This window comes from Pogoniulus pusillus, chromosome 36 (genome assembly GCF_015220805.1).
Source record: "Pogoniulus pusillus isolate bPogPus1 chromosome 36, bPogPus1.pri, whole genome shotgun sequence".
NCBI classification, from domain to species: Eukaryota; Metazoa; Chordata; class Aves; order Piciformes; family Lybiidae; genus Pogoniulus; species Pogoniulus pusillus.
This window is the reverse complement of record NC_087299.1, coordinates 2765403-2906223: the sequence shown is the minus strand read 5'-3', so window position 1 is coordinate 2906223 and position 140821 is coordinate 2765403. Positions and strand designations below refer to the sequence as shown.

General features: G+C 53.8%; 2 protein-coding genes across 4 annotated transcripts; both read right to left on the bottom strand.

Annotated features, from left to right (window-relative positions):
* Nucleotides 1-21378: 21378 nt before the first annotated feature.
* On the bottom strand, nt 21379-24318 carry KLHDC7A (kelch domain containing 7A). The gene is made up of 2 exons (XM_064171751.1): nt 24169-24318; nt 21379-23181 (listed from the first exon to the last, which is right to left on the bottom strand). Exons 1-2 carry the CDS (start codon nt 24316-24318, stop codon nt 21379-21381), a joined length of 1953 nt encoding a protein of 650 aa, XP_064027821.1.
* Nucleotides 24319-42383: 18065 nt separating this feature from the next.
* On the bottom strand, nt 42384-134651 carry IGSF21 (immunoglobin superfamily member 21). Of its 3 annotated transcripts, none has more exons than XM_064171959.1 (10): nt 134359-134651; nt 80876-80988; nt 63927-64048; nt 53041-53159; nt 51546-51661; nt 50848-51295; nt 44133-44218; nt 43710-43902; nt 43555-43593; nt 42384-42656 (listed from the first exon to the last, which is right to left on the bottom strand). In XM_064171959.1, the coding sequence occupies exons 1-10, from the start codon at nt 134420-134422 to the stop codon at nt 42583-42585; spliced, it is 1374 nt and encodes a 457-aa protein (XP_064028029.1). In that variant the 5' UTR covers nt 134423-134651; the 3' UTR covers nt 42384-42582. The 3 variants fall into 3 exon arrangements, with proteins under 3 accessions (XP_064028029.1, XP_064028031.1, XP_064028032.1); XM_064171961.1 differs by lacking the exon at nt 134359-134651 and adding an exon at nt 86463-86493; XM_064171962.1 differs by lacking the exon at nt 80876-80988 and having other exon boundaries at nt 134359-134650.
* Between the last annotated feature and the right edge of the window lie 6170 nt (nt 134652-140821).

Below are 140821 nucleotides of genomic sequence, written 5' to 3'. Positions count from 1 at the left end.
CACAACCTAGCACCCAGCCCTGCCCAACCAACCAGACCATGGCACTCAGTGCCCCAGCCAGCCTTGGCTGCAACACCTCCAGCCACACAGACTCCACCACCTCCCTGGGCAGCCCATTCCAATGCCAATCACTCTCTCTGACAATAACTTCCTAACAACATCCAGCCTCAACCTGCCCTGCCACAGCTCCAGGCTGGGTCCCCTGGTTCTGTTGCTGGCTGCCTGGCAGCAGAGCCCAACCCCACCTGGCTACAGCCTCCCTGCAGGCAGCTGCAGGCAGCAATGAGCTCTGCCCTCAGCCTCCTCTGCTGCAGGCTGCACCCCCCCAGCTCCCTCAGCCTCTCCTCACAGGGCTGTGCTCCAGGCCCCTCCCCAGCCTTGCTGCCCTTCTCTCATCACCTTCCAGCACTTCAACAGCTCTTTCCAATTCAGGAGCCCAGAACTGGACACAGCACTCCAGGGGTGTCCTGAGCAGTGCTGAGCACAGGGGCAGAAGAACCTCCCAGAAGTGGTGCTGAGGGCTATGCTTTTGTGATGCCCTGGCAGTGCTGTATTAAGAGCTGGTCTGGATCCTCCTCCTACCAAAAGGATTCTGTGACAACCTCTTGGCTCCATTCTCCTGATCCCAGCATGGGTTTTGCTGCTGAACCATGGCAAGATGCTGCTACGTCATGAGGATGCTGGATGCAAACTGAGTCCAGCTTGCAGCCCAGAGAGCCAAGCAGAGCCTGGGCTGCAGCAAGAGCAGTGTGGGCAGCAGGGGAAGGGAAGTGATCCTGTCCCTCTGCTCCACACTGCTGAGACCCCACCTGGAGTACTGCAACCAATTCTGAGACAAGAGAGATTTGGAGGTGTTGGAAGGTGTCCAGAGAAGGGACTTGAGGATGAGCAGAGGACTGGAGCTGTTCTGCTGTGAGAAGAGACTGAGGGAGTGGGAGAAGAAGAATTCATCAGAGATTGGAATGGCAATCAGCTGTCAGTGACATCAGATAGGAGCCCTGAATCACCAACGGGTCCTGAAGCTGGGTTGAGATAGTCCCAAGCAGCAATATAGACTGGGCAGTGCCAGGCTGGAGAGCAGCCCTGAGGAGAGGGACTTGGGGGTGCTGCTGGAGGAGAAGCTCAGCAGGAGCCAGCAGTGTGCACTTGCAGCCCAGAAAGCCAAGCAGAGCCTGGGCTGCAGCAGCAGAAGTGTGGCCAGCAGGGCCAGGGAGGGGATTCTGCCCCTCTGCTCTGCTCTGCTCTGCTCTGCTCTGCTCTGCTCTGCTGAGACCCCACCTGGAGTCCTGCATCCAGTTCTGGAGCCCCTGGGCCAAGAGGGCTGTGGAGATGCTGGAGAGTGTCCAGAGCAGGGCCAGGAGGATGCTCAGAGGCTGCAGCAGCTCTGCTGTGAGCACAGCCTGAAAGAGTTGGGGCTGTGCAGGCTGGAGCAGAGGAGGCTCCCAGGGGACCTTCTTGTGGCCTGCCAGCATCTGAAGGGGGCTGCAAAAAAGCTGGGGAGGGACTTTTGAGGCTGTGAGGGAGTGGCAGGAGTGGGGGGAATGGAGCAAAGCTGGAGGTGGGGAGAGTGAGGCTGGAGGTGAGGAGGAAGTTGTTGAGCAGGAGAGTGGTGAGAGGCTGGAATGGGTTGCCCAGGGAGGGGGTTGAGGCCCCATGGCTGGAGGTGTTTGAGGCCAGGCTGGCTGAGGCTGTGTGCAGCCTGCTCTAGGGTAGGGTGTCCCTGGGCATGGCAGGGGGGTTGGGACTGGCTGCTCCTTGTGCTCCCTTCCAGCCCTGACTGAATCTGTGATTCTATATTTCTATGATTATTTGACTCTATGCTTCTTTATTACTATGATTCTTTGATTCTGTGACTCTATGATCCTTTATTTCTTCGACTCTTTATTTCTATGATTCTGTGCTTCTTTCTTTTGATGACTCTGTGAATCTTTGACTCTTTGATTCTATGATTCTATGATTCTTTGGTTCTTTATTTCTATGATTCTATGACTCTGATTCTTTGATTCTTTTTTTCTCTGATTCTTTGATTCCATTCTTTGATTCTATGATTCTTTGGTTCTTTATTTCTATGATTCTATGATTCAGTTATTTGGTTCTGTGATTCTTTATTTCTCTGATTCTTTGATTCTTTAGTTCTCTGATTCTATGATTCCATTCTTTGGTTCTATGATTCTTTTTTTCTCTGATTCTATGATTCCATTCTTTGGTTCTATGATTCTTTATTTCTATGATTCTTTGATTCTTTATTTCTATGATTCTGTGATTCCATTCTTTGGTTCTTTATTTCTATGATTCTATGATTCCATTTTTTGGTTCTATGATTCTTTGATTCTTTATTTCTCTGATTCTATGATTCCATTCTTTGGTTCTATGATTCTTTATTTCTATGATCCTTTGATTCTATGATTCTATATTTCTATGATTCTATGATTCCATTCTTTGGTTCTATGATTCTTTGGTTCTTTATTTCTATGATTCTATGATTCAGTTATTTGGTTCTGTGATTCTTTATTTCTATGATTCTATGATTCTTTGGTTCTTTATTTCTATGATTCTATGATTCTTTGGTTCTTTATTTCTATGATTCAGTTATTTGGTTCTGTGATTCTTTATTTCTATGATTCTATGATTCCATTCTTTGGTTCTATGATTCTTTGGTTCTTTATTTCTATGATTCAGTTATTTGGTTCTGTGATTCTTTATTTCTATGATTCTTTGATTCTTTGGTTCTTTATTTCTATGATTCTATGATTCTTTGGTTCTTTATTTCTATGATTCAGTTATTTGGTTCTGTGATTCTTTATTTCTATGATTCTATGATTCCATTCTTTGGTTCTATGATTCTTTGATTCTATGATTCCATGATTCTTTATTTCTATGATTCTTTGTTTCTATATTTCTATGATTCTTTGTTTCTATATTTCTATGATTCTTTGATTCTATGCCTGACCCCCATGATCTCAGAGGTCTTTTCCAACCCTCTGTTTCCAATGAGACAGCACAAAGAAGGAACAGGAGACCAGGACACCGCCAGAGCAGGCTTGGAGGTGGCTGCGTTGGCATCCCTCAGCCAAAGCATTGTTCAACCTTTCTGGTGGGGATGTCTGAGGCAAGATCCACGGCTAATAAATCCCCCAGGATATTCCAGGGCCAAACAGCAAAGGCAGGACCAGAGGCTCTGCAGCTGTGAATCGATGGCACATTCTGGGGCTGGCAGAAAGATTTCAGCCTCCAACCAAACGTGATTAATTCCCTGCAAATCCAAGTGCTGGAAAATCAGGAGGGCTTCCCTTTTAACCCTGCTGCCTTCCTGCTTCTCATCATCATTTGCTGGCCAGGAATTAGAGAAGGGGAGGGGGCAAAGACAGACCAAAAGGAGATTTTTTTGTCTGGGGGGGTGGGGTTGGGTTTGTTTTGGTTCGGTTTTAGTTTTCCACCTGATTTACTGCAAGATCTGACCCGTGGTGAGATGCATTTTGGATGGTTTAGGACTGTTTGCAGTTCCTAGCAGTGCCCTTTGGGAGGGGAAAATGCTGCTGCTTTGTGATGGAAATGATATTTTGGGAGAGTTTAGGGGTGGGGGTGGAGGGGAAAGACCAAAAAAAAGCTGATAATTAAGAAAAGAAAGAAACCAAGAGGAAGAAAAGAGGCTTTGTTGTCACCAAACCAAGAGCAAACCTGCTTCCAGCTCCAGGGTTTTTATTCTCCCTGTGAATATTTTCATTGTTTCTCTACCCTGGGCTGCAAAAATAAACCCCAAACCCCCAAACTCCCTTTTGCTGGCATCTCAGGGAGAGGGAAGTGTAAACCTGGATGCTTCCCACTGCCACCAAGGTAGGGTGGTGACCTGAAACCATTGTAAAGCATCTTATTGAAGGCTTAAGACAAAAAACTCCCAACAACCCAACCCAAAAAGCCAGCAGGGGAACTGGGAAGGCTCAGCTGAAGGAAAGAAGGGATCGAATTTGCCTGTGGCAGAGGCTCAGTGAGCTGCAATTGTGTTGGTTTCTCTCTAAAGACCTGAAGGCAGCAGAGAAATGCAACTTGATTACTGCTCTCTGGCTGCCCTCTTTATCCTCAGCCAGCCCCCAAAAGCCATCGCTGCTGCAAATTAACCCCTCCAGCCCCAAAAGGCAGCCAAACTGATGTGCTCCAGCCTCCACCTCTGATGGCTTTTGTCTCCTCAGCTGCACTGGGCTGACCATAGCATCAGTCATAGAATGCATTGGGTTGGAAGAGACTCTTGAGAGTCATCTTGTCCAACACCCCTGCACTCAGCAGGGACATCCAAGGGCAAGGTCCTGCAGCTGGGGCGAGGCAATGCTAAGCACCAATGCAGGCTGGGCAGTGCCAGGCTGGAGAGCAGCCCTGAGGAGAGGGACTTGGGGGTGCTGCTGGAGGAGAAGCTCAGCAGGAGCCAGCAGTGTGCACTTGCAGCCCAGAGAGCCAAGCAGAGCCTGGGCTGCAGCAGCAGAAGTGTGGGCAGCAGGGCCAGGGAGGGGATTCTGCCCCTCTGCTCTGCTCTGCTGAGACCCCACCTGGAGTCTTGCATGCATCTCTGGAGCCCCTGGGACAAGAGGGATGTGGAGATGCTGGAGAGTGTCCAGAGCAGGGCCAGGAGGATGCTGAGAGGCTGCAGCAGCTCTGCTGTGAGCACAGCCTGAAAGAGTTGGGGCTGTGCAGGCTGGAGCAGAGGAGGCTCCCAGGGGACCTTCTTGTGGCCTGCCAGCATCTGAAGGGGGCTACAAAGAAGCTGGGGAGGGACTTCTGTGGCTGTGAGGGAGTGCCAGGAGTGGGGGGGATGGAGCAAAGGTGGAGGTGGGGAGAGTGAGGCTGGAGGTGAGGAGGAAGTTGTTGAGCAGGAGAGTGGTGAGAGGCTGGAATGGGTTGCCCAGGGAGGGGGTTGAGGCCCCATGGCTGGAGGTGTTTGAGGCCAGGCTGGCTGAGGCTGTGTGCAGCCTGCTCTAGGGTAGGGTGTCCCTGGGCATGGCAGGGGTTGGCACTGGCTGCTCCTTATGGTCCATTCCAGCCCTGACTGAATCTGTGATTCTATGTGGTGGAGTCCATCTCTCTGCTCCTTTTTGTACCCTCTCCTGGACTCTCTCCAGCAGGTCCAGGTCCTTCTTGTGTGCAGGGCTCCAGAGCTGGACCCAGCCTTGCAGAGGAGGTCTCCCAGAGCAGAGCAGAGCAGAGAGGCAGGATCCCCTCTCTCCATCTCTGCCCACATTGCTTTGGATGCAGCCCAGGCTGCCCTTGGCTTTCTGGGCTGCCAGTGCCCATTGCTGGCTCCTGTCCAGCTTCTCACCCAGCAGCACCCCCAAGGCCTTTCCTGCAGGGTTGCTCCTTTCCCCTTCCCTGCAGCATCCTGTCACTCTTTCCTGATGTGGAAACCATCTCAATCCTGTCATAATTACACTCATTTCCTCTTCATGTTCCCCCCCCACTTCCAGCTGCTTCTTTAGCAGCTCTCAGGTGCTGCTATCACAGGCTCACAGGATGTTAGGGGTTGGAAGGGACCCAAGGAGATCATCCAGTCCAACCCCCCACTGCTATACATGCAATGCTCCCACCACATCCCCCTACACCATCTCCTTCCTCTCCCCAAGCAGAGGAAGAGGAGAAGAGCTCCCAAAATGTAAATGATGTTGGAGAGGGACACTCCAGACCTGGCTGAGCTGCTGCAGCCTTGGGTTCTCCATGGGGTGGTTGGGATGGAGCCAATGTCTCCCCCTCCCAGGACCTTTCCCAGAGCCTTGCTGGCTCTTGGCACCAGCCCTAAGCCCTTTATCAGCTGTGGCCAGTTTGAATGTCTTCGAGCTCAGCTGATGCCAAAGCTGATGTCTTACCCACAGATGAGACAGGGAGGTGGGATGGAGGGGGTGAAAAAATCCTCCTCTGCTTGCAGCAGAGGGCTTAAAGAGCAGGGATGGGGAAGTGGCATGAAAGAGGCCCTGCTGGGAGTGCAAACTGCCCAGGGGAGTTGGAGGAGCTGGAGGTGGTGGAGCTCAGGGATGTTTTCCCTGGGGTATGAGCTGGCTCTGAGCAGGGAATCCCAGACTGGTTTGGATGGAAAGAGGCATTTAAAGCTCCTCTATTCCCACCCCCTTGCAGGCAGCAGGGACATCTGCAACTAGAGCAGGCTGCTCAGAGCTCCAACCGACCTGACCTGGAATGGTTCCAGCCATGGGGCTGTTCTCCTGCCTCTCTGGGTAACCTGGGCCAGGCTCTCCCCACCCTCAGTGTGAAACATTTCTTCCTTCTGCCTCATCTAAACCTCTCCTCTTTCAGTTAGTAGCACAGGGCCAGGAGCTCTTCTTCTGCAAGCACCATTTGACTTTTGTAGCTTGCCAGCTAATTTCCTCAGACCAGATTTATGCTGCAAGCTGTACCCAGGGGCTGCTGGCAAGGCTCAGAGGGAGAGTTTCTTGCTGCTGGTGTCTCCTAAGCAGTAACAGCACCTTCCAAATGTGCTGCTGAAACCAAGCTGGACCAAACCCAGCACTTGTAGTGATGGCATCTGCTCAGGGTGGCTCCCATGGGCTATCTGGTGGGGCTGGTGACTTCAGATCAAGCATGAGGATGCAGGCTGCTGGAGCCATGTGAGCTCTTCAGACCTCTGTGGTCTTGTGTCCAAGCTGCTTTTCCTGGAGCTGGGGTTGGGTATGGCCCTGGGCAGCCCAAATGACCTTTGCAAGCAAAGGGAAGTGGGGAAGGAGCCACAACATTAACCAGGGACCTCAGCCCTGAATCATTAACCCTGGACTGCAGCATCCCTGAAACACTAACCCTGGACTGCAGCATCCCTGAAACATTAATCCTGGACTGCAGCACCCCTGAAACATTAACCAGGGACCAAAGTATTAACTGGAATCATAGAGCCATAGAACTGCTGAGGTTGGATGAGACCTTTGAGGTCATCACTTGCCCAGAGCTCACAGTGCCACCACTGCTGCTGAACCACTGCCACTAAACCATGTCCCTCAGCACCACAGCCATGTAGGTTGAAAACACCTCCAGGGATGGGGACTCCACCACCTCCCTGGGCAGCCCATTCCAATGCCAATCACTCTCTCTGACAACAACTTCCTCCTAACAGCCAGCCTAGACCTGCCCTGGCACAGCTTGAGGCTGTGTCCCCTTCTTCTGTTGCTGCTTAACTGGCAGCAGAGCCCAACCCTACAGCCTCCCTGCAGGCAGCTGCAGGCAGCAATGAGCTCTGCCCTGAGCCTCCTCTGCTGCAGGCTGCACCCCCCCAGCTCCCTCAGCCTCTCCTCACAGGGCTGTGTTCCAGGCCCTTCCCCAGCCTTGCTGCCCTTCTCTCAACACCTTCCAGCACCTCAACAGTCTCCTCTTCTCCAAGCAGCACAGCCTCAGCTCTCTCAGTCTCTCCAACATGTCTGGCTCTGTGCCTCTCTGCCTCTGACATCCTCCTCCTCCTGCTCCTAGGTGTGCAGTCAGAGAGCTGCCCCCATGCCGCAGGACCTCCTCTACAAGCTAATGAACAAAGGCTCAGCACCACCACCCCCTACCTGCCCCCTGCTTGCCAAGCCCAGACCTATTTGCTGGGTGCCAAAAGGCCATTCCTTGGCAGCATCCTCAAGCCCCCACTCTGGCAAGAGCAGGCAGCGTGGGGAGGTCAGAGCTAATGAAAGATGCTATCGCAGCGCCGGCGCCCAGCCAGACTTCATTAGCAGTGTTTGCAGAAGACAGACCTTGCAAGGCTGAGTGGGGGTGGTAGGGAGGGTGGTAAGGGTGGTAGTAGGGAGCACATCCCCCTTGTGATGTTAAAAACATGGCCATTTGGAAGCCTTCCAAGCTTCAACAGCAGCCTTGCCAATGATGGTTTAATTAAAACCCACCTGGTGTTGGGAGGGAGAAAGGCTGAGAGACAGTGAGGGGCTGGAGTGAGGCCAGAGTAGGGCAACCAAGCTGGGGAAAGGCTTTAGAGAGCAGAGTGAGGGACACTGAGGGGCTGGAGTGAGGCAATCAAGCTGGGGAAAGGCTTTAGAGAGCAGAGTGAGGGACACTGAGGGGCTGGAGTGAGGCCAGAGTAGGGCAACCAAGCTGGGGAAAGGCTTTAGAGAGCAGAGTGAGGGACACTGAGGGGCTGGAGTGAGGCAACCAAGCTGGGGAAAGGCTTTAGAGAGCAGGGGTGATGAGGAGGGGCTGAGGGAAGTGGGGTTGTTTAGTCTGGAGAAAAGAGGGGCTGAAGGGAGGCTTCTTTGCTCTCTGTGACTCCCTGAAAGGAGGTCAGAGGAGATTGGAAGAGGTTGGAGGAGGTGAGGGTTGGTCTCTTCTCCCCACTGTCAGATGATAGAATGAGAGGAAATGGCCTGGAATTGTGCCAGGGAAGGTTGAGGTTGGATACTAGGAACAATTGCTGTACTGCAGGAGTGGTCAGGGATTGGATCAGGCTGGCAAGGGAAGCCTTGACCAAGGGCAAGGTCCTGCAGTTGGGTCGAGGCAATGCCAAGCACAAATGCAGGCTGGGCAGTGCCAGGCTGGAGAGCAGCCCTGAGGAGAGGGACTTGGGGGTGCTGCTGGAGGAGAAGCTCAGCAGGAGCCAGCAGTGTGCACTTGCAGCCCAGAAAGCCAAGCAGAGCCTGGGCTGCAGCAGCAGCAGTGTGGCCAGCAGGGCCAGGGAGGGGATTCTCCTCCTCTGCTCTGCTCAGACTCCACCTGGAGTCCTGCATCCAGGTCTGGAGCCGCTGGGGCAAGAGGGCTGTGGAGATGCTGGAGAGTGTCCAGAGCAGGGCCAGGAGGATGCTCAGAGGCTGCAGCAGCTCTGCTGTGAGCACAGCCTGAAAGAGTTGGGGCTGTGCAGGCTGGAGCAGAGGAGGCTCCCAAGTGACCTTCTTGTGGCCTGCCAGGATCTGAAGGGGGCTCCAAAAAAGCTGGGGAGGGACTTCTGAGGCTTCAAGGGAGTGGCAGGAGTGGGGGGAGTGGAGCAAAGCTGGAGGTGGGGAGAGTGAGGCTGGAGGTGAGGAGGAAGTTGTTGAGCAGGAGAGTGGTGAGAGGCTGGAATGGGTTGCCCAGGGAGGGGGTTGAGGCCCCATGGCTGGAGGTGTTTGAGGCCAGGCTGGCTGAGGCTGTGTGCAGCCTGCTCTAGGGTAGGGTGTCCCTGGGCATGGCAGGGGGTTGGCACTGGCTGCTCCTTGTGCTCCCTTCCAGCCCTGACTGATTCTAGGATTCTATGTGTTGGAGTCCCCATCCTTGGAGGTGTTCCAGAAACCTGTGGCCATGGCACTCTGGGCCATGGTTTAACAGCCAGGGTGCTGTTGGGCTGATGCTTGGAGTCAATGATCTCAGAGGTCTTTTACAACCCAAACCATTCTGTGATCCTAGGAAGCGTGGGGGGATAAAACAAGCAGCGACTCCAGCAGAACTTCTCCCTCCCCTGGCAGAAGCCTTTGCTTAAACCTTTGATGGGTTTTGATTCACAAGCTCCAGAGAGGAAGGAAACATTTGCCAGGCTCTATTTCAATCCTGCTGGGAGCTCAGTTGTTATCAGGGGTTAGAACCAGGCTGTTGTTTCGGATGTGTCAGAGCTGGCATCATAAACACAGATCAGAAATGCTATAAAAAGAGAGGGAAGGGAGGAAAAAAGAAACCCCAACCAAGAAACCAAACAACACAAACCCTGGAGCTCATGCTGCTAGCTGGGCTTTAGTATCCTGTGAGCTCAGGCCAAAGGCAAAATGTTTCTCTGCTGCTGAAAGGAAATCAATAAAGCTCATTTTTATTTACAGGAGAGCCAAAGAGGGGGAGAGAGAGAGAAGGAAAACTCCTCGAGCTGCAGGAGCAGGACAAGGCTCTGTGTGGATTTCAGCTGCTTTCCCACCTGGCATGCCGAGGTGCTGGGTGGGGTGGGAACAGCTTCTCCCACCAGGGGAGAGGAATTGCTTGGGAGTGGGAAGCTTCTTGGAGGGCAGGGAGCAGCTGGGATGCTGCAGATGAGAATCAGAACTGTTAGGGTTGGAAGGGACCTCAAAGGATAATCCAGCTCCAAACCTCCTGCCATGAGCAGAGACACCTCACACCAGATCAGGTTGCTCAGAGCCATCCACCAGTGGAGAGGAATTGCTTGGAGTGGGAAGCTCCTTGGTGGTGCAGGGAGCAGCTGGGATGCTGCAGATGACAATCAGAGAACTGTTAGAGGTGGAAGGGACCTCAAAGGATCATCCAGCTCCAACCCCTCTGCCATGGGTAAGGACACCTCACACCAGAGCAGGTTGCTCAGAGCCATCCACCAGTGGAGAGGAATTGCTTGGAGTGGGAAGCTCCTTGGTGGTGCAGGGAGCAGCTGGGATGCTGCAGATGAGAATCAGAGAACTGTTAGGGTTGGAAGGGACCTCAAAGGATCATCCAGCTCCAACCCCTCTGCCATGGGTAGGGACACCTCACACCAGAGCAGGTTGCTCAGAACCACAGCCAGCCTGGGCTTAAAAACCTCCAGGGATGAGGCTTCCATCACCTCCCTGGGCAACTCCTTCCAGGCTCTCACTACCCTCATGGTGAAGAACTTCTTCCTAACATCCAATCTGAATCCCCTCACTTCTAGTTTTGCTCCATCCCCCCAAGTCCTATCACTGCCTGATAGCCTAAAAAGTCCCTCCCCAGCTTTTTTGTAGCCCCCTTCAGACACTGCAAGGCCACAATAAGGTCTCCTCAGAGCCTTCTCCTCTCCAGGCTGAGCAGCCCCAACTCTCTTAGCCTGTGCCCACAGCAGAGCAGCTCCAGCCTCCTGCTCATCCTCCTGGCTCTGCTCTGGGCACCTTCCAGCACCTCCAGAGCTTCCCTGCAGCAGGCTCCAGAGCTGGGCACAGAGCTCCAGCTGGGCTCTCACCAGGGGGGGCAGAGGGGCAGAATCCCCTCCCTGGCCCTGCTGCCCACACTGCTCCTGCTGCAGCCCAGGCCACACCACCAGGGGCTGAGAGGTGCCACACAACCAGAGAATGAGAGGTGCCACACCACCAGGGGCTGAGAGGTGCCACACAGCCAGGAGCTGAGAGGTGCCACACAACCAGGGGCTGAGAGGTGCCACACAACCAGGGGCTGAGAGGTGCCACACAACCAGGGGCTGAGAGGTGCCACACAACCAGAGGATGAGAGGTGCCACACAACCAGAGGATGAGAGGTGCCACACAACCAGGAGCTGAGAGGTGCCACACAACCAGGGGCTGAGAGGTGCCAAACAGCCAGGAGCTGAGAGGTGCCACACAACCAGAGAATGAGAGGTGCCACACAGCCAGGGGCTGAGAGGTGCCACACAGCCAGGGGCTGAGAGGTGCAACACAGCCAGAGGATGAGAGGTGCCACACAGCCAGAGAATGAGAGGTGCCACACAACCAGGGGCTAAGAGGTGCCACACAGCCAGAGAATGAGAGGTGCCACAGAGCCAGGGGCTGAGAGGTGCCACACAGCCAGAGGATGAGAGGTGCCACACAGCCAGAGGATGAGAGGTGCCACACAGCCAGAGAATGAGAGGTGCCACACAGCCAGGGGCTGAGAGGTGCCACACAGCCAGAGAATGAGAGGTGCCACACAGCCAGGGGCTGAGAGGTGCCACACAGCCAGAGAATGAGAGGTGCCACACAGCCAGGGGCTGAGAGGTGCCACACAACCAGGGGCTAAGAGGTGCCACACAGCCAGAGAATGAGAGGTGCCACACAGCCAGGGGCTGAGAGGTGCAACACAGCCAGAGGATGAGAGGTGCCACACAGCCAGAGAATGAGAGGTGCCACACAGCCAGAGAATGAGAGGTGCCACACAGCCAGGGGCTGAGAGGTGCCACACAGCCAGAGGATGAGAGGTGCCACACAACCAGGGGCTGAGAGGTGCCACACAGCCAGAGGATGAGAGGTGCTACACAGCCAGGGGCTGAGATGTGCCACACCACCAGGAGCTGAGAGGTGCCACACAACCAGGGGCTGAGAGGTGCCACACAGCCAGGGGCTGAGAGGTGCCACACAGCCAGGGGCTGAGAGGTGCCACACAACCAGAGGATGAGAGGTGCCACACAGCCAGAGGATGAGAGGTGCCACACAGCCAGGAGCTGAGAGGTGCCACACAACCAGGGGCTGAGAGGTGCCACACAGCCAGGAGCTGAGAGGTGCCACACCACCAGGGGCTGAGAGGTGCCACACCACCAGGGGCTGAGAGGTGCCACACAGCCAGGAGCTGAGAGGTGCCACACCACCAGGGGCTGAGAGGTGCCACACCACCAGGGGCTGAGAGGTGCCACACCACCAGGGGCTGAGAGGTGCCACACAGCCAGAGGATGAGAGGTGCCACACAGCCAGGAGCTGAGAGGTGCCACACAACCAGGGGCTGAGAGGTGCCACACAGCCAGGAGCTGAGAGGTGCCACACCACCAGGGGCTGAGAGGTGCCACACCACCAGGGGCTGAGAGGTGCCACACAGCCAGGAGCTGAGAGGTGCCACACCACCAGGGGCTGAGAGGTGCCACACCACCAGGGGCTGAGAGGTGCCACACAGACTCATAGAACTGTTTCAGCTGCAGAAGCCTTCCAAGATCATCCAGCCCAAACACCACCAGGGCTGCTAAACCACGTCCCACAGAGCCATGCCCACAGATCTCTTGACCATCTGAAGGAACAGTAACTCCACCACCTCTCTGGGCAACCAATTCCAACTGCCAGGAGCTGAGAGGGACCAGAGGCTCAGCTGTGCCACTCAGTCAGCAGCTGAGAGATGTCACTTCCCCTCCTACCCCCTGAAGATGCTGTGGTGCTTCTTTCACAGTCAGAGAACTCTCAGGGGCAGGAGGGGACCTCAAGGATCATTTAGTTCCAACCCCCCAGCCCTGCCAGGGGCAGAGACACTTTCCCCTGGTGTTAAATTCCCTCCCAGCTCCTCAACCACTTTGCTCCTGCTTGTCAGGAACGAGAGACTTTCATTTGCCACTTTGCTACATTGAGTATTTCTTTCATGTACCATGGCAATTTTAAATGCAAAACCTGTCTGGATTAAGCTCACTTTTAGCTTTTGGGGGGATTTTTTTTCCCCCCTCCCCTCTCCCCTCAGTCCCTCACCCTCCCCCCCTTCTCCCTCCTCCTCTCCACGTTGCAGGTAGCCTTGTTCCAGCACTAAAGGAGAGAAAGAAGCTTTCAAACACTGCTTTGACACTTCCATAACTGCCTGCCAGTTGCCATTTGCATGCAGCCAGGCACGTTGCAAAGGAAAAAAAAGAAAGAGGAGGGTTAGGAGGAGGTTGAGGGGGGGTTGGAGTTGGGGGGGCGGGGGGGGGGGAGGAAAAATAAATAAGAGCAAATATAGAAACACATCAGTGCCTGGGTTTGAGCATAATCAGAACTGGGAAAATGAAGAATCTTGGCTCAATGTGCATGAAATGATGTAATTGGCTAAATAAACGTGGTGGGGGCACATAATGGCCCTTCCTGATTAGAAGCAAATGCCAGATTTAGTGCAAAGGGTCTTGTTTGGGTGCCAAGCAGCACAGGTTTGGGGGTTGCAGATGGGTTTTTTTTGAGGGGGGAGGGAAGATAAACAGGCTGCCTGGGGAGGTGGTGCAGTCTCCATCCCTGCAGGGGTTCATAGAATCATAGAGTTGGGGTTGGAAGGGACCACAAGGAGCAGTCAGTTCCACCCTCCCTGGCATAGGCAAGGACAATTTATCCTAGAGCAGCCTGGCCAGAACCAGCTGCCCAGGGAGAATGAGATGCCCAGGGAGGTGGTGGAGTCACCCACCCTGGATGTCTTTAAGGGTCATAGAATCAGTCAGGGTTGGAAGGGAGCACAAGGAGCAGCCAGTGCCAACCCCCTGCCATGCCCAGGGACACCCTACCCTAGAGCAGGCTGCACACAGCCTCAGCCAGCCTGGCCTCAAACACCTCCAGCCATGGGGCCTCAACCCCCTCCCTGGGCAACCCATTCCAGCCTCTCACCACTCTCCTGCTCAACAACTTCCTCCTCACCTCCAGACTCACTCTCCCCACCTCCACCTTTGCTCCATTCCCCCCACTCCTGCCACTCCCTCACAGCCTCTAAAGTCCCTCCCCAGCTTTTTTGGAGCCCCCTTCAGATCCTGACAGGCCACAAGAAGGTCCTCTGGGAGCCTCCTCTGCTCCAGCCTGCACAGCCCCAACTCTTTCAGGCTATGCTCACAGCAGAGCTGCTGCAGCCTCTGAGCATCCTCCTGGCCCTGCTCTGGACACTCTCCAGCATCTCCAGTTTTGCTCCAATTTTCTGGTACCAGAAAAGTGTGGCCATGGCACTTTGGGGCATGGTTTAATGGCCATGGTGACATTGGATTGAAGGTTGGACTTAAAGGTCTCTTCCAACCCAAACAGTTCTAAGATGCTGTGAAACCAGGCTCAGAGGGTGGAGCTGCATCTAAGTGCTGGTGATAAAGGAGCTCTCTGCTGGAGAGCCTTGAGGAGTCTGCAAGGATGAGCACAGAATCACACAACCACAGAATGTCAGAGGCTGGAAGGGACCTCCAAAGCTCAGCCAGTCCAACCCTCCTGCCAGAGCAGCATTGCCCAGAGCAGGTCACACAGGAACACATCCAGGTGGGGTTTGAGTACCTCCAGAGAGGGAGACTCCACAACCCCCCTGGGCAGCCTGTGCCAGGGCTCTGGCACCCTCTCAGGGTAAAAATCCTCCTCATATTGAAATTAAACTTCCTATGGCTCAGTTTCCACCCAGTGCCCCTTGTCTTGGGCATCACCCAGCAGAGCCTGGCTGCAGCCTCCTGGCACTCACCTTTGCCTATTGATAACCATTGCTGAGGTCACCTCTCAGTCTCCTCTCCCAGCAGCACAGCTCAGCTCCCTCAGGCTCTCCTCCTAACAGAGCTGTTCCATTCCCTTCAGCATCTTTGTGGCTCTGTGCTGGACTCTCTCCAGCAGTTCTATGTCCCTCTTGATGAAGGTACTGGAACATCTGTCTGATGAGGTAAGGCTGAGAGCCCTGAGGCTGTTGAGCCTGGAGAAGAACAGCCCCAGAGGGAATCTGATCAATGTCTACAAATATCTGAAGGGTTGGGGGCAAGAGACTGGGGCCAGAGTCTTGTCAGTAGTGCCCAGTGTCAGAACAAGGAGCAATGGGCAGCACAAACTGGAACCCAGGAGATTCCACCTGAAGAAGATGAGAAACTTAATTGATGTGAAGGTGCTGGAGGCTGCCAGGAGGAGCAATGGGCACAAACTGGAACCCAGAAGGCTCCACCTGAAGAAGATGAGAAACTTAATTGATGTGAAGATGCTGGAGGCTGCCAGAAGGAGCAATGGGCACAAACTGGAACCCAGAAGGTTCCACTTGAAGAAGATGAGAAACTAAATTGATGTGAAGGTGCTGGAGGCTGCCAGAAGGAGCAATGGGCACAAACTGGAACCCAGGAGGTTCCACCTGAAGAAGATGAGAAACTAAATTGATGTGAAGGTGCTGGAGGCTGCCAGGAGGAGCAATGGGCACAAACTGGAACCCAGGAGGTTCCACCTGAAGAAGATGAGAAACTTAATTGATGTGAAGGTGCTGGAGGCTGCCAGGAGGAGCAATGGGCACAAACTGGAACCCAGAAGGCTCCACCTGAAGAAGATGAGAAACTTAATTGATGTGAAGATGCTGGAGGCTGCCAGAAGGAGCAATGGGCACAAACTGGAACCCAGGAGGTTCCACCTGAAGAAGATGAGAAACTAAATTGATGTGAAGGTGCTGGAGGCTGCCCAAAGAGGTTGTGGAGTCTCCTTCTCTGGAGACTTTCAAGGCCCATCTGGGTGTGATTTTGTGTGGTCATGCTTTAGCAGAGGGGTTGGACTGGATGCTCTCCAAAGTTCCCTTCCAATCCCTACCATTCTGTGATTCTGTGACCCTATGAAAGGATAAAAGGGCTGAAAGGGATGAAAGGATTGCTGGTGGAGGTGCAGATTGGTTTTCCCAGTTCCCAACCTGGTCATGATTGTGTCTTCATTCCTAGCACCCAGCCCTGGTGGTGCTCACCCAGTGAAGGTCCTGGGTGGAAGTCCTTGCAGCAAGGGATGAGGCTCCCAAGAGCAGGACCCTACAGATAACTACCCCCATCCAATCCTGGCAGGATTTATTGGGACCTCTGAGTATTTATCACTACCTGAACTTGCTTATGGTGCTTTGTGTCTCCACAGGGCTTTATTAGGATGCACCATGTGTCTCCAAACCCTTTCCTCTGTCGTTTTGGGCAGCTTTTCCCACCCAAATAAACAAGATCCTGATGTCACCAGCAGCATTGAAGCTGCTTCATGATCTTCTGGTTACCCTGAAAGCTTCAAGCCCACGCTTTAAAGCTGCTCCCATCAGCAAAAACGAACCACAGAGATGAACTTCCAGCCCAGCTGGAAATCAGTGACCAGAAACTAGCGGCAGGAGCTGACCTTGGTGAGGTTAAGGTTGCCACCGTGCTTGCCAGCCCTCCAGAGGCTCCTCCCCTGAGCTGCTATTGAGCAGCAGGGGGAAAAAAAAATCATCTGCATCTGAGTATCAGGTTGCATTTGTCCTTTCCCCTTTGCTTTCTCTTAAGCACAGCCAAAAGTCATTTCACCACCAGGCACAGCTTCCCTGCGCACCTCTTGCTCCCAACCTGCTTGTCCTTCCTTGCAGAACAAGCAGTGCTCCAGCACAGGATGTCCTCAGTGGTTTTAATCTCCAAAAAATGCCTCCCCAGGCAAATTGTGTTAATATTGGAGAGTGCAGGAGGAGGGGGAGAGCTGCTCCCTCCCTGCTCTCTGTGTTATTCATCTCTCGTCGCCTTCTCCATCACTCACTGCGCTCTTTGTCGCTCACCGGCGCACCGGGGAAGGAGGAAAAGCTGCTGGGGTGGGAGGCTGCAGCTTGGCAGTGAGGAGTTAAAGGGAAGATGGAATGTTAGGTGACAGCCAAGAGGCACCAGGAGAAGGGCAGGATCCCAGGAAAGCTTTTCTGAGGATGAAAATAAACCAAACCCAACCCCGAAGCTGTCATCTGGAAGGGTTCCAGCTGCCCATCTCCCACCCAGGTACCACGGCCTCAGCCTTCCAACCTGCTGTGGTAGGGATGCTGAAGGGCTTGGAGTTGGGATGCTGAGGAGGACAAGAGACTTGTAGGTTGCAAAGGGTTGGGCTGCTTTGGTGAAGTAGCCAGTGGCTGGCTTTTGCTCGGGGGGGAGGCAGAAATGGGTTGCAGCGTGGGGGTTGCTCATCTTCTAGCACCACAGAATTGTTTGGGTTGAAGAAGCCCTTTGAGATCACTCAGATCAACCATCTGAGATCAATCCAGTTGAGATTACCATGGCCACTAAACCATGCCCAAAGTGCCATGTCCACACATTGCTTGAACACCTCCAGGGGTGGTGACTACCAGCTCCCTGGGCACCTTATTAGGCAGAACCACAGAATCAATTGGAAAAGACCTCTGAGGTCATCGAGTCCAACCTACTCCAAGGCTCTTGTTGAACCTCCTGCTCTGAGCACCAGCTCCATAAGAAGGAGTTAAACAAAAAAGGAGGGGTTTGGGGGCCACAAGGTTCACCAGCCCAAGCATCTCAGCATAGATCACAGAATCACAGAGAACATCTGCTTGGAAGACACCTCCAAGATCATCCAGTCCAACCTTTGACCCAGCTTAAGGTCAATCCTAAACCATGTCCCTAAGCATCAGCTCCACAGGCTACTTAAACACCTCCAGGGTGGCAACACCACCACAGCCCTGGGCAGCCCATTCCAATGTTTGACAACCCTCTCTGTAAAGAAACATTTCCTAGCACTTGAGGAAGATGAGAAACTTACTTGATATGAAGGTGCTGGAGGCTGCCAGAAGGAGCAATGAGCACAAACTGGAGTGTTTGACAACCCTCTCTGTAAAGAACTATTTCCTAGCATCCAGCCTGAACCTCCCCTGGCCCAGCTTGAAAGATGCTGTTGCTTGACAACAAGGGTAAGAGGCTGCCCCCTCCTCACTCCCACTCCCCTTCAGGTAGTTGTAGAGAGCAATGAGGTCTCCCCTCAGCCTCCTGGAATGCAGGAGGCTGCAGCCCAGGCACATCAGCAGTGAGGTGGTCCTCCTGGGATAGGAAGAGAAGGCCTCAGGGTGGTTGAAAGACTCTGGAAAGTGGCAGCTTTTAGGACAGGGAGAGGATGCAGAAGCAACAAGCTATGGTTAATGAGCAGACTTTAGAGGCAGGGTGATCAATTCAGACTCCCAGGATCTAACATGAATGGCTTAGATTGGAAAGGATCTTAGACATCATCTACTCCAACCTCCCTGCCTGGACAGGGATGCCTCACAGCTGGACTTGGCTGCTCAAGACCTCATCCAATCTGGCCTTGAACCTCCCCACCCGAGGAGGAGGCATCCACAACCTCCCTGGGCAACCTATTGCAGTCTCACCACCCTTGTGTTGAAGGACTTCTTCCTAAGGCCCATTTTAAATCTCCTCTCCCTCAGCTTGAAACCATTCCCCCTTGGCCACATCTGCAGCCTTCCTGTGGGTTCCCTTCAGGCACTGGCAGGCAGCTATTAGGTGTCCCTGGAATGTTCTCTTCTCTGGGCTAGTTAAGCCCAGCTGTCTTAGCCTGTCCTCATAGCAGAGGTGCTCCAGCCCATGGGTGGGTGCCACTGACATGCATAGGCAGAAGCATGAGGCCTCCAGGCAGTGACTAAGAGAAGCAATAAATACTTTTGAGAGCACTTTGAGAGAACATTAACTCAACCTCTCCTAAAGCACCAGGAGCAGCAAGGTGGCTGGGGCCAGAGTGGCTGAGAGCAGCCAGGCAGAGAGGGAGCTGGGGGTGCTGGCAGAGAGGAGCTGAAGAGGAGGCAGCAGTGTGCCCAGGTGGGCAGCAGAGCCAATGGCATCCTGGGCTGGCTCAGGAGCAGTGTGGGCAGCAGGACAAGGGAGGTTCTTGTGCCCCTGTGCTCAGCACTGCTCAGGCCACACCTGGAGTGCTGTGTCCAGTTCTGGGCTTCTCAATTCAAGAGAGCTGTTGAGGTGCTGGAAGGTGTTGAGAGAAGGGCAACAAGGCTGGGGAGGGGCCTGGAGCACAGCCCTGTGAAGAGAGGCTGAGGGAGCTGGGGGGGTGCAGCCTGCAGCAGAGGAGGCTCAGGGCTGAGCTCATTGCTGCCTGCAGCTGCCTGCAGGGAGGCTGTAGCCAGGTGGGGTTGGGCTCTGCTGCCAGGCAGCCAGCACCAGAAGAAGGGGACCCAGGCTGAAGCTGTGGCAGGGCAGGCTGAGGCTGGATGTTGCTAGGAAGTTGTTGTCAGAGAGAGTGATTGGCATTGGAATGGGCTGCCCAGGGAGGTGGTGGAGTCTGTGTGGCTGGAGGTGTTGCAGCCAAGGCTGGCTGGGGCACTGAGTGCCATGGTCTGGTTGGTTGGGCAGGGCTGGGTGCTAGGTTGGGCTGGCTGAGCTTGGAGGTCTTTTCCAACCTGCTTCATTCTGTGATTCTGTGCTGTAAATGATGCCACCATGGGCTGGCTCCAGCACCATTTCTTGCCTTCAAGTGCAGTCCTTGCTTTTATGGTCATGACCTGCTGCCCCCTAGGAGGCAGGTATGGGAGGGTTTCACCCACCGAGGAGGTGGTGTGGTCCTTGTGGAGCTGAGAGCTGAGAGCTGACAGCTGACAAGCCATTTCTCTAACTGCCAGGGGGGAAGAAAATGCAATTACCCAAAGTAAGCTTTTGGCAGGAGACTGAGGTAGCGGAATGAAGGCAGTGAAACCTGGAGGAGAAGGGATGAAGGACTTGCTGCTCACATCCAGAGCCCTGCTTTCCTTCTGGTTGCCTCCTCAGAGACGTTGTCTGTGCAGTGATTAGGGATGTAAAACATGCAGTGGCCTCTTTGTCCCTCTTAGACTTGGCTGGGGCTGGAAATGACACGGCAGGAGCCCGCAGGTCGCTTTACCACATGTCCAACTTTAATTCCACTTTAGAGCAGCTCTTTGTACATCCAGAGTAACTTTTTACACCACCTACAGATAAATAAATGCCTACTTCTGTGCTGGGGTTAGGGTAAAGGCATAACAAGGCAGTGGGAGGTTGTTCTGCAACCTCTGGCCTCCAGCCTCCAACCCTGGGGTGGTGTTTGCGGTCCAGTCTGAAGGCTCAGTGCTCATAGAATGGGGGAATTGTGGGGTCATGGAATTAGGCAATCACAGACTGGTTTGGGTTGGAAGGGACTTTTAAAGGCAGTTTTGACCAACCCCCTGCACCTTCTGGCCTCCAGCTTCGTGCTGAGGTGAGCACAGAATCACAGAATGTCAGGGGTTGGAAGGGACCTCAAGAGATCATCAGGTCCAATTCCCCTGCCCAAGCACTATCACCTAGGGCAGGCCACACAGGAACACTTCCAGACTGGCTTTGAAAGTCTCCAGAGAAGGAGACTCCACAACCTCTCTGGGCAGCCTCTGGGATGTGTATGGTCAAGTCTCAATGCTCAGTGTTCAGAGAATAATGGAATCATGGAATCACAGACTGGTTTGGATGGGAAGAAGCCTTTAAATATACTCCAGCCCCCTGCACCATCTGGCTTCCAGCCTCCAACCCAGGGTCATGTGTGTAATCAAGACTGAAGGCTCAAGGTTCATAGAGTCATGGAATTATGGAACCAGAGAATCACAGACTGGTGTGTGTGGGAAGGAACCTTTAAAGCTCAGCTAGTCCAATCCCTCTGCAATGAGCAGGGACAGCTGTAATTAGAGCAGGCTGCTCAGAGTCCTGGGCAACCTGACTTGGAATGGTTCCAGGGATGAGGCAACCTGGGCAACCTGGGCTTGAGTCTCACCACCCTCAGCACAAATAATTGCCTCATATCTCCTTTACAGTTTGAAAGCATCACCCCTTGCCCTGCTCAAAAGTCTGTCCCCGTCTTTCTTATCGTCTCCTTTAAGTACTGGAGGCCTTGAGGTTGGCTCGATGCCAGTGGGGGGTGTGACCTCCTGAGGGATCAGACGTCTGGGCTGTGTTCCTCCACCCTAAAATCTGTCCTGTGGCATGCCCAGGTCAACACCAGGCAGCTGATATGTAGAGCAGTTTCTCATTGGGCAGTGGCCAGGTGGGAGCCTGCAGCCAGGGATGGTTTATTTGCATGCGAGCCAGCACGCCCCTGTTTAAATAGCTCTAAGCAAACAAGTCCGCCCAGCTCCTGCTCTGCTCTTCCTTGTGTCTTCAAGGCAGGGGTTGCTGGCAGTACCTAAGGGCAGTTTGTCGCCCTCCTTGCTTACAAGGACTGGGAGGATGCCCCCCCAGTGAGGGTAACAACACCCTGGTAGCATCAGTCTCACGCCACGTGCTCCAGTGTGGGCTGATGGTTTCTCCTCCCAAGCTTTCACCATCACACCGCATCTAAGCCACCACCACTGCCACATGAGGCCCCCAGCATGGATCCCTCAAACCTGTGTCTGTGCTGTCCCTCCCTCTGGCAGCACCAGGACGGCCGGCAGGAGGCTGCCATGGGGCGAGGGGAAGGGCTGCAGCTCCTTGGTCCCAAAGCGTGGCGAGATGTGATCAGCCAAGAAGCGGATGTGGAAGTGCCGACCAACACAGTGGACCAAGCTGCCCACCACAGCGCACTGGAAGCTGGACAGGTTGGGCACGGAGTAGGTGGCACACTCGTACCAGAGCTTGGCCTTGGCGCTGCAGCGGTAGACGCCGACGCCGGTGCTGTGGTGGAGGTCGAAGCGGTAGATGAAGCCGTTGGCGCTCACCATCTCGACGGTTCTCTCCTTGCCACCGCTGGCCAGGCTGACGCTCCAGCTGTCGGAGCGGGCGGCGTAGCGCAGCAGCACGTAGCGCAGGGTGCCCCCCGTCACGTAGATCTCCCCGTCGCACACCGTGGCCGCGTGGGCCACGGCGAAGGTGTCGTGAGGCAGGGGTGCGGCGAAGGTCCAGCGGTCCAGCCGGGGGTCGTAGCGCTCCACGGTGTAGAGGCACTCCCCACCGATGGCGTAGAGGTGGCCGTCCAGTGCCACCAGCTTGCAGTGCGGCCGAGCTTGGTTCAAGGGGCAGATCTCCCTCCAGACGTTGGCCAAGGGGTCATAGCAGAAGACGCGGTTGGAGGGTCTCTGCGTCCGGCCCGTGCCCTTGCAGCCAGCCACCACAAAGAGGTAGTTGAACATGCTGCACATGGCACACCCCCTGGAGACCACCTCCGGTGGCAGCTGGCAGAGGGGATGCCAGCAGTCCTTTGCGTCATTGTAGTAGCAGAGGCGGCTGGCGTGAGGGCCTGGCTCCTGTGGGTTGACGTCCGCCACGGCCACGTACGTCTTGCCCTTCATCCTGCGCCGCAGGATGAGCTCCCTCTCGCCAGCGTTGAGGCGCCCATAGATGGAAGGTGTCCTCAGCACCTGCAGGTAGTTGTCGCTCATCACCTTGTAGGCAGCCTCCTGGAGGTCGCTGAGCTTCTGTGCCTTGGCTGTGCAGAGGACCTCGTAGCAGTTGCCCAGGTTCAAGTGAGTGGATGGCGACAGCTGGATGAAGTCAGCATTGTGCACCAGCCCTGCCTGGGGGCTGGCAGGTGGTGTGGTGGCTGCTGTGGTGACCCCAAGAGCCTCCATGGGCAGCTGGAGGAGGGGGCTGTCGGCAGTCTGGAGGATGCTGACCTTGCGGCCAGGAGATTGTGGCTCAGAGGAGATCTCTAAGCTCCCTGCAGGTGGTGGAATGATGGAAGAGGTGGTGAAATCCTCTTTTACTGAAGCTGGGTCTGATTCCTGGGTTACAGGAGCTGGATCTGATTCCAGGATTGCAGGAGCTGGGTCTGATTCCAGGGTTGCAGATCTGCTCTTCACCTCTTTATTGTCCCTCTCTGAGCTGCGATGCTGGGGTGTTCCTGGAGGGATGTAGAGGGAAGACCTCTTCTTCGACACTGACTGGGAGATGGACTGGACATAGTAGTCATAGACTTTGCCTTTGAGGCCAGGGACTGGCTGCCCAGTTCCACCCTTCACCCTCCGCTCCGTGATGTAGTTCTCCTCCACCTGGATCTTTGCCACCGAGGAGAAGGAGTAGGAGGCATCTGACCCTGCATTGCTCGCCGTCATCGTTAGCCCCAGGCCTGAGGTGATGCTGAGGGTCTGGATCCTCTCCCTGCACCCCTCAGCTTCCTGCCTCGCACTGCCGATGGCCAAGTCCTGCTCCGTGCTTTGGGTGCCTCCATTGCTTCCCAGCTGGGCATCGCCAATCCCAGGGGGAGGCTTGGAATGTGGGGAAAGTGAGGCCTCCTGCCCCAAGATGCTTGGGCTTTTGGCTGTGCCCCTGGAGTCATAAGAGCTTGGATCCCTTCCTTGCTGGCTTCCTAGCTCCCTTCCTGGCTGGCATCCTAGCTTGCTTCCTGGCTTGCTTCCCAGCTCATTTCCTGACCTTTTTCCTAGCTTTGTTTGTGGTTCATTTCCTGGATCACTTCCTGGCTTGCTTCTTGGCTTGCTTGCCAGCTCACTTCCCAACTTGCCTCCTGACTCTTTTCCCAGCTCATTTCCTGGCTTGCTTCCCATCTCACTCCTCAGATCACTTTTATGGTTAATGCCTGGCTCCCTTCCCAATTCACTTCCCAGTTCACTTCCTCGTTCACTTGCTGGCTCACTTTCAAACTCAGTTCCTGACTCTCTTCCCAGCTCACTTCCTTCCTTGTTTTCCAGCTCCATTCCTGGCTTATTACCTGACTTCCTTCCTGGCTTCCTTGCCAGCTCACTTCCCAGCTCACTTCCCAGCTTGCTTCCTGGCTTACTTCTCAGTTTGCTATCCAGCTGACCTCCAGACTTGCTTCCTACCTCACTTCCCAGACTACTTTCCAAATCAATTCCTGGCTCACTTCCCATCTCCCTTCCCAGCTGACTTCCCAGGTTGCTCCCTTGCTCTCTTCTCAACCCACTTCCCCTCCCAACCACCTCTACTCTCCCATCACTCAATCCCAGTTCAAACACCACCTCCTCTCCTTCCTCCTCCACCACCTCCTCCTCCTCCCCCCTTGGCAGCCTTCTATCCCCACAGGGTCTCACACGCCACATCTCACGACCGCTCAGTCGCCCTCTCTCTTCTCCATCTCCACCACCCCTCCTCACCTTCTCACCAAGCCCCCTCCTCCGCCGCAGACCACCCACCCCATCCCCATCCCCACCCCCATCCCCACCCCCATCCCCACCCCCATCCCCACCCCGCAAAGCACTTCCCCTTTCCTTCCCCACCTCCACCGGTGGGGTTCTGTCCCCGCCGAGCGAGCGGGACCTATAGAACCTGTATGCCAGAGTCAGGAGCAGCAGAGCGGCGGCGGAGAGGACCAGCTTGCTGGCCAGCTGCATGTCGGAGTGCCAGGGCAGGGTGCCCTGCTGGGGCATTTTGCCATAGGCGGGCATGCGGAGAAGCCGATTAATAATTGCCGAGCGAAGCCGGAGCGTTGAGCTTGAAGGTTTGGGGCAAGGTGACTTTGAGAGGGTAAAGCTGGCAGGAGGTTTGCAGAGCCAAGTTTTGCATGTTCAAGGATGGGCTGGGCTGGGCTCCAGGGGAGAAAGGTGCAGCCTGGAGCTGGCAGCACAGAGCTGGCTTTATTAGTCTGGTAAACAGAGACGCTCGGAGCAACGCGGAAGGGACCACAAAGGGAGGAAAGGGATCCTTTATCTGCCAGTGCACGAAGGGTGGATGCCAAGGGGATGGAGGGAGACTCCCTTTTTAGGAGGAGTCACAGGGAATAGGTTGGATAGGATGATATAATATAATATAATATAATATAATATAATATAATATAATATAATATAATCACAGAATCAAGCAGGTTGGAAGAGACCTCCAAGCTCATCCAGTCCAACCTAGCACCCAGCCCTATCCAATCAACCAGACCATGGCACTAAGTGCCTTATCCAGGCTTTTCTTGAAGACCCCCAGGGATGGTGCCTCCACCACTTCCCTGGGCAGCCCATTCCAATGCCAATCACTCTCTCTGACAACAACTTCCTAACAACATCCAGCCTCGACCTACCCTGGCACAACTTGAGACTGTGTCCCCTTGTTCTATTGCTGCTTGCCTGGGAGAAGAGACCAACCCCACCTGGCTACAATGTCCCTTCAGGTAGTTGTAGACAGTAATAAGATCACCTCTGAGCCTCCTCTTCTCCAGGCTGCACACCCCCAACTCCCTCAGCCTCTCCTCATAGGGTTTGTGTTCCAGGCCCCTCCCCAGCTTTGTTGCCCTTCTCTGGACACCTTCCAGCACCTCAACATCTCTCTTGAATTGAGGGGCCCAGAACTGGACACAGCACTCAAGGTGTGTCCTGAGCAGTGCTGAGTACAGGGGAAGAAGAACCTCCCTTGTCCTGCTGCCCACACTGCTCCTGATGCAGGCCAGGATGCCATTGGCTCTCTTGGACACCTGGGCACACTGCTGGCTCATCTTCAGCTACTATCTATCAGTACCCCCAGGTCCCTCTCCTCCTGGCTATAACATAACATAACATAACATAACATAACATAACAGGTTGGACTGGATGATCTTGGAGGTCTCTTCCAACCAGGTTGATTCTATGATTCTATCTTCACAGAGAGAGTGATTTGCCATTGGAATGGGCTGCCCAGGGAGGTGGTGAAGTCACTGTCTCTGCAGATGTGCAAGAAAAGACTGGATGAGGCACTTGGTGCCATGGTCAATGGGTTGCCCAGGGAGGGGGTTGAGGCCCCATGGCTGGAGGTGTTTGAGGCCAGGCTGGCTGAGGCTGTGTGCAGCCTGCTCTAGGGTAGGGTGTCCCTGGGCATGGCAGGGGGGTTGGCACTGGCTGCTCTTTGTGGCCCCTTCCAGCCCTGACTGATTCTGGGATTCTAGGATGCCAGGTGATGTCACTTCCATCCTTCTCCTCCTGGAAAGGTGTCAGTGATGACACTGGACCATGTTGCTCAAAGGAGTTGTGGATGTCTCCTCTCTGGAAGTGTTCAAAGCCACATTAGGTGAGGCCTTGAGCAACCTGGGTTAGTGGGAGGTGTTGCTGCCCATGGCAGGGGGGTTGGAACTGGATGTTCTTTCAGGTCTCTTCCAACCCAACCCACGCTGTGACTCTGTGTCTGAACCTGATCTGCATTCCAAGGGTGTAGGGGAGCTACTGTCACCATTACCCCCACTGTCCTCATCGTCCCCACTGTCCCTGAGGAAGATGGATCCCCACACTTGAACCATGGCAGGGGTGGTGACAGGGGAGAAGGAGGGCCTGGGGATTGGCATCCCTGGGGGTGTTCAAGAAAAGCCTGGATGAGACACTTGGTGCCATGGTTTGGTTGGTTGGGCAGGGCTGGGTGCTACATTGGGCTGGATGAGCTTGGAACTCTCTTCCAACCTGCTTGATTCACTGATTCTATGATCCCTCTGCAGCCACTGCTGAGTGAGCTGAATTCAAAGGGAGCAAATTAATTCCCTTCTCCCCCGAGGGGAACATCTCACACACTGAGAGCTGCAGGAAGAAGAAAAGAGGCCCTAAGAGGCTGCACAGCAGCAGTTCAAACGTGTGTGGGGGGGGAGAGGGTGGGTGGGAGTGTGGCTGCTTGCTCCTCTTTGCATGCAGGGAAATGCTCTCTGCTAACTTGTTCCCTGTCCATTGGGATTTGCCAAATCAACCCAGGAGATGCTAAACCTTCTACTTTATTACATATGTGATGAGTCCCAGCTGCAGGGCTTGTGGGTGGTGGTGGTAGGAGGTGGTCTTGCTGGGGGTCTCTCGTGGGTGGTGGATGATAGCAAGCTCATACCTGGTGTCTGCAGCCTCCCAAACCATCTACTGCTGTGCACCAGCTCCCCTGTCAGTTCAGGCACTGCTTTTTGTTATGGGGAGCAGCATCTGAACCTCCTTGAGGGGTACATTTTGCACCATGGCCAGCAGCTCTGAGTGCTGAGCTGTCCTCCTGCCAATGCTGAGATCACAGAACCATAGAATCAGTCAGGGTTAGAAGGGACCATAAGGAGCAACCAGTGCCAACCCCCTGCCATGCCCAGGGACACCCTACCCTAGAGCAGGCTGCACACAGCCTCAGCCAGCCTGGCCTCAAACACCTCCAGCCATGGGGCCTCAACCCCCTCCCTGGGCAACCCATTCCAGCCTCTCACCACTCTCCTGCTCAACAACTTCCTCCTCACCTCCAGCCTCACTCTCCCCACCTCCATCTCTGCTCCATCCCCCCCACTCCTGCCACTCCCTCACAGCCTCAGAAGTCCCTCCCCAGCTGTTTTGGAGCCCACTTCAGATCCTGGCAGGCCACAAGAAGGTCCCCTGGGAGTCTCCTCTGCTCCAGCCTGCACAGCCCCAACTCTTTCAGGCTGTGCTCACAGCAGAGCTGCTGCAGCCTCTGAGCATCCTCCTGGCCCTGCTCTGGACACTCTCCAGCATCTCCACAGCCCTCTTGTCCCAGGGGCTCCAGAACTGGATGCAGGACTCCAGGTGGGGTCTCAGCAGAGCAGAGCAGAGCAGAGGGGCAGAATCCCCTCCCTGGCCCTGCTGCCCACACTTCTGCTGCTGCAGCCCAGGCTCCGGTTGGCATCTGGAGATGCTGCTCACCTCCCTGCAGGTGTTGCAGCCAAGGCTGGCTGGGGCACTTAGTGCCAAGGTCTGGTTGATTGGCCAGGGCTGGGTGCTAGGTTGGGCTGGATTAGCTTGGAGCTCTCTTCCAACCTGCTTGACTCTATGACTTTCACCTGGAGGCTTCACATGAGGCCCATGGAGGTGCTGAAGGGGGTGAGGGTGGTAGTAGCCTTGCTGGGACTGCTCCTTGAGTGGAGGACTTTTGTCTAAGTAGAGTAATATCCATATATATATAGAGAAAAAAGAGGCCAGAAAGGAAGCAGAAGGGTGAGCTCCCCATGTTGGCTTGGCAGCTGGGGACCCCTGTGAGTAGGCAGAAGCTTTCAGGGTGGTGTTTGGGAAGTTGTGACCATGTATGGGTGCAGCATGGGGAAAAGCAGCAATGGAGAAGCAGAACCACAGAATCATTGTGGTTTGAAAGAGATCATCCAGTCCAACCCTGAAGCCAGCACTGCCAGGGCACCACGAAACCATGGCCCTCAGCACCACATCTCCACTGCTTGGAAACACCTCAAGGGATGGGGACTCCACTCTACTGCCCTGGGTAGCATGGGATAGGCCTTGGCAAAACTCAAATGGAAGAAATTGTTCCTCATGTCCAACCTAAACCTTCCAGGGGCAGCTCTGAGGCTGTTTCCTCTTGTCTAATTGCTTGAGAGCAGCCCCAGCCTGGCTCCAACCTCCTTGCAGGGAGCTGCAGAGAGCCAGATCTTACCTCAGCCTGCTTTATTCCAGGCTTAACAACCTCAGTTCCCTCATCCCCTCCTTACAAGACCTGTTCTCCAGACCCTTCACCAGCCTCCTTGCCCTCCTTTGGACAGGCTCAGTGATAACAGAGCAGCATGTCAAGATCTTGACCTGGGGGTGCTGGTGGGTAACAAGTTACCCATGGGGCAGCAATGTGCCCTGGGGCCAAGAAGGCCAATGGAGTCTTGGGGGGCATTCAGCAGAGTGTGTGCAGCAGATCAAGGGAGGTTCTCCTGCCCCTCCACTCTGCCCTGCTGAGACCTCACCTTGAGTACTGCCTTCAGTTTGGAGCTCCCCAGTTGCAGAGGGACAGGGATCTGCTGGAGAGGGTCCAGTGCAGGGCTGTGAGGATGCTGAGGGGACTGGAGCAGTGCCTGGTGAGGAGAGGCTGAGGGCCCTGGGGCTGCTTAGTCTGGAGAAGAGAAGACTGAGAGGGGATTGAATCAATGTTTATAAGTATCTGAGGGCTGGGGGTCAGGAGGGGGGGACAGGCTCTGCTCACTGCTCCCTGGCACAGGACAAGCAGCAGTGGATGGAAGCTGCAGCACAGGAGGTTCCAGCTCAGCACAAGGGGGAACTTCTTTGCTGGAAGGCTCCCAGAGCCCTGGCACAGGCTGCCCAGAGAGGTTGTGGAGTCTCCTTGTGTGAAGCCTTTCTAGGCCTGTCTGGATGTGTTCCTGTGTGCCCTGAGCTAAATTGTGTGGTCCTGCTCTGGCAAGGGGGTTGTACTCAATGATCTCTATGAGTCCCTTCCAACCCCTGACATCCTCTGAGCTGTGATCTTGCAATGCTTCTAGTGGGTGTCCTGGAGTCCTGTACCCCTAAATTCCTCTCCTGCCCGGACTTCGGGGGGAAGGGGAAAAGCCGCCTGGTTTCCCCCCCCCTCGCCTGCCCTGCAGCCGAGAAGGGGGCGGCGACTGCCCCGTGAGTTCCCGCGCTGGAGCCAGGCTGGGATTGGCCGTGCGCTTTCGCGCCTAAAGTGTGGTAACTCTGCCCTTTGTCTAGCGAAGGGTATAAATATTGGGGGTCTTCCCGCCTTTGGGGTTCCCGCTTTGGATTTTACGTGTGCCTGGACGAGTTCGCTCACTCTCCTGTGCCTGGACGGCAGAGAGACTAAGGACTTGCTTTGGTGTTAGGCACACCTTTGTCTGCCTAACGACCCTTAACGACCCTTAACGACTCCTGTAGCCGCTGGAGGAGGAAGACAGACCGCACGAGCCAGCCTGAGTGAGTTATTTGGCTTAGCTTAATTTAGTAAGAAACCGCTATTAATTAATAGCTAAAGCCTTTTCCAAAAACTGACTTCCAAATATATATAGTCAGATTATTAATGGTATCCTCGTAGAATTCTCATGCAACTTAACCTGTTTATCAAACGAAATTAATCTTTATATATATAGTTGTGGGGGCGGGTTTTGTAAAAATAAAAAATATCTATTTTTGATAAATTTTCGACTCGGCCACGTATTTCTGCCCTCCGCAACAGTGGGATAGCCCAGAAGAAGACAGGAGCCCTGTCACTCCCCTTGGCTCCTCTACCCAAGCAGCCATCACCTTGGAGGAGTTCTTATTTTGCTGTGAGTGACTTAGATTGAAAGAGTCACTTGGAGAAGAGCAAGTGCTGTGTGATGCATCCCTCAGATGCATCCTGAGCTGCCAAAGCAGCATCACCCAAACCTCCACCCAGCTGCTTCATAGAAGCATAGAATCAGGCAGGTTGGCAGAGAGCTCCAAGCTCAAACAGCCCAACCTAGCACCCAGCCTTGCCCAGCCAACCAGACCATGGCACTCAGTGCCCCAGCCAGCCTTGGCTGCAACACCTCCAGCCACACAGACTCCACCACCTCCCTGGGCAGCCCATTCCAATGCCAATCACTCTGACAACAACTTCCTAACAACATCCAGCCTCAACCTGCCCTCCCACAGCTTCAGGCTCTGTCCCCTTCTTCTGGTGCTGGCTGCAAGATCACATTGGGTGCTTCTGTGCTCCACAACCTCCCTGGGAAACCTGTGCCAGTCTCTCACCACCCTCCCTGCAAACAACTTCTTCCTCACATCCACTTTCAATCTCTCCTCTGCCACTTCAAACCCATTCCTCCTCCTCCTGTCATTACCAGACCTTATCAATAGTCCCTCCCCAGCCCTCCTGTAGCCCACTTCAGATACTGGAAGGCCACTCCAAGGTCTCCTCAAAACCTTCTCTCTTCTCCAGGCTGAAGAATCACAGAATCAACCAGGCTGGAAAAGACCTTCCAGATCATTGAGTCCAACCTATCACCCAACAACTTCTAATCAACCAGACCATGGCACTAAGTGCCTCATCCAATCTCATTTTTAACACCTCCAGGCACAACAACTCCACCACCTCCCTGGGCAGCCCATTCCAATGCCAATCACTCTGTTTCCATCCACCCTTTTTGAGATAGAGACCCAAAAGCCATCACTGAGTGGCTTGATCTAGCTTTAAAACCTTGAGGAAAGGTGAATCCCTGCTGCCTGCAAACCCAGAGGCTCCTGATGTTGAGGTTGAAGCTGGAGCAAGAGGGAGATGCAGGGATGCTGGGCACGTGTTCTGGGGGCTCAGCTAATTGGCAAGGGGTCTGGTCACCCAGATGGCTGTGATCCAGATGGCTGTGACCTCCAGGGTTCTTCATCTCTCACTGCTGTGGGTTTTAATCTGCAGGTAGCTCTGAGAAGAGCCTTGCTCTGGTGAGCTGGGCAGCATGAATTATGCATGTGCTTGGTGGCCCTCTGAGCCCGGTCACAGCTCCTGCTGTGACAGGTAATGAGGTGGAAGAGGCAGGGGAAGCACTGAGCAAAGCTTCTCCTTCTTCCCACCAGCATTCCCAACCCCACTGAGCTGCAGCAGCAGGCAATCACAGAAGGGTAGGGGTTGAAAGGAGCCTCTGGGGATCCTCCAGCCCAACCTTCCTGCCAAAGCAGGGGCAGCCAGTTGTGCAGGATCATGTCCAGGTGCCTCTGGGGATCCTCCAGCCCAACCTTCCTGCCAAAGCAGGGGCAGCCAGTTGTGCAGGATCATGTCCAGGAGCCTCTGGGGATCCTCCAGCCCAACCTTCCTGCCAAAGCAGAGGCAGCCAGTTGTGCAGGATCATGTCCAGGAGCCTCTGGGGATCCTCCAGCCCAACCTTCCTGCCAAAGCAGGGGCAGCCAGTTGTGCAGGATCATGTCCAGGTGCCTCTGGGGATCCTCCAGCCCAACCTTCCTGCCAAAGCAGGGGCAGCCAGTTGTGCAGGATCATGTCCAGGAGCCTCTGGGGATCCTCCAGCCCAACCTTCCTGCCAAAGCAGAGGCAGCCAGTTGTGCAGGATCATGTCCAGGAGCCTCTGGGGATCCTCCAGCCCAACCTTCCTGCCAAAGCAGGGGCAGCCAGTTGTGCAGGATCATGTCCAGGAGCCTCTGGGGATCCTCCAGCCCAACCTTTCTGCCAAAGCAGGGGCAGCCAGTTGTGCAGGATCATGTCCAGGTGCCTCTGGAGATCCTCCAGCCCAACCTTCCTGCCAAAGCAGGGGCAGCCAGTTGTGCAGGATCATGTTCAGGTGGGTTCTGAAAGGCTCCAGAGAAGGAGACTCCACAACCTCTCTGAGCAGCCTACTCCAGGCTACACCAGAAAAGAAGTTTCTCCACTTATTCAGACTGGGTTCCTCTGCCCCTTGTTCTGCCCCTGGGCACCACTGACAAGAGGTTGGCCTCATCCTCTTGCTCCTCATCCTCTTGCTCCTCATCCTTTAGCTCTTGCTGAGCATTGCTCAGATCTCCTCTGGGGCTGCTCTTCTGCAGGCTCTCAGCCCCAGGGCTCTCAGCCTTTGCTCCTCACAGGGCTGCTCTAGCACCTCAGGCTCAGCAGCTCTGCAGCCTCCACTGGACTCTCTGCAGTATTCCCCTGTTTTTCCTCAACTGAGCTGGGTCCAGAATTGGACCCAGTCCTCCAGATGCAGCCTCAGCAGGGCAGCTCTGGGTTTGTGCCCCCAACCCTAATATCCTAAAGGGCTGAGGACTTGGATGTGCCACATCCCTGGGAGGTCACAGAATGGTTTTGGTTACAAGAGACCTTAAAGATTGCCTACTTCTGAACTCCTGCCATGGGCAAGGACATCTCCCAGTGGACCAGGCTGCACGTCCAACCTGGCCTTGAACACCTCCAGAGAGGGGACAACAAATCATGCAGGGCTGGGCTGCCAAAACCCCAAGTCAGTGTGGTTCCTGTAATCCCTGGTGTGTTTTCATGGACCTTGGGAAGGTGAAACATGGGAGTGCAGGTGGAGGGTGATGGTAATATCCAGCAGGCAGCATGATCTGGGTGCTGTTACCTTCACAGATGTCAGGATAAGGGGACTAGAGCCCTTGGAAATGGAACTGCTGCAGAGTCCACTCGAGGCTCTGAAGATGATGAGGGACCTGGAACATCTCTGTGAGGAGGAAAGCCTGGAGAAGATCAGCAGCCTCCCAGAGCTGTGGAGGGTGGTACTGGGGAGGAGGATTTTCATGCTGCAGATGCAGATCCAATGCAAGAAGAAGGGAAGACAGAGAGGGGACTGAATAAATGTTAGACTGGATGAGGCATTAAGTGCCATGGTCTGGTTGGTTGGGCAGGGCTGGGTGCTAGACTGGGCTGGCTGAGCTTGGAGCTCTCTTCCAGCCTGCTTGATTCTATGACCTGAGGGATGGGGGTCAGGAAGTGGGGGACAGGCTCTGCTCACTGCTCCTTGTGATAGGACTAGGAGGAATGGGTGTGAGTTGCAGCACAGCAGAGCAAGGGAGGTTCTCCTCCACCTCTACTCTGTCCTGGTGAGGCCTCATCTTGAGCACTGCCTTCAGTTTTGAGCTCCCCAGTTGCAGAGGGACAGGGATCTGCTGGAGAAGGTTCAGTGGAGGACTATGAGGATGCTGAGGGGACTGGAGAAGTGCCTGGTGAGGAGAGGCTGAGGGCCCTGGGGCTGCTTAGTCTGGAGAAGAGAAGACTGAGAGGGGATTGAATCAATGTTTATGAATATCTGAGGGCTGGGGGTCAGGAGGGGGGGACAGGCTCTGCTCACTGCTCCCTGGGACAGGACAAGTAGCAATGGATGGAAGCTGCAGCACAGGAGGTTCCAGCTCAGCACAAGGGGCAACTTCTTTGCTGGAAGGGTCCCAGAGCCCTGGCACAGGCTGCCCAGAGAGGTTGTGGAGTCTCCTTCTCTGGAGCCTTTCCAGCCCTGTCTGGATGGGTTCCTGTGTGCCCTGAGCTAGACTGTGTGGTCCTGCTGTGGCAGGGGGTTTGGATTAAATGATCTCTGGATCCCTTCTAAGCCCTGCCATCCTGTGAGCCTGTGAATGCAAGGATGTCTCTTCAGCCTGCCCCACTGTGAGCAAGCTGCAGCAGCCCCTCCGAGCCGCACTGACGTCTGTGGCTCTTGTGGCTCTTGTGGCTCTCATCTCCTGTGATTGCCTCTAGCTAATTTTGCTTAAAGAAAGGGAAAAAAACCCCAAACGAACCAAAAAGCCAACCAAAACCCCAAACTCCAAACCTTTTCCAAGTCTCCTGAAATTAGGGACCATGGATCCTGCCTCTCCTTGGGGCTTTGCAGCTGGCATCGTCCCCACGGAGCGCGATGAATTTTTTACAAGCTAATCGTCTCGCTCAGGCAGGTCCTCAGCCACTGATCTGTCATCTCTCATCAATAATGGAACAAGCTCAGCAGCTTCTTTCCCCCTCCAGCCTGCTGCATTATTCACTGCCAGGTCCTCAAACATCAGGGTGGGTGGTGGTGGGAGCTGGAGCTCGGGAGCTGGGGATTTCGGTGATGCAGGGGGTTGGGGTTGGAAGTGCTCTCAGTCTTTTCACCTCAGCATCTTCAGAGCCTCCACTGGAATCTCTCCAGTGTATCCCAAACTGGGGAATTACAGAATCACCTAATTACAGAATGTTAGGGACTGGAAGGGACCTCCAATGGCATCCTGGGCTGGCTCAGGAGCAGTGTGGGCAGCAGGACAAGGGAGGTTCTTCTGCCCCTGAGCTCAGCAATGCTCAGGACACCCCTGCAGTGCTGTGTCCAGTTTTGGGATCCTCAATTCAAGAGAGCTGTTGAGGTGCTGGAAGGTGTTGAGAGAAGGGCAGCAAGGCTGGGGAGGGGCCTGGAGCACAGCCCTGTGAGGAGAGGCTGAGGGAGCTGGGGGGGTGCAGCCTGCAGCAGGGGAGGCTCAGGGCAGAGCTCATTGCTGTCTGCAGCTGCCTGCAGGGAGGCTGTAGCCAGGTGGGGTTGGGCTCTGCTGCCAGGCAGCCAGCAAGAGAAGAAGGGTCCCCAGGCTGAAGCTGTGGCAGGGCAGGTTGAGGCTGGATGTTGTTAGGAAGTTGTTGTCAGGGAGAGTGATTGGCATTGGAATGGGCTGCCCAGGGAGGTGGTGGAGTCTGTGTGGCTGGAGGTGTTGCAGCCAAGGCTGGCTGGGGCACTGAGTGCCATGGTGTGGTTGGTTGGGCAGGGCTGGGTGCTAGGTTGGGCTGGCTGAGCTTGGAGCTCTCTGCCAACCTGCTTGATTCTATGATTCCAAAGCTCATCCAGTCCAACTCCCCTGCCCGAGCAGCATCACCCAGAGCAGATCACACAGAACACATCCAGGCAGCTCTTGAATATCTGCAGAGAAGGAGACTCCACAGCCCCTCACTGGGTAGCCTGTGCCAGGGCTCTGTCACCCTTACAGGGGAAAAAATCCTCTTCCTGTTTCCATGGAACTTCCTATGCCTCAGCTTCCACCATTGTCTCTGTCTCTGTCATTGGGCATCACCCAGCAGAGCCTGGCCCCAGCCTCCTGGCACTCACCTTTACCATTGCTGAGGTCACCTCTCAGTCTCCTCTCCCAGCAGCACAGCTCAGCTCCCTCAGGCTCTCCTCCTAACAGAGTTGTTCCATTCCCTTCAGCATCTTTGTGGCTCTGTGCTGGACTCTCTCCAGCAGTTCTATGTCCTTCTTGAACTGGGGGGCCCAGAACTGGACACAGTACTGCAGATGTGACCTGAACAGGACATCTTTGGTTTTTTGCCCCCACCCACCCTAATATCCCAAAGGTGCCACAGCCCTGGGAGATCATAGAATGGTTTGAGCTGAGCTGGAAAGGTACTTGAAGATCATCTAGTTCCAGCCCCTCTACCATGTGCAGGGACACCTTCCTCTAGATCAGGTTGCTCAAGGCTCCATCCAGCCTGTCCTTGAACATTTCCAAGGAGCTTCTGTCTCCCTCAGTCAATGCTGTGGTGCCAAGAGGATCCAAGAACCACAGAATCACAGAATCAAGCAGGTTGGCAGAGAGCTCCAAGCTCAGCCAGTCCAACCTAGCACCCAGCCCTGCCCAACCAACCAGACCATGGCACCCAGTGCCCCAGCCAGCCTTGGCTGCAACACCTCCAGCCACACAGACTCTACCACCTCCCTCAGCCTATGCTTATAGCTTAATCCACCACCATGCCACTATCCCTGGGGAAAGAGCCAAGCAGCCTAAATGCACTCAAAGGGATAGATTTAGGGCACAGGATCCCTGATCCCATCAGTCCTCTCTCAGCTGCTGGCTCAGGTCACGTTGTTCCTGAGAAGGCATCAGGCAAAGCTGGAGGTTGGTGGCACTGCCGCTGTACTGCTCCGGGTGAAAACCACCACATTTGCATTTAAATGGAGGTTTGGGCGTCTGTAAATCCTCATTTTCCCAAGCGAGAAGCTCTAATGGTTGTTTAACGGCGTTGGGATGAGGGCCCTGGAGCATCTCCAATCCCTGCGCAGGGGGAGAACCATCCCTGGGGTGGGGCTCTCCTAACTGATTGGTAGTGTGGGGATAAACCAAGTGATGCTGATTCCCCTGAAGAAGAAAAAGAAAGGGTCTGCTAAAATAACACCAAACTGCCTCCTAAAATATAGACATATATAAAGGTTCTCCTCTAAAGGTTCTCCTCAAAAAAAAATTGAAGGTTCTCTTAAAAAAAGAAAGGAGCTCATAAAAAAAGAAAGGAGCTCTTAAAAAAGAAAGGTCCTTTTAAAAGAAATAAAGGCTCTAAAAAGAAAGGTTCTGCTAAAATCCAAAAGCCCTCCTAAAAAAGAAAGGTTCTCCTAAACAAAAGAGAGGCTCTCTTAAAAAAAGAAAGGTTCTCTTAACAAAATAAAGGTTCTGATAACAAAGGTTGTGATGAAATCCAGAGGTCCTCCTGAAAAATAAAGGTTCTGATAACAAAGGTTGTGATGAAATCCAGAGGTCCTCCTGAAAAATAAAAGTTCTAATAACAAAGGTTGTGCTGAAGTCCAGAGGTCCTTCTAAAAAATAAAGGTTCTAAGGACAAAGGTTGTGCTGAAATCCAGAGGTCCTCCTAAAAAATAAAGGTTCTAATAACAAAGGTTGTGCTGAAATCCAGAGGTCCTCCTAAAAAATAAAGGTTCTAATAACAAAGGTTGTGCTGAAATCCAGAGGTCCTCCTAAAAAATAAAGGTTCTAAGGACAAAGGTTGTGCTGAAATCCAGAGGTCCTCCTAAAAAATAAAGGTTCTGAAGACAAAGGTTGTGCTGAAATCCAGAGTTCCTCCTAAAAAATAAAGGTTCTAATAACAAAGGTTCTGCTGAAATCCAGAGGTCCTCCTAAAAAATAAAGGTTCTAAGGACAAAGGTTGTGCTGAAATCCAGAGGTCCTCCTAAAAAATAAAGGTTCTAATAACAAAGGTTCTGCTGAAATCCAGAGGTCCTCCTAAAAAATAAAGGTTTTAATAACAAAGGTTGTGCTGAAATCCAGAGGTCCTCCAGAAAAATAAAGGTTCTAATAACAAAGGTTGTGCTGAAATCCAGAGGTCATCCTAAAAAATAAAGGTTTTAATAACAAAGGTTCTGCTAGAATCCAGAGGTCCTGCTAAAAAATAAAGGTTCTAATAACAAAGGTTGTGCTGAAATCCAGAGGTCCTGCTAAAAAATAAAGGTTCTAAGGACAAAGGTTCTGCTGAAATCCAGAGGTCCTCCTAAAAAATAAAGGTTCTGAAGACAAAGGTCCTGCTAAAAAGCAAAGGTCTTCCTAAATATAAAGGGTCTAAAGGCAAAGGTTCTGCTGAAAACCAAAGGTCCTCCTAAAGAAATAAAGGTTCTGATAACAAAGGTTGTGCTAAAAACCAAAGGTCCTCCTAAAAATAGAGGTTCTAGAGACAAAGGTCCTGCTAAAAACCAAAGGTCCTCCTAAAAACAAAGGTTCTAAAGACAAAGGTTCTGCTTATAACCAAAGGTCCTCCTAAAACATAAAGGTTCTGAAGACAAAGGTCCTGCTAAAAACCAAAGGTCCTCCTAAAAATAAAGGTTCAAAGACAAAGGTCCTGCTGAAATCCAAAGGTCCTTCTAAAAATAAAGGTTTTAATAACAAAGGTTCTGCTGAAAAACAAAGGTTCTCCTGAAAATAAAGGTTCTAAAGGCAAAGGTTCTGCTGAAAACCAAAGGTCCTTCTAAAAAATAAAGGTTCTAAGGACAAAGGTCCTGCTAAAAAGCAAAGGTCCTCCTAAAAATAAAGGTTCTAAAGACAAAGGTTCTGCTAAAAACCAAAGGTCCTCCTAAAAATAAAGGGTCTAAAGGCAAAGGTTCTGCTAAAAACCAAAGGTCCTCCTAAAAATAAAGGCTCTAAAGGCAAAGGTCCTACTAAAAACCAAAGGTCCTCCTAAAAATAAAGGGTCTAAAGGCAAAGGTTCTGCTAAAAACCAAAGGTCCTCCTAAAAATAAAGGCTCTAAAGGCAAAGGTCCTACTAAAAACCAAAGGTCCTCCTAAAAATAAAGGTTCTAAAGGCAAAGGTTCTGCTAAAAAACAAAGGTCCTCCTAAAAATAAAGGTTCTAAAGGCAAAGGTCCTACTAAAAACCAAAGGTCCTCCTAAAAATAAAGGCTCTAAAGGCAAAGGTTCTGCTGAAAAGCAAAGGTCCTCCTAAAAATGAAGGTTCTAAAGGCAAAGGTTCTGCTGATAACCAAAGGGTCTGCCAAAGAAGAGAGGGTTTCCTAAGCAGCAAATAGCCTCCTAGAAAGCAAAAGCTCTCCTAAAAACCAAAGAGCCTCCTGAAAAATAAGGGTTCTCCTAAAACAGTAAAGGATCCTGACATAAAATAAGGCTTCCTCCAAAAATACCCAAAGGTTCTCCTAAGAAATGAAGGTTCCTCAAGAAAATAAAGGCTCCCTAAAACCAAAAAGAAAGCAACCCCCAAAGAATGGAGGTTCCCTACTTGCCCAAGCAGGTACAGGGGGTTGGAGTGGTGAAAGATGTCAAGGAGGGAGCAGCTCCAAAGGGATCCAGGTTCTTCTCAAAAAAGAAAGGTTCCTCCAAACAAATAGAGGCTCCTCCTCCCAAAAACTGAAGGTTCTCCTAAAACCCTGAAGGTTCTCCTTCCAAAATGAAGCTTCCCTGAAACAATGAACATTCCCTTCTTGCCCTTGGAGGTGCAGTGGGCTGGAGTGAGGAGAGCAGTCAAGGAAGGAGCAGGAATTCAGGCAGCTGGTCCAAAGGGATCCAGGTTCTCCTGAAAGTAAAAGATGCTCAGGGAAAAAAAAAGGAAGAGGCAGAAGGTTCCTCAAAAAACAAAGGAACCTGCAACATGAAAAAGGTTCCCTTCTTGCCCAAGGAGGTGCAAAAAGGTTCCCTTCTTGCCCAAGGGAGTACAATGAGCTGGAGTGGTTGAAAGAGGTCAAGGACAGAGTAAGGCTCCAGGCAGCTACTCCAAAGGGATCCAGGTTCTTCTCAAAAAAGAAGGGTTCCTCCAAACAAATAGAGGCTCCTTCCCCCCAAAAACTGAAGGTTCTCCTAAAAAATGAAGGTTCTCCTTCCAAAATGAAGCTTCCCTGAAACAATGAACATTCCCTTCTTGCCCTTGGAGGTGCAGTGGGCTGGAGTGAGGAGAGCGGTCAAGGAAGGAGAAGGAATCCAGGCAGCTGGTCCAAAGGGATCCAGGCTCTCCTGAAAGTAAAAGATGCTCAGGGAAAAAAGAAGGAAGAGGCAGAAGGTTCCTCAAAAAACAAAGGAACCTGCAACATGAAAAAGGTTCCCTTCTTGCCCAAGGGAGTGCAATGAGCTGGAGTGGTTGAAAGAGGTCAAGGACAGAGTAAGGCTTCAGGCAGCTGCTCCAAAGGGATCCAGGTTCTTCTCAGAAAAGAAGGGTTCCTCCAAACAAATAGAGGCTCCTCCCCCCAAAAACTGAAGGTTCTCCTAAAAAAATGAAGGTTCTCCTTCCAAAATGAAGCTTCCCTGAAACAATAAACATTCCCTTCTTGCCCTTGGAGGTGCAGTGGGCTGGAGTGAGGAGAGCGGTCAAGGAAGGAGCAGGAATTCAGGCAGCTGGTCTGAAGGGATCCAGGCTCTCCTGAAAGCAAAAGATGCTCAGGGAAAAAAGAAGGAAGAGGCAGGAGATTCCTCAAAAAAAAAAAAAAAGGAACCTGCAACATAAAAAAGGTTCCCTTCTTGCCCAAGGAGATGCAAAAATGTTCCCTTCTTGCCCAAGGGAGTGCAATGAGCTGGAGTGGTTGAAAGAGGTCAAGGACAGAGTAAGGCTTCAGGCAGCTGGTCCCATGGGATGTAAATCCTTAGCTGCTGCTGCTGTTGTTTTTGGGATGAAAACAGAGCTGCTGATCCTCCTGCATCCCAGCCAGCCTGCATTATAAAGCAGGAGCTTTTGTCTACTGGAAAGAGCTCCTGAGGTTTAGCTCCTTGTGAGGCTGGGAAGGTGCCTGCGGCGAGGCTGGCAGTGGAGCGTGGCAGGGACTGAAGCTGCTTAATAATAATTAATCATAATAGTAATAATAATGCTTAGCACTCGTTTGGAGCTCTGGAAAGATGAAGCACCACAGGACTGCTGGCTAATCCTCCAGGATTAAGAGTTCCCAGAGGAAAAGGCAGAGGGAGCATCCCAACATCGTTCTCCCCTCCTTCTCCATCTGCTCCCCCAGGGATCCTAGTTCAGGGTTGGATGCTCTTGGGGGGGTAACACAGGGAGGTAAAGCAGGCAGGAAAACCACCAGCACTAGGCAGGACCAGGGTAAAAGCAGCTGGATTTTGCAGCAGGATTAATGCCACACTGCAGGGTGCCCAGTGGCACAGGGTACAGTAGGAATGACCAGGATGTGGTCAGGATGGGTCTCCATGGTGACAATTTGCCAAGAGGGGGATAGAAAGGGTGGCACAGACCAAAGGAGGATGTAGAGCTCTAGTCTGGGCTGGTGTCTCCTCGGTGGTACTGCCTGATGGGACCTGCGCTGCTCGCTCATGTGTGAGGGTTGACATTTTGGGTTGGGAGCTGCCTGTCACTAGAGATTGACTGTCCAGCCCCCGACAAGGCTTGTGTCTGCCAGCAAAGCCCCTCTGCCTCAGCTGAGGTCTGGGCAGGGCTGGTGATGTGCAGCTTTTGGGCTCCCAGCGTCGCTGCCTGCTTGCATGTGAGCTGAGCAGGGCTTGTCTCTGGTGTCCCTCATGTTGGGGACATGTCCTTACCCCAGGGAGCTGAAATCGTGGTGCAATGTGCATGGTGGAGATGGATTTTCATAGAGTTATGCCATGCATTGTACTCTCAGTGGTCCAACCCTCTGCAGTGAGCTGGGGCACCTAGATAAGGTTGCTCAGAGCCCCATCTAGTTTGACCTTGCATGTCTCCAGGGATGGGAGTTCTACTATGTCTTTGGGCAACCTACTCCAGTGTCTCATTATCCTCACTGTGAAGAGTTTCTTCCTAATGTTCTACCTAAATCTGCCCTGCTCCAGTTTCAAATCATTGACCCTTGACCTATCCCCACAGGCCCTTCTGAACAGTCCCTCTCCAGCTTGCCTGGAGGTCCCCATCAGATATTGAAATGCAGCTCTAAGGTCTCCCTGGAGCTTTCTCTTCTCCAGCCTGAACAACCCCAAATCTCTCAGCCCGTCCTTGGAGGAGAAGTGGTCCATGGGAAATGTGATCCTTGCATCACAGAATGATAGACTCTCTACTGCCTACAGATACCTGAAGGGTGGTTGTGGCCAGGAGGAGGTTGCTCTCTTCTCTCAGGTGGCCAGCACCAGAACGAGAGGACACAGCCTCAGGCTGTGCCAGGGGAGATTTAGGCTGGAGGTGAGGAGAAAGTTCTTCCCTGAGAGAGTCATTGGACACTGGAATGGGCTGCCCGGGGAGGTGGTGGAGTCGCCGTCCCTGGAGCTGTTCAAGGCAGGACTGGACGTGGCACTTGGTGCCATGGTCTGGCCTTGAGCTCTGTGCTAAAGGGTTGGACTTGATGATCTGTGAGGTCTCTTCCAGCCCTGATGATACTGTGATACTGTGAATGGTTTGAGGTGGAAGCGACCTTCAAGATCATAGAATCATAGAATTAGCCAGGTTGGAAGAGAGCTCCAAGATCATCCAGCCCAATCTAGCACCCAACACTGGCCAATCAACCAGACCATGGCACTAAGTGCCCCAGCCAGCATCTTCTTGAACACCTCCAGGGATGGTGACTCCATCACGTTCCTGGGCAGCCCATTCCAATGCCAATCTCTGTGTGAAGAACTTCCTCCTAATATCCAGCCTAGACCTCCCCCAACACAACTTGAGGCCCTGTCCCCTTGTTTTGTTCCTTGTTGCCTGGCAACAGAGCCCAACGCATCTGGTTACAACCTCCCTTCAGGTAGCTGCAGACAGTAATGAGCTCTGCCCTGAGCCTCCTCTGCTGCAGGCTGCACACCCCCAGCTCCCTCAGCCTCTCCTCACAGGGCTGTGCTCCAGACCTCTTACCAACTTCATTGCCCTTCTCTGGACACATCCCAGTATCTCAACAATCATCCAGTTCCAAGTCCCCCCACACTGGTCAGGGAGACCTCCCACTTTCTCAGGTTGCTCAAGGCATCATCCAAAAATGGCCTTCAACACCTCCAGGCAGGGAGCAGCCACAACCTCTCTGGGCAACCTATTCCAATGTCTCCCCACCCTCACTCTCAAGAATTTCTTCCTCATCTCCATTCTCAATCTCCCCTCTTCCAGCTCAAAGCCTTTGCCCCATCACTACAAGACACTCCAACACCCTCCAAGATTTTGCAAAGGCTCTTGGACACCCCAAAGCAGTGCTGGACACCCCCAGCAGAAGGCAAAGCATTAACCACAACTTTCTACTTTTCTTTCTCCTTTATTTAAATCGTCTGAGGAAGCCAAGACACAGACAGAAAGAGACCAAGACTGGAAATAGTATAGAAAAAAAAATAGAATAACAAAATAAAGAGAGCAAGAGAACAGACTGGGGGAGGTGTAGAGGCTGGGTGGAGCCATACAGAGGAAGAGGAGGAGGAGGAAGAGGCAGGTGAAGCTTCACGTGAGCTCCAGGATCACTGTTAGGGTAAGCGCCAAAACTAGTCTGAAGCCGCCGTGGTTGGTCAGTGAACCTAGGCAGGAGGAGAGAAGGGAGGAGGAGGTTAGAGATCTGTGTCTTGCTGCTTGGGATCCAAGAAGGATGAGGTCATCAACTTCTCCTAGGGGGGAATCCCCCTCCTGAGGTCGTGTGGGGTGGGCAGCAGGTCAGGGGTGTTGCGGGGAGCATCTGCCAGGCCTCTTTTGGGGAAAGGACATCTCTCTGCCAAGGGTTTGTGGTGAGGAAAGAAGGGATGGGCAAGGGTTTGGGGTGAGGCAAGGAGAGATGGTTAAAGGTTTGGGGTGAGGTAAGGAGAGATGGTTAAAGGTTTGGGGTGAGGCAAGGAGAGATGGTTAAAGGTTTGGGGTGAGGCAAGGAGAGATGGTTAAGGGTTTGGGGTGAGGCAAGGAGAGATGGTTAAGGAATTGGGGTGAGGCAAGGAGAGATGGTTAAAGGTTTGGGGTGAGGCAAGGGGAGATGGTTAAGGGTTTGGGGTGAGGCAAGGGGAGACGGTTAAGGGTTTGGAGTGAGGCAAAGAGAAACAGCCAAGGGTTTGGAGTGAGGCAAAGAGAGATGGTCAAGGGTTTAGGGTGAGGCAAAGAGAAACAGCCAAGAGTTTGGGGTGACGCAAAGAGAGATGGCCAAGGGTTTGGTGTGAGGTAAAGAGACATGTCCAAGGGTTTGGGGTAAGGCAAAAAGAGATGGCTAAGAGTTTGGGGTGGCACAAAGACAGATGGCCAAGGGTTTGGGGTGAGGCAAAGAGAGATGGGCCAATGGCCTGAGTTGATGCAAGGAGAGATGCTCAAGGACTTGGGGCAGCGCAAGCAGAGATGGCCAAGGATTTGGGACAGTGGAGGAAGAGATGCTTTCTGCATGGTCCTTCCCTCCCTAGGGGTGCTTCAGTTTGGAATCCCAGTGCCGCCACCACTCACCATTGGAGTCTTCTGTTCCTCTGGGAATATTTGGGTTTTCTAAAGGGAAAGAAACAGCAGAGAGACATTTTTACTGGGGGGGTAGGGGGAAAGAAAAGGAGATGAGTGAGGATTCATGGAGGGAGGGGTGACCCCCCCCCATGGTGCAGGCATACCAAAAACGATGAGGCGGGTGTGGGTGTCGGTGGAGCCCAGGGGGTTCTGGGCGGTGCAGCGGTACATGGAGCCGTTGAGCTCGGCTGGTACCCGCTCCAGCACCAGCTCCTTGCCATCGTGCTCGGTGCTGCCATCCAGGAGCCGACTTCCCACCCGTGTCCAGGTGAAGAGGGGCTCAGGGAAGACTTCATTCTGTGGGGAGAGGAGGAGGGGATGTGAGATGAGAGTAAAGGGAGAGCAAACCCTGTCTTGTGCCTGCAGCAAGGACCGGACCCAGCCGAACCATCCAAGACGCAGCGATGTAGGGACCATGATGCGACCCAAGGTCACCAAGCCAACCCCAGGGAGTGTTGGGGTGAGTGCAAAGCTGTTCGTTGCCACGGCATGGCCCCAGGGTGGTGGGGATGGATGGGGATGCTGACCTGGAAGCCCTGCACCAGGATCCTGACGGTGTCTCCGACGCGGGCTCTCGTTGGGGTCATTGTGATCTTCGGGCCCTTGGGAGCAACTGCAAGGGAAGGGCATGAGAAAGGCCATCAGCTGAGCAAGGGGGTCCTGGGGTTGGTGTGTGCCCTTGGCTGGGGTTGCTGATGGATGAACGATGGTGGTGAACGGGTGGCACAGCATGTGCCAGCCTGGGGTGGGGCTGATGGCTGGGTGGTTGATGGACAGGTTGGCAGACATCCAAGTGACTGATGGACAAGGTAGGCAAGGACCCTGCAGGCAGAAGAATGAGAAGGCTGTGAGAATGACAGATGACACTGATGGGATGGATGGTGGTGAAAGAAAGGCTTCTGAAGTGAGGTCTTCCCTGCTCAGAAACAGGGGTCAAGAGGGATCAGGTTGGTTTGAAGCTATGGAGATGGGCACCTCTGAAAAGCAGCCCTAGGGCATCACCCCTCAACCTTTGTAAAAGTCTCTCTCCATCTCTCCTGACCAGAGGATCACAGGATGTTAGGGGTTGGAAGGGACCTACATAGATCATTCAATCCAACCCTTCTGCCAGAGCAGGACCAGGCTGATGAGACAGGCTGAGCTGGACATCAACCATGGCCTTTGGAAAGGGCATCCAGGCCCCAGGATGCTCCACATGGACACATGCCAGAGACCACATTGGTCCCTCTGGCCTGCAATATCCATGCAGCATCCAGCCCTCTGGTTTTGAAGTAAGGCTGCAGATGGTTACACCATGCTAGAGGCTATGCCTGAGTACCTTTCAGTCCTCCTAAGCCACAGAAGGTGTGAAAACACAGGACTTAAGTTGTTTTATTTCTGCTTGTATGCTGAGAGAGAGCTTTAATGCTTGGTGGGGAGGCACAGATTATGGAGGGCCATGGTCTAATTGATTGGCTAGGGCTGGGTGCTAGGTTGGACTGGATGAGCTTGGAGGTCTCTTCCAACCTGGTTGATTCTATGATTCTATTAATGAGAGAGCTGCTGCCCTTCTTGTTGACTGCCAACCTCCTATTGACCTCTTCATCACTGCCAACCTCCCTCTAATTGAGGTGCCTGATGAGCTGACAAGATGGAGCAGCAGCACGGAGAGGCTCATGCACATTGAAAGCTGTGCCCAAAGCCAACAAGGAGAAGCTCTCTAGGACACAGTGCATCACTGTCCTGAGGTACCCCAAATTCCTGTCTTCTCCCTCTCACTCTGGGGGTTTGAATGGGAGAAGAAGACATGAAAAATGCTTCCCACTCCCCCCTGCCCTGCAGGCTTGAAGAGGGGCAGCAAAGGAGCCTTTCTGCACGTGGGCTGACCCGCGTGGGAGCCGGCGCTGGAATAGGGCTGGGGTTTTGTGCCCACTATACATGGTAAGTGGACACTTTGTCTAGAAAAAGGATAGAGCAAAGGTTCCTGCCTTGAGGTTCCTCCCCACCTTCAGAGTTTCCATCTTGAGAGGTTCCTGCTGTGACTGGACCCTCCCTGCTTTTGGATGGCTCCTACCTTTTGTACGGCTCTTGGTTTTATCCTGTCCCCACTTTTGGATGGTTCTCCCCACTTTTGCACCCTTTGTGCAGGCTTGGCAAGCCCTGGGGTCTTTTGAGAGAGAGAGCTGATGTTGTGGTAGGCCTGATAGGCCTAAAATATGCTTATATATGTCTTGCCTTGCCTAGGCATGTTTTTCTGCTCCACCAGAGAAGCAAGAGTGGGAAATGGGCACAAAAGAACCTGGAGCTACTGAATCTGGCCTGCCCAGGGCTCTGTGGTGCAAGGCACACACACTTAGCTTGGGTCTGCCTACTGCAAGGCCTGTGCTTTTCCCAAATTAGGGAAAAGTGAGCCTGTGGCTTTGCCTAATATGGTAAGGTTTGGCTAACTGCCATCCTGATTGGCTATTCTGTGTCCAAAGGGCAATTAACCTTGGCCCACATTGATAAAAGGAGATAGGCAGGTGAACAAACTGCTTTTGCTTCCCTGCTTTTGCTTCCCTGCACTTTGCCTGCTCTCTCTGCTGTGCCCAGCCCTGCTGCTCTTGCACACTGCCCTATTGCTTGCCTGGTAAATTCCACTGCTGTGAGTTACCAGGAGCAGACCCTGGATGCCTCACGTGATTGGTCTGTGTGGCCAGCATGACATCATGCTGAGACTGCACTACATCTGCCTTCTGCTCCTGAAGGTCCTGCCTAGAATCCCTGGACATATATACAGATCATCCAGGAGAAACCAGGAGAACAAGGTCAGAGATTGTCTGTGTCCTTTCCCGAGGAGCCAGAAAGATTCAAGCCTTGACATCCAACAAGACAGAGTCCTCTGATAGCATTTGGGCACTGTCTGGACTGTGGCCAGCCCCCACGAGGGTAATAATAATAATCTGTGAGCAAATGCTTCAATGCCTCTTTGTAATCCTCTGCTGCCTTCTGCCATAGAGCAGAAAGAGCTTGGGCCCAGCTACTGGGCAAGCAGCATACTGACCACAAGCAGCATTTGACTGTGGGAATAGTCTCTTCCAGTTCCATTAATGTTAATGTATTTTGCTGGCTATAGTAGATGCAGATATTATCCATAGAATGTTTCCATGACTGTGCAAGAACCCAAATATTGGGTGGGGAGAGTTCTGAATAGCAAAATTAACAAATAATATGGAGTTTGGAAAAAATATCATCTCACATCAATTAATTTCCCCTCCCCAACAGCTAGCAGCATCTGGACTGCCCTCTCCCAGACCATATCAGTAGCCAACTTCCTGGCTGCCCCACCCTGGACTGGGGGACCCAAGCAGTTTTGGCTCTCCTCTGCTGCTGTGAAGGCAGCATTGTTCCACAACCATCCCACTCAGGAAGAAGTGCTCAAGACATTGCTGAGTTTGGTGGCTCTGCCACTTGCCTAAGGGCTTCTGTGGCGTGGAGCTCTATTACTGGACATTGCCTGCAGCATCAGAAGGCTGCTCCTGAAGAGGAATCCAGTAAGGGATCATTGCTGAATGCCTATCTCACCTCTGTGAGTAAAACCTGCTGCTCACTTAATCCTCTGCTCAGCCTGATTGATAGTGGCATAAAGCTGTGTTTATAGCTTAGCCTTTTCCATTTCCTGATTTCCTAAATGTCTAAATTTATCTGTAATATCCTTTTGGAAGAAATTCCCAATTGAACTGAATCTGTCAATTAAACCAAACTGATTTCTGTATGTAGTTTGGGGAGAGGATTCCAAGGAAATGAAATCATTCTATTTTTATAACCCCTGACTCAGCCACGTTCATTCCCTGCCTCCACACCAGTGAGCCAAGTGTCCTACTTGGCCCGAAGCAAAGCCCAGGCTGCTCCACATGGTGCAAGGGGAGGAAACCATAACAGCTTGCTCAGGAGGGTGTTTTGAAGCAGTAAAGAGATCAGCCTCTTCTGATGGGGAAGCAGGAGAAGGTAGGAGAGCTCCAACCTTATCTGGGAGCAAACTGGGACAGAAGTCAGTGGGCCCAGTAACAACATTCTTCAGCAGCTCCCATGGTTGCTTGAGGAGCTTCTGCTCTTTTGGAATCCTGAGCATGCTGGGAGCCAGCAAGGTAGCCCTGGCCTCAAACTCATCATCCCATCACAGCTGGAACCTCTCAAGCCCAGGAGCCAGCATGGGCATTCACCAGCAGTTCTTACTGGAATGAGTTGGGTGGTGGTGGCCAACAAGGGTGATGATGGCCAACAAGGGTGATGATCAACAAAGGTGATTGGCATAGAATCATAGAATCGTAGAATCAACCAGGTTGGAAGAGACCTTCAAGCTCAACCTCTCACACAGCCCTATCCAATCAACCAGACCATGGCACTAAATGCTGTAAAAAAAAACTGAAAAAAACCCCAAAATTATCAAAAAACTGGGGAAAAAAAAAAAAAGTTAAAAAACTGATTAAAAAAAAATGGAAAGAGCTCCCAAAGTGAAAAAAAAGCAAATGAAAAAGGTAAAACAAAAATTAAAAGTGAAAAAAATTCCAAACCTCAAAAATAAAAGACTCAAAAAGCTCCAAAAGTGACAAAAAATTTTTGAAAACCTCCAAAACAGAGCAAAGAAAAAAGCAAAAAGCTTCAAAACTGACTAAAAGAAAGAAACCAATCCAAAACTGATCCTCCAAAAGGCAAAACCCTCCAAAACTGACCATAAATATGCAATAAAGCTCCAAAACTGACACAAAAAAGATGAAAAGCTGCAAAATTGACCAAAAAAACCCTGCAAAAAGCTCCAAAACTGGCACAAAAAAAGCAAAAAGCTCCAAAATTGACAAAAAAACTGCAAAAAGCTCCAAAACTGGCACAAAAAAGCAAAAAGCTCCAAAACTGATACAAAAAATATTAAAAGCTCCAAAACTGACCCAAAACCTCACAAAAAAGCTCCAAAACTGATACAAAAAAAGATGAAAAGCTCCAAAACTGACCCAAAAACTCATAAAAAAGCTTCAAAACTGACACAAAAAAAGATGAAAACCTCTAAAATGGACAAAAAAAAATCAACCAACAAAAAGCTCCAAAACTGACCATAAATATGCAGTGCAGCTCCAAACTGACACAAAAAGGACGCAAAGCTCCAAAATTGCCCAAAGAAAACCCCACAAAAGTTCCAAAACTAACAGAAAAAATAACCAGTCCAAACCTGATACTAAAAAAGATGAAAAGCTCCAAAATTGACCAAAAAACCCTCTAAGAATCTCCAAAACTGACACAAAAAGATGAAAAGCTCCAAAATTGACCAACCCCCCCCCAAATACTCCAAAACTGACACAAAAAAGTGAAAAGCTCCAAAAATGACCACAAAAATGCAAAAAAGTATCAAAACTAACACAAAAAAGATTAAAAGCTCCAAAATTGACCCAAAAAAACCCCAAACAAGCTCTAAAACTGACACAAAAAATGAAAAGCAACAAAAGTGACAAAAAAAGATCAGAAAGCTCCAAAACTGACCATAAAATGTGAAGAAGCTCCAAACCCGACACAAAAGAAGATGAAAACCTTTTAAACAGACCAAAAAATCCCTAAAAATCTCCAAGTTTTACCATAAAAATGCCAAAAACGCCAAAACTGACCCAAAAAAGAATAAAAATCTCCAAAATTGACCAAAGAAACACACAAAAAGCTCAAAAACTGACACAAAAATGATGAAAAGCTCCACAAGTGACATAAAAAACATTAAAAATCTCCAAAATGGACCAAAAAACCACACAAAAAGCCCCAAAACTCACCATAAAAATGCAAAAAAAGTCCAAAACTGACACCAAAAAGATTAAGAGCTCCAAAAGTGACACAAAAAAGATGAAAAGCTCCAAAAGTGGTACAAAAAACATGATAAGCTCCAAAAGTGACACAAAAAAGATGAAAAGCTCCAAAAGTGACCAAAAAAAACCCAAAAAGCTCCAAATCTGACCACGAAAATACAAAAAAAAGGTCTGAAAATGACCCAGAAAAGATGAAAAGCTCCAAAAGTGACACAAAAAAACCATGAAAAGCTCCAAAAGTGGCACAAAAGACATGAGAAGCTCCAAAATAGACCAAATAAACCCAAAAAGATCCAAATCTGATAATGAAAATACAAAAATTGATCTGAAATTGACCCAAAAAAGATGAAAAGCTTCAAAAGTGACCAAAAAACCCCAAAAAAGCTCCAAACCTGACCACAAAAATACAATAAAAGGTCTGAAATTGACTCAAAAAAGATGAAAAGCTTCAAAATTGGCACAAAAAAGATGAAAAGCTCCAAAAGTGACCAAAAAAAACCCCAAAAAGCTCCAAACCTGACCATGAAAATACAAAAAAAAGGTCTGAAATTGACCCAGAAAAGATGAAAAGCTCCAAAAGTGACACAAAAAACCCATTAAAAGCTCCAAACCTGACCACAAAAATACAAAAAAAGGTCTGAAAATGACCCAAAAAAGATGAAAAGCTTCAAAAGTGAACAAAAAAAACCCAAAAAGCTCCAAACCTGACCAGGAAAATACAAAAAAAGGTCTGAAAATGACCCAGAAAAGATGAAAAGCTCCAAAAGTGACACAAAAAACCCATGAAAAGCTCCAAAATAGACCAAAAAAACCCAAAAAGATCCAAATCTGATAATGAAAATACAAAAATTGATCTGAAATTGACCCAAAAAAGATGAAAAGCTTCAAAAGTGACCAAAAAAATCCAAAAAAGCTCCAAACCTGACCAGGAAAATACAAAAAAAGGTCTGAAAATGACCCAGAAAAGATGAAAAGCTCCAAAAGTGACACAAAAAACCCATGAAAAGCTCCAAAAGTGACACAAAAGACATGAAAAGCTCCAAAAGTGACCAAAAAACCCCAAAAAAGCTCCAAACCTGATAAAGAAAACACAAAAAAGGTCTGAAATTGACCCAGAAAAGATGAAAAGCTCCAAAATAGACAAAAAAAAACCCCAAAAAGCTCCAAACCTGATCATGAAAATACAAAAAAAGTCTGAAATTGACCAAAAAAAGATGAAAAGCTCCAAAAGTGACCAAAAAAACCCAAAGAAGCTCCAAACCTGACCATGAAAACACAAAAAAGGTCTGAAATTGACCCAAAAAAGATGAAAACCTCCAAAACCGACCTAAAACCCAAGCACAAAGCAGCCCTCAAATGAGCAAAGTCTCCCAGCCTGTGGGCAAGCTTCGCCCCCGCGCCCAAACCCCCGTGCCCGGCGACGCCCGCGGTGAGCGCTTACCCAGCGTGACCTCGGCCTGCATGGGCATGGAGAGGGCTGGGTGCTTGACCTCGCAGCTGAAGAGCGCCTCGTTGTCGATCTGGGGGTTGAGGGTCCAGGTGAGGGTGGCTCGAGCCTCCACCGTGCCGTCGCTCACCGGCGCCTGCGTGTGCCGGAAGTAGTAGATGGGCTCCGCCACGTGCACCCAGCGCGGGAACTCGCGGCTCACCACCGTCTCGGGGATGACCTCGGTGACTGCTCCTCTCTCTGCTGCCAACCCCCTCGGTGGCTCTAAAGTGGCTGAGGGTCGCCAGCCGCCTGCCTGACCTTCGGCTGCCAAGGATTTTGGCACCTTGGTGTCATCCAGGTCGCGGTGGAGGAGGTTGCGCGGTTCCCAGCTCCCGGCGCCGGCCGGCGGCTCCGGCAGCGGAGTGGCCTCGATGGGTTCCCCGTCCCGCTTGAAGTACACCTGCGTGTGGGGGGATGATAGGGAGGGTGAGCCTGGTGGGGACAGCCACCAGCCTGGAGAAACCCCAGCGTGAGTGATTCAAACTCATGGAAAGATGGTGCAGGGCAAGATCTGAGGAGCAGGTCCCTGTTTGCCTTGGTTTGTCTTCAGAAGCAGCAGATCTCTGTTATCTGTTTTGTCTGTTAGTATTTTTGTGTTTGCTTCTCATCTAGATTTGAGAGGTCACCCCCCCCATGCCCCAGGGACTCACCAATGGGGCGGGCTTGCCACCAGAGACCACACACACCAGGGTGAAGTTCTGTGCCTGGTAGCGGCTGAAGGGTGCTGGGGTGTCAGCAGCAAGCACTGAGATGGACGTTGGAGGAGCTGCCAGGGAGGAGAGATGGGCTGTTAGCATGGTGGACTTGATACTCACCCATCCATCCACCCATTCATCCATCCATTCACTCACCCATCCATCCACCCACCCATCCATCCATCCACCCATCCATCCATCCACCCACCCACCCATCCATCCATCCATCCACCCATTCATCCATCCATCCACCCACCCATCCATCCACCCACCCCCCCATCCATTCATCCAGCCATCCACCCACCCAGCCATCCATCCATCCATCCACTCACCCATCCATCCACCCACCCATCCATCCATCCATCCACCCATCCATCCATCCACCCACCCACCCATCCATCCATCCACCCATTCATCCATCCATCCACCCACCCAGCCATCCACCCACCCACCCATTCATTCATCCAGCCATCCACCCACCCAGCCATCCATCCACCCACCCATTCATCCATCCATCCATCCATCCATCCATCCATCCATCCATCCACCCACCCATCCATTCATCCAGCCATCCACCCACCCAGCCATCCATCCACCCACCCAGCCATCCATCCACCCACCCAGCCATCCATCCACCCATTCATTCATCCATCCATCCATCCATCCATCCATCCATCCATCCATCCACCCACCCACCCATCCATCCATCCACCCACCCACCCATCCACACATTCATCCATCCATCCATCCACCTGCCCATCCATCCATCCACCCGCCCATCCATCCATCCACCCACACACCTATCCACCCATCCACTCACCCATCCATTTATCTGTCTATCCACCCACCCATTCACCCACTCATCCACCCACTCATCCACCCATTCATCCACCCATTTATCCATCCATCTACCCACCCATTTATCCCTCCACCCACCCATCCACCCACCCATTTATCCATCCATCCATCCATCCATCCATCCATCCATCCATTCTCTTCCCCATGCCTATCCTCGTCTGCATCCTTTTCCCATTCTCATCCACACCCTCACTCCCATCCCTGTCCCCATCCCTATTCTCATGTCATCCTCATGCCCATCCTCATCCCTGTCCCTATTCATGTCCCCATGCCCATCCTTGTCTCTGTTTTCATACCCACCTCCACCTCTGTCTTCATCTCTATCCCTGCCATCATTTCCATCTTCCTTCCTGTCCCCACCCTCATTCCTGTCTCCATTTTCATTCACCTCTCCATCCCCACCCTCACCTCCATCCCTGTCCCCATCCTCAACCCCACTGTTCTCCCCATCCCTGTCTTCATCTCCATCCCCTTTTCCTTTCCCATCTCCATCCCTGAGGGCAGGCAAATGCCCCAAATCCCTGCTGCCCCCCCACCCTGAGACCTCTCAGCATCGTCCCCTTGCATTCCCCCCAGGCAGGGCTGTGCTCACCCATCACGTTGAGGAAAACATTCCCGGAGGCCAGCACCACTTTCTCCCTGGTGGCTCGGTCGTAGATCCCCACGTGGCACTCGTAGGGGCCGTTGTCTGAAATGCGGACCTCGGGCAGGCTGGGGAGGAGACACAGGACTCACCACTCGCTCTCAGCTCCATCCCAGCCTCCTTTTCCCCCTGGATGCAGCAGTCAGAACCCGAATCTCAAGGCACCTGTTGGGGCTGATCATTGCCAGCGACAGGGATCAATAAACTATTAGTAGCTTAGAAGGCTGAGAGGAGCTGGGAGCTTTAGCAGCTGGAGCTCAGCGGTGTTGGCAGCTCCTGGGGAGGGGAAGTAATTCCATTATCCCAAGGAGCAGCCTACTGGAGGGAAAGGCTCCAGCAGGAGCAAAATCCCACTGAGTGTGAAACACTCAAGGAACACTGATGGTAGAGGCTCAGCACTGGTTGTTATGGAGCACTTGGAATGGCTCTAGTGAAGTGTGTTGGATAAAAAGCATCCAAAGCCCTGAATAAAGCTGGAGCACATCAATCCATGCATTATCCGGGTTCTTTGCAGGAGAGGAAGGGAAGTGTGGAAGGGTTGGTGCTGCTGGAGGTGGAAATGCTTGTGCCAGCTGAAAAGGAGCCACTGTGCTGACCAGCAGCTTCCTGCTTCACCGTCCAGCCGCAGGATCCCACATCCCACCTCAGTGTCCAGCAGCATCCCACCCCACCAGCCAGCAGCACCCCGCCATGCTGGCTAGCAACAGCCCACCCCACCAGCCAGCAGCACCCTGCCATGCTGGCCAGCAGCATCCCACCCCACCAGCCAGCAGCACCCTGCCATGCTGGCTAGCAACAGCCCACCCCACCAGCCAGCAGCACCCTGCCATGCTGGCCAGCAGCATCCCACCCCACCAGTCAGCAGCACCCTGCCATGCTGGCCAGCAGCATCCCACCCCACCAGCCAGCAGCACCCCGCCATGCTGGCTAGCAACAGCCCACCCCACCAGCCAGCAGCACCCTGCCATGCTGGCCAGCAGCATCCCACCCCACCAGCCAGCAGCACCCTGCCATGCTGGCTAGCAACAGACCACCCCACCAGCCAGCAGCACCCTGCCATGCTGGCCAGCAGCATCCCACCCCACCAGTCAGCAGCACCCTGCCATGCTGGCCAGCAGCATCCCACCCCACTGGCCATCAGCATCCCACCCCACTGGCCATCAGCACCGCGCCATGCTGGCCAGCAGCATCCCACCCCACCAGTCAGCAGCACCTTGCCATGCTGGCCAGCAGCATCCCACCCCACCGGCCAGCAGCACCCCACCATGCTGTCCAGAAGGATGCTGCCTTGCCAGCCCACTTTACCAAGCAGCATTATCCCACCTCACCAGCCAGCATCACCCTGCCTCACCACACAGCATCATCCCACCTTGCTGGCTGGCTGCAGCCTATCTCACTGCCCAGCACCATCCAATCTCACTGCCCAGCATCATTGCTCCTCACAGCCCAGCACCATCCCATCTCACTGCCTAGCACCATGTCTCCTCACTGCTCAGCACCATCCCATCTCACTGCCTAGCACCATGTCTCCTCACTGCTCAGCACCATCCCATCTCACTGCCTAGCACCATGTCTCCTCACTGCCCAGCACCATCCCATCTCACTGCCTAGCACCATGTCTCCTCACTGCCCAGCACCATCCCATCTCACTGCCCAGCACCATGTCTCCTCACTGCCCAGCACCATCCCATCTCACTGCCCAGCACAATCCCATCTTGCCAGCCACATCACGTCTTGCTGTCCGGCTTCATCCCACTCACCCACTGGCACCAGCCCACTTTGCCAGTCAGTAGCACCATCCCACCTCACTCTCTGGCACCATCCTACCTCACCATCATCATCACCCCATCAGGATGGGGGCAATTCCCACATGGAGCACTCAGCAAGACACCACCATCCTCTATTAGCATGCAGAGCTTCCCCAGACAGGGAGGAAATCTGGCGCTGGTTATCTGGATCCTTTCTGGATACCCCTGGCTGGCTTCCCACCACTCCTCCTCCTTCTTCTCCTCCTCTTCTTCCTCCTCCTCCTCCTCCTCCTCCCCCCCACGTCAGACCCTGCCAGCACAAACAAGGCCCGTGGAAGCCAACAGTCTCTTGGCAGCTCCTTTGAACGGCCGCAGAGCTTTCAGCTGAGCGTCTGCCATCTGCTCCAGCCGCCGACTGCCCACGCACAGCTCAGGATCCACTCCCTTTGTTAGCAGCAAGCAAGAAAGGCTTTGGTCATCGAACCACAGAGTTGTTTTGGTTGGAAGAGACCTCTCAGCTCATCCAGCCTGACTCTCACACGTCTGCTGCTAAACCGTGTTCCTCAGCACCACATCTCTGCAGCTCTGACACACCTCCTGGGAGGAGGATTCCACAGTCTCCCTGCACAGCCTGCTTGTGGCTTTGAGAACCCTCTCAGTGAAGAATTTTCTTCTCATGTCCCACCTAAGCCTCCCCTGATGCAATTTGAGGTCGTTTCCTCTTGTCCTATCACTTGTTGATTGGGAGAAGAGATCAACACCCACATGGCTCCATCCTCCTTTCAGGCAGCTGTAGAGAGCCAGAGGGTCTCTCCTCAGCTTCCATTTCTCCAGGCTGAACAGCCCCAGTGCCTTCAGCTGCTGCTCACCATCCCTGTTCTCCAGACCCTTCACCAGCTTCTCTGCTCATCTCTGAGCCTGCTCCAGCCCTTCAATGTCCTTCTTGGAGTAAGAGGCCCAAAACTGAACCCAGTACTGAAGATGCTGACTCCCTAGTGCTGACTCCAAAGGGACAATGACATCCCCGTCAAACTGAGGAACCTCTCCATCCCCTCGCTGCAAAGAGGCTATGCACAGATTTGGGTATGAAATGGTCCTAATTGGGTCAGTTTTGTGTTTCTGTGATCAATATGAAGCAGAGAGAGGGAATCTCCAGCCCTGCAAAGGCAAACTGCTGCTTGTGGTGTCCTCTGCGTCCTCTAATCACGCTGGGAACGAGGAGGGGGTGAGGGGAAATAAATCCTAGAGAGATTCATAAAGCAGAGCCCTGCTCAACGAGGGTGGGTTTTTAATTAGAGGAGGGGAGAAAAGAAACCAAACCACCCTAACCCAAGCACATCTAGGGGTGGATATCTCCTGGCTTTGCTCTTCACATCTGAGCAGGCAGCGTTCAAAGCTGCCCTGAAAAGAGGCAGCCCCAGCAGCCCTCTGCGCCATGCAGATAAGAGCTGCGCTCGCTGGGGATAACGCTCAGTGGGATGGCACCAACGTGACTGTGCCAGCACAAAGCCTCCACAGTAATATAGATATATGTGTGTGTCTGTGTTAAAAATGATGAAAACTGTGTCCAGTTCTGGGCTCCTCCATTGCAGAGAGATGTTGAGGTGCTGGAAGGTGTTGAGAGAAGGGCAGCAAGGCTGGGGAGGGGGCTGGAACACAAACCCTATAAGGACAGGGTGAGGGAACTGGGGGTGTGCAGCCTGCAGAAGAGGAGGCTCAGGGTGACCTCATTGCTGTTTACAACTACCTGAAGGGAGGTTGTAGCCAGGTGGGGGTTGGCTTCTTCTCGCAGGCAATCACCAATAGAACAAGGGGACACAGTCTTAAGTTGTGCTGGAGAAGTCTAGGCTGGATGTTAGGAGGAGCTCTTCACAGAGAGAGTGATTGGCATTGGAATGGGCTGCCCAGGGAGGTGGTGGAGTCTGTGTGGCTGGAGGTGTTGCAGCCAAGGCTGGCTGGGGCACTGAGTGCCATGGTCTGGTTGGTTGGACAGGGCTGGGTGCTAGGTTGTGCTGGCTGAGCTTGGAGCTTTCTGCCAACCTGCTTGATTCTGTGATTCTATGATTCTAAAGGTGAAATGAAAAGAAAGAAAAAAAAAAACCTACAAAATAGAGTTGGAAACAGCCAGGAAGTGACTTACCCATCACAGAATGGCAGCCTGGTGGGAGATGGAAAGGAGCCCTGCAGATCACCCAGTCCAACCCCCTCTTGCTAAAGCAGGGCACCTGCAGCAGCATGCCCAGGGGCACAATGGCCAGGGTTAGGTTGGAATCTCTCCAGAGAAGGAGACTCCACAACCTCTCTGGGCAGCCTGCTCCAAGCCTCCAGCAGCCTCACACCAGACAAGTTTTCAAATGGACCCTCCTGGGTTCCAGTTTGTGCTCTCTGCCCCTTGTCCTGTCCCTGGGCACCACTGACAAGAGTCTGGCCCCAGCCTCTTGCCCCTCACAACTCCTTCAGCTCTTGCTGAGCATTGCTCAGCTCCCCTCTGGGGCTGCTCTTCTGCAGGCTCTCAGCCCCAGGGCTCTCAGCCTTTGCTGCTCAGAGACCTGCTCCAGGCCCCTCAGCAGCTTCAGAGCCTCCCCTGGGCTCTCTCCAGCAGTCCCCTGTCTCTCTGGGGAGCCCAGAATCAGACCCAGGACTCCAGAAGTGGCCTCCTTAGAGCAGAGTAGAGGGGGAGGAGAACCTCCCTCATCCTGCTGCCCACACTCTACTTCATCCACCTCAGGAGACCATTTGCTTTCTTGGTCATGAGGGCACCTTGCTGGCTCAGAGAAAACTTAATTGTCTACCTGGACTTCAGGTCTTTCCCTGTCTAGCTGCTTCCCAGCAGGTTCCCCTTCACCTGTGCTGCTGCAGAGGTTTGTTCCTCTCCAGGTGCAAAACCCTGCACTTGGTCTTATCAAACTTCATGAAGTTCCTCTGCCCACTTCTCTCAGTTTCATATTACTGCATCCAGTTCTGGAGCCCCTGGGACAAGAGGGCTGTGGAGATGCTGGAGAGTGTCCAGAGCAGGGCCAGGAGGATGCTCAGAGGGCTGCAGCAGCTCTGCTGTGAGCACAGAGTGAAAGAGTTGGGGCTGTGCAGGCTGGAGCAGAGGAGGCTCCCAGGTGACCTTCTTGTGGCCTGCCAGGATCTGAAGGAGTCTACAAAAAAGCTGGGGAGGGACTTTTGAGGCTGTGAGGGAGTGGCAGGAGTGGGGGGGAATGGAGCAAAGGTGGAGGTGGGGAGAGTGAGGCTGGAGGTGAGGAGGAAGTTGTTGAGCAGGAGAGTGGTGAGAGGCTGGAATGGGTTGCCCAGGGAGGGGGTTGAGGCCCCATGGCTGGAGGTGTTTGAGGCCAGGCTGGCTGAGGCTGTGTGCAGCCTGCTCTAGGGTAGGGTGTCCCTGGGCATGGCAGGGGGGTTGGGACTGGCTGCTCCTTGTGATCCCTTCCAACCCTGACTGAATCTGTGATTTCTATTACAGTCTCACAGTATTATCAGGATTGGAAGAGACCTCACAGATCATCAAGTCCAACCCTTTAGCACAGAGCTCAAGGCCAGACCATGGCACCAAGTGCCACGTCCAGTCCTGCCTTGAACAGCTCCAGGGACGGCGACTCCACCACCTCCCCGGGCAGCCCATTCCAGTGTCCAATGACTCTCTCAGTGAGGAACTTTCTCCTCACCTCCAGCCTAAATCTCCCCTGGCACAGCCTGAGGCTGTGTCCTCTCCTTCTGGTGCTGGCCACCTGAGAGAAGAGAGCAACCTCCTCCTGGCCACAACCACCCCTCAGGTAGTTGTAGACAGCAATGAGGTCTGCCCTGAGCCTCCTCTTCTCCAGGCTAACCAATCCCAGCTCCCTCAGCCTCTCCTCGTAGGGCTGTGCTCAAGGCCTCTCCCCAGCCTCGTCACCCTTCTCTGGACACATCTCATCCCCAAACCCTTCTCAGTATCTCTCATTCTCCTCAGCAGAACCCAAACCAAGGCAATACCCCCCCCAAAAAAAAACAACCAACCAAAAGCACAACAATTCCAAGAAGGAGCCCTTTGCATGCCCTCTGAGAACCATCTCCCTTCTCCCCAGGCAAGTTGCTCTTTGCCTTGAAGAACAGAGCAGCCTGCCCTGGTGACAGGACTGTCACCACCAGCACCCTGCAGCTCCACACCCGATTTGCCAGCGCCGCGACGACGATTCCAGACCCTTTCAAGTGCCTTCTCCTAGGGCAGGCAAATTTTCTGCTCACAAATCCAATTAGTTCTACAACCCATGGTGAAAAGGGAGGGGAAAAAAAGGAGAGTTTGAAGCCCAAAATCAAATCAAATCAAGCAGTTGCTTTGCCTTGCTAGGACAGTGTAGTCGTGCCCATACCTGGAAGTGATCAAGGGCAGTTTGGAGGAGGTGTTGAGCAACCTGGGCTAGGGGCAGATATCCCTGCCTGTGGTAAGGGGTTGGAATTAGATCACCTTGGAGGTCCCTTCCAACCTAAATTGTTCTATGAATCCACCTGGAGGTGTTCAAGATCAGGCTGGATGAGGTCTTGAGCATCCTGGACTAGGGGCAGATATCCCTGCCCATGATAAGGAGCATCAGATCATCTTGGAGGTCCCTTCCAACCTAAACCATTCTATGAATCTACCTGGAGGTGTTCAAGGTCAGGCTGGATGAGGTCTTGAGCAACCTGGGCTAAGGGAAGATATCCCTGCCCATGGCAGAGGTTTTGGAACTAGATGATCTTTGAGATCTCTTCCAACATAAACCAATCTATGAATATACCTGGAGGTGTTCAAGGCCAGGTTGGAGGAGGTCTTGAGCAACCTGGGGTAAGGGAAGATATCCCTGCCCATGGCAGGGGATTTGGAACTAGATGATCTTTGAGGTCCCTTCCAACCTAAACCACTCTATGAATCTACTTGGAGGTGTTCAAGGTCAGGTTGGAGGAGGTCTTGAGCAACCTGGGGTAAGGGAAGATATCCCTGCCCATGGCAGGGGATTTGGAACTAGATGATCTTTGAGGTCCCTTCCAACCTAAACCACTCTATGAATCCACCTGGAGGTGCTTCAGTTCCCTGACTTTCCCACTGCTCCCTGCTGGAGAGCAGCAGCCAAAGGCAGTGGTGAGTGGATTTGGCTGGGTCTGCGGCAGGGAAGCGAGGCTGAGGAGTTAGGGAATGTGTAATCCGTTTGGGAAGCAGCCAGAACATCTTCCCAAGCCTAATTAGTGCTGTCAGAGAGCTGTACAACAACCCAGCGAGCAGCTGCACCCAGCCCACGCCACGCTGGGAAGCACAGCTTGAGGAGCAGAGCAGCCTCTGGGCATCTCCTCAGCATCCCCTGACTCTCCTGAGCATCCCCCTGTGTATCCCCTGAGTATCTCCTGAGCAGGCCCTGACCCTCCTGAGTATCAGAGAATCAAGCAGGTTGGAAGAGAGCTCTGAGCTAATCCAGCCCGACCTAGCACCCAGCCCTGCCCAACCAACCACACCATGGCACTCAGTGCCCCAGCCAGCCTTGGCTGCAACACCTCCAGCCACACAGACTCCACCACCTCCCTGGGCAGCCCATTCCAGTGCCAAGCACTCTCTCTGACAACAACTTCCTAACAACATCCAGCCTCAACCTGCCCTGCCACAGCTTCAGCCTGGGTCCCCTTCTTCTGTCCCTGGCTGCCTGGCAGCAGAGCCCAACCCCACCTGGCTACAGCCTCCCTGCAGGCAGCTGCAGGCAACAATGAGCTCTGCCCTCAGCCTCCTCTTCTGCAGGCTGCACCCCCCCAGCTCCCTCAGCCTCTCCTCATAGGGCTTATCCTCCTGCACATCCCCCTTCCTTATAACCAAAAGTAACTATGAGTGTAGTAGAAATAAAACCCAAACCACCCAAAAATCTCCCCCAACACTGACATTCCAAAGACTTGTAGATGGCACCAAGCTGTGTGGCACAGTCGAGTTGCTAGAGGGCAGGGATCCCTCCAGAGGGACCTGGACAGGCTGCAGAGCTGTGCCCAGGCCAACCTCAGGGCATCCAACAAGGCCAAGTGTAAGGTCCTGCACCTGGGTGGGTGCAATCCCAAGCACAGCTCCAGGCTGGGTGGGGAATGGCTGAGAGCAGCCCTGAGGAACAGGCCCTGGGGGTCTGGGGTGAGGAAAAGCTCAACCTGAGCCTGCAGTGTGAGTGCAGCCCAGACACAACCCTGTGCTGGGCTGCAGCCAGAGCAGTGTGGGCACAGGGCAAGGGAGGGGATTCTGCCCCTTGGCTCTGCTCTCCTCACACCCCACCTGCAGTCCTGGGGGCAGTTCTGGAGCTCCCAGCACAAGCAGGACATGGAAGTGTTGGAGCCAGTGCAGAGGAGGCCACCAAGATGCTGAGAGGGCTGCAGCAGCTCTGCTCTGAGCACAGGCTGAGAGAGTTGGGGCTGTGCAGGCTGGAGAAGAGAAGGCTTGGAGGAGAGCTTGGAGTGGCCTTGCAGGATGTGCAGGGGGCTGCAGGAGGGCTGGGGAGGGACTACTGAGAAGGTCTGGGAATGGTAGGAGGAGGAGGAGGAGGAATGGGTTTGAAGTGGCAGAGGGGAGATGGAAAGTGGATGTGAGGAAGAAGTTGTTTGCAGGGAGGGTGGTGAGAGACTGGCACAGGTTGAGGGTGGTGAGACACTGGCACAGGTTGAGGGTGGTGAGACACTGGCAGAGGTTTCCCAGGGAGGTGCTCAGGACCAGGCTGGATGAGTCCTTGAGCAACCTGTTCTAGTGGGAGGTGTCTCTGCCTATGGCAGGGGATTGGAATTGGCTGAGCTCTGAGTTCACTTCCAGCCTAAACCCTTCCATGATTCTAAGACTCAGGAGGATTTTCCCACTCTTTTCCAAGCTCATCCAACGGGACAAGCCCTGCTCAGCCCTTCCCAACCCACCCAGAGACGTTTGCAGGTAGAAATGTTGAGGAAATGATGGAATTTTCCCACCCACTCACAGGATTTGCATTCCTCAGGCTGAAAAAAAACCAAAGAACCAAACCCAGGAGCTTGGTGAAGTGCTCAGCAACTTCTCATTTTAAAAAAAAAGGAAACAAAGACCCAAAAGGATTAAAAAAAAATGGTGATGAATAAATCCTTCACCCTCATCCTCTTTGCTGTGAATTTAAAGCTCCTCTGATCTCTTTTTTAGGCGCTGGGTTTGTTTTTACAACACCAGCAGTAAAGCAAGTGTGTAATTAGTAATAAAACTGACACCCCAGCAAGTGATTTCACACTTGGGAGGGAAGGAGAAGCAAAAACAGGCTTGCACCGTGCTCAGAGGATGCTCAGGAGGGTGAAGGGATGCTTAGGAGTTGTTTGGGATGCTCAGGAGGGTCTGGAGATGCTCAGGCGTTGCTCGGAAGCATCAGGAGATGCTCAGACATTGCTCAGAGGATGTTCAGGAGGGTAAGGGGATGCTCAGGAGGGTCTGGAGATGCTCAGGCGTTGCTCAGAAGCATCAGGAGATGCTCAGACATTGCTCAGAGGATGTTCAGGAGGGTTAGGGGATGCTCAAGCATTGCTCAGAAGCATCAAGAGATGCTCAGGGTTTGCTCAGAGGATGATTAGGAGGATAAGAGAATGCTCAGGAGGGTCAGGAGATGCTCAGGCAATGCTCAGAGGATGTTGAGGAGGGTAAGGGGATGCTCAGGAGTTGTTTAGGATGTTCAGGAGGGTAAGGGGATGCTCAGGAGGGTCTGGAGATTCTCAGGCGTTGCTCAGAAGCATGAGGAGATGCTCAGGCATTGTTCAGAGGATGTTCAGGAGGGTAAGGGGATGCTCAGGAGGGTCTGGAGATGCTCAGGAGTTGTTTGGGATGCTCAGGAGGGTCTGGAGATGCTCAGATGTTGCTTAGAAGCATCAGGAGATGCTCAGACATTGTTCAGAGGATGCTCAGGAGGGTCTGGAGATGCTCAGGAGGGTTAGGGGATGCTCAGGCATTGCTCAGAAGCATCAAGAGATGCTCAGGGTTTGCTCAGAGGATGATTAGGAGGGTAAGAGAATGCTCAGGAGGGTCAGGAGATGCTCAGGCAATGCTCAGAGGATGTTCAGGAGGGTAAGGGGATGCTCAGGAGGGTCTGGAGATTCCCAGGAGTTGTTTGGGATGCTCAGGAGGGTCAGGAGATGCTCAAGCATTGCTCAGAAACATCAGGAGATGCTCAGGCATTGTTCAGAGGATGTTCAGGAGGGTTAGGGGATGCTCAGGAGAGTAAGGGGATGCTCAGGAGGGTGAGGGGATGCTCAGAAGCATCAAGAGATGCTCAGGGTTTGCTCAGAGGATGATTAGGAGGGTAAGAGAATGCTCAGGAGGGTCAGGAGATGCTCAGGCAATGCTCAGAGGATGTTGAGGAGGGTAAGGGGATGCTCAGGAGATGTTTGGGATGCTCAGGAGGGTCAGGGGATGCTCAGGCATTGCTCAGAAGCATCAGATAATGCTCAGGCATTGCTCAGAGGATGCTTAACAGGGTAAGGTGATTGTCCCCTTGGACTCTGCTCTGGTGAGGCCACACCTGGAGTGTTGTGTTCAGTTTTGGGCACCACAATACAAGAGAGCTGTGGAGGTGCTGGAGCAGGTCCAGAGGAGGGCAGGGCTCTGGAGGGAAGAGTCTGGAGAGTAAATCTGATGAGGAGTGACTGAGGGAGCTGGGGATGGGTGGTGTGAAACAGAGGAGGCTGAGGGCAGAGCTCACTGCTGTCTACAGCTACCTGAAGGGACACTGTGCAGAGGCTGCTGCTGGGCTCTGCTCACAGGTCACTGGAGGCAGAACAAGGGGGAATGGCCTCAAGCTGAGGCTGGGGAGGTTTAGATTGGACATTAGGAAAACGTTTTTCATGGAGAGAGTGGTCAGGGACTGGAATGAGCTGTCCAGGGAGAATGAGCTGCCCAGGGAGGTGGTGGAGTCCCCCAGCCTGGCTGTGTTTCAGGGTGGTTTGGATGCGGTGCTTGGGGCTGTGGTTTAAGGTGACTCTTGTAGAGCAGGGCTCTGGGTTGGACCCAGTGCTCCTGAGGGGCATTGCCAACCTGGGTGCTGTTGAGTCTGTGAAGCAATTGCCCATCCCAGGCATCTAAAGCTGCCAAAGGAGAGCTGTGGGAGGACTCACCGCACGGTGGACTGGTAGACCAGGTCCTCCCTCTTCCGATAGTTCTCCATGTGGGAGAAGTTGGTGGAGAACATAGCATCAAAGGTGAAGATCTTCTGCTTGATGGTGCCACCATCAGTCACCTGCATAACAAACCAAACCCCCCACTCATGAGATGCTCCTGCTCAGCTCTGCAGGAGAAGGTTTCCCACCTGCTGTGTGGTGAGGGAAGGATTTGCCTTGGCTTTCATTTAGTGCTCATGGAGTTGTTAAGGTAGGGAAAGACTTCAGCAGGTCCAACCTTCTACCTGGCCCCCCCGTGGCCCAAAGTGCCTCATCTAGTTGGGTTTTAAACACCTCCAGGGATGGTGACTCCACCACCTACCTCCCCACACTGGGCAGCCTCTTCCAGTGCCCCAGCATTTTGTTATCGATATGAAGGCTGCAAAGCCAGAGGCATATTGGAACAGAACAGAGAGGAGAGGAGAGGAGAGGAGAGGAGAGGAGAGGAGAGGAGAGGAGAGGAGAGGAGAGGAGAGGAGAGGAGAGGAGAGGAGAGGAGAGGAGAGGAGAGGAGAGGAGAGGAGAGGAGAGGAGAGGAGAGGAGAGGAGAGGAGAAGGGAGAAGAGGGAAGGTGAAGGATAAGGAGGGGAGGGGAGAAGAGGGAAGGTGAAAGATAAAGAGGGGAGGGGAGAAGAGAGGAATAGGAAAGAACAGAACCAAGCAGGTTGGCAGAGAGCTCCAAGCTCCCCCAGCCCAACCTAGCACCCAGCCCTGCCCAACCAACCAGACCATGGCACTCAGTGCCCCAGCCAGCCTTGGCTGCAACACCTCCAGCCACACAGACTCCACCACCTCCCTGGGCAGCCCATTCCAATGCCAATCACTCTCTCTGACAACAACTTCCTAACAATATCCAGCCTCACCCTGCCCTGACACAGTTGAGGCTGTGTCCCCTTCTTCTGTTGCTGGGACACACTCTTGTCAGTGGTGTCCAGGGAGAGGACAAGCATCAGTGGGCACAAAGTGGAACCCAGGAGGTTCCACCCAAACAGGAGGAGAAACTTCCTTGGTGTGAGGGTGCTGGAACCTGGAGCAGGCTGCCCAGAGAGATTGTGGAGTCTCCTTGTGTGGAGAGCTTCCAAATCCCCCCTGGCCATGGTGCTCCTGGGCAGGCTGTTGTGGTTGACCCTGCTTTAGCAGGAGGGTTGGACTGGATGACCTCCAGAGGTCCCTTCCAACCCCACCCACCCTGTGGGCTGCTGAGATTCTCTGTGGGTCTAAATTTTGTCTCTTTTTTTTCTTTTGTGATTTTTTTTTGTTCTTGTTTTTAAAGCCAAAAGGGACATAAAGAAGAAAAGCTGTCACTGAAACCACCTCTTCAAATTTTATCCAGCCAGGCTGAAGCTTTTATTGCGACAGAAAATACACAGGGCACGGCCCTGGGATAAAGAACTGCTGGAAGAATTATCAGAGCTGTAAATCTGTGGCCTTGGGAACAAGGGGAAGTTCTCAAGGACACATTGGATTTCATTCCTGACTTTTCTTTATGCCCCAGGCTGGTTTTAGGGAGAAATTTTGGAGCTACTCTCACATCAGAGAGTCATAGGAGCATAGAATCAGAGAATGGAGCAGGTTGGAAGAGAGCTCCAAGCTCATCCCTCCCAACCTAGCACCCAGACCTGCCCAATCATAGAACCAAGCAGGTTGGCAGAGAGCTCCAAGCTCAGCCAGCACAACCTAGCACCCAGCCCTGCCCAACCAACCAGACCATGGCACTCAGTGCCCCAGCCAGCCTTGGCTGCAACACCTCCAGCCACACAGACTCCACCACCTCCCTGGGCAGCCCATTCCAATGCCAATCACTCTCTCTGACAACAACTTCCTAACAACATCCAGCCTCAACCTGCCCTGACACAGCTTCAGGCTCTGTCCCCTTCTTCTGTCCCTGGCTGCCTGGCAGCAGAGCCCAACCCCACCTGGCTACAGCCTCCCTGCAGGCAGCTGCAGACAGCAATGAGCTCTGCCCTCAGCCTCCTCTGCTGCAGGCTGCACCCCCCCAGCTCCCTCAGCCTCTCCTCACAGGGCTCTGCTCCAGGCCCCCCTCCAGCCTTGCTGCCCTTCTCTCAACACCTTCCAGCACCTCAGCATCTCTCTGCAATTCAGGAGCCCAGAACTGGACACAGAGAGGTAGGGTTGGAAGGGACCTCCAGAGATCATCCATTCCAACCTTGCTAAAGCAGGGCACCCACAGCAGCCTGCCAAGGAGCACAACGTCCAGGTGGGGTTGGAAGCTCTCCAGAGGAGACTCCACAACCTCTCTGGGCAGCCTGCTCCAGGCCTCCAGCACACTCACACCAAAGTTTCTCCTCCTGTTCAAGTGGAACCTCCTGGCTTCCACTTTGTGCCCCTTTGCCCCTTGTCCTGTTCCTGGGCACCACTGACAAGAGCCTGGAACCTTCTTGCCCCTCACCCTTCAGACATTTATAAACATTGATCAGGTCCCCTCTCAGTCTTCTCCAGACAAAACAGCCCCAGGTGTCTCCTCATCAGACAGATATTCCAGTCCCTTCATCACCCCTGTCCCTTCATCACCACAGTCCCTTCATCACCCCTATCCCTTCATCACCGTCAGAGCCTCTGCTGGACTCTCTCCAGTATATCCCTTTCCCTCTTGAGCTGGGAAGCACATAACTGGACCCTTCAGATGTGGGCTCACCACACTCTCAGGTGGAGAAGCTCTTCATGTATCATAGAGTCATAGAATTAGTCAGGGTTGGAAGGGAGCACAAGGAGCAGGCAGTGCCAAGCCTCCTGCCATGCCCAGGGACACCCTACCCTAGAGCAGGCTGCACACAGCCTCAGCCAGCCTGGCCTCAAACACCTCCAGCCATGGGGCCTCAACCCCCTCCCTGGGCAACCCATTCCAGCCTCTCACCACTCTCCTGCTCAACAACTTCCTCCTCACCTCCAGCCTCACTCTCCCCACCTCCAGCTTCGATCCATCCCCCCCACTCCTGCCACTCCCTCACAGCCTCTAAAGTCCCTCCCCAGCTTTTTTGGAGCCCCCTTCAGATGCTGTCAGGCCACAAGAAGGTCCCCTGGGAGCCTCCTCTGCTCCAGCCTGCACAGCCCCAACTCTTTCACTCTGTGCTCACAGCTCAAAGGGTTTCCCAGGGATTCATTTCAGTGGCTGCAGGGAGGAGTGCTCAGAGGAAGGGGATGCTCCATGGACCAGGACACATACAGACCAAGCTGCAAAGCACCAACCTACAGCTGAGGATGGGAACAGGCAAAGTGCAGCTTGAAACATCCCTCCTGCAGCCACTCACCTGCTGGGATCCCTCCCCCCCCCCATCCCACTGAGGACACAGAGCAAGGGAAGATGTCACAGCCTGGTTGCCTCCCGAGGGGATTGGAGGCAGTTGAAAGACTGCTAAAAAAAAAGGCACCTAGAAAAGTCTCTCTCCAGGGAATGAAACCTCCTGGCAGCCTTTTGTCTGTGCTCTGTGGTCCATGTGGGGTTTTTTTGATGGAGAGGAGCTCCAGATAAAGCTGTTGATGACCCCAGGGGTGTGTGGAAGCATCCAGGTTTCTGGCTGGGTAGAAACAAGAGAGGGATGGGTTTGAAGGCAGCAGTTTGGTAGCATCCACTGCTGATGGCCACCAATTATGTGGCCTGAAGAGAATCTTCTTGAGGTTCACTAAGGCAAAGTACAAGGCCCTGCAGCTGGGTGGGGGAAGTCCTTGATATCATCACTGGCTGGGGGGTGGTGAGGTTGAGACCAGCCCTGAAGGGAAGGCTTTGGGGGTGCTGCTGGGTGAGAAGCTGGGCAGGAGCCAGCAATGGGCACTGGCAGCCCAGGAGGCCAAGGACAGCCTGGGCTGCATCCAAAGCAGTGTGGACAGAGATGGAGAGAGGGGATCCTGCCCCTCTGCTCTGGGGACACCTCACCTGCAGGGCTGGGTCTGGAGACCCGAGCACAAGGACATGGACCTGCTGGAGCACAAAGATGAGCAGAGGGCTGGAGAACCTCTCCTATGGGGACAGGCTGGAGAACCTCCCCTATGGGGACAGGCTGGAGAACCTCCCCTATGGGGACAGGCTGGCAGAGTTGAGGCTGTTCAGCCAGAAGAACAGAAGGCTCCAGGGAGACCTCAGAGCAGTATCCCAGTACCTGAAGGAAACCTCCAGGCAGGCTGGGGAGGGACTGTTCAGAAGGGCCTGTGGGGACCACACAGGAGGCAATGGTTTGGAACTGGAGCAGGGCAGATTTAGGTTGGCCATCAGGGGGAAGCTCTGCACAGTGAGGGTGGGGAGGCACTGGCACAGGTTGCCCAAGGCTGTGGTTAAGGTCCCATCCCTGCAGACATTCAAAGTCAGCCTTGCTGTGGCTCTGTGCAGCCTGATCTAGTTGGAGGTGTCCCTGCTGACTGCAGTGGTGGGGGGAGGTTGGACAAGATGACCTTTGAGAGTCCTTTCCAACCCAATGCATTCTGTGGTTCTATGATGCTATGTGCCCACATCGAGGGATGGCAGAGAAAGGGGCATGGGGAGAGGCAAAGGTACCAGAGCTGAGCTCAGGCAGCTCAGTGCCTGCTGCATTATTTATGTGCCCCAGGGAAAAATCTTATTCCTGACAAAAACTCAGCAATTGCCTCTGTGCAGGAAGACATTAACCTCCTGCTCCTTCCTGCTGTCACAGACACAGCTCCCTCCTACCTCCCCCCCTTCCATAGCTGTCACCTCACCAGTGACCTGGTGGTTTGCTGTCCCCAACATCCACTGGCACCATTAATATTACCTCAGCCTCTCAGCAGGGTGCTGGGTGAGTCAGGTAAGTGTTGGAGAGTGATGGATGGGGGAGCAAGAGAGTGATGGATGGGGGACCAAGGGAGTGGTGGGTGGGGGAGCAAGGGAGTGGTGGATGGGGGAGCAAGGGAGTGGTGGATGGGGGAGCAAGAGAGTGGTGGATGGGGGACCGAGAGACTGATGGATGGAGGACCAAGAGAGTGGTGGATGGGGGACCAAGGCAGTGGTGGATGGAGGACCAAGAGACTGGTGGATGGGGGACCAAGAGAGTGGTGGATGGAGGACCAAGAGAGTGGTGGATGGGGGACCAAGAGACTGATGGATGGAGTACCAAGAGAGTGGTGGATGGGGGACCAAGGCAGTGGTGGATGGAGGACCAAGAGAGTGGTGGATGGGAGACCAAGAGAGTGGTGGATGGGGGACCAAGAGACTGATGGGTGGAGGACCAAAGGAGTGGTGGGAAGGGATCTAAGAGGGCAATGTGAGTTGTAATCCATATAATTATAGAACCCCAGAATCATTTTGGTTGGAAGCGACCTTAAAGATCATCCAGTCCAACCCTTAGCTCAGGACTGCCAGGGCACCACCAAACCATGGCCCTCAGCACCACATCTCCATGGCTTTGAAACCCACCTGGACATGGGGACTGCATCACTGCCCTGGGCAGCCCGGGCCAGGCCTTGACAACCTTCAAGGGGAAGAAATTGTTCCTGAAGGCCAACTTAAGCCTCTCCTGGGGCAACTTTGAGGCTGTTTCCTCTTTGCTTATCATTTATTCCTTTGGAGAAATGACCAATCCCCAGCTGGCCCCAGCCTCCCTTCAGAGAGCTGTAGGGAGCCAGAAGGTCTCTCCTCAGCCTTCTTTTCTCCACACTCAACAAACCCATTTGCCTTAACATCTCCTCCCCAGCCCTGCTTTCCAGACCCTTCACCAGCTTCATTGCCTTTCTATGGACCTGTTCCTACCCCTCAATGTCCTTCTTGGAGTGAGATGTCAGCAGCCAGCATAGCCTGACCCACAGGATGCCTTCCCATCTGAACATGAGAAGCACTTTGCTTACTTGGAGGGTGGCAGAGCACTGGAAAAGGCTGCCCAGAGAAGTGGTAGAGTCTCCAGCTCTGGAGAATTCCAAGGCCCACCTGGATGTGTCCCTGTGTGCTCTGCTTTAGGTGATCCTGTTCTGACAGGAGAAGGGACTCAGTGATCTCCAGAGGTCCCTTCCAACTCAGTGATGCTGTGGTATCTCCTCTCCCTCCATATGCTGTGCCTGGGAGATGATCATGATTCTCTGTGTGCTTCCCCTCACTGTTGCACTAACCTCCAGGGGTCCCTGGGGCACAGCCCCACCATCAGTGCCTGCTGCATTATCACCCTCAAGGCCAGACTCAAAGGTTCTACAAGAGGGTTGTGCAATTTTGGGGGGTGCAGCCCTGGAGCTGGACTGCTGCCCTCACCCAGCAGCAAGCAGAGCAGCTCTCTAAACACTGCTGCTGCTCTGTGACCTTCTCTCACCTCCTGAGCGTGAGGGATTAGAAGAGTTCCCCATGCTGACATTTAAATGATCATCTCCCAGGCGCAGCAATGACCCAGCCAGGCTGGAGATGGATGGCCCAAGTCAGACCTCTCGTGGTTACTGGTCCAAGATCTCTCCATCAGCAGCTTTGCTCCCATTAGAAAGGATTTCTCCACAGCTGTTTAAACTCCAGATTTTGCCTCCAAGAGGAGACCAGGTGAAGCAATCAGAATCACAGGATCACAGAATTAACCAGGTTGGAAAAGACCTCCAGGATCATCCAGCCCAACCTTGCACCTAAGCCTTCTCATTAGCTAAGCCATGGCACTAAGTGCCTCACTCAGCCTCCTCTTAAACACCTACAGGGATGGGGACTCCACCACCTCCCTGGGCAGCCCATTCCAATGCCAATCACTCTCTCTGGGAACAACTTCCTAACAACATCCAGCCTCAGCCTGCCCTGACACAGCTTCAGCCTGGGGCCCCTTCTTCTGCCCCTGGCTGCCTGGCAGCAGAGCCCAACCCCACCTGGCTACAGCCTCCCTGCAGGCAGCTGCAGACAGCAATGAGCTCTGCCCTGAGCCTCCTCTGCTGCAGGCTGCACCCCCCCAGCTCCCTCAGCCTCTCCTCACAGGGCTGTGCTCCAGGCCCCTCCCCAGCCTTGCTGCCCTTCTCTCAACACCTTCCAGCACCTCAACATCTTCTTAAATTGAGTTACCCAGAACTGGACAGAGGCACCAGGAGGTTGCTTTGAAACTCTGAAGGTGGCTGTGGCTTTCTGAGTGATGCTTTCTAGGAGCAAGAGCTAAAAAAGCAGCATCCCAATGCCACCAGCTGGGCTCCTCCTGAGTATCCCCAAAGCAGCATCCCCTCAGTTTGCCAGGCTCTGGGATTTCCCAGGAGCATCATATGGCATAGGAAGGGCTTACAACAGGCTCGACACATTGAGTGTTCTTCACTTGCTTCTTCCAGCCCAGGGGGACCTGCAAGGAAGCTGCTGAGGGGCTCTTTACAGGGACTTGTAGTGAAAGGCTAAGGGGTGGTGACTTTAATCTCGAGGAGGGCAGATTTAGACTGGAGATAAGGAAGAAATTCTTTAGAGTGAGGGTGGGGAGACACTGGCACAGGTCACCCAGGGAGGCTGTGGATGTCCCTACTCTCTACTCTGGTGAGACCCCACCTGGAGCACTGTGTCCAGTTCTGGTGCCCCAAATACAAGACATGGAATTGTTGGAGCAGGTCCAGAGGAGGCCATGAAGATGGTCAGAGGGCTGGAGAGACTCCCCTCTAAGGACAGGCTGTAAGAGTTGGGGCTGCACAGCCTGGAGAAGAGAAGGCTCCAAGGAGACAGTGGAGCAGCCTTCAAGCACCTGAAGGGGCTACAGGAGAGCTGGGGAGGGACTTTCTGCAAGACCATGTAGTGAGAGGATGAGAGGGGATAGCTTTGAGCTGGGAGAGGGGAGACTGAGACTGGAGATGAGGCAGAAACTCTTTAGAGTGAGAGCAGAGAGACACTGGCACAGGTCACCCAGGGAGGCTGTGGATGTCCCCTCCCTGGAGCTGTTCAAGGCCAGGCTGGATGAGCAACCTGGGCTAGTGGGAAGAGTCCCTGCCCACGGCAGGGTGTCAGAACAAGATGATCTTCAAGATCCCTTCCAACCCAACCCGTTCTGTGATGCCATGATCCTACCCTGGAGCTGCTGCAGCTGCTCTGAGCAGTGACTTTGTCACTGTCACCAGCAACATTTCCCGCTCAGAGCTGCCAGCCGTGGCTGGAACATCTCATTGCTCCTAATGGGCAGTGGCAGAGGAAGCCCCCGAGGGGGCCACACTTTGTCACCATCCATCAGGCAGCACCGAGTGGCACTGCCAACATCTGTAATACATCAGCCCCTGCTTGATCTGACCAAGGGGATTGGCACCTTGGAGTGTTCACCCTGAGGCAGGGAGCAGCCAGAGAGCCTCTGGAGAGAGAAAAATGCTTTGTAGTCATCACCTCACAGCAGGCCTGGGTTGGCAAAGACCTTTCAGCTCATCCAGTCCAGCCATTCTCTAAGTCTGCCAAGGCTGGGGCTAAGCCATGGCCCTCAGCACCACATCTCTGCAGCTTTAGTCCCCATGCTTCAGGCTGTGGAGTATAAAACTTGGAGCTGTCAGGTGAAGAACTGGGGCAGTGGTGTGGAGATGGATGAGAGTGTCCCACAGAGCCATGGTGCACATCCCCTGAGCTGCAAAGGTCATGGTGATGGGTGCTATGGAGAGAAACACTCATGTGTGGGTGCCATGGATAGCAATGCCTTTGCAGCATGGGTGCCATGGAGAGCAATGCCCATGCACCATGTGTACCATGGAAAGCAATGCTCATGTACTGTGGGTGCTATGGAGAGCACTGCCCAAGTACTATGGGTGCTAGGAAGAGTAATGCCCATGCACCATGGGTGCCATGGAGAGCAATGCACATGCACTATGGGTGCTTTGGAAAGCAATGATCATGTTCTATGGGTGCCAAAGAGACCACTGCCCATGCAGTGTTGCAGAGAGCTATGCCAATGTACCATGAATGCTATGCAGAGCAATGTCCATGAACCACAGGTGCCATGAAGAGCAATGCTCATGCTCCACAGGTGCTAGAGAGAGCTATGCCAATTCACCATGGATGCTATGCAGAGCAATGCCCATGGACCACAGATGCCATGGAGAGCAATGCTCATGTACTGTGGGTGCTATGGAGAGCACTGCCCAAGTACTATGGGTGCTAGGAAGAGTAATGTCCATGCACCATGGGTGCCATGGAGAGCAATGCACATGCACTATGGGTGCTTTGGAAAGCAATGATCATGTTCTATAGGTGCCAAGGAGACCACTGCCCATGCTCTATGGGTGCTAGGAAGAGTAATGCCCATGCACCATGGGTGCCAAGGAGAGCACTGCCCATGCTCTATGGGTGCTTTGGAAAGCAATGATCATGTTCCATGGGTGCCATGGAAACAATGCCCATGCACCATGGGGGCTATAAAGACCAATGTCCATGGACAACAGGGGCCATGGAGAGCAATGCTCATTGTCCACAGGTGCTAGAGAGAGCTATGCCAATGCACCATGGATGCTATGCAGAGCAATGCCCATGGACCACAGGTGCTACAGAGAGCTATGCCAATGTACCATGGATGCTATGCAGAGCAATGTCCATGGACCACAGATGCCATGAAGAGCAATGCCCATGGACCACAGATGCCATGGAAAGCAATGCCCATGGACCACACACAGGTGCCATGGAGAGCAATGCCCATGGACCACAGGTGCTACAGAGACCTATGCCAATGTACCATGGATGCTATGCAGAGCAATGTCCATGGACCACAGATGCCATGAAGAGCAATGCCCATGGACCACAGGTGCCATGGAGAGCAATGCCCATGGACCACAGATGCTACAGAGACCTATGCCAATGTACCATGGATGCTATGGAGAACAATGCCCACAGACCACAGATGCCATGAAGAGCACTGCCCATGGACCACAGGTGCCATGGAGAGCAATGCCCACGGTCCACAGGTGCTACAGAGAACAATGCCTATGGTCACAGGTGTTACAGAGAGCTATGCCAATGCACCATGGATGCTATGGAGAACAATGCCCATGGACCAGAGATGCCATGGAGAGCAATGCCCACGGTCCACAGGTGCTGCAGAGAACAATGCCCACAGACCACAGGTGCTGCAGAGAGAGATACCTGCGCCAGAGCACCGCAGACAGCAACGCCAGCTCCCAGCTCTTTTCCATCTTGCTAATTAGACTAAACGCCAAACACTAATTAACGGAGGCAGAACAACTCTCCCTGGACCCTCAGGCTCCCTTCCATCCCCAGCCCTCCCTCTTCACACCCCCCCCAGGCCAAGCCGCGGGTCCCCCAGCAGGCAGCGGGTTGGCAAGCGTGGGAGCTCTGCTGTGCCCTGAGGAATCTCCCAACCCTTCCCTGCCACCAAAACGAAATCTGCCAACCCTTATTTTCGGCTGTTTTTCCTTTCCCCTCCAACCCCCTCTCCTTTGCAATCACCACAAGTCTCATCCCAAGCCCCTGGCTGTATGCACAGGCTGCCTGCTGCCGGCTGCCTGCTGCCTGCGTCCTCCGCCGCTGCCAGATGTCTGCGCAGAGCCAGCGCAGCGCTCCCGGGGCTTTTCCCCCCCTCCCTTCTCGTTTGCTCTATTATCATTGCTTAAAAAAATATGTATTTTTTAAGAGCTCTGCCACTGCTGCAGACAATCAGTTCCATCCCCCCTACCACCACCACCTCCTTGCCTCCCTCTCCCTCCCCAGCCTTTGCTGCAGCGTGGCAGTGACCATACAAATCAGGGCTCGAGTGTGACCCCCGAGACGCCTGTGACGGGAGGCTGTGAGCAGCTTGACAGCTCCGTGTCTTCCCCAGCTCGTTACGAGCTCGTTGGCAAAGATGCCACCACCCTCATCTCCGACAAGAGGTTTGGAGCCCTTGCCCAAGGTGCAAGGGGGAGGGTTTTGACCTGTGCCTGAAGGTGTCCTCGAGCAAATCGCACCTCCTGGAGGTGAATTCGCCCCGACGAAGGGGAGGTTGGATAGGGAGAGCAATTAACACCTCCGCAGATGGTGCACGTCGCTGTTTCTCCTGGGGGAAAAGCTCCTCTGCTCGTCTCAGGTCTCCTCAAGTCTGCAGCGTTTCAAGGAGCTGAGGGAAGTGGCTTTTGGGGAGGGGTTTTCTGCCTTCCCCCCTCCCCTCCCAAATGATGATGCCCCTTCTGCTCACATCCCTCGGCCGCGGGGGAGCTGCTGAAGAAGGATCTGGGGGGTACTGGTTTGCAGCATGATGCTGCTCTTGGGGTGGGGGGGGGGTTACTTGTCTTACCCATAGGAAGAAGCCCTCTCTTGCCTCACAGTCTTCAGTCACTGTGGGCATGGCCCTCGGTGGGTTATGCACCCACCCTGATGGGTTCTGCACCCAGCACCCACCCTGATGAGTTCTGCACTCACCTCATGGGTTATGTACCCACCCTGATGGGTTCTGCCCCCAGCACCCACCCTGATGAGTTCTGCACCCATCTCATGAGTTATGTACCCACCTGATGGGTTCTGCACCCAGCACCCACCCTGATGAGTTCTGCACTCACCTCATGGGTTATGTACCCACCTGATGGGTTCTGCACCCAGCACCCACCCTGATGAGTTCTGCACCCATCTCATGAGTTATGTACCCACCCTGATGAGTTCTGCACTCACCTCATGGGTTATGTACCCACCTGATGGGTTCTGCACCCAGCACCCACCCTGATGAGTTCTGCACTCACCTCATGGGTTATGCACCCACCCTGATGGGTTCTGCCCTCAGCACCCACCCTGATGAGTTCTGCACCCATCTCATGAGTTATGTACCCACCCTGATGGGTTCTGCACTCACCTCATAGGTTATGCACCCACCCTGATGGGTTCTGCACCCAGCACCCACCCTGATGAGTTCTGCACTCATCTCAGGAGTTATGTACCCACCTGATGGGTTCTGCACTCACCTCATGGGTTATGCACCCACCCTGGTGAGTTCTGCACTCACCTCATGGGTTATGCACCCACCCTGGTGAGTTCTGCACTCACCTCATAGGTTATGCACCCACCCTGATGAGTTCTGCACCCAGCACTCACCCTGGTGAGTTCTGCACTCACCTCATAGGTTATGCACCCACCCTGATGAGTTCTGCACCCATCTCATGAGTTATGTACCCACCTTGGGTTCTGCACTCACCTCATGGGTTATGTACCCACTTTATACATTATGCATCCACCTCTTGGGTTCTGCACTCTCCTCATGGGTTCTGCACCCACCCTGATGGGTTCTGGACTCACTTCATGGGTTATGTACCCACTCTGATGAGTTCTGTACTCACCTCATAGGTTATGCACCCACTCTGATGGGTTCTGCACTCACTTCATGGGTTATGTACCCACTCTGATGGGTTATGTACCCACTCTGATGAGTTCTGCACCCATCTCATGAGTTATGTACTCACCTGATGGGTTCTGCACTCAGCTCTTGGGTTATGCACCCACCCTGATGGGTTCTGCACTCACCTCATGGGTTATACACCCACTCTGTTGGGTTATGCATCCAGCACCCACCCTGATGAGTTCTGCACTCACCTCATGGGTTATGCACCCACCCTGATGAGTTCTGCACTCACCTCATAGGTTATGCACCCACTCTGATGGGTTCTGCACTCATCTCATGAGTTATGTACCCACCTGATGGGTTCTGCACCCACCCTGATGGGTTCTGCACTCACTTCATGGGTTATGTACCCACTCTGATGGGTTATGTACCCACTCTGATGAGTTCTGTACTCACCTCATAGGTTATGCACCCACTCTGATGGGTTCTGCACCCATCTCATGAGTTATGTACCCACCTGATGCGTTCTGCACTCACCTCATGAGTTATGCACCCACTCTGATGGGTTCTGTACTCACCTCATGGGTTATGAACCCACTTTGTAGATTATGCATCCATCTCTTGGGTTCTGCACCCACCCTAATGGGTTCTGCACTCACTTCATGGGTTATGTACCCACTCTGATGGGTTATGTACCCACTCTGATGAGTTCTGCACCCATCTCATGAGTTATGTACTCACCTGATGGGTTCTGCATTCAGCTCTTGGGTTATGCACCCACCCTGATGAGTTCTGCACTCACCTCTTGGGTTATGTACTCACCCTAATGGGTTCTGCACTCACCTCATGGGTTATGAACCCACCCTGATGAGTTCTGCATTCACCTCATAGGTTATGCACCCACCCTGATGTGTTCTGCACTCACCTCATGGGTTATGAACCCACTTTATAGATTATGCATCCATCTCTTGGGTTCTGCACCCACCCTGATGGGTTCTGCACTCACTTCATGGGTTATGTACCCACTCTGATGAGTTCTGCACCCATCTCATGAGTTATGTACTCACCCTAATGGGTTCTGCACTCACTTCATGGGTTATGAGCCCACCCTGATGGGTTATCAACTCACCCTGATGGGTTATGCACCCACCATGATTGGTTCTGCACTCACCTCTTGGGTTCTGCACCCACCTCATGGGTTATGTACTCACCCTGAGAGGTTATGCACACACCTTGGTGAGTTCTGCACTCACTTCATGGGTTATGAACCCACCTCATGAGTTATGTACCCACCCTAATGGGTTATGCTCCCACTTCATGAGTTAGGTGCCCACCTGATGGATTTTGCACTCACCCTGATGGATTGTGTGCCCACTTTGATGAGTTATGAACCCACCTTGATGTGTTTTGTACCCTCCTCATGGGTTACATACCCACCCTGATGGGTTTTTACCCACTCTAATGGGTTTTGTACCCACCCTGATGGGTCAAACACATACCCACTGAGTGCAACAAGTTGTGCATGCACCACTGGAGCCATCCAAGCATCCCATAGCCCCAGTGGTTTATGCCAACCCTTGATGTGTTATGCATGGGAATCCTTAGTGCTGCATGCACCCCATGGCTTCTGGATGCATCCCAACGGATTGTGGTCACACCCAAGGAGTTATCCATGCACCCCAACAAGTTCTGCACCCACTTCATGGGTTAGAGAATCAGTGGCAGGGGTTTGGGAAACCTTAAGATGCTGTATGAAAAAAACAAACACCACCACAAACAACACCAAACTAACAACTCCCTGAGTGCAGGAAGCCCCCTGGGAAAGGAAAATGAGTGGGAAAATGGAAGAAAGGAGGATTTGTGGTGATAAAAATAAAAACTGGGGTATTTCCACCCCCCTTCTACTTTCCCTGTGGTTCCTCAGAGCAGAATTTGCTCAGCTGCCCCAGCGTGGCACCCTTTTGCTGAGGGCTCCAGCATCCCTCTGTGCAGGGGGGGATTAAGCAAATCCAGCCCCAGCTAGCAAGAAAGTGGGTTAATCCAATATTACTGACTGGGAAAGGGAAGGAAAAACCTGGCTGAGGTGGCAGCAGCAGCAGCAAAAGCTTCCTCCCTCAAGAGAAAGGGAAGACAAAGCCGATTGGAGCTGTGATTTAGGGTTTGGAACAGTCACCCAGTCGTGGCTTGGGCCACAACAACCCCAAGCAGCACTGCAGGCTGGGGCCAGAGTGGCTGAGAGCAGCCAGGCAGAGTGGGAGCTGGGGGTGCTGGCAGAGATGAGCTGAAGAGGAGGCAGCAGTGCCCAGGTGGGCAGCAGAGCCAATGGCATCCTGGGCTGGCTGAGGAGCAGTGTGGGCAGCAGGACAAGGGAGGTTCTTGTGCCCCTGTGCTCAGCACTGCTCAGGCCACCCCTGGAGTGCTGTGTCCAGTTGTGGGCTCCTGAATTGCAGAGAGCTGTTGAGGTGCTGGAAGGTGTTGAGAGAAGGGCAGCAAGGCTGGGGAGGGGCCTGGAGCACAGCCCTGTGAGGAGAGGCTGAGGGAGCTGGGGGGGTGCAGCCTGCAGCAGAGGAGGCTGAGGGCAGAGCTCATTGCTGTCTGCAGCTGCCTGCAGGGAGGCTGTAGCCAGGTGGGGTTGGGCTCTGCTGCCAGGCAGCCAGCACCAGAACAAGGGCACACAGCCTGAAGCTGTGTCAGGGCAGGTTGAGGCTGGATGCTGTTAGGAAGTTGTTGCCAGAGAGAGTGATTGGCATTGGAATGGGCTGCCCAGGGAGGTGGTGGAGTCTGTGTGGCTGGAGGTGTTGCAGCCAAGGCTGGCTGGGGCACTGAGTGCCATGGTCTGGTTGGTTGGGCAGGGCTGGGTGCTAGGTTGGGCTGGCTGAGCTTGGAGCTCTCTGCCAACCTGCCTGATTCTCTGATTCTGTGCTTCTATAGAGTCATAGAATTGGGTTGGGAAAGACCTCTAAGAGTCCAACCATCCACCCAGCACCACCATGGCCACAGAGTTTTTGAACACCTCCAGGGATGGGAACTCTACCACCTCCCTGGGCAGCCTGTTCCAAAGCCTGATCACTCTGTCAGGGCACAAAACCAATGTTCCTGGTGTCCAACCTAACCCTCTCCTGGCACTATTTCCTGCTATTTCTCCTCCTATCACCTGATTCTAGGCAGAAGAGACCAAACCCTCACCTCTTTATGGCTTACATTCGGTGTTTCTCTGCTTGCATCCTCTGCTTGCATCCCCTCCACACCTAAACACACATATTTATAGCCAGAACTCCGTGGAATTACTCCTCTGCTCCAGCAACTGAGTATCCATCAACCCAGAGAGCAGCTTCTCCTATTTATAACTCCCTTGGTTAGAAGGAAGAGCTTCCAGGCAGAGATGCTCCTCATATTTGGGGGAGGAGAAACAAGATGGTAAAAAACCAAGAGGAAAAAAGATGAGATCTCCTCTGGCAAAGGGCAGCTGCTTCATTCCAAAGCCACCAGCCCAATTAGTTCTTTCTCTGACTCCTCCACCAGCAAAAACTGCAAGGAAAGGGCTGAGGTTTGGGGTTTTGTTTTCCTCAAGCCTGGGGAAAAAGCTTTGACTTTTCACTCTGGCCTGGGAGTTTTATTTGTTGTTGGCAGCTTCCCCTGAAGTTTGCCCAGGGAAATCCTCTCCCTTCTTCTCCCCTCACCCCCCAAGAAAGAAGTTACTGCTCTGGGTGGTTACAGGTGAGGTTTGATCCAGCTGGGAATGGTGCTGGGAACAAAGATAGCTACAGCCTCCAAATCTCCTCATCCTCAAATCAAACCAGCCTCATTTTCTCCAGGTCAACATCAGTTGGAACTGGATGATCCTTGAGGTCTCTTCCAACCTAAACCATTCCATGACTCTATGACTGAGTTGGGTTGGAAGAGACTTTAAAGATCATCCAGTTCCAACTGCCCTGATGTGGGCAGGGACACTTCCAACTAGAACAGTTGGCTCAAGGTCTCATCCAACCTGGCCTTGAACACCTCCAGGGAGGTTGTGGAGTACAGAAGCACCCAATGGGATCAAAGATCAAAGATCAGATTGAGTGCTTCTGTGCTCCACAACCTCCCTGGAGGTGTTCAGGACCAGGCTGGATGAGAGCCTTGAACAATCTGTTCCAGTGAGAGGAGGGTGGTGAGACACTGGCACAGGTTGAGGGTGGTGGGACACTGGAACAGGTTGAGGGTGGTGAGAAACTGGCACAGGTTGCCCAGGGAGGTTGTGGAGCACAGAGTGAGGGTGGTGAGACACTGGCAAAGGTTGCTCAGGGAGGTTGTGGAGCACAGAGTGAGGGTGGTGAGACACTGGCAAAGGTTGTCCAGGGAGGTTGTGGAGCACAGAGTGAGGGTGGTGGGACACTGGCACAGGTTGAGGGTGGTGGGACACTGGCACAGGTTGCCCAGGGAGGTTGTGGAGCACAGAGTGAGGGTGGTGAGACACTGGCAAAGGTTGTCCAGGGAGGTTGTGGAGCACAGAGTGAGGGTGGTGAGACACTGGCACAGGTTGCCCAGGGAGGTTGTGGAGCACAGAGTGAGGGTGGTGAGACACTGGCAAAGGTTGCTCAGGGAGGTGTTCAAGGCCAGGTTGGATGAGATCCTTGAGCGACCTGATCTAGTGGGAGCTGTCCCTACCTATAGCGATGTGATTGGAACTGGCTGAGCTTTGAGATCCCTTCCAACCTCAACCATTCCAAGGTTCCAAGAGTGGCTTACCCTGTACCAGACGATCTCCCTCATCTTCCCATCTGTCTTGAAGTTGCATTTGAGGGTGACAGCATCTCCCACCACCACGGGCGGCAGCGGCTCGATGCTGACTGTCAGATAGGCTGGAAGAGAGCCAAAAGGAAAGGAAGGGGAGGGAAGAGGGAAAAAAAAGAGATGTGAGCTGCCAGGGAAAGGTGGGTTACAAAGACACATGGAGTTGTTGCAGGTGGAAAATGGCTTTAAGGTCATCCAGTCTAAGGGTTCTCTAACCTTAACCCAGGCTGGAGCTAAAGTGTGGCCCTCAGCGCCACATCTGCACATGGCCTTTGAGGCTCTTCCAGGGATGGGGACTCCACTACTGCTCTAAGTAGCCTGGGCCAGGTCTTGATAGCCTTCAAGGGGAAGAAATTGTTCCTCATGGCCAACCTAAACCTTCCCTGGGATAACTCCAGTCCATTTCCAGGGGTAGGAGACTAACCTCTGCCCGGCTCCAGCCTCCTTTCATGAGCCAGAAGGGCTCCTCTCAGCCTCCTTTTCTCCAGGCTGCACACCCCCAGCTCCCTCAGCTGCTTCTCCTCACCCCTGTTCTCCAGACCCTTCACCAGCTTCATTGCCTTTCTGTGGACCTGCTCCAGCCCCTCAATATCCTCTCTGGAGTGAGGGACCCAAAACTGAGTCCAATGCCCAAGGTGCAGCCTCACCAGTGCCTGGTGCAGGGGGGCAATTCCTGCTCTGGTCCTGCTGGACACACTGTTGTTGATCCAAGCCTTTTTGGCCAACTGGGCACACACTGACTCATCTGCTGCCTCTGTGGACCTGCATCTCCAGGTCTGTGTCTACTGAGCAGTTTCCAGCCACTCTGCCCCAAACCTGGATCATTCATGAGGTTGTTCTGACCCAAGTACAGAACTCAGCACTTGGCCATGTTGAACCTCATCCCATTTGCCCATCAGGTCAGGGCTCTCTCTCAGGGCAGAGCTCATTGCTGTCTACAGCTACCTGGAGGGAGGTTGTAGCCAGGTGGGGTTGGGCTCTGCTGCCAGGCAGCCAGAGACAGAACAAGGGGACACAGCCTCAAGCTGTGCCAGGGCAGGTTGAAGCTATATGTTAGGAAGAAGTTCTTCACAGAAGGAGAGATTGGCATTGGAATGGGCTGCCCAGGGAGGTGGTGGAGTCATCATCCCTGGATGTGTTTAAAAAGAGGCTGGATGAGGCACTTAGTGCCATGGTTCACAGGCTCACAGGATATTAGAGGTTGGAAGAGATCCAAAGGGATCATCCAGTCCAACCCCCCCTGCCACAGCAGGACCACACAGTCTAGCTCAGGGCACACAGGAACACATCCAGACAGGCCTGAAAAGGCTCCAGAGAAGGAGACTCCACAGCCTCTCTGGGCAGCCTGTGCCAGGGCTCTGGGACCCTACCAGGAGAGAAGTTCTCCCTTGTGCTGAGCTGGAACCTCCTGTGCTGCAGCTTCCATCCATTGCTGCTTGTCCTGTGCCAGGGAGCAGTGAGCAGAGCCTGTCCCCCCCTCCTGACCCCCAGCCCTCAGAGATTCATAAACATTGATTCAATCCCCTCTCAGTCTTCTCTTCTCCAGACTAAGCAGCCCCAGGGCCCTCAGCCTCTCCTCACCAGGCACTGCTCCAGTCCCCTCAGCATCCTCATAGTCCTCTGCTGGACCCTCTCCAGCAGATCCCTGTCCCTGTTGAACTGGGGAGCCCCAAACTGAAGGCAGTGCTCAAGATGAGGCCTCAGCAGAGCAAAGTAGGGGGGGCAGGAGAACCTCCCTTGATCTGCTGCACACATTCTGCTTAATGCACCCCAGGACCCCATTGCCCCTCTTGGCCCCAGGGCACATTGCTGCCCCATGGGTGCTCTCCCCCAGCACCCCCAGGTCCCTCTCCTTGGGGCTGCTCTCCAGCAGCAGATCACTCCCAACCTCTACTGGTTTGGTTGATTAGAAGGTGTTGGGTGATAGGTTGGACTTGATGACCTCAAAGGCCTTTTCCAACCTGATGAGTTCTGTGATTTATTCTGTGGTGCATCTCCAGCCTGGCCAGGTACCTCTGTAGGGCCTCCAACCCTCCAGCAGATCGAGTCCCTCCCAGCTTAGTGTCACCTGCAGAGTGCCTGAGGCTGCCTCAATCCCCTCATGCAGATCATTGATGAAGATATTGAACAGAAGTGGCCCTGGAGCTGAGCCCTGAGGACACCACTGGTGACCAGGTTAAAGTACTCTCTCAAATGAGTTGATGGAGCTGGCAACTCTGCCATGATGAGAGGACCCCAGCTGCATTCTAGGTGAGGATGGCACATGGGCAAGCTCATCAGCATGGCATCTTCTCTCCTTGCAGCAATCCATTCTGGCTGCTCCTGAAGTATCAACTGGCCATGGCACTTGGGGACAGGATTGAATGGCCATGGTGGTCTTAGACTTGGTGATCTTGGAGAGCTCTGACAATCAAAACAATGCTGTGAACTGGGTCAAGTTCTGCCTGACATATATCAGCTTATGGGCACCAAAAGGCAAGGAGCAACCACTCCACTGCTTCTCCCCCCCCCCCCCACCCAAGCTTTGCAGACCTCCCCACTTTCACCCAAAAAAAGCCTGGGCTGCAGGTTTTGAGGCTTATCTTGGTCCATGCCCAATGCCCTGATCCCACCTTTGCCACCTGCAGCCTCATGCCCATCTTTAATAGAATCAGAGAATCAGGCAGGTTGGCAGAGAGCTCCAAGCTCAGCCAGCACAACCTAGCACCCAGCCCTGCCCAACCAACCACACCATGGCACTCAGTGCCCCAGCCAGCCTTGGCTGCAACACCTCCAGCCACACAGACTCCACCACCTCCCTGGGCAGCCCATTCCAATGCCAAGCACTCTCTCTGACAACAACTTCCTAACAACAGCCAGCCTCAACCTGCCCTGCCACAGCTTCAGGCTGTGTCCCTTTCTTCTGTTGCTGGCTGCCTGGCAGCAGAGCCCAACCCCACCTGGCTACAGCCTCCCTGCAGGCAGCTGCAGACAGCAATGAGCTCTGCCCTGAGCCTCCTCTGCTGCAGGCTGCACCCCCCCAGCTCCCTCAGCCTCTCCTCACAGGGCTGTGCTCCAGGCCCCTCCCCAGCCTTGCTGCCCTTCTCTCAACACCTTCCAGCACCTCAACATCTCTCTGCAATTCAGGAGCCCCAAACTGGACAGAACACTGAAGGGTTTTTCTCCACCATCATCTGCCCCATGCTGGCTCTCTTCCCACTTCAGACCAAGTTCTTCCACCTTGTGCTTCCTTCCCAACTGGCTAAATCACTCATTTCTCCTGGGAATGGGTCCAACAAATTCATCAGAGGATGTGCAAAGCCCTGGCTGTGGTTTTATAGCCCAAGCCTTGGCTGACATCCTGCTGCTTCTTCATCTCCTCCAGGGCTGGCTGCAGGATCTGTGCTCACAGCAAAAGGAAATCAGAGCACGAGAGGCTCTGACTGGCTGCTTTGTCCCTGCTTCTCCTCAATTTGCAGCTCTGGTAGGAGCAGGCAGGGGCAGGAGGGCAGCCCAATTGCATCTCTATTTTATCCCCTTCTATTTCCTCCAGCTGCTGGAAGATGCCAGATTGACAACCCAGCAGATCCAGGTCTTTCTTCAGCACTCTATCTCTGACAGCACCCATTTGACACCATCTGTAACCAGGACACCCCAAAGCAGCCCTTCAGCCACCTCAAAAAGCCATTTCCCCCCAAACCTCTCCTTCAGATTACATCAGGTGGAAAAGCAACCCCTGGAGTGGCCTGGAAAATGGGAGCACACTTGGGAATGGGGCTGCAGAAACCAAGAGTCCTTTGCAGGAGGTGCCCTAAGAGGGCAAGGAGATCCCATATAGAATCCCAGCAGCCCAGCAGGGTGGGGTTGGAAAGGACCTCTGGAGGTCATCCAGTCCAACCCTCCTGCTAAAGCAGGGTCAACCACAGCAGCCTGCCCAGGAGCACCATGGCCAGGGGGGGTTGGAAGCTCTCCACACAAGGAGACTCCACAACCTCTCTGGGCAGCCTGCTCCAGGCTCCAGCACCCTCACACCAAAGAAGTTGCTTCTCCTGCTCAAGTGGAGCCTCCTGGGTTCCAGTTTGTGCCTCCTGCTCATTGTCCTGTCCCTGGGCACCACTGCCAAGAGTCTGGCCCAGCCTCTTGCCCCCCACAGCTCCTTCAGCTCTTGCTGAGCATTGCTCAGCTCCCCTCTGGGGCTGCTCTTCTGCAGGCTCTCAGCCCCAGGCCTCTCAGCCTTTGCTCCTCACAGAGCTACTCCAGGCCCCTCAGCATCCTTGCAGCCCCTGTTGGGCTCTCTCCAGCAGTTCCCTGTCTCTCTTGAAGGGGGGATCCCAGAACTGGACCCAGGACTCCAGATGTGGCCTCCCTAGAGCAGAGTAGAGGGGGAGGAGAACCTCCCTCAACCTGCTGCCCACACTCTTCTTCATCCACCCCAGGAGACCATTTGCTTTCTTGACCACAAGAGCACATTGCTGGCTCAGGGATAACTTCTTAGCTCATGGATAACTTCTTACCTACCCAGATTTCAGGTCCTTCTCCCTGGAGCTCCTTCCTACCAGGTCACTCCTCACCTAGGCAGGCACAGGAGGTTCCTCCTCTCAAGGGGCAGGACTCTACCCTTGTGCTTGCTGAATTTCCTGAGGCTCCTCTGCCCAAACTCTGCAGCCAGTCCCACAGGCAGTGCTTTCAGGCTCTCAGCTCTTGTAAAACAAGTTGTTGGTGTTTTCTGCAACAAACCTCAGCCACGACCTGTGGGAGATCACGCTGCACACACACGTGTCTGCTGCAGCAGCACAGCAGCCTGGCCTGGAATATTGAGCATGGAGCTCACAAACTCCAGACATTATCTTTCTGATGCTTTTTTGTTCCTGGGAGGAGAGGCTGTGCCTGCAAAAGCAGCTTTGCTGCTGCAATCAGCCACAAGCCCTATCAGGAGAGGCCACACCTGGAGTGCTGTGTCCAGTTCTGGGCTCCTGAATTGCAGAGAGCTGTTGAGGTGCTGGAAGGTGTTTGGAGAAGGGCAGCAAGGCTGGGGAGGGGCCTGGAGCACAGCCCTGTGAGGAGAGGCTGAGGGAGCTGGGGGGTGCAGCCTGCAGAAGAGCAGGCTCAGGGCAGAGCTGATTGCTGCCTGCAGCTGCCTGCAGGGAGGCTGTAGCCAGGTGGGGTTGGGCTTTGCTGCCAGGAAGACAGCAACAGAAGAAGGGGCCCCAGGCTGAAGCTGTGGCAGGGCAGGCTGAGGCTGGATGTTGTTAGGAAGTTGTTGTCAGAGAGAGTGATTGGCATTGGAATGGGCTGCCCAGGGAGGTGGTGGAGTCTGTGTGGCTGGAGGTGTTGCAGCCAAGGCTGGCTGGGGCACTGAGTGCCATGGTGTGGTTGGTTGGGCAGGGCTGGGTGCTAGGTTGGGCTGGCTGAGCTTGGAGCTCTCTGCCAACCTGGTTCATTCCATGATATTAAGAACATTTCTGTCCTGCAGGTCAGGCACTGGCACAGACTGCCCAGGGAGGTGCTGGAGTGCCCATCCCTGGAGGTGTTCAAAAACTGTGTGGCCATGGCACTGGGAGACCTGGTTTGATGCCCATGGTGGTGCTGGGCTGCTGGTTGGACTGGGTGATCTTGGAGAGCTTTTCCAACCCAAACAATTCTGTGCTTCTGTGATTGATTCCATGATTCCAGATGATTGATTCTTTGATTCCAGGTGATTGATTCCTTGACTCCAGATGATTGACTCTATGATTCCAGATGATTGATTCTATGGTTTCAGAGGAGGGCCACAAAGATGCTCAGAGGGGTGGAGCACCTCTTCTATGAGGACAGGCTACAAGACTTGGCACTCTTCAGCCTGGAGAAGAGAAAGCTTCAAGGAGACCTTGGAGTGGCCTTCCAGCATCTGAAGGGGGCCATGGTGGTGCTGGGTTGCTGGTTGGAGTGGATCATCTTCGAGGGCTTTTCCAACCCAAGCATTTCTATGATTCTCTGATTTCATCTCTGCAGTTGGTGACCCAAATCCTCCTCACCAGCCACATTCATTCAGCACCAGCTCCTTCCCAGCCTGCCTGCTGGGCTGCCAGGGGTTTATTTTCACAGGCTAAAGCAAGGATTAAGCCTTGCGGCTGCCAACGCTGCTTGCAGTCCCCTCCGACTGGGGGGTTTCACAGATGCAGAGAGGCCAGGGAGGAGGAGGAAGAGGAGGAGGGACAGGAGGAAGGTCAGACAAGGTCTCCCAGCAGCTGCCCCAATTCCCCTTGCTTTGCTTTTGACATTTCCAAAAGCAAGATGAGCAACAGGCACGGGAAGCAGAGGGGAGGGGGAAGGAGCAAACGCTCTGCAGCGCGGCGGCGGCTGCCAAAAACAGAGCAAGGGGAGAACAGAGCAGCTCCAGGGATGGAGGCTCCACACGTGCAGAAAAGCTCTGCCTGTTCATCAACCAGCCCTGAGAGCCTCCAGCAGAGATTACATCTCCCTCCTGCCCTCCTCTCCACCCCCTCCCCTCCAAGCTTGGATCAGCAGCCTGATTAAACAAAGCCGGCAGCAGGAGCGAGGGGTGATGGAGGCAGGGTTCAGAGAGCAGGATGGAGGTGCAGGAGGTCCTGGCTCCTACCCACAGCACCTCTGCTTGGGTTGCTAAGCCCTCTTCCCATGGCATTGCACTCCATAGAATCATGGAGTCAGGGAACACCTCCAAGATCATCGAGTCCAACCATCAATCAGCACCACCGTGGCCACCAAGCCATGTCTGTGTCCTCAAGTGCCGTGGCCAGAGGCTTCCTGAACACCTCCAGGGATGGAGGCTCCACCACCTCCCTGGGCAGCCTCTGCCAATGGGCACAGCCTTGTAGGAAGGAAATTGTTCCTTCTATCCAACTATGTCCCCATGTGCCACAGCCACAGGTTGCTTTTCCTCATGTCCAACCTAAACCTCCCCTGCCATAGTTTCAGGGCATTTCTCCTTGCCTTATCATTTGTTCCCCAGCACAAGAGCACAACCCCCACCTGGCTCCAACCTCCTCTCAGGCAGTTGTAGAGATCCAGAAGGTCTCCCTTTAGCCTCCTTTTCTCCAGGCTCAACACCCCCAGCTCCCTCAGCTGCTCCTCCCCAGACACTTTCTTGTCCTTCTCTCAACACACTCCAGGCTCTCAATGTCCTTCTTGGAGTGAGTGGCCCAAAACTGAACCCAGGACTCAAGTTGTGGCCTCACCAATGCCTAGTCCAGGGGGGACAATCCCAGTCCTGCTCCTGCTGGCCACACTATTTCTACTCTGGTCTTCTTGGCCACCTGGGTACACACTGATTCATTTCCAGCCACTGTGGACCTGCACCCTGAGGTCTGTGCCTACTGGGCAGTTTCCAGCCACTCTGCCCCAAGCCTGGAGCACTGCTAGGGGGTTGATGTGCCCAAGTGCAGCACCTGGCACTGTATTTCAGGCCCTCTGCACAGCAATGGGCAGCTGGAGCATCCCCATCCCTATTCAGCCAAGTGTTTTGGTGGTGTTTAGACCAACATGGCCAAGCTGGGGGCAGCCACAACCTCTGCTAACATGCAGCTAATGCCTTGCCCCAAGCAGGTACCTAAGCAAATCCTCCTGCAAGCATGTTCCAAACCTGCATCTCCTACCTGGCCCCAAAAAAACCCAAAGCCAAAATGAGCTTTCTTGTTTCTCTGTTCTCTCTCATAGAATCAAGCAGGTTGGAAGAGAGCTCCAAGCTCAGCCAGCCCAACCTAGCACCCAGCCCTGCCCAACCAACCACACCATGGCACTCAGTGCCCCAGCCAGCCTTGGCTGCAACACCTCCAGCCACACAGACTCCACCACCTCCCTGGGCAGCCCATTCCAATGCCAATCACTCTCTCTGACAACAACTTCCTAACAACATCCAGCCTCAACCTGCCCTGCCACAGCTTCAGCCTGAGGCCCCTTCTTCTGTTGCTGGCTGCCTGGCAGCAGAGCCCAACCCCACCTGGCTACAGCCTCCCTGCAGGCAGCTGCAGACAGCAATGAGCTCTGCCCTGAGCCTCCTCTGCTGCAGCCTGCACCCCCCCAGCTCCCTCAGCTTCTCCTCACAGGGCTGTGCTCCAGGCCCCTCCCCAGCCTTGCTGCCCTTCTCTCAACACCTTCCAGCACCTCAACAGCTCTCTGCAATTCAGGAGCCCACAACTGGACACAGCACTGAAGGTGTGGCCTGAGCAGTGCTGAGCACAGGGACAGAAGAACCTCCCTTGTCCTGCTGCCCACACTGCTCCTGAGCCAGCCCAGGATGCCATTGGCTCTGCTGCCCACCTGGGCACTGCTGCCTCCTCTGCAGCTCCTCTCTGCCAGCACCCCCAGCTGCCTCTCTGCCTGGCTGCTCTCAGCCACTCTGGCCCCAGCCTGTAGTGCTGCTTGGGGTTGTTGTGGCCCAAGTGCAGAACCCTGTGCTGCAAACAGACTCTGTTAGCATTGAGGCTGCAGCCCCACAGCTCCCCACAGTAATCCCAGCTCAGATGTGCTTGGAGGACATCTGCTCCTTAAAAATACCAGAGCATAACCATGGAATGCTGCATGGCAAAGCCATGGGGTCTGGAGCTCCATGATTATTGCACAGGTGCTGGGGAAGGGCTGAAGACTGATGCTGGAGCCCCAGCAATGACTAGGTGGGGAGGGAAGCTGGTGCTGGAACCTCATCAATGACTGGGTGGGGAGGGAGGATTATGCTGGAGCCTCAGCAGTGACTGAGAGGGGAGGGAGGCTGATGCTGGAGCCTCATCAACGACTGGGTGGGGAGAGAGGCTGATGCCAAAGCCCCAGCAATGACTGGGAGGGGAGGGAGGCTGATGCTGGAGCCTCATCAATGACTGGGTGGGGAGGGACGTTGATGTTGGAGCCTCAGCAATGACTGAGAGGGGAGGGAGGCTGATGCCAAAGCCCCAGCAATGACTGGGAGGGAAGGGAAGGTGAAATCCCAACTGCTCAAGAGCATCATCTATCCAAATTCCCAGCAAAATCACACCAGTAGACAGGGAAAAGAAGGATGGAAAGAGCAGCAGAGGAACAGATGCACAGTCCCTCAAGGAGCCAGCCCTCCTCCCTCCCCCATCCCCCCCAAATGCTAAGGTTGTGTGGAAAGGAGGGGGGAAAAGCAGGGAAAATAAAGCCAGGCACCAAAACCTAACCCAAGGATCCAGATGGAGCCGTCCAAAGCCTGCTGTTTCGCGGCGGCTGACGTGCGAATCCCATCCCTTGTCCCCCACCCCTCCTGCTCTGCTCCCTCTGCTTTCTGACAGCCAAGGATGGCAAAATGTCACCACTCTTCAAAGTCACCACTTTGGGCCTTTCTTTCACTTAGAGGTTTAAGATTTACTCGGGGGGGAGGAGGGAAAGCAACCAGCAGTGACAGATAGTGCTGAACGTGGAGGAGTGTTTAGATGAGGGCTGAGCATCGCATCTGTGCCTCCAGAAGGGGAGTCCAACCCCACTTCTCCATCCTCATAGGATCACAGGAGCACAGGATCACAAGGTCACAGGCTCACAGGATGTTAGGGGTGGGAAGGGACCCAAGGAGATCATCCAGTCCAACCCCCCTGCCACAGCAGGACAATCCTATCTAACACAGATCACCCAGGAACACATCCAGACAGGGCTGGAAAGGCTCCAGAGAAGGAGACTCCACAACCTCTCTGGGCAGCCTGTGCCAGGGCTCTGGGACCCCTCCAGGAGAGAAGTTCTCCCTTGTGCTGAGCTGGAACCTCCTGTGCTGCAGCTTCCATCCATTGCTCCTTGTCCTAAGTTCTCATCCAAGACAGCATTGAACACCTCCAGGGAGGGGACATCCACAGCCTCCTGGGCAACCTGCTCCAGTGTCCCTCCAAAGGATCAGAGATCACAGGATGTCAGGGGTTGGAAGGCACCCAAAGATCTCATCCAGTCCAACCCCCCCTGCCACAGCAGGACCACACAATCCAGCTCAGGGCACACAGGTACACATCCAGACAGGCCTGGAAAGGCTCCAGAGAAGGAGACTCCACAACCTCTCTGGGCAGCCTGTGCCAGGGCTCTGGGACCCTTCCAGAAGAGAAATTCCCCCTTGTGCTGAGCTGGAACCTCCTGTGCTGCAGCTTCCATCCACTGCTGCTTGTCCTATCCCAGGGAGCAGTGAGCAGAGCCTGTCCCCATCCTCCTCCACGCCAACAGTAGCCCAGAGGCAGCTCTGAAGCTTGAGGTTGTTCTGCTTCCCCTTTGCTCTTTTTAAGGACCATCTTTTGGAGTGAAAGCTGCACCAGGCCACCCTCTGATTCGATTCTCACCTCTGGAAATTCAGCCCTCTGATTAGCTGGCATCCCTGGGGAGAGAGGAATATTTGTGCTGGGGAGGGGGTGGGAATTCTTCCAGCAGCCAGTTAGAGGGGAAAAGGGGGAGGAAAAGGGGGAGGAAAAGAGCAGGAGGGGGAAGGGAGAGATAAACGAAATGTCCTTTGAAATGGGGAGTGACACATTAATGAAAGGAGCAGAGTGTAACATGCTCGCCGCTTTCAATTACAAAAGAGCAGCCGGGGAGGAGGTTGGGCTCAACCTGGCTGTGGAAGGAGGAGGATGTGGTTGGATGCTTCCACCGAGAGGCTGGTGGAAAGCCCCAGCCCTGTCCCAGCTGAACATCCTATAGGGATGTGTCTTTGGTGATGATCTTCAATGGGGAGGAGTGGATGAAATCAGGAGCAGTGTGGGCAGCAGGACAAGGGAGCTGCTTCTGCCCCTGTGCTCAGCACTGCTCAGGCCACACCTTGAGTGCTGTGTCCAGTTCTGGGCCCCTCAATTCAAGAGAGATGTTGAGGTGCTGGAACATGTCCAGAAAAGGACAACGAAGCTGGTGAGGGGCCTGGAGCACAAACCCTATGAGGAGAGGCTGAGGGAGCTGGGGGTGTGCAGCCTGGAGAAGAGGAGGCTCAGGGGTGATCTTATTACTGTCTACAACTACCTGAAGGGACATTGTAGCCAGGTGGGGGTTGGCCTCTTCTCCCAGGTAACCAGCAGTAGAACAAGGGGACACAGTCTCAAGTTGTGCCAGGGGAGGTCTAGGCTGGATGTTAGGAAGAAGTTCTTCACAGAGAGAGTGATTGGCATTGGAATGGGCTGCCCAGGGAGGTGGTGGAGGCACTGTCCCTGGGGGTCTTCAAGCAAAGCCTGGATGAGGCACTTAGTGCCATGGTCTGGTTGATTGGATAGGGCTGGGTGCTAGGTTGGACTGGATGAGCTTGGAGGTCTCTTCCAGCCTGCTTGATTCTATGATTCTATGAAATCCGCCTGCCCCACTGCCCCCTACCAGGGCCAGGTCCCTCTGCAGGGCTCTGCTACCCTCCAACAGCTCCACAGCTGCTCCTGCCTTGGTGCCATCTGCAAACTCACTGATGCTGGACTCAGTCCCCTGCTCCAGATCAGCAGTAAAGACACTGAACAGGACTGTGCCCAGCACTGATCCTTGGGGCACAGCACCAGTGACTGGCTGGATAAACCTGCCAAGCCCAACATGTCCCAGCAGAAGCTCCCAATGTCTCCACTCAGCACTTCCCTTTCTGTTTGGACCAAATTCAGCTTTCACTCCTTTGGTCAACATCTTCACTAACAACAGAGAGGACTCTCAGCCAGTCTTGTGATAGAGTGAAACTGGGAGGAGTGGTTGATGCCCTCCCCCAGGCTGGGCTGGCACTCAGCCAGACCTGGCCAGGCTGCAGAGCTGGGCAGAGGAACCTCCTGAAGTTCAACCAGGGCGAGGGTAGAGTCTTGCCCCTGGGGAGGAAGAACCTCCTGCAGCAGTACAGGTGAGGAGAGAAAGACCTGGGAGTGCTGGGGCACAAGTTCACCATCAGCCAGAAGTGTGCCCTCATGGCCAAGATGGCAAATGGGTGGCCTGGGGTGCATGAAGAGTGTGGTTAGCAGGTGGAGGAAGCTTCTCCTCCCCCACTACTCTGCCACAGTGAGGACACATCCAGGGAGGGAGCATCCACAACCTCCCTGGGCAACCTGTGCCAGTCTCTTCCCACCCCCACTCTCAAGAATTACTTCCTCATCTCCAGTCTCAATCTTCCCCCTCCCAGCTCACAGCCATTGCTCCTCATCCTATCTCTCCAAGCTCTTGCCCAAAGTCCCTCCCCAGCTCTCCTGCAGCCCCTTCAGGCACTGCAAGGCTGCTCTAAGGTCTCCCTGGAGCCTTCTCTTCACCAGGCTGAACAGCCCCAACCCTCCCAGCCTGTCCCCATAGGGAAGGTTCTTCAGCCCTCTGACCAACTTTGTGTCCTCCTCTGGCCCTCCTCCAGCACTTCCACATCCCTGCAGTGCTGAGGGCCCCCAAAATTGGATGCAGCACTCTGGTTGAGGTCTCACAAGAGCAGAGCAGAAGGGAAACCAATCCCTTCCCTTCACCCTGCTGGCCACAACTCCTTTAGCTGCAGCCCAGGATCGAGTTGGCCATCCCAAACTAAAGCAGGGCACGATCCCATGGCCCATTTTCACCCAGAGGAAGAGGATGGCTGACACCAGGAGAGGTAGAAAGGTTCATGGCCGTGGGGGGGGGGGGGGGGGGGCCCTGGGGACCCTGCTGCAGGAGGAGGCTGAGGAGCATTAAGCAAACTCACTCTGACTTGCAGCACTTTGCAACATCTTGTTCATTAAAGATTAAACTGCAGCAGTTGCTCCTGTTCCTGTGAGCACAGCAAACACTGTCTCACTCCTTCCCTCCTTCTCTCCCTCCTTCTTTTTCTCCCTCCCCAGCTCCACCTATGCTTTATTTATGACATTCCAGCCTGATTTACTATTCCAACAGCTTGCTCCTTCTCTTTCCTTAACCCAGGAGGGTCAAAAGGCAAGAAGCAGAGGAGGACTCACAGCTGTCCCAATTTCAGAGTGGCCAAATTCTTGCTGATTCTTCAGTTGTTCCTCCTGGAAAGGTTCCCCACTGATCTATTTCGTTGATTTTTATGTGGAGGAATAACAGCAAGAGGGATGGGATGTGAGAGATGGATACAGAGAGGGAGATGGACCTTTTGCACAGGGAAAGAGGAATCATGGAGTGAATGTCCAGTGGGAGTGCAGCCCAGAGAGCAACTCTGTGCTGGGCTGCAGCCAGAGCAGTGTGGGCACAGGGCAAGGGAGAGGATTCTGCCTCTTGGCTCTGCTCTCCTCAGACTTCACCTCCAGCTCTGGGTGCAGTTCTGGAGCCCCCAGCACAAGCAGGACATGGAAGGGTTGGAGCCAGCCCAGAGGAGGCCACAAAGATGCTGAGAGGGCTGCAGCAGCTCTGCTCTGAGCACAGGCTGAGAGAGTTGGGGCTGTGCAGGCTGGAGAAGAGAAGGCTTGGAGGAGAGCTTGGAGTGGCCTTGCAGGATGTGCAGGGGGCTGCAGGAGGGCTGGGGAGGGACTATTGAGAAGGTCTGGGAATGGCAGGAGGAGGAGGAATGGGAACAGGTTGCCCAGGGAGGTTGTGGCTGCTCCACCCAAGGAGATCATCCAGTCCAACCCTCCTGACAGAGCAGGACCACACAATCCAGCTCAGGGCACCTAGAAACACATCCAGACAGGCCTGGAAAGGCTCCAGGGAAGGGGACTCCACAACCTCTCTGGGCAGCCTGTGCCAGGGCTCTGGGACCCTTCCAGGAGAGAAATTCTCTCTTGTGCTGAGCTGGAACCTCCTGTGCTGCAGCTTCCATCCACTGCTGCTTGTCCTGTGCCAGGAAGCAGAGCCTGTCCCCCCCTCCTGACCCTCAGCCCTCAGATACTTATAAACATTCATTAAATCCCCTCTCAAGCTGCCCCTTGTGTGGAGCTGTTACCTCCTGTGCTGCAAAGAAGCCTTCCTCCAAGCCTTCTCCTCTCCAGGCTGCACAGCCCCAACTCTCTCAGCCTGTCCTTACAGCAGAGCTGCTGCAGCCCTCTCAGCATCCTCTTTACCCTCCTCTGGACTCACTAATCCCTATCCTTGTCCTTCTGCTGCTGCTCCAAGGCAGGGCTGCTGGTGGCCTCCTTGGCCAGCTGGGCAGACACTTCCTCGTGTTCCAAGGGAGAGGACCGAGTTAAGAATGCCTCCATCCCCTGCAGCGAGGAAGAGCCCTGCCGGCAGGGAGCAAATTGCATTAATGCTGTGTAAAGAGGATCTTAAGAGGGCCAAGCAAACAATTAAGGGCCGGTAATTAAAATTCATCTTCCTTCACACCGCGGTGTGTTAAAGTACAAACATTTAATTAGGTGCCTCTTACCTCGCCCATCTGCATAAGTGGGAGGAAGCTCTCTGCAGCTGGATCGCTAATCATCCTTTATGGGTGGAGGAGGAGGAGGGTGGAGGGATAGGAGAGGGGGTGGGTGGGGGAGGGGCTGTTGCTTGACCAAACCATAGAATCAATCAGAGAATCATAGAATCAGGCAGGTTGGCAGAGAGCTCCAAGCTCAGCCAGCCCAACCTAGCACCCAGCCCTGCCCAACCCACCAGACCGTGGCACTCAGTGCCAACCTAGCTCCCTGCCCTGGCTAATCAACCAGACCATAGAATCATAGAATCATAGAATCAGCCAGGTTGGAAGAGACCTCCAAGATTATCCAGTCCAACCTAGCACCCAGCCCTAACCAATCAACTAGACCATGGCACTAAGTGCCTCATCCAGTCTTTTCTTGAAGACCCCCAGGGACTAAGTGTCCAATCCAGCCTTGGCTTCAACATCTTCAGGGATGGGGACTCCACCACCTCCCTGGGCAGCCTGTTCCCATGTCTGACCTGCAGGACAGAAATGTTCCTTAATATCATAGAATCATAGAACTAACAGGTTGGCAGAGAGCTCCAAGCTCAGCCAGCACAACCTAGCACCCAGCCCTGGCCAACCAACCACACCATGGCACTCAGTGCCCCAGCCAGCCTTGGCTGCAACATCTCCAGCCACACAGACTCCACCACCTCCCTGGGCAGCCCATTCCAATGCCAAGCACTCTCTCTGACAACAACTTCCTAACAACATCCAGCCTCAACCTGCCCTGACACAGCTTCAGCCTGGGGCCCCTTCTTCTGCACCCGGCTGCCTGGCAGCAGAGCCCAACCCCACCTGGCTACAGCCTCCCTGCAGGCAGCTGCAGACAGCAATGAGCTCTGCCCTGAGCCTCCTCTGCTGCAGGCTGCACACCCCCAGCTCCCTCAGCCTCTCCTCACAGAGCTCTGCTCCAGGCACCCTCATTTTGTTGCTGCTTGCCTGGCACTCTGGGACATGGTTTGATGCCCATGGAGGTGTTGGGTTGATGGTTGGAGTGGATGATTGTGGAGTGCTTTTCCAACCCAAACAATTCTGTGATGCTATGATTGATTCTGTGGCTCCAAATGATTGATTCTATGATTTCAGAGGAGGCCACCAAGATGCTGAGAGGGCTGCAGCAGCTCTGCTCTGAGCACAGGCTGAGAGAGTTGGGGCTGTGCAGGCTGGAGAAGAGAAGGTTTGGAGGAGAGCTTGGAGTGGCCTTGCAGGATCTGCAGGGGGCTGTAAGAGGGCTGGGGAAGGACTATTGACAAGATCTGATGATGAGAGGAGGAGGAGAAATGGGTTTGAAGTGGCAGAGGGGAGATTGAAAGTGGATGTGAGGAAGAAGTTGTTTGCAGTGAGGGTGGTGAGACACTGGCAGAGGTTGAGGGTGGTGAGACACTGGCACAGGTTTCCCAGGGAGGTTGTGGAGCACAGAAGCACCCAATGTGATCTTTGATCTGTGCTTCTGTGCTCCACAGCCTCCCTGGAGGTGTTCAGGACCAGGCTGGATGAGACCTTGAGTGACCTGTTCTAGTGGGAGGTGTCCCTGCCTATGACAGAGGGATGGAACTGGCTGAGCTTTGAGGTCCCTTTCCAACCTAAACCATTCTATGATTCTATGATGCTATCTCTGCAGTTTATGATCTAAATCCTCCCCACCAGCCACACTCATTCAGGACCAGCTCCTTCCCAGCCTGAAGGGAGCTTAGAGTTCTGTAGAGGATTGGTTTCTTCTCACAGGCAACAAAGCCACAGGCCAAGAGGAAAGAGCTTTAGTTTGCCCCAGGGGAGGTTCAGGTGGAATATTAGGAACAATTTCTTCCCAGCAAGGATTCCCAAGGCCTGTAAGAGGCTGCCCAAGGTGGCAATGATGTCACCATCTCTGGAGGTATCTAAAAGAGGCATAGATGTGGTGCTGAGAGCTGTGGTTCAGTGCCAGTAGCTTAGCAGCAGTGGTGGCATTGTGAGCTCCAGGCGAGCGCTTGGGCTTGGCTCATCCCAAAGGTCTTTTCCAACCTCCTCAGCTCTATGCCTCTGTGGGTTTTTTTCCCCCCCCCCTCCTCCTAACTGAATTGGATGCAACAGGCAGGTTGGAGCTGACAGATCTCAGGGATGTGTCTTGTTAGGTCTTTGTGATGTGAATCAATAATTTCACTCAATGTATTGACTCAGCGCGGCCGCCTTGGCCTTTCGACCCCCTTTTAAATCAAGATTAACTGAGCAAAATCACTTCATCAGGGCTGCTGGGGACAGGCAGACCCCCAGGGCTTTGCTTCAGTCAGGGTTTCATCAGCAAAATGGGTTGAAATGGCAACGTTAGGAAGCTTCTCTGGTCACAGTTTAGCGCTGGGGCCCAACTCAGAGCTTTTGATAATGCTTTTCCCATGAAGGGTTGGACCTGATGATCCATGAGGTCCTTTTCAACCTTGCTGTTCTGTGGTGGTGCAAAACCCAAACCCAGCTCCCAATGCAAAGCTTTTGATAATGTTTTTCCCATGAAGGGTTGGATCTGATGATCCATGAGGTCCCTTCCAACCTGGTTATTCTATGATGGTGCAAAACCCCAATCCTGATTCCCAATCCTGAGCTTTTGATAATGCTGTTCCCATGAAAGATTGGACCTGGTGATCCATGAGGTCTCTTCCAGCCTGGTTATTCTATGATGATGCAAAACTCAAACCCAGCTCCCAATCCAAAGCTTTTGACAATGCTTTTCCCATGAAGGGTTGGACCTGATGATCCATGAGGTCTTTTTCAACCTTAGTATTCTATGATGGTCCAAAACCCAAACTTAATTCCCAATCCTGAGCTTGTGCTAATGCTTTTCCCAACAAAGACTGGACCTGGTGATCCATGAGGCATTTTCCAGCCTGGTTATTCTATGATGATGCAAAACTCAAACCCAGCTCCCAATCCTGAGCTTTTGATAGTGCTTTTCCCATGAAGGGTTGGACCTGATGATCCATGAGGTCCTTTTCAACCTTGCTGTTCTATGATGATGCAAAACTCAAACCCAGCTCCCAATCCTGAGCTTTTGATAATGCTTTTCCCATGAAGGGTTGGACCTGATGATCCATGAGGTCCCTTCCAACTTGATTATTCTATGGTTATGCAAAAACTAAACCAAACTCCCAATGATTTCAAGGTTCAAACCCCAGCAGGGATGAAGCTTTAGTTGCAGATTTCTTTGCTGACTTCATGGCGGGGGGGGGTTGGACTGGATGAGGTTTCCAGGGTTGGACTGGATGAGCTTTCCAGCTCCTTAGAATCAAACAGGTTGGAAGAGACCTCCAAGATCATCCAGTTCAACCTAGCACCCAGTCCTATCCAATCAACTAGACCATGGCACTAAGTGAGACCATGGCACTGAGTGAGACCATGGCACTGAGATGATGGTACTAAGTGAGACCATGGCACTAAGTGAACTAGACCATGGCATTAAGTGAGACCATGGCACTGAGTGAGATAATGGCACTAAGTGAAACCATGGCACTAAGTGAGACCATGGCACTGAGTGAACTAGACCATGGCACTAAGTGAGACCATGGCACTGAGACCTTGGCACTAAGTGAAACCATGGCACTAAGTGAGACCATGGCACTGAGTGAACTAGACCATGGCACTAAGTGAGACCATGGCACTGAGACCTTGGCACTAAGTGAAACCATGGCACTAAGTGAGACCATGGCACTGAGTGAACTAGACCATGGCACTAAGTGAGAGCATGGCACTGAGTGAACTAGACTATGGCACTAAGTGAACTAGACCATGGCACTAAGTGAGACCACGGCACTAAGTGAGACCATGGCATTGAGACCATGGCACTAAGTAAGACCATGGCACTAAGTGAAACCATGGCACTAAGTGAGACCATGGCATTGAGACCATGGCACTAAGTGAGACCATGGCATTGAAACCATGGCACTAAGTAAGACCATGGCACTAAGTGAGACCATGGCACTAAATGAGACCATGGCATTGAGACCATGGCACTAAGTAAGACCATGGCACTAAGTGAGACCATGGCACTAAGTGAGACCATGGCATTGAGACCATGGCACTAAGTGAGACCATGGCACTAAGTGAGACCATGGCATTGAAACCATGGCACTAAGTGAGCTAGACCATGGCACTGAGACCATGGCACTAAGTGAGACCATGGCACTAAGTGAGACCATGGCACTAGGTGAGACCATGGCATTGAAACCATGGCACTAAGTGAGCTAGACCATGGCACTGAGACCATGGCACTGAGACCATGGCACTAAGTGAGACCATGGCATTGAAACCATGGCACTAAGTGAGCTAGACCATGGCACTGAGACCATGGCACTGAAACCATGGCACTAAGTGAGCTAGACCATGGCACTGAGACCATGGCACTGAAACCATGGCACTAAGTGCCTTCACCACCTAAACCTGTCTGTGCTTCTGTGCCTTTAGAACACAATTCCAGCACGGTGAGGGAGGGGGGAGGAGGGGTTGGGAAGGACCCCTGGAGACCACCTAATGCAACCCTGCTGCTAGCACAGGTATGCTTAGATCAGGTTGCTACAGGAACGTGTCCAACACTGCCCACAGCTCTCCTTTATTCCTTACATGTTTGGCTTCTCTTGGAAGAAATAAACCCCAGAAACCAACAAACCATCAGCCTGGTCAAAGAGAAAAGAGGAGGAATAACGACTCATTTTATCTCATGCTGTGGTACCCAGCACCAATCTCAGCATCATGGAGAGTCCCTTCAGCACTGAACAATCGTGCAAGAGCTTCCCAAAGAGTTGGGTCAATAGAATCCTCTTAAAGAGTCAGGTTTTGTTTAGCCCAGTTTTGCTCCTCGGTGCAGACACTTCAGGTTGAGCCTTTTTTATCCACATCTTAAAGGGCAAAGAGTGGTTCTTACATCGCAGCTCCTAAAGCTGAGCCCTGGGGTGGGGCAAGCAGCGGCCGTGGGCTGCGAAGAAAGGAAGAGCGGAGCGCGGAGTGGATCCTGCTGGGCTACAAACGTGCTCCAGATGCTTGGGCTCAGTGGGGTTTGACTTCACATCAGCGGAAACTCTGCAGGGTGAATGGCCTCAGGAAAAGGAAGGGGGAGTTTGGGCCACTCTGAGCATGCAAATAGAGTGGGTAATTTGGATGTGAAAGACTCGGGCTGCTGCAGTGTCTCCTTAGCCTTCCCCAGCGCCCAGCTCAAGGCTCTCCTCTGTCTCCTCCCTTTCAATGAAGCTCAGCCCCAGCTGTGCTCTGGGCTGAGCTCCAGCAGGGTGGGCAGCAGGGGCAGGGCTGGGTGCTAGGTTGGCACTTAGTGCCATGGTCTGGTTGCCTGGCCAGGGCTGGGTGCTAGGTCGGACTGGACAAGCTTGGAGCTCTCTTCCAGCCTGGCTGATTCTATGATTCATGATTCATGATTGTATGAGCCCCAGCAGTGTGGGCAGCAGGGGCAGGGAAGGGATTCTGCCCCTCTGCTGTGCCTGCTGAGACCCCCCTGCAGTGCTGGGGTAGCTCTGGAGTGCCCAGCACAGACAGGGACCTGTTGGAGCAGGGCCAGAGGAGGCCACAGCAGTGCTGGCAGGGCTGGGAGGGCTCTGCTGTGAGCCAGGCTGGGAGAGTTGTGCTTGTTCAGCCTGCGGAGGAGAAGGCTCCAGGGAGAGCTCCTGGTGGCCTTGCAGTGCTCGAAGGGGAGATCTGGAAGCTGGGGATGGAGTTTTACTCAGGGCCTGTTGTGGCAGGCCAAGGGGTGATGGTTTGGAACTAAAAGAGAGAGATTGAGAGTGGAGAGAAGGGAGAAATGTTTGCCCCTGAGGGCAGCGAGAGCCTGGCCCAGGCTACTCAGATGGGTGGGAGCTGCCTCATGCCTGGGAACATTCCAGAGCAGGTTTGGAGCACTGAGCAACCTGCTCTGGTTGAGAGATGTCCCTGATGACTGCAGGAGGGATTGAACTGGATGAGCTTTAAAGATCCCTTTCCCACTCAGACCATTCTGTCATTCTATAATTCCTCCTTCCAGCATTTCCAGCTTTCCCCTCTCCTGCCTCCTTTCATCGACTTCCCAAGCCCGAGCTCCATCCATCACCAAGCTCCAGCTAATAAACCAGATGTAAACAGCAGCTCTTTACAAGCTCGTTGGCACCTTTGGTGCGTGTCTCCTGACAAACAAATCCTGCTTGGATAGAGCCATCCATATTAGCTACAGGGCTTGGGCAAGGACTGAAACAAAACCCCACAGCTTTACAACGTCTTCATCGCGCTTTGGCGCGGCAGAGGCTCATCGGTGCTGCTGTTCCAGCTCAGCGGAGCACAGGATGAGGAAGCTCATTTCTAGCTTGCTTTTTCCCCCTCCTCCGCCTTTCTTTTCCACTCCTGGTGCCAAGTTAGTGCTTGTTCCACATCTCCTTCAAGGGGTTAGCCTGGAATTTTCAGGGAATCAGGAGTTCCAGTAGAGAGATCGCAGGCTCGGAGGGAGTCAGGGGTTGGAAGGGACCCAAAGGGATCATCCAGTCCAACCCTCCTGACAGAGCAGGACCACACAATCCAGCTCAGGGCACACAGGAACACATCCAGACAGGGCTGGAAAGGCTCCAGAGGAGACTCCACAACCTCTCTGGGCAGCCTGTGCCAGGGCTCTGGGAGCCTTCCAGGAGAGAAGTTCCCCCTTGTGCTGAGCTGGAACCTCCTGTGCTGCAGCTTCCATCCATTGCTGCTTGTCCTGTGCCAGAGAGCAGTGAGCAGAGCCTGTCCCCTCCTCCTGACCCCCAGCCCTCAGATAGTTATAAACTTTCATTAAATCTCTTCTCAGTCTTCTCTTCTCCAGACTAAGCAGCCCCAGGGCCCTCAGCCTCTCCTCACCAGGCACTGCTCCAGTCCCCTCAGCATCCTCATAGCTCTGTGCTGGACCCTCTCCAGCAGATCCCTGTCCCTCTGCAACTGGGGAGCCCCAAACTGAAGGCAGTGCTCAAGATGAGGTCTCAGCAGGGCAGAGTAGAGAGGCAGGAGAACCTCCCTTGATCTACTGCACACACTCTGCTTAATGCCCCCCAGGACCCCATTGCCCCTCTTGGCCCCCAGGGCACATTGCTGCCCCATGGATGCTCTCCCCCAGCACTCCCAGCTCCCTCTCCACAGAGCTGCTCTCCAGCAGTCACCTCCCAGCCTGTCCTGCTGCAATTTTTTATCCCTCCCCAGGTGCAGGACTCTGCACTGTCCTTGTTGAACCTCATCTGGTTCCTCTGTGCCCAGCTCTGCCTGTTCAGTTCTCACTGGATGGCAGCACAGCCTGCAGCTGTCTCAACCAAGCCTCCCAGCTTGGTGTCAGCAGCAAACTTGCTGAGCAGACTCTGTCTATCCCCTGGACATCCTGAGGCAAAGCAGGGAGGTGATTTTGCTGGAGTGAGCTCAGGTTCTGCTCCAAACACCCAGGATGATGTTGGATGCTTTGTTTGGGTGTTCAGTAGATCCCTCAACACCAAAGGACATCAGGCAGCCTCCCAGAGAGAGACTCAGGGATGCACTGCTGATGTAAATCTTGAGCTCATGAAGGCAAGGGACACATCCTGCCCACCCTGAGATCTGCATCTAAAGGAGGTTGCTCAGATCCACAAGCAACCTCACCCAGGATGATTCCAGGGATGGGGCAGCTCCCACCTCTCTGGGCAACCTGGGCCAGGCTCTCACCATCCTCAGCATCAAAAAAATGTCTCCTTTCTCTCCAGTCTGAATCTCTTGCTTTGAGTTCCAAACCATCACCCCTTGGCTTGTCACAACAGGCCCTGAGAAAAAGTCTGGCCTCAGCTTCATGGGCTGCAAGGCCACCAGAAGGTCTGGGCTGCAACTAGAGGAGATTGCTCAGAGCCACAATCAACCTCACCTGGAGCAGTGCATTCAGCAGCTCCCTGAGAAAGAGACCTGGGACAGGCTCTCACCACCTTCCCAGTGAAGAATTGCTATTTAATAGCTACTCTAAATCTTCCTCTTTCAGTTCCAAACCATCACCCCTTGGCCTGCCACAACAGATCCTGCTCAAAACTCTGTCCCCAGCTTTCTGCTCAGCCTCTTCGAGCACTGCAAGGCCACCAGAAGTTCTCCCTGGAGCCTTCTCCTCTGCAGGCTGAACAAGCACAACTCTCCCAGCCTGGCTCACAGCAGAGCCCTCCCAGCCCTGCCAGCACTGCTGTGGCCTCCTCTGGCCCTGCTCCAACAGGTCCCTATCTGTGCTGGGCACTCCAGAGCTGCCCCAGCACTGCAGGGGGGTCTGAGCAGGCACAGCAGAGGGACAGAATCCCTTCCCTGCCCCTGCTGCCCACACTGCTGGGGCTCATACAATCATGAATCATGAATCATAGAATCAGCCAGGCTGGAAGAGAGCTCCAAGCTTGTCCAGTCCGACCTAGCACCCAGCCCTGGCCAGGCAACCAGACCATGGCACTAAGTGCCAACCTAGCACCCAGCCCTGCCCAATCCACCAGACCATGGCACTGAGTGCCAACCTAGCACCCAGCCCTGCCCAATCCACCAGACCATGGCACTAAGTGCCAACCTAGCACCCAGCCCTGCCCAATCCACCAGACCATGGCACTAAGTGCCAACCTAGCACCCAGCCCTATCCAATCCACCAGACCCTGACACTGAGTGCCAACCTAGCACCCAGCCCTATCCAATCAACCAGACCATGACACTGAGTGCCAACCTAGCACCCAGCCCTGCCCAATCCACCAGACCATGGCACTAAGTGCCAACCTAGCACCCAGCCCTGCCCAATCCACCAGACCATGGCACTAAGTGCCAACCTAGCACCCAGCCCTGTCCAATCAACCAGACCATGACACTGAGTGCCAACCTAGCACCCAGCCCTATTCAATCAACCAGACCATGACACTAAGTGCCAATCTAGCACCCAGCCCTGCCCAATCAACCAGACCATGGCACTAGTGCCAACCTAGCACCCAGCCCTGCCCAATCAACCAGACCATGGCACTAAGTGCCCCAGCCAATCTTTGCTTGAGCACAGGGCACAGCTGGGGCTGAGCTTCATTAAAAGGGAGAAGAGCCTTGAGCTGGGTGTTGGGGAGGGCTAAGGAGCCAGCAGAGCCTTGGGAGTCTCCCACTACCCAAATCACAGCAGGGCTGTGCTGGCTGCTTGGCTACACCTCCTTGATAGATGGTGTTTTATTAGCTGCCAGCAGTGCCACCCTGCAGAGGTTGGCAAGCCACTTAGATCAATTAGAGCTGGAATATTTCTCCCCCCCAACACACACAGTTGTGCAGCCATGAAGGATGTTTTAGCAGCATTGCCTCCTGAGCAGTAAAGTTTTATTGGTCATTTCTCTTCCCCCACCCCTGCCCCTCACATCACCATAAAGCCAACCCAGAGGGGGGGGAGAGGAAAGGAAGGAATATATTTTACTACCACATCTTCAGCCTGCTGATATTGCCATGAAAACATAATGCTGGAGAGCAGAGCTGAAGCCCCCCAGCTGCCTGGAGTTTACAGCTGCTGCAATTGGTGGCTGTGACCTGTGCTGGGTCGTTGGGTTTGGGTTTTTTTTTAGGGGGGGGGGGAGTATGTTTGTCATCGTTACACTGCTCATTGGGCTCCTGCTTTTGTCTCCACTGCTGGGTTATTTGAGGAGTTGGACCAGCTGGGTGCTTTGCTTGGGTTTGCAGAGGCTGGAGTGGAATGGAATAGAATTGATTGGAATGGGATAGAAGAGAAGAGAATGGAATAGAATGGAATGGAATGGAATGGAATGGAATGGAATGGAATGGAATGGAATGGAATACAATACAATGGAATGGAATGGAATACAATATAATGGAATGGAATAGAATAGAATGGAATGGAATACAATATAATGGAAAGGAATGGAATGGAATAGAATAGAATGGAATGGAATACAATATATTGGAAAGGAAAGGAATGGAATGGAATGGAATAGAACACAATAGAATTGAATAGAATGGAATACAATAGAATTGAATGGGATGGAATAGAAGAGAACACAATAGAATGGAATAGAATGGAATAGAATGTAATAGAATAGAAGAGAACACAATAGAATAGAATAGAATAGAATAGAATAGAATAGAATAGAATAGAATAGAATAGAATAGAATAGAACAGAACGGAATGGAATGGAATACAATAGACTGGAATGGAATAGATAAGAGTAGAATAGAATAGAATGGAATAGAATAGAATAGAATAGACTACAATGGAATGGAATGGAATGGAATGGAATGGAATGGAATGGAATGGAATGGAAGAGAAGAGAATGCAATGGAATAGGATATAATGGAATGGAATAGAACAGAATCAAGCAGGTTGGCAGAGAGCTCCAAGCTCAGCCAGCCCAACCTAGCACCCAGCCCTGCCCAACCAACCACACCATGGCACTCAGTGCCCCAGCCAGCCTTGGCTGCAACACCTCCAGCCACACAGACTCCACCACCTCCCTGGGCAGCCCATTCCAATGCCAATCACTCTCTCTGGGAACAACTTCCTAACAACAGCCAGCCTCAGCCTGAACCTGCCACAGCTTCAGCCTGGGGCCCCTTCTTCTGGTGCTGGCTGCCTGGCAGCAGAGCCCAACCCCACCTGGCTACAGCCTCCCTGCAGGCAGCTGCAGACAGCAATGAGCTCTGCCCTGATATGATAGAATAGAATCATAGAATGGTTTATGTTGGAAGGGACCTCAAAGTTCATCCAGTTCCAACTCCCTGCCAGAGGCAGGGACATCTCAGGTCACTCAATGCCTCATCCAACCTGGCCTTGAACACCTCCAGGGAAGGAGCAGCCACAACCAAAACTCCATATCCACATTCAAAACCTCCTCTGCTACTCTTCAATGTCCCAGGTACAACCTCAGGCCATTTCCTCTCATCCTGTCACATGATTCTAGGCAAAGAGACCAACCCTCACCTCACTCTGACCTCCTTTCAGAGATGCAGAGAACCAGAAGGTCTCCCCTCAGCCTCCTCTTCCCCAAACTAAACACCCCCAAGTCCTTCTGCTGCTGCTCCACAGCCCTGTTCTCCAGACCCTCCAGCACCTTTCTTGCCCTTCTCTGGACCTGCTCCAGCCCCTCAATGTCCTTCTTGGAGCAGGAGGTCCAAAGCTGAACCCAGCAGGGGGGAAATCCATGCCCTGGTCCTTCTGGCCACACTATTGCTGATCCAAGCCAGGATGCTGCTGTCCTCTTCAGTCATCTTGTCCCAGAAGTGGAGGAAAATCAAGTCTGGATGAGCCAAATTACCCCAAACCAGGTGGCCTCACTGATTTGGAGCAATGGCTTTGCTGGCACCTCTTGGCCTCCCCCCAGCTGTTCAAGCAGCAGCTGATGCCAAAACGAAGCCCCAAACACCCCCAGGGTCCATCAGGACCTCAGATGTCCCATTTAAAAAGGAAGATCATGATCTTCATTTGCATATATGCAAATAGGGGCTGATTGCCTGCAGCACAGGCTGCCACTCCTGCTGTTTGGGAACACCTTCACCATCTCTTGAAGGAAGAGTCCTCTAAAACCAAGTGAACCCCAAGTTTATTCCCACTCCAACCCCAGGTTTCGGTCAGGTGAGGTGCTCCAAGGGGAAGATGTCACTAAGCCATCAGCCCTCTGCTCTCACCCCAGAATTTCCCTTCTCCAATTAAATGAATCCAGTTCCTACAGGATTTCTTGTCCTCCTGTGGATTTTGGGTCCAGAGAAGGGCAACAAAGGTGATGGAGGATCTGGAGAGCAGGACTGGAGAGGAGCAGCTGAGAGAGCTGAGGGTGCTGAGCCTGGAGAAAAGGAGACTGAGGGAGACCCTCTGGTTCTCTACAGATCCCTGAGAGGAGATTGGAGTCAGGTGGGGTTGGTCTCTTAGAATTATAGAATCAAGCAGGTTGGCAGAGAGCTCCAAGCTCAGCCAGCACAACCTAGCACCCAGCCCTGCCCAACCAACCACACCATGGCACTCAGTGCCCCAGCCAGCCTTGGCTGCAACACCTCCAGCCACACAGACTCCACCACCTCCCTGGGCAGACCATTCCAATGCCAATCACTCTCTCTGGGAACAACTTCCTAACAACATCCAGCCTCAACCTGCCCTGCCACAGCTTCAGGATGTGTCCCCTTCTTCTGTCCCTGGCTGCCTGGCAGCAGAGCCCAACCCCACCTGGCTACAGCCTCCCTGCAGGCAGCTGCAGGCAGCAATGAGCTCTGCCCTGAGCCTCCTCTGCTGCAGGCTGCACCCCCCCAGCTCCCTCAGCCTCTCCTCACAGGGCTGTGCTCCAGGCCCCTCCCCAGCCTTGCTGCCCTTCTCTCAACACCTTCCAGCACCTCAACATCTCTCTGCAATGGAGGAGCCCAGAACTGGACACAGCACTCCAGGGGTGGCCTGAGCAGTGCTGAGCACAGGGGCACAAGAACCTCCCTTGTCCTGCTGCCCACACTGCTCCTGAGCCAGCCCAGGATGCCATTGGCTCTGCTGCCCACCTGGGCACTGCTGCCTCCTCTGCAGCTCCTCTCTGCCAGCACCCCCAGCTCCCTCTCTGCCTGCCTGCTCTCAGCCACTCTTGTCCCAACCTGTAGCACTGCCTGGGGTTGTTGTGGCCAAAGTGCAGAACTCTGCCCTTGGCCTTGTTCAATCTCATCCCATTGGCCTCTGCCCACCCATCCAGCCTGGCCAGGTCCCTCTGCAGGGCTCTCCTACTCTCCAACAGCTCCACAGCTGCTCCTAGCTTGGTGTCATCTGCAAACTTACTGCTGCTGGACTCAATCCCCTGCTCCAGCCTGAACCTGCCCTGACACGACTTCAGGCTGTACCCCTTGTTCTGTTGCTGGCTGCCTGGCAGAAGTACAAGTGACAGGAAAAGAGGAACCAGCTTCAAGTCACCCCAAGGGAGGTTTAATTTGGGCATCAGAATAAACTCCTTCTCTGAAAGAGTTCTCAAAGACTGGCACAGTCTCCTAGGGGCAGTGGTTGAGGAGGGGTTTCACAGCTCAGTAGATGCGGGACTGAGAGCCAGAGTGACCTGGCAGCACTGAGTTAGTGCTTGGCCTTGGTGACCTTAGAGGTGTCTTCCACTCAAAATGATTCTGTGATTCTCTGACCTCCTCCACAGCAGCTGGATGCTCCTTCACAGCTTCCCACCCCAAATTGCTGCCACCCCCCCACCCCCTCAGCCTCTCTGGTAAGGGAACCATTCCCTCCTGCCTGCCACTTCTGCTAAGAGCTCCCAGGAGAGATTTGCTCTCTCCTTTCTTTTTCCTCCAGCAATGCCTCCTTGCAGAGCCTCATTAACCTCAAGACCTGCTAAAATAAAACCCAATTCTCTCTTATTTTGCCCCATTAGATGTGCAGGATCTGAAGGGGACCTACAGGAGGGCTGGGGAGGGACTATTGAAAAGGTCTTGCAATGACAGGAGGAGGAGGAATGGGTTTGAAGTGGCAGAGGGAAGGCTGAAAGTGGATGTTAGGAAGAAGTTGTTTGCAGGGAGGGTGCTGTGAGACTGGCACAGGTTGAGGGTGGTGAGACACTGGCACAGGTTGCCCAGGGAGGTTGGGGGGCACAGAAGCACCCAATGTGATCAAAGATCACATTGGGTGCTTCTGTGCCCCCCAACCTCCCTGGAGATGTTCAGGACCAGGTTGGATGAGGCCTTGAGGGTCTTGCTCTAGTGGGAGGTGTCCCTGTCCATGGCAGCTGCTGTCTTCTGCTGCTTGTAGGTGAGAGGAGGGGATGGAGAAAGGGAAGGGTGGTGGGATGGAAGGAGGGGGGGGGGGGGGCTGGAGATCTGAAGGAAGGGAAGTGTAGAGGAACAGAGGGATAGAGGGGTGATGGGATGGATGGATGGATGGATGGATGGAGGGGTAATGGGATGGCTGAAGGGGTGGTGGAAGGGATGGAAAGGTGGATGGAATGATGGAAGGGATAGAAAGTGGGATGGGATGGGATGGGATGGAGGATGGCAGGGATGGAAAGGGGAATGGGATGGATGGAGGGGTGACAGAAGGGATGGAAGAATGAAGGGGTGATGGAAGAGAAGGAAAGTGGGATGGGATAGGATGGATGGAGGGGGGATGGAAGGGATAGAAAGTGGGATGGGATGAATGGAGAGGGGATGGAAAGGATGGAAGGATGAAGGGGTGATGGAAGGGATAGAAAGTGGGATGGGATGGGATGGGATGGGATGGGATGGGATGGGATGGGATGGAGGGGGGATGAATAGGATAGAAGGATGAAGGGGTGATGGAAAGGATAGAAAGTGGGATGGGATGGATGGAGGGGTGATGGAAGGGATGGAAGGATGAAGGGGTGATGGAAGGGATAGGATGGATGGAGGGGTGATGGAAAGGATAGAAAGTGGGATGGGATGGATGGAGGGGTGATGGAAGGGATGGAAGGATGAAGGGGTGATGGAAGGGATAGGATGGATGGAGGGGTGATGGAAGGTATGAAGGGGGGATGGCATGGATGGGGGGATGAAGGGGTGGATGGAGCAGTGACAGAAGGGATGAGTGGAGGAACAGAGTGATGGAGGAGTGATGGGATGGCTGAAAGGGTGGTGGAAGGGATAGAAGGGGGGATGGCATAGATGGGGGCACAAAGGGATGGATGGAAGGGCGATGGAAAGCATGGAGGAACAATGGAAGAGAGGGCTGGAGAAATAAAGGGGTTCAGAATCCCCCCAGTCCTCCCTAAACCATCTCACCTCCAGCTTGGGGAGGACATACACAGACTTGGGGTGGGCAGAGTGGGACAAAATCATTAATGCCACTGAAGAGCAAATATGAGGATTGAGGTTTGGATGCTGCTGTTGGATTCCCCATCAAGATACGAGTCCTGGCAGGGTTTTGCTGTGCCAAGGTGGCCCTGGAGAAGGAGGTGACCATGACCCAGATGACAAAATGACTTTTTTTTTCTTCTCTTTCTGTTTCTCCTTCCCGTTCTCCCCTTGCAGGAAATGCAATTAGCTCATAGGTTTGATTGGTGACAAACGAGGTAGTCATTGATTGTCCCTTTCCCTGCCCGGATGTCTGCCTTGAGCCATCCCAGCTCACACCATTGATTCCTGAGCCATGTAGCTGCAAAGGGATGAGGATGAGGATGATGATGATTATTCATTTATTCCCCCTCCCCTCTCCCCTGTTTTCCTTCTGAACAGCTCCACAGACACAACCTCAGCCAGAGGAAGAGGGAAAACAAAGCCTGGTGCTAGGCAGGAGGCAAAAATCCTTCACGTTTGAAATTTAGGAAGGGCTGAGCAGCTTCTTACCCCAAAAATGACCTCGGGGGAGCCTGGGGGCTGTCAGGACAACACCATCCTTAAGTGGAGATGAGTGTTAAAAGGCAGCCAGAGCTGCCCTGCTCCTTCCCTTTGCATCCTCAAACCCCTCGGGGCCCCTACAGGGAGTGCTCCAGAGGCAGGTGGTGTCTGAGAGAGGGAGGGATGGAGAGATGGAAGGAGTGACAGAGAGAGGGATGAAGGGATGGGTGGAGGGGTAATGGAGTAGAGGGGAGGATGAAGGAAGGGACAGATGGAAGTATAGAAGGATGGAGGGATGAAGGGATGGGTGGAGGGGTAATGGAGTAGAGGGGAGAAGGGATGAAGGGATGAATGGAGGGGTAATGGAGTAGAGGGGAGAAGGGATGAAGGGATGGATGGAGGGATAATGGAGTAGAGGGGAGGATGAAGGAAGGGACAGATGGAAGTATAGAAGGATGGAGGGATGAAGGGATGGGTAATGGGATGGTTGGAGGGGATGTCCAATCACATGGATAGCAGGAAGGATGAAGGAAGGGACAGATGGAAGAATAGAGGGATGGAGGGATGAAGGAATGAAGGAATGGATAAAGGGGTAATGAGATGGCTGGAGATGTCCAATCACATGGATAGCAGGAAGGATGAAGGAAAGGACAGATGGAAGTATAGAGGGATGGAGGGATGGAGGAAAGGGTGATTGAAGGAAGGGATGAAGGAAGGGATGAAGAGATGCAGGAAGGGACAGATGCAGAGAAGAAGAAAGGGAATAGAGGGATGGAGGGATGAAGAAAAAGATAGAGGGAAGAACAGAGGGATGGATGGGGGAATGGATGGATGGAGGAATAAAGGCAGAAAGGAATGCACAGGGATGCAGAATTACAGTAGAAGGGAAGGAAGAAGAGAGAGATAGAGAAATGAAGGGAGGAATGGAGAGATGAAAGGAGGGATAGAAGAATAAAGAAGTGAAGGGATCATAGAATCAACCAGCTTGGAAGAGACCTCCAAGATCATCCAGGGATGGAAGTGTAGATGAAGGGATGATGGAGAGCACAGAGGGAGGAGCAGGAAGAGGGAGGGAGCAACAAGAGGGATGGGTGGAGATAAGGCTGGAGGAATGAAAGGAAAGAATGGTTGGAGGAACAGGCAGAGAGATCACAGTATCACAGTCTCACAGTATCATCAGGGTTGGAAGAGACCTCACAGATCATCAAGTCCAACCCTTTACCACAGAGCTCAAGGCCAGACCATGGCACCAAGTGCCACATCCAGTCCTGCCTTGAACAGCTCCAGGGACGGCGACTCCACCACCTCCCCGGGCAGCCCATTCCAGTGGCCAATGACTCTCTCAGGGAAGAACTTTCTCCTCACCTCCAGCCTAAATCTCCCCTGGCACAGCCTGAGGCTGTGTCCTCTCGTTCTGGTGCTGGCCACCTGAGAGAAGAGAGCAACCTCCTCCTGGCCACAACCTCCCCTCAGGTAGTTGCAGACAGCAATGAGGTCTGCCCTGAGCCTCCTCTTCTCCAGGCTAACCAATCCCAGCTCCCTCAGCCTCTCCTCGTAGGGCTGTGCTCAAGGCCTCTCCCCAGCCTCGTTGCCCTTCTCTGGACACACTCAAGCATCTCAATGTCCCTTTTAAACTGGGGAGCCCAGAACTGAACACAATGAGCTGATGGGGCAGATACCTTCAAACCCTACACTACAACAGACCCAGCCTCCAGGGATTTCCAGCTCTGAGCTTTGCCACCAACCCAGGGACACCTCTCCCAGGCACCAATTCAGCTGGAGTGAGTGGCAGCCACATCCCAACCTCACCTTCCCCCCTCGGCGCAGCCTCTTTACCTCGTCCCTCGATACCTGCCCCTTTGACTCCTCTTTCCTCCTCCCTCCTTTCCACCCCTCTCACCAGACAAAGCAGGATTGCTCATCTGCAGCTCCCCTCTTCCCCCCCAGTTGACACTGGGTGATTAATAATCCCTTTGCTCTCTCACTAATGCCCTGCTGCTAATAAGATTAAAACATATCTCCCTCTTGCAGCGCCGATTCCCAACGCTGATTTACCGGCACTTGGCTGCTCTCACGGAGAGGATGCACATGGTTGGTACCTTAATCCCTATCCATCTCCACAGCCAGGAGAAATAGCTGCTAATTAATACCTTTCTGCTCCCAGATACTCAATCACACAAGCACAGAAAGGTAGGGGTTGGAAGGGACCTCCAAAGAACAAGTCCAACCCACCCATTCCCACCCCTGCCACAGCAGGGCCTCAAAGGAGTGCCTGCAGGTGGGTTTGGAATGTCTCCAGAGAAGGAGGCTCCACAATCTCCCTGGCCTGCTCCAGGCCTCCTTCACAGGGAAAAAGTTTCTCCTCATGTTCCTGTGGCATCTCTTCTGCTCCAGCTTGCTCCCAGTGGCCCTTGTGCTGTCCTTTGCCATCCCTGAGCAGAGCCTGACTGCGTCCTCCCCACACTGCCCTGCACATCCTCAGCACAGCACTGAGGGCAGCTCTCAGGCTGCTCTGCTGCCAGCTCCCAGCCCCAGCTGCCTCAGCCTGGCCTCACAGGAGATGTTCACTGCCTGCAGCAGCTCTGGGCTGGGCTCTGAGGTCCTTCTTGAAGTGAGGAGGCCAGAATTGGACACAATATTCCAGATGTGGCCTCACCAGGGCAAGATAGAGGAGGAGGAGAACATCTTTTGACCTACTTGCCACAAGTCTTCTGATACACCCCCAAAATCATAGAATCAGAGAATCAGGCAGGTTGGAAGAGAGCTCCAAGCTCAGCCAGCCCAACCTAGCACCCAGCCCTGCCCAACCAACCAGACCATGGCACTCAGTGCCCCAGCCAGGCTTGGCTGCAACACCTCCAGCCACACAGACTCCACCACCTCCCTGGGCAGCCCATTCCAATGCCAAGCACTCTCTCTGACAACAACTTCCTAACAACAGCCAGCCTCAGCCTGCCCTGACACAGCTTCAGCCTGGGGCCCCTTCTTCTGGCGCTGGCTGCCTGGCAGCAGAGCCCAACCCCACCTGGCTACAGCCTCCCTGCAGGCAGCTGCAGGCAGCAATGAGCTCTGCCCTGAGCCTCCTCTGCTGCAGCCTGCACCCCCCCAGCTCCCTCAGCCTCTCCTCACAGGGCTCTGCTCCAGGCCCCTCCCCAGCCTTGCTGCCCTTCTCTCAACACCTTCCAGCACCTCAACATCTCTCTTGAATGGAGGAGCCCAGAACTGGACACAGCACCCCAGGTGTGGCCTGAGCAGTGCTGAGCACAGGGGCACAAGAACCTCCCTTGTCCTGCTGCCCACACTGTTCACAGGAGCACACTGCTGACTCAGAGTCATCCTATCCACCAGGACCTTCAGTTCCCTCTCCCTTGTGCTGCTCTCCACCAGGCCAATTCCCATGGGCTTGTCCTTTCCCAGGTACTCCTGCCTCTTCCTATTGGTCTGCTTCTTTGCTGCTGATCTCCAAAGCTGATGGAGAAAACTCCCAGCCCCATTCACTTCTTTGTCTCTGCAAAAGAGATGTTGATATTTTCTGGGACTTTTACCCCCAGAATAGTGGCATTTTGGGTGGGGCAAGCCCAAGCACAAATCCAGGCTGGGTGGAGATAGGGAGCAAAACTGGGAAGAAGGACTTAGGGAGCAGCACTGGGAGAAGGACTTAGGGAGCAGCACTGGGTAGAAGGGCAGAGGGAGCTGGGAGTGCTGGGGGAGAGCATCCATGGGGCAGCAATGTGCCCTGCTGGCCAAGAAGGCCAATGGAGTCCTGGGGGGCATTCAGCAGAGTGTGTGCAGTAGATCAAGGGAGGTTCTCCTCCACCTCTGCTCTGCCCTGCTGAGACCTCATCTTGAGTGCTGCCTTCAGTTTGGGGCTCCCCAGTTTCAGAGGGACAGGGATCTGCTGGAGAGAGTCCAAGGGAGGGCTACAAGGATGCTGAGGGGACTGGAGCAGTGCCTGGTGAGGAGAGGCTGAGGGCCCTGGGGCTGCTTAGTCTGGAGAAGAGAAGACTGAGAGGGGATTGAATCAATGTTTATGAATATCTGAGGGCTGGGGGTCAGGAGGGGGGGACAGGCTCTGCTCACTGCTCCCTGGCACAGGACAAGCAGCAGTGGATGGAAGCTGCAGCACAGGAGGTTCCAGCTCAGCACAAGGGGGAACTTCTTTGCTGGAAGGCTCCCAGAGCCCTGGCACAGGCTGCCTAGAGAGGTTGTGGAGTCTCCTTCTGTGGAGCCTTTCCAGGCCTGTCTGGATGTATTCCTTTGTGACCTGAGCTGGATTGTGTGGTCCTGCTGTGGCAGAGGGGTTGGACTGGATGAGGTCTTTGGGTCCCTTCCAACCCCTGACATCCTGTAAGCCTTCGGTCCTGTAAACCTGTGATCTGAAAGGTCTTTTCCAACCAAAATGATTCTAAACCTCTTCTTTGTCTGAACTCTAGCACAGGCTGCCCAGAGAGGTTGTGGAGTCTCCTTCTCTGGAGCCTTCCAAGGCCTGTCTGAATGTGTTCCTGTGTGCCCTGAGCTAGACTGTGTGGTCCTGCTGTAGCAGGAGGGTAGGACTGGATGATCTCTTTGGATCCCTCCCAACCCCTCACATCCTTTGAGCCTGGAGCATCCTTAGCTAAACCATTTTTCACCTCCTTGCTTCTTCATCCTTCTTTGCCAGGGGACCCTTGCCTCAGCTCTCCAGCCAAGCCAAGCAGTTGGAAGCATTGGAAACAACAACCACAGCAGCAAAGAGCTTGGGAGGAAGGGGTGGGAAGGGGAGGGGGGGGGGGGGGGGGAGGAGAGGAGAGTGAGGGGGAGGGGAAAAAGCAAAGCAGGCAGAGCCTCTGATCTGATGGATGCGGCAGGGGAGGCTGAAGCTCTGCCTTTAATAAAACATAACGAAGCGTAGGATCATCAAATATTTCCTTTAATTCAGGGCTCCCGGGAGGGAGGGGAGTAGAGGCTGGGTAATGTGCTAGGATTTCCTCCTAGCTTGCCGACAGCCAGAACACACTTTGGCTCCTTAAACAGCCTCTGAGTGTTCTCCTTCCTGTCCCCATCACGGTTATAAAGGGGGAGGGGAGCAGGAAGAAAAAAGCTGCCAGCTGCGCTGCAACCCTCCCGGAGGTGAATCAGAGAATCGGAGAAGCAGGCAGGTTGGAACAGCTCCAAGCTCAAACAGCCCAACCGAGCACCCAGCCCTGCCCAACCAACCAGACCATGGCACTCAGTGCCCCAGCCAGCCTTGGCTGCAACACCTCCAGCCACACAGACTCCACCACCTCCCTGGGCAGCCCATTCCAATGCCAATCACTCTCTCTGACAACAACTTCCTAACAACATCCAGCCTCAACCTGCCCTGCCACAGCTTCAGGCTCTGTCCCCTTCTTCTGTTGGTAGGTGCCTGGCAGCAGAGCCCAACCCCACCTGGCTACAGCCTCCCTGCAGGCAGCTGCAGACAGCAATGAGCTCTGCCCTGAGCCTCCTCTGCTGCAGGCTGCACCCTCCCAGCTCCCTCAGCCTCTCCTCACAGGGCTCTGCTCCAGGCCCCTCCCCAGCCTTGCTGCCCTTCTCTCAACACCTTCCAGCACCTCAACAGCTCTCTGCAATTCAGGAGCCCACAACTGGACACAGCACTCCAGGGGTGGCCTGAGCAGTGCTGAGCACAGGGGCACAAGAACCTCCCTTGTCCTGCTGCCCACACTGCTCCTGAGCCAGCCCAGGATGCCATTGGCTCTGCTGCCCACCTGGGCACTGCTGCCTCCTCTTCAGCTCCTCTCTGCCAGCACCCCCAGCTCCCTCTCTGCCTGGCTGCTCTCAGCCACTCTGTCCCCAGCCTGTAGTGCTGCTTGGGGTTGTTCCAAGATCATCAGATCCTGCAAGGCCACTCCAAGATCTCCTCAAAGCCTTCTCATCTCCAGCCTGCACAGCCCCAACTCTCTCAGCCTGTCCCCAAAGCAGAGCTGCTGCAGCCCTCTGAATATCTTAGTGGCCTCCTCTGGACTGTCTCCAACACTTCCATGTCCTGCTTGTGTTGGGAAGCTCCAGGACTCCAAGTGGAGTCTGAGGAGAGCAGAGCCAAGGGGCAGAATCCCCTCCCTTGCCCTGTGCCCACACTGCTCTTGCTGCAGCCCAGGCTCACATAGAGCTGGGGAATCCTTCCTCTACTGGAATATATTTTCCTGCTCCAAAAAAAAAACCACAACCCCCCCCAAAAAAAACTAAAAGCAAACATTCTTTAGGAGCAGAAGGGTTTAATTTGGGAGCTGGGTTCTCCTGTGCTTCCTCGAGCATCTCTCCACTCCCACGCCTCTGCTCTAATTACAGGCAGGAGGGAAGCAAAACCATTTCCAGCCAGCTTGGATACATCTACTGCTCCAAGAAAGAAACTTCCTTCCAGAAGCAACCAGCACAACAAGCACCACGTCAAGAGCAGCATGGGCACAGGGCAAGGGAGGGGATTCTGCCCCTTGGCTCTGCTCTCCTCACACCCCACCTGCAGTCCTGGGGGCAGCTCTGCAGCCCCCAGCACAAGCAGGACATGGAAGGGTTGGAGCCAGTCCAGAGGAGGCCACCAAGGTGCTGAGAGGGCTGCAGCAGCTCTGCTCTGAGCACAGGCTGAGAGAGTTGGGGCTGTGCAGGCTGGAGAGGAGAAGGCTTGGAGGAGAGCTTGGAGTGGCCTTGAAGGATCTGCAGGGGACCTACAGGAGGGCTGGGGAGGAACTTATTGAGAAGGTCTGGGAATGAGAGGAGGAGGAGGAATGGGTTTGAAGTGGCAGAGGGGAGATTGGAAGTGGATGTGAGGAAGAAGTTGTTTGCAGGGAGGGTGGTGAGAGACTGGCACAGGTTGAGGGTGGTGAGACCCTGGCACAGGTTTCCCGGGGTGCTCTGTGCTCCACAACCTCCCTGGAGATGTTCAAGGCCAGGTTGGATGAGGTCTTGAGTGACCTGTTCTAGTGGGAGGTGTCTCTGCCTATGACAGGGTGTTAGAACTGGCTGAGTTTTGAGCTCCTTTCCAACCTAAACCATTCTATGACAACCAGGAAAAGAAAGGGGAAAAAAAAGCAAGCCAGGGCAAGGTAACAAAGGCACAAACAGAACTTAAACCAGAGCTGCCTCAAAGGCAGTACTGATGAGATCTGTCTCATTACTGAGTTGCAGGTGGAAGATGTGGAGAGTGGAGATGAAGTGCTGGAGGTTTTTTTTTCTGCCATGGAATCATAGACTCAGGCAGGTTGGCAGAGAGCTCCAAGCTCAGTCAGCACAACCTAGCACCCAGCCCTGCCCAACCAACCACACCATGGCACTCAGTGCCCCAGCCAGCCTTGGCTGCAACACCTCCAGCCACACAGACTCCACCACCTCCCTGGGCAGCCCATTCCAGTGCCAATCACTCTCTCTGACAACAACTTCCTAACAACATCCAGCCTCAACCTGCCCTGACACAGCTTCAGCCTGGGGCCCCTTCTTCTGTCCCTGGCTGCCTGGCAGCAGAGCCCAACCCCACCTGGCTACAGCCTCCCTGCAGGCAGCTGCAGGCAGCAATGAGCTCTGCCCTGAGCCTCCTCTGCTGCAGCCTGCACCCCCCCAGCTCCCTCAGCCTCTCCTCACAGGGCTGTGCTCCAGGCCCCTCCCCAGCCTTGCTGCCCTTCTCTCAACAACTTCCAGCACCTCAACATCTCTCTTGAACTGAGGAGCCCAGACCTGGACACAGCACTCCAGGTGTGGCCTGGGCAGGTCCCCTTCAGATATTGAAACACAGCTCTAAGGTCTCCCTGGAGCAATCCCTACCGAGTTTCTCCAGCCCTCTGATCAACCTTGTGGCCTCCTCTGGACCCTCTCCAGCAGATCCATGTGTCTCTTGTGTTGGGAGCCCCAGAGCTGGACCCAGGAGTGCAGGTGAGGTCTCCCAGAGCAGAGCAGAGCAGAGCAGAGAGGCAGGATCCTTTTTCTCCATCTCTGCCCACGCTGCTTTGGCTGCAGCCCAGACTGTCCTTGACCTTCTGGGCTGCCAGTGGCTATTGCTGGCTCCTGTCCAGCTTCTCACCCTGTAGCACCCCCAAGTCCTTCTCTGCAGGGCTGCTCATCATCCCATACCCTTGGTGGAAGGGCCTCCAGGCCCTGCTTTCCCTCTCCTGGCTGCACAGTCTGCAGCATCAGGCTTTATCTCCAAGCAGAGGGAGGTGGAGCAGGGCTGGAACAACCACTGCTAATCCCCTCTGCCCTCCCCTCTGAAGTGTATTGTTGGAGGCATTATGTAAACAGGAATTTGTGCAGAGGTTTGGGCAGAAGACAAATTAAATCCCTGCCTCCCCAGCTCCTTTTTACAATGCCTCTGAGACACCCAGCCCTCTAGCCAGGAAGGATTTTGCTGATGGAGAAGTGCTCCCAGCAGCAGAAGAGACAAAATGTGTGGTCTGGAAGCTGGGAAGGGCTTGGTGATGCCACAATTTGATGGTTGGACTTGATCACCTTAGAGATCTTTTCCAACCAAACCAGTTCTATGATTCTATGATCAATGATTCCATCTCCACTGCCTCTTTCTGTTGGCTTGTAGCATCCCTCCACTGGGAAATGTGAGTTTTCCTGGAGTCCTGGGTGTAGCCAGCAGCTAAAATCCTCCTGAGATGGTCTCCAGCAGGCAGGACTCCACTGTGAATTCAGCCCAATGTTGGAAGAACTTCCTCCCCTGCTTTAAACCTCTCTCACCTGGGAAGACATGATCCTATTCATGATAGTTTTGTCCTGGAGCAGGCTGTCCAGAGAGGTTCTGGAATCTCCTTTTCTGGAGGCTTTCAAAACCCACCTGGACAGTACAGCCTTGTGTGGCCTGCCCTAAATGAACCTGCTTTGGCAGCAAGCTTGGGCTCAATGGTCTCCAGATATCCCTTCCAACTCCTGCCACTCTGATTCTGCCCAGGGAAGTTGTGGGTATTTCACCCCTGGCAATGCTTAAGAGCAGGCTGGGTGAGGCTTTGACCTGCCTGGTCTAGTAGAAGGTGTCCCACAGCAGGGGAGTTGGAACTGGATGATGTTTAAAGCTCCTTCCAACTCAACCCATTCTTTGCAGCTGTGATTCTGTGGTGGCTAAGTGCACTTCAAAGGACCAGCAGCAGCACTGCCATCTGCTGCCAAACACAGAGGAACCCAAGCTGAAACCCCTGGGAGATCACAGGGACATATTCATGAGGATCACCCCAAAATGGGCTTGAGGTCACCTCGCTAGAGAAAACATCAAGGAGGGCTCTGATGCAGTGTTTAGGGAGGCACAGACCCCATTTCTCAGCCCAATGGCAGTGGAAACAGGGACATAGATCTTGTTTTGGGCAGGTGTTGGAAGAGGCTGCCCAGGGAGGTGATGGAGTCCCCAGCCCTGGAGGTGTTCAAGAGACCTGTGGCCATGGCACTTGGGGACCTGGTTTTGATGGCCATGGTGGGATTGGGTTGCTGGTTGGACTGGATGATCTTAGAGATCTTTTCCAACCCAGGAAATTTGCCACAACAACCCCAAGCAGCACTACAGGCTGGGGCCAGAGTGGCTGAGAGCAGCCAGGCAGAGAGGGAGCTGGGGGTGCTGGCAGAGAGGAGCTGCAGAGGAGGCAGCAGTGCCCAGGTGGGCAGCAGAGCCAATGGCATCCTGGGCTGGCTGAGGAGCAGTGTGGGCAGCAGGACAAGGGAGGTTCTTGTGCCCCTGTGCTCAGCACTGCTCAGGACACCCCTGGGGTGCTGTGTCCAGTTCTGGGCTCCTGAATTGCAGAGAGATGTTGAGGTGCTGAAAGGTGTTTGGAGAAGGGCAGCAAGGCTGGGGAGGGGCCTGGAGCACAGCCCTGTGAGGAGAGGCTGAGGGAGCTGGGGGGGTGCAGCCTGCAGCAGAGGAGGCTCAGGGCAGAGCTCATTGCTGCCTGCAGCTGCCTGCAAGGAGGCTGTGGCCAGGTGGGGTTGGGCTCTGCTGCCAGGCAGCCAGGGCCAGAAGAAGGGGACCCAGGCTGAAGCTGTGTCAGGGCAGGTTGAGGCTGGCTGTTGTTAGGAAGTTGTTCCCAGAGAGAGTGATTGGCATTGGAATGGGCTGCCCAGGGAGGTGGTGGAGTCTGTGTGGCTGGAGGTGTTGCAGCCAAGGCTGGCTGGGGCACTGAGTGCCATGGTGTGGTTGGTTGGGCAGGGCTGGGTGCTAGGTTGGGCTGGCTGAGCTTGGAGCTCTCTGCCAACCTGCTTGATTCTCTGATTCTATGATTCCTCTCTGCTCCCACTGGCTTTGCAGACCCTAAACCCCTTCCTTTCAAGCCAGAACTCCATGAAGGGAAGCAAAGTGATGGTTATTGTTGCCTGCCCTTGGCACTGAGGGGGAATCCAGCTCCAAAAGTGGCGAAAACAAGCCCGTGATTGAGGGTTTATTTTAGGAAGGAGACAGGAAAAGTGGGAAGGAGATAATGGTGGGGAGAGATAATGTGAGCAGCAGTCATTAGTGAGAAACAAGCCCATCAGTACTCCAAGAGCCTCAGCAGCAAGCAAACAAAAGGGCACAGAGAGCAGCTTGGCAAGGGAACAAAATCAGCCACATCAGCTGCATCCTCCCAGCTCGGCTCGGCTCTTGAGCTGGGAAGTTTGTGAGGCCAAAGCTGCTCCTCCTGCCTCAAAATAGATTCAGAAAGTCATGGGATCAGGGAATGGTAGGGGTTGGAGAGGACCTCCAGAGATCATCGAGCCTAACACACCCTCTCCTGCCAAAGCAGGATCAGCCTAGGGCAGGGCACTCAGGAATGCATCCAGGTTGGTTTTGAGGGCTCCTTAGAGAATCATGGAATGGTTTAGGTTGGAAGGGACCTCAAAACTTATCCAGTTTCAACCCCCTCACCATAGGCAGGGACACCTCCCACTAGAACAGGTCACTCAAGGTCTCATCCAACCTGGCCTTGAACACCTCCAGGGAGGGAGCAGCCACAACCTCCCTGGGCAACTTCTTCCAGTGTCTCATCAGTGTCTCCTTCCTTTGGTTTTCCTCTTTGCTGATGTCTGAGCAAAGAAATTGGGTAAAATTAAGGTTTTCTCTTAGAAACTAAGAGACAAACCCCCAAAGCCCTGGGGAGATCCCATCACCAGCAGGTCCCACTCAGGGTGAAGCTTCATTCTCCCTGTGCATAGTCGCAGGCAGGTCCTGGCCATCTCCATTTTTGTCAGAGTGAGGTTTTGGCTTCATCCCCACCTCCCTGGCAGGTTTTTCCCTCAGTAAGTGCTGTGGGAGCTTTAGCAGGATCTTTGCACCCTCTTCAGTCTCATTCCTGAGCCATTAGTGGATGTGGATTAAATAAACCCTGCTCTTATCCCAACACCGTGGAGAGCTTTTCATCAGCAGATCATAAAGCATCAGGTGAAGGAGCAAGGTGAGAGCAAGTCAAGCATTCCCAAAACAGATTTTCTGACAAGGACAACCCATTTCTGCAGTAACAAGCAGCAAAAAAAAGAGGCTGGTGGGAAATGGGAAGCTCTGAGATGTCTCCATGGGGAAGGAGAGGCTTGTGAGAGCGTGGAGAAGGTCACATCTGGATGCTCCACTGCAAGCCATCAACGCAGGACCTGAGCTGCTTTTCCACAGTGCTGATCAACCCTGGGTAGATCTTGTCTTGAAGGGCTTGGAGGCATCTGAGAAGCCCAAGGGGCTAGGGGAAGTGGAGTGCATTTAGCATATTGCATGTAGTATCTAGCTTAGAGCATGGAGCATCTTGCACAGTGTGTGGAGCAAGCCTGTATATAGCATGGAGCACACAGAAGGCAGCACACAGAAGGCAGCACACAGCATAGAGCAGCTTCTGTATAGCATGGAGCAATGAATGCCACACACACCACATGGAGCAAGCTTGTGTATAGCATGGAGCACATAGAAGGCAGCACACAGAAGGCATCACACATCATAGAGCAGCTTGTGCATAGCATGGAGTAATGAATGCAACATGCAGCATGGAGCAGCTTGTGCAGAGCATAGAGCAATGAATTCAACACACAGCATAGAGCAGCTTCTGTATAGCATGGAGCAATGAATGCAACACACAGCATGGGGCAGCTTCTGTATAGCATGGAGCACACAGAGGGCAGCACACAGAAGGCATCACACAGCACAGAGCAGCTTGTGCATAGCATGGAGCACACAGAATGCAACACACAGCACAGAGCAGCTTGTGTATAGCATGGACCACATAGAATGAAGCACACAGCATGGAGCAGCTTGTGCATAGCATGGAGCAATGAAAGCAGCACACAGCATGGAGCAGCTTGTGTATAGCATGGAGCACATAGAATGAAGCAGCTTGTGCATAGCATGGAGCACATAGAAGGCAGCACACAGAAGGCATCACACAGCACAGAGCAGCTTGTGCATAGCATGGAGTAATGAATGCAACATGCAGCATGGAGCAGCTTGTGCAGAGCATAGAGCAATGAATTCAACACACAGCATAGAGCAGCTTCTGTATAGCATGGAGCAATGAATGCAACACACAGCATGGGGCAGCTTCTGTATAGCATGGAGCAATGAATGCAACACACAGCATGGGGCAGCTTCTGTATAGCATGGAGCACACAGAAGGCAGCACACAGAAGGCATCACACAGCACAGAGCAGCTTGTGCATAGCATGGAGCACACAGAATGCAACACACAGCACACATCAGCTTGTGTATAGCATGGACCACATAGAATGAAGCACACAGCATGGAGCAGCTTGTGTATAGCATGGAGCACATAGAATGAAGCACACAGCACAGAGCAGCTTGTGTACAGCATGGAGCACATAGAATGAAGCACACAGCATGGAGCAGCTTGTGTATAGCATGGAGCACATAGAATGAAGCAGCTTGTGCATAGCATGGAGCACATAGAAGGCAGCACACAGAGGCAGCACACAACATAGAGCAGCTTGTGTATAACATGGAGCACATAGAATGCAACACACAGCATAGAGCAGCTTCTGTATAGCATGGAGCAATGAATGCAACATAGAGCATGGAGCAAGCAGAATGAAGCACACAGCACAGAGCAGCTTGTGTATAACATGGAGCACATAGAAGGCAGCACACAGCATGGAGTAGCTTCTGTATAGCATGGAGCACGTAGAATGCAACACACAGCACACAAGCTGGTGTGTATAGCATGGAGCACATAGAATAGAAGCACACAGCACGGAGCAGCTTGTGCATAGCATGGAGCACATAGAATGAAGCACACAGCATGGAGCAGCTTGTGCATAGCATGGAGCAATGAAAGCAACACACAGCACAGAGCAGCTTGTGTATAGCATGGAGCACACAGAATGCAGCACAGAGCAGCCATGGAGCACAGAATGAAGCACACAGCATGGAGCAGCTTGTGCGTAGCATGGAGCAATGAAAGCAACACACAGCACACACCAGCTTGTGTATAGCATGGAGCACACAGAATGCAGCACAGAGCAGCTTGTGCATAGCATGGAGCACATAGAATGAAGCACACAGCATGGAGCAGCTTGTGCATAGCATGGAGCAATGAAAGCAGCACACAGCACAGAGCAGCTTGTGTATAGCATGGAGCACATAGAATGAAGCACACAGCATGGAGCAGCTTGTGCATAGCATGGAGCAATGAAAGCAGCACACAGCACAGAGCAGCTTGTGTATAGCATGGAGCACATAGAATGAAGCACACAGCATGGAGCAGCTTGTGCATAGCATGGAGCAATGAAAGCAGCACACAGCACAGAGCAGCTTGTGTATAGCATGGAGCACATAGAATGAAGCACACAGCATGGAGCAGCTTGTGCATAGCATGGAGCAATGAAAGCAACACACAGCACACACCAGCTTGTGTATAGCATGGAGCAATGAATGCAACACACAGCAGCTTGTGTACAGCATGGAGCACATAGAATGCAGCACACAGAATGGAGCAGCCAACATTTAGTGTGCAACTTGTAGCACACTGCCTGCAGCATGGAGCATACTGAATGCAGAACAAGGCATGGAGCACACTGAGCGCAGCACAGAGGATTTAGTGTGCTCCCAAGCCATACAGCACACTGCAGAGAGCATGGAGAGGACTGAGAGGGGATTGAATCAATGTCTCAGAGGGCTGGGGGTCAGGAGGGGGGGGCAGGCTCTGCTCACTGCTCCGTGGGATAGGACAAGCAGCAGTGGATGGAAGCTGCAGCACAGGAGGTTCCAGCTCAGCACAAGAGAGAACTTCTTTGCTGGAGAGGTCCCAGAGCCCTGGCACAGGCTGCCCAGAGAGGTTGTGGAGTCTCCTTCTCTGGAGCTTTTCAAGGCCTGTCTGGATGTGTTTCTAGGTGACCTGAGCTGGATTGTGTGGTCCTGCTGTGGCAGGGGGGTTGGGCTGGATGATCTCTTTGGGTCCCTTCCAACCCCTGATATCCTGTGAGCCTGTGATGGAGTATATAGAATGCAGAGGTGATCAAGAAAAGACTGGATGAGGCATTTTGTGCCATGGTCTGGTTGATTGGATAGGACTGGGTGCTAGGTTGGACTGGATGAGCTTGGAGGTCTCTTCCAACCTGGCTGATCTTATGATTCTACATGGCAGAGAGCATACAGAAGGCAGCCCATGGCAGGAAGCACTCAGCATTTAGTGTGCAGCATACAGCACCCTGCAGAGGGATTGGCAACATAGAGAATGCAGCCATGGCATGCAGCACACAGCACCCTGCAGGGGCTTTGGAACTAGAGGAACATTAAGGTCCCTTCCAACCCAGATCAGTCTCACTCTAAGATATAACATGGTACAGGGGGAATGCAGTGCCTAGTGTTTAACACATCCCATACAGGTTGCAACACAGGCATTCAGCATGCAGCACATAGCCTGTAGCACTTTGCACTGAGTGTGTAGCATAGACCATGGTGCCCACTGCACATAGCATGTGGCACAGAGCACCTTGCATGAAACACATTACCTATAGCAGGGAGCACATTCCATTAAGCAGGTGACATGTGGAGTGCAGCACTCTGCATTTAGCATGTACCTGATAAGATGGAGCACACTGCATAGAGCATGCAGCACATCATGCTTGCATGAAGCACTTAGCATGCAGCACATGATGCATAGCATAGGACACCCAGCATGGAGCACTTGGCACTTAGCATGCAGCACATGATGCTTAGCATGGGACACCCAGCATGGAGCACTTGGCACTTAGCATGCAGCACATGATGCTTAGCATGGGACACCCAGCATGGAGCACTTGGCACTTAGCATGCAGCACATGATGCATAGCATGGGACACCCAGCATGGAGCACTTGGCACTTAGCATGCAGCACATGATGCATAGCATGGGACACCCAGCATGGAGCACTTGGCAGTTAGCATGCAGCACATCATGTTTAGCATGGAGTGCACCTGGCACTGAGCTTGTAGCACACAGCTTATTGCAGTGAGCATGGAGCATATAGCACACAGCACCCTGCATTTAGCATGGAGCATATGGCATAGAGAATGATAGAATCAAGCAGGTTGGAAGAGAGCTCCAAGCTCAGCCAGCCCAACCTAGCACCCAGCCCTGCCCAACCAACCAGACCATGGCACTCAGTGCCCCAGCCAGCCTTGGCTTCAACACCTCCAGCCACACAGACTCCATCACCTCCCTGGGCAGCCCATTCCAATGCCAATCACTCTCTCTGACAACAACTTCCTAACAACATCCAGCCTCAACCTGCCCTGACACAGCTTCAGCCTGGGGCCCCTTCTTCTGTCCCTGGCTGCCTGGCAGCAGAGCCCAACCCCACCTGGCTACACCCTCCCTGCAGACAGCAATGAGCTCTGCCCTGAGCCTCCCCTGCTGCAGGCTGCACCCCCCCAGCTCCCTCAGCCTCTCCTCACAGGGCTGTGCTCCAGGCCCCTCCCCAGCCTTGCTGCCCTCCTCTCAACATCTTCCAGCACCTCAACAGCTCTCTTCAATTCAGGAGCCCACAACTGGACACAGTAGAGCATATAGCAGACAGTACCCTACAGTGAGCATGGAGCCTATGGCATGGAACATATAGCAGACAGCACCCTGCAATGAGCATGGAGCCTATGGCATGGAGCATATAGCAGACAGCACCCTGCAATGAGCATGGAGCCTATGGCATGGAGCATATAGCAGACAGCACCCTGCAATGAGCATGGAGCCTATGGCATGGAGCATATAGCAGACAGCACCCTGCAATGAGCATGGAGCCTATGGCATGGAGCATATAGCATCCTGCATTAAGCATGGAGCATATAGCACATAACATACTGCAATGAGCATGGAGCCTATAGCAGACAGCACTCTGCAATGACTATAGAGCTTATGGCATAGAGCATATAGCAGAGAGCACCCTTCATTAAGCATGGAGCATACAGCACCCAGCACCCTGCAATGAGCATGGAGCTTATGGCATGGAGCATGATATAAATACAGTGTGCTGTGTGCTCATGCAGCACATTGCATTTACACCTGGCTTATAGCAGGGAGTGTATAGCACAGCACACACAGCCTATAGCAGGGAGCACACTGCACACCCAGAGCCTATAGCAGGGAGCACACAGCACAGCACACACAGAGCCTATAGCAGGGAGCATACAGCACAGCACACACAGCCTATAGCAGGGAGCACACAGCACACACAGAACCTATAGCAGGGAGCACACAGCACAGCACACACAGAGCCTATAGCAGGGAGCATACAGCACAGCACACACAGCCTATAGCAGGGAGCACACAGCACACACAGAACCTATAGCAGGGAGCACACAGCACGGCACACACAGAGCCTATAGCAGGGAGCAGGGAGCACACATAGAGCCTATAGCAGGGAGCACACAGCACTGGACACACAGAGCCTATAGCAGGGAGCACACAGCACAGCACACACAGAGCCTATAGCAGGGAGCATATAGCAGGGAGCATACAGCACAGCACACACAGAGCCTATAGCAGGGAGCACACAGCACACACAGCCTATAGCAGAGAGCACACAGAGCCTATAGTAGGGAGCATGCAGCACAGCACACACAGAGCCTATAGCAGGGAGCACACAGCACACACAGAGCCTATAGCAGGGAGCATATAGCAGGGAACATACAGCACAGCACACACACAGCCTATAGCAGGGAGCACACAGCACAGCACACACAGCCTATAGCAGAGAGCACACAGCACAGCACACACAGCCTATAGCAGAGAGCACACAGAGCCTATAGCAGGGAGCATATAGCAGGGAACATACAGCACAGCACACACAGCCTATAGCAGGGAGCACACAGCACAGCACACACAGCCTATAGCAGAGAGCACACAGAGCCTATAGCAGGGAGCATGCAGCACACACAGAGCCTATAGCAGGGAGCACACAGCACTGCACACAACAGGAGCTGCTTAGCTGAAGGCAACCCCAGGAGCTGTAGCCCAAATCCTTATTTCAGGAAGGAGAGGAGCAACATCCCCAACCTTCCATCATCTCTTGGCTGTGTTTTGGGGGTGCCAACAACACCAAGAGATGCCAGTAGGTAAAAAAAAAAAAAGGAGGATAAATACCCATGAAGGATTCTGGGGGAGAAAACTCCCCCCAAAACTTGAGCTCTGCCACCAATAAAATGAAACACCCCAATAAATGCCCCTCAACTTGAGCTTTGCAGATGCACAGGGACCAACCATGACTTAATCCGTGATGATTTCCATGGAGCAAGGAAGGCTGCACTATCTCCACACACCCCGAAGAATGCTTTAGGTTGGAAGGGACCTTACAGATCACCCAGTTCCAAGCACAGACACCTTAAGAACCAGGTTGCTCGAGGCCCAAGGTGTGGATGAGTTTGGGAAGGCAGAAAGTGTGGGGTGGAAAATCCTTGCCTGGCTTCGAGCTCTTTGAAGAGCTCTGGATTCAAATTGGCAGCAACAAACTGCAGCTGGTGGAGAGGGAAAAAACCCTGGGCTAATTGGGGCAGGGTAATTTACACAAACTGAGCTAATTGGGACAGGGCAATGCCCATGGACAGGAGGATTTTCAGGAAGGGGCTTTAGCCTCCTGCATGACCTGGATTTATCCATCTGCAAAGCACAGGTATCCTGGAACCCCCCCCCAGAATCCATGGACAGAGCAGGAAAGGATGAAATGCAGAGGTGACTGCAAGATATTCCAAGGGAAAAGCAGGGGTGGAGGGAGCGTGGGATGATTTTCCAGGTCAGTGCCGTGAAGCTGCAGGTGAATTAGAGCAGGTCTTGCTCCCACGTGGCGCAGAGGATGCTCCTCCTTTCTCCTCACCTCCCCCTCCCCTTTCCCAGCACACAAACTACCACCTAAACCCTCTCTCCTACAAACGAGCTCAGCAGAGACACGAGCAGGTGGCTCCCATCATCCCAGGAACAGCCACACGCCGCTGTTTTTTCCTAGGGGAAGGAGGGAAAGGAGCTTTTCCAAGCCTTGCGGGAAAATCCCTGCGAGGCAAAAAACAAAACCTCAACAGAGACACCCTGGGAAGGGAGAGGGGCGGGAGGTGGGGGGAGAAATTTGCTCTATGAGGAGCAAAGCCCAGAAAATCCCAAAGCAGCTTCAGATTTGGGCTTTTCCTCTTCGTTTCTTTTTCGTTCCCCCATTGCGTGTGCTGGGGGGAGGAGGAGGGGGACAATAATACAGGAGCTGAAGCAAACAGCTCAGCTAAGGGCTACAGAACTGTCTCACCGAGACCAAACCATGATAGGTTTTGCCCCTGCCCCCCCTCCCCCCCCCCCCAACTTTCCTGTTGGCAAAAGAGGGCTTGGATGTGACATGGCTGTAAGACAACCCCCCCCCATTAATAGGTACCCCTTAACGAGTCAAGCACCAGCACCCTATTAATGGGTACCCCATTAACAAGTCAAACAGCAGCACCTTATTAATGAGCACCCCATTAACGAGTCAAGCACCAGCACCCTATTAATGGGGACCCCATTAACCAGTCCAGCACCAGTACCCTATTAATGCTCCCCCCGTTAAGGAGCCCAACACCAGCACCCTATTAATGGGTACCCCATTAACAAGTCCAGTACCAGCACTCTATTAATGAGCACCCCATTAACGAGTCAAGCACCAGCACCCTATTAATGGGGACCCCATTAACAAGTCCAGCACCAGCACTCTATTAATGGTCCCCCCATTAACGAGTCAAGCACCAGCACCCTGTTAATGGGGACCCCATTAACCAGTCCAGCACCAGTACCCTATTAATGGTCCCCCCATTAAGGAGCCCAACACCAGCACCCTATTAATGGGGACCCCATTAAGGAGTCCATCACCAGTACCCTATTAATGCTCCCCCCGTTAAGGAGCCGAACACCAGCACCCTATTAATGGGTACCCCATTAACAAGTCCAGCACCAGCAACCTATTAATTCTCCCCCCGTTAAGGAGCCCAACACCAGCACCCTATTAATGGGGATCCCATTAACAAGTCCAGCACCAGCACTCTATTAATGAGCACCCCATTAACGAGTCAAGCACCAGCACCCTATTAATGGGGACCCCATTAACAAGTCCAGCACCAGCACTCTATTAATGGTCCCCCCATTAACGAGTCAAGCACCAGCACCCTATTAATGGGGACCCCGTTAACGAGTCCAGCACCAGCAACCTATTAACGGTCCCCCCATTAAGAAGTCCAGCACCATCACCCTCTTAACAGCACCGCCCGTGATGAGGAGCAGTTGCCCTGATGAGGACCAGTTGATGGGAACAGATTTCAGGCGCCAGGAGCTGAGCGCGCTGGGGTTAATCAGCCAGCCCTGATTTTTGGCAAGTACCAAGAAGTCATCTTGGTACCATTCCCCCCCCTCCTCCACTCCTCCTTTGCTTGCAGATGGGGCTTCCCAGCTTTCCAAACCCCAGGAGGAGGGAGGAGGATGGCCCTTAGGGATACAGCTCCGCGGTTATCCCCGGTCCAGCCGCTTTCCTCCCCCGCTTGCCCTCTTTTTTTTCCTCATCTTGACGACTCCTTAACCCACTTAGCCCTGCCCTAGGCAGCTTTTTTTTTTTCAGCCAAGGAGAGAGATTGAGCTTATTATAAAGAAAAAAAAAAAAAAAGAGGAAAAAAAAGCTGTTTTACAAAGGGGTGATGCTCCCTAGAGGGATGTAGAACACATCGGGAAGGATCCAGCACCTACCACGCAGCGAGGAAGCAGAACGCTCCGGTCAGGGTTAAATAAAAGGGGTTTTCATTGCAAGGTGATGGATGGAACATGCCAAAAAATGCTACCACCGAGGCACCAGAACCTTTGCAGGATGAGAAATGCTTCTGATGCATCCTTGGTGTTCATCTCCACGCTGGCAATGGGACTTTATTGCTCCTCTTGGATGCGGCAGCGATGGGAGCAGCTGCCCGCCGAGCCAGCACCGTGCCACACGTAAGGTGATAACAAAACCAGGCAGGATTGCCCCCCGAAATGGCTTTGGAGACACTGAGAGAAGAGTTTGAGTGTTGGGCATCTGCCCCTCTGTGTCTTCCCAAGCACTGTGGCTGGATCCTGCTGTGATCCCTTGGAAGCGAAATGCAGGGAAGGGGATGGGGAGAGAGGATGGGGAGAGGGGATGGGGAGAGGGGATGGGGAGAGGGGATGGGGAGAGGGGATGGGGAGAGGGGATGGGGAGAGGGGATGGGGAGAGGGGATGGGGAGAGGGGGTGGGGAGAGGGGGTGGGGAGAGGGGGTGGGGAGAGGGGGTGGGGAGAGGGGATAAATCTCCATGGCCACGTCCTCCTTCACCACCACCACGCCAGCAGCTCCAGCCAAGGATGCTGTCAGCCACGGACAAGCCATCTGCCCACTGAATTTCAGGAGCAGCACTCAGCCTCCTACCACCCAGAGCAGAGGGATGCATCAGGATGGGTGCTCTTAGCCCAAGCCCAGGAGGTCTGCAATCGCTTTTAGCTCTTTGCTACAAAAGCACAGCACAAAGTCCCTTTTCTGGAGGGGGAACAATTCGTTTGCTGAGGTCTAAGTCAGACTCCAAGCAGTTGATCCTCAGGGAAACAGCAAAGTCTCAGTGTGATTTTAAGAGGCAAAAGACAACTCATGGTTTCCCAAACCCAAGCTCTGCTCATTGAACCTACCCTCAAGACCCTCTTGAGCATGGAGCTCCTCATCCTACATCACTTTATAACCCACAATCCCATCCCGAAGCCTTCAGCTTCCTTTGGACTCACCACGAACCAACTTTTTTTTTGTCCTTCTTTCCCCACCCCCCTCCCTCCCTCCTCTAAAACGCACATTTCAAACCCAGATTTCCCCTCACCCACTCCCCTGCTCTCCCAAATCAGCAGCAGAAGAGCAATTCGCCCAATTTGCAGCGATCCAACATGTAAGAGAAAGGGAGGAAGAATGATCCACGCACCAGTGACTGATCGTTTCCAGCCAGGGAAAAAGCCAATGGGAACGAGGTGTTCCCTGAAAAATCATCTACCCATGACCTTAAAAACTGCGGTGGAGAGGAGATCTGGGTGGGAGGGGGAGCTGGATTTGGCAGCAGTTCCCCCTCCTCCCCCCACCCCCCACTCCACGCTGAGGTTTTATTATCAGCGCTCGGGATGCACGGATCGGCGGCATGCTAGAGGAGCGTGGAACAGTGGGATGCTGGTGGGATGTTAGGGATGCACGGAGCGGTGGGATGCTGCTAGGATGCTCGGGATGCAGGGAGCAAACCGGGAAAGGGGAGGTGGGGGGGAAAGAGCAGCAGCCGCAGCACGTCAAACCCATCAGAAGGGATGAGAAAAGGGATGCAGGAGACGCGCGATGCTTTTGCCACCCTCTAGCCTGGCTAAATCCACGCCGGGTTCTGGCTGACCTCAGCGATCCTGAGGTTCCCGAGGGATAGTGGGGGGTGGGGGGGTTTTTTTTGGAGCTGTTCTTGACGCCAGGATAAGAATTGGCTCCTTTGTGTCAACCTTTCTCTGTTCAGCCCCGCAGAGCGCGGCCGTGGCTCCCCCTCCCCGCGCCCTGCAGCAGCTGACAGCAGCTTTCCGGGGAGAGAAAAAAGTACATTAGAAATGGGGGGGGGGGGGGGGGGCAACTCAAACCCCAGGAGATAAGGAGCAAGCTCCTCTCATCCCTCCATCAGCCAGCCTTCAACCTCCAGAGGCATCTCCCCCCTCTCCCCGGGGCTCACTCTGTTCAGTAAAGAGCAACCACCTGGGACCCCCCCCTCCCAGACGGTGATTTAGGGGGGAGCCACGAGAAGAAAAATAGGGGGGGGGGGGAAGAGGGGAAATTGCCTTCAAAATGATTGCAGATCTAAATTGCAGAGCTGCCCCTCAACCTGCAGGCTGTGAGGAGAGGAAAAGTTTCCTGCTCTGTTCATGATCACCTCCCGGGATCCCCTGCTTTTGGGGATGGGATGCAGGGGGGGGTCTTGGCTGTGGAGCCAAGCAGGGAGTCAAGATGTTCATTTATGAGCTCAACCAGCTGCAAACCCCTCGGACCGTGGGGATTTGGTGTGTGGGGGGGATGGTTTTCCCTTCTGGGTATCCCCCAACACATCTGGAGGATTTGTGTGGGTTGGGGTGCCGTGACACCCCCCCCAAAAAAACCCCAAATTGTAGCTCATGGAGGTCTCCAGGACACAGACAAATCCCGTGTGGGGACTGGGATTCAGAGGTGGAGCCTCCGGATGGAGAAGCAGGGAAAGGGCTTCCTGAGCATCACCCCCAAATTATCACCCTGTCCCCCAATACCAGTACCGAGATGCCAGATCCAAAGCAGGTGACCCATTAAGGGCTCCCCTATTAATGGATCCAGCCCCATGAAAGAGTCCAACACCAGCACCCTATTAATGGGTTCAATACCAGTACCCTATTAGAAGGTACCCCACTAACGAGTCCAACACCACTAACCTGTTAATAGTCACCCCATTAACGAGTCCAGCACCAACACCCTATTAATAGTCACCCCATTAACGAGTCTAGCACCAACACCTTATTAATAGGAACCCCATTAAAGAGTCAAGCACCAGCACCCTATTAGTGGCACTTCATTAACGAGTCAATCAGCAGCACTTTATTAACGAGCACCCCACTAACGAGTCAAGCACCAGTACCCTATTAATGAGCACCCCATTAAGAAGCCCAACACCAGCACCCTATTCATGGGTACCTCATTAACGAGTCCAGCACCAGTAACCTATTAATGCTCCCCCCATTAAGGAGCCCAACACCAGCACGCTATTAATGGGGACCCCATTAATGAATTCAGCACCAGTAACCTATTAATAGTTCCCCCGTTAAGAAGTCCAGCACAGCACCCTATTAATGGGGACCCCAATAACGAGTCTAGCACCAGCAACCTATTAATGGTCCCCCCCGTTAAGGAGTCCAACACCAGCACCCTATTAAAGGGGACCCCATTAACGAGTCCAGCACCAGCAACCTATTAATGCTCCCCCCCCCGTTAAGGAGCCCAACACCAGCACCCTATTAATGGGGACCCCATTAACGAGTCCAGCACCAGTAAGCTATTAATAGTCCCCCCCGTTAAGGAGCCCAACACCAGCACCCTATTAATGGGTACCCCATTAACGAGTCCAGCACCAGTAAGCTATTAACGGGGAGCCCAGCACCAGCACTCTCTTAACAGGTTCCAAATCAATGCCCCACCAGAAGGTGCTCCATTAACGGGTCCAAACTGGGTGGTGTTCCCTTATCAACTGCCCTATTCCCACCCCCAGAACCAGCATCCCATTAACAGGTGCCCTATTCCCGGCTCCAAACGGGATGCCTGCGCAACACCCCCCCCCCCCCCCCCCCAACCTGCATCCTCCAGACTCTTCCATCACCCTCCTAAACCTCGAAGCGGGGGTACAGAGCTCAGAGCTTTCACATCCCTATTGGGATGCAGGTGGGTACCCCATTATTTCAGCGACCCTGGGCTAGGGGGGTGTTCCCTAGCCCCGGGGTGGGGTGGGGGGGTGGGGGGAGGTTGTTCTCTGGCCCCAGGAGGTTGTCCCTGGCCTCTGGGTGGGAGAGTGTCACTTACCGAGCGCCAGGTCAAGGAGGTCCCAGAGCAGCAAGCAGAGGGGCAGGGTGTTCATCGTCCGCATGATGCCCGCGGAGGGGGCAGCCCCATGGGTGGATGGAGGGGGCTCACCAGCCCCCCAGCCCCCTGCCCGTGGGGGGGCAGGCAGGCATGGCAGCTGGGGGGGGGGGGGGGCGCAGCCCTGCTCCGGGGTATCCCCCCCGCCCCTTTTCCAGCTCCTTCAGCCCGCACCCGCCGCGCCGCTGCCTTAAGCCGATTTATTGCAGCGGGAGCGGAGCGATGCTGGGGACCGCCCCCCCCCCCCCTTCTCCCCGCCGCCACCCCAGGCCCCCCCCCTCCGCATCCCCTCCCTTCCCCGCCCCGCTGCTGAGCCCGCCCCGGGCCGGCCCCCGGGATCTGCTGGAGGGGCGGGGGCAGGAGGGGAGCAGCGGTATAGAGGGCGGGGGGATGCGGAAGGTGGGGGTGGGATGGGGCTGTACGATCCGGGAGCGGGGGGTGCAGGATGGGGGCGGGGTGGGGGAGGATGCAACGCCGTATATGGGGGGAGATGTAGGGATGGAGGTGTAAGGAGGGAGGTCCAGAAGGACGATGTCGGGGGGGGGATGTCGCGTAAGGCAGTATAGTAGGGGAGATACAGGAGCGGGGGGGGGGGGGGGGGGGGGGGAGGTAGAGATGCAGGGTCCGGGAGGAGGGAGAATAAAGCGGTATATGTGAGGAGACGCAGAGAGGGGTATATGGGGGGGGGGGGGGGGGGGGCACAAAGTCGAGGTGCATGGTCCGGGAAGGGGTTGCGGGACGGTGTTGGGGGGGAGGAAGGACCACGGTATAGTGGGGGAGATATAAGAACCGGAGTGAGGGGCGAGGTAGAGATGCAGGGTTCAGGAGGAGGGAGAATAAAGCGATATATGGGGGGAGATGCAGAGAGGAGTATGTAAAGGTTGGGGTGGGGGGGAGCACAAAGTCGAGGTGCGTGGTCCAGGAGGGGGTTGCGGGACGGTGTTGGGGGGAGGAATTAAGGCGCTCTACGGGGGAAGATGCAAGGGCGATGGAGGGGAGGGGTGAGATAGAGATGCCAAATCCGTGAGGGAGGTCCAGGACGGTCATGCGGGCAGGGATTACGGCGGTATAGGGAGGGGGACACAGAGGGGGAGGTGTCGGGAGGGGAGGAAGCAGGAGGGAGGAGTGTGGGATGGGAAGGTACGGTCCGGGAGGGGGATGCAGGACGGTGTCGGGTCTGAGGAGTAAGGCGGTATATTGGGAGAGCTGTAAGTGCCGGGGGGAGCGAAGTGGAGGTCTGGGAAGGGGGTGCAAGAGGGCATTGGGGCGGGGGTGGGGAAGGCGGTATGTAGGGGAAGATGCAGGGAAAGGATGCAGGAAGGGTTGTGGGGTGGAAATGGGCGGTCTGGGTGGGCGATAGGGCGGTATAGAGGGGGTGTAACGTGGTGTACGGGGGGGGGGAGGGGGGAGCTTAACGCGGTACATGGGGGAGATGCAGGAGGGGGAGTGAGGTGGAGAAATGAGTGCACGATCTAGGGGCCGGGGGTGAGGGGGGAGAGCGCAGGAGGTTGTTGGGGGATGGGGTGGGGGGGAGGGGTGTTAACGTGGTATATGAGGGGATGCAGCAGGGGTGGGTGCAGTGTATGGGGAGGCTGTGTGGGAGATGCACAGCCCGAGAGAGAGGTGCGAGATGGTGCTGGGGGTCACGGGGTGTGTGGGGGGATAATGTAGTGTATGAAGCAAGGCAGAAGAGGGGCACTGTATAGGGGTGGGGGAGGCAGGATGGGGAGAGATGCAGGCAGTGGGAAGGAAGCAGGCAGGGTTAGGTGGTGCAGGCAAGGATGTGGGGTGAAAGCAGGGATGTGGATTGCAGGGTGGGATGTGGGGTCTAGGAGAAGGAGGGAAGCAGGAAGGGATGTGGGGTGCAGGAGGAGGGAAGCAGGCATGGGGGTCAAGGTGCAGGCAAGGATGTGGGATGCAGGCAGGGCTGTGTTGTGAAGACAGGAATGGGAGGCTGAGAATGGGGAGGGATGCAGCAGTGGGAAGGATGTGGGGTGAAGGCAGGGATGTGAGGCTGAGAACGGAGAGGGATGCAGCAGTGGGAAAGATGTGGGGTGAAGGCAGGGATGTGAGGCTGAGAACAGAGAGGGATGCAGCAGTGGGAAGGATGTGGGATGAAGGCAGGGATGTGAGGCTGAGAACAGAGGGATGCAGCAGTGGGAAGGACGCGGGGTGAAGGCAGGGATGTGAGGCTGAGAACAGAGAGGGATGCAGCAGTGGGAAGGATGTGGGGTGAAGGCAGGGATGTGAGGCTGAGAACAGAGAGGGATGCAGCAGTGGGAAGGATGTGGGGTGAAGGCAGGGATGTGAGGCTGAGAACAGAGAGGGATGCAGCAGTGGGAAGGATGTGGGGTGAAGGCAGGGATGTGAGGCTGAGAACAGAGAGGGATGCAGCAGTGGGAAGGACATGGGGTGAAGGCAGGGATGTGAGGCTGAGAACGGAGAGGGATGCAGCAGTGGGAAGGATGTGGGATGAAGGCAGGGATGTGAGGCTGAGAATGGAGAGGGATACAGCAGTGGGAAAGATGCAGGCAGTGGGAAGGATGTGGGGTGCAGGCAGAGATACGAGGCTGAGAACGCGGAGGGATGCAGGCAGTGGGAAGGATGCAGGCAGTGGGAAGGATGCAGGCAGGGATGTGGTGTGCAGGCAGAGATTTTGAGCACAGCCATGGGGGCAGCATGCAGGCAGGGGTGTGAGGTACAGGCAGGGATATGGGGTGCAGATAGGAGGGCAGGATGCAGTCACAGAGGGCCCTGGGGCAGCAGTTTCCATCTGTCACCCCTGCCGCAGGACCCAGCCTCGGAGCCATTCATGCCCTCCCTGGCACACCAAGCTGGGCAGGGACATGCAGCCCTCCCTGGCCCAGCTTGCCTGGTGACCTTGCTGTCCTCCAAGTGCCCAGGTTTAATGAGCTGCTGGACACCGTGGAAGGTGCCAATGTTATTGATGAGGAGCCCAGGTAGGGAGCAGGGCGGCCTGGAGCTTGCAGATGGAACAAAAGATTAGAGCCTGGGGACAGCTTTTCCTCCAGGTGGGAAGCCTCTTTCTGGAGCTGTATCACCTTAAAAGAAGCACTTCCCAAACTCCAGGGTTTATTTTTACAAAGTCAGCTTTTTTTTTAACTAGTACTTTGGAGATTTCTTTTTTCTGGCCCTCTGTGATGACTTTGCCTCCCCATCACATTTCCTTACAGCCCTTTAAGACCAGCTCAGCCCCAAGGATTTTTTGAGGCAGGTTTTGTGTAGGCCTGGTGAGGAGCAGCTGAGGGAGATGAAGGTGTTAAGCCTGGAGCAAAGGAGGCTGAGAAAAGACCTTCTACACCACTCTGAAAGAGGCTGGAAGGTTGGGGTTGATCTCTGCTCCTTAATATTGGATGATAGGAAAGAAATGACCTGAAATGGTGTCTAGGGAGGTTTAAGTTGGATATGAAGAACAATTTCTTTCCTACAAGAGTGGTCAGGCATTGGAACAGGCTGCCCAGGGAGGTGATGGAGTCCCCATCCCTGGAGGTGGTCAAGCAATGTGTGGCCATGGCACTCTGGTTTAATGGCTGTGGTGGTGTGGGGTTGATGGTTGGACTCAGAGACCTTCCAACTGAGCTAATTCTGATGGTATGGAAATGGAATCACCCAAACTTCCCTCCTTTTGCAGCAGACCTGTGTGGAAAACCCATCCCAGCAGCCTCTTTTGAGGCAACACTGGGACAAAGGTTTCAGGGAATGGGAAGAGGGAACAGGAGAGCAAAGCTGGGGGAAGAGTCTGGAGAACAGCTGGTAAAGAGCAGCTGATGGAAGTGAGATTGTTGAGCCTGGAGGAAAGGAGGCTGAGGGGAGACCTTCTGGGTCTCTACAGCTCCCTGAAACGAGGTCGGAGTGAGGTGAGGGTGGGTCCCTTCTCCCAAGGAACAAGTGACAGGAAAAGAAGAACCAGCTTCAAGTTGCCCCAAGGTTGGGCATCAGAAGACAATTCTCCCCTGAAAGGGTTCTCAAAGACTGGCACAGGCTCCTCAGGGCAGTGGTGGAGTCCTCATGCCAGGGAGGGCTTTCAGAGCTCTGTAGGAGTTCAGAGCCAGGTAGGGGTTGGGCATTTTTCCAACTATCGAGCAATAGAATGAGAAGAAATGGCCTCAAATTGCACTGGGGGAGGTTTAGGTTGGCTATTAAGAAAAAATTAGCTCCTTCAAGAGTGGTCAGGGATTGGCACAGGCTGCCCAGGGAGGTGGTGGAGTCCTCAGCCCTGAAGGTGTTGAAGTAACCTCTAGCCATGGCACTTGGAGACATGGTCTAGTGGCTGTGGTGGTGTTGGGTTGCTGCTTGGGCTGGATGATCTTGGAACAACCCCAAGCAGCACTACAGGCTGGGGCCAGAGTGGCTGAGAGCAGCCAGGCAGAGAGGGAGCTGGGGGTGCTGGGAGAGAGGAGCTGCAGAGGAGGCAGCAGTGCCCAGGTGGGCAGCAGAGCCAATGGCATCCTGGGCTGGCTCAGGAGCAGTGTGGGCAGCAGGACAAGGGAGGTTCTTGTGCCCCTGTGCTCAGCACTGCTCAGGCCACCCCTGGAGTGCTGTGTCCAGTTCTGGGCTCCTGAATTGCAGAGAGATGTTGAGGTGCTGGAAGGTGTTTGGAGAAGGGCAGCAAGGCTGGGGAGGGGCCTGGAGCAGAGCCCTGTGAGGAGAGGCTGAGGGAGCTGGGGGGGTGCAGCCTGCAGCAGAGGAGGCTGAGGGCAGAGCTCATTGCTGCCTGCAGCTGCCTGCAGGGAGGCTGTAGCCAGGTGGGGTTGGGCTCTGCTGCCAGGCAGCCAGGGACAGAAGAAGGAGACACAGCCTCAAGTTGTGCCAGGGCAGGTCTAGGCTGGATGTTGTGAGGAAGTTGTTGTCAGAGAGAGTGATTGGCATTGGAATGGGCTGCCCAGGGAGGTGGTGGAGTCAAGCTCTCACCACTCTCCTGCTCAACAACTTCCTCCTCACCTCCAGCCTCACTCTCCCCACCTCCAGCTCTGCTCCATCCTCCCAGTCCTATCCCTATGTCGCAGCATCAAAAGTCCCTCCCCAGCTTTCTTGTAACCCACTTCAGATCCTGGCAGGCCACAAGAAGGTCCCCTGGGAGCCTCCTCTACTCCAGCCTGCACAGCCCCAACTCTTTCAGTCTGTGCTCACAGCAGAGCTGCTGCAGCCTCTGAGCATCCTCCTGGCCCTGCTCTGGACACTCTCCAGCATCTCCACAGCCCTCTTGTCCCAGGGGCTCCAGAGCTGGATGCAGGACTCCAGGTGGAGTCTCAGCAGAGCAGAGCAGGGCAGGGCAGAGCAGAGGGGGAGAATCCCCTCCCTGTCCCTGCTGCCCACACTTCTGCTGCTGCAGCCCAGGCTCTGCTTGGCTTTCTGGGCTGCAAGATCATCTCCATGCATAAAAATGCCTAAATATGTAGCATTAATGAAATAAATAATCCTCTCCTGTCTTCTGTGATAGGTTGTCTTTGTGCTAGGTTGGACTGGATGATCTTGGAGGTCTCTTCCAACCTGGTTGATTCTATGATTCTATGCTTCTCAACCTGAATTTTAGCCCTTTTATTTTGGCTGCACAACCTTCCCCTGGAGCAAAAAGCAACGACCCAGCAGGAGAAACAGAAACTAAATATCCCTAAACATTTAGAGCAGGACTTGTTTTGGGTTTGGGTTTTTGTTTTGTCCTGTGGCAAAGCATCTTTGGCAGCCACCAGATCCCAGCGTTTTGAGGGGGAGGGAAAGCCAGAAAGAAGCACTCAGGCCATCAGCTGGATCCCAGGACATTGGAGGAGACAGTAAGTGATGTAAATTGTTGGAGGAAAATATTGCCTCTTGTATTGGGTGTCTGGCTCGGTTGGGTTTCGCTGGGGTTTAATTTCCTCTGAATGCAGCAAGTGGTAAAAGCTCCTCAGCTGCCAGCCCCGGGGGCTTCTCTCCCCTGCAAAGGGACAAGCGGAGCCGCTGCGGAGCGCTGCTGCTGCTGCTGCTGCTGCTTCCCTGCCTGAGCGCAGCCTGCGGGGGGAGGTGCTCGGTGGAATCATAGAATCATAGAACCAAGCAGGTTGGAAGAGACCTCCAAGATCATCCAGTCCAACCTAGCACCCAGCCCTAGCCAGTCAACCAGACCATGGCACTAAGTGCCTCAGCCAGGCTTTGCTTGAACACCTCCAGGGACAGTGCCTCCACCACCTCCCTGGGCAGCCCATTCCAATGCCAATCACTCTCTCTGGGAAGAACTTTTTCCTAACATCCAGCCTAGACCTACCCTGGCACAGCTTGAGATTGTGTCCCCTTGTTCTATTGCTGGTTGTCTGGCAACAGAGACCAACCCCACCTGGCTACAGCCTCCCTGCAGGCAGCTGCAGACAGCAATGAGCTCTGCCCTGAGCCTCCTCCAGGCTGCACACCC

Excerpts from the sequence above, each read along its gene's own strand:
- IGSF21 (XM_064171959.1), bottom strand. The coding sequence starts at position 134,422 with ATGCGGACGATGAACACCCTGCCCCTCTGCTTGCTGCTCTGGGACCTC. Across the intron at positions 80,989-134,358 it reads CCTCCTTGACCTGGCGCTCG|CCTATCTGACAGTCAGCATC; the intron begins GTAAGTGACACT and ends GCTCTCTTCCAG. Across the intron at positions 43,903-44,132 it reads TCCTGGTGCAGGGCTTCCAG|AATGAAGTCTTCCCTGAGCC; the intron begins GTCAGCATCCCC and ends CTCTCCCCACAG.
- KLHDC7A (XM_064171751.1), bottom strand. The coding sequence starts at position 24,318 with ATGCCCCAGCAGGGCACCCTGCCCTGGCACTCCGACATGCAGCTGGCC. Across the intron at positions 23,182-24,168 it reads ACAGAACCCCACCGGTGGAG|CCTCCCCCTGGGATTGGCGA; the intron begins GTGGGGAAGGAA and ends CCACATTCCAAG.